Raw genomic sequence first — 139,282 nt, 5'->3', positions numbered from 1 at the left:
ACTGTTACTATTATTTCAACACTGCTTGTTTAGCGCCCTCTAGAGGCTACTACGTCCGACATCCATTAAAGCGCTTGATCCGGACCTTTTACCTGTCCTATGGCATAATTTTCCTTGATAACGTCACATTCAATCGACTGATTCTAGTCAGATCAGGTGCAGGAACATGCACTGAACATCCCCTTCTACGAGTGTAATGCTTTGGTATGGCATCAGGGACTGCATTGCATTTATAGGGTAAAACCCTGACAGAAACCTTATACGTTATATGCGCCATATATATATGTATGTATGTATGTATGTATGCATATATATATATATATATATATATATATATATATATATATATATATATATATATATATATATATATATATATATATATATATATATATATATATATATATATATATATATATATATATATATATATATATATATATATAACGGCTGTGTGGTCCAGTAGTTAAAGAAACAGGCTTGTAACCAGGAGGTCCCCGGTTCAAATCCCACCTCTGCCCCTGACTCATTGTGTGACCCTGAGCAAGTCACTTCACCTCTTTGTGCACCGTCTTTCGAGTGAGACGTAGTTGTAAGTGACTCTGCAGCTGATGCATAGTTCACACACCCTAGTCTATGTAAGTCGCCTTGGATAAAGGCGTCTGCTAAATAATTAAACATATATATATATATATATATATATATATATATATATATATATAGGACTGTACAGAAATCAATTTATTAATAAATTACGCCACAAACAATTTAAAGTGGAACAAAAAGTATAAGTCATTATCGGTCTCCTGTGAAAATAAATACAAGTTACATTATAATCAAGAACATAGTTAGTCTCTCTCTCTCTCTCTCTCTCTCTCCCTCCTTATATTTAGGCTTGCACTCAGTCAGGATTCGGTCAATCAAAACGTTTTGAGCATTTACAAATTATCACAGAACGAAATGAAAGGTTATTTCGGATTTATGAACCCCCAAATACGTGAACTGATAGATTTTATGATAAAGTAATTTGTAACATTAATTCTTAAGCTATCTCGAGACAGGTAAACATGATTTTGGAATTTCTGATACTATTCAAGACATGCCTTTAGTTATAAAAAATATTTTACTATACATGATCTAGTGTGTTACCTCAATATCCTTCTATCTCACCATCAAAACTATTCAAAAGTTACACTTAAACATATGACTACATATTCTACAGTGATCATCGAATTCTGGCTTTACATATGATTTCATCTTTAGACAATATTCAATTTTAATTCAATTCAATGTTATCATATATCAGTGCTATTCAACATTCATTCAAAACAAATACATCTTGTTGAAAGTAATAGCTTCTTTTATTTTAAGGTTACAAAAATAAAAAAGTAGATTGCATTCGATTGCAATAATTCGTTTTCAGTGTATAATAAAGTATTATACTAAGTATGTTTAAGAAAAATCCACCATATATTCAGTTGTAATTCAGTTGCTACAAACAGGGTGATAAAGTGTGTTCAGAGGCGGAATGAGAGACGTGAGTCATGAGATAAAGAAACTAATAGAAAACAATTGCTGCCCGTGTTGGTTTTATACCAGCACGATACTTGTTGTTTCGTGCTTGTTAGTCTGTCTGTTTTGGCCACCAAGCCCGTTTCATTATCCAGCCTCAGAAGACAGAAGACCTATACTCGGTCATCAATGGGACAGACGAGGCTGAATCATGCTGCTGTCCTTGATGTTCATCAAGACTTAAAGTGAGACTTAATATCTTAACATTTTTTTTAAATTGTATTTATTTGTATTTATTTATTTGGCAGACGTCATTTAGTAAAATGTAGCCGGGTGAAATAATATCTTAATTAACCATTAATACTCATCCCCTCAGTAAGGGCTGTGTGTCTTGTGGCGCTTGCTGATTGGTTTCAGGAGATCATTTGTATTTTAGGACGCTTCACCTGCAGGGTTTGACAGCCAATTTGTCAAACAGGGAGCGTGAATCACTGCAGGTGTGAGGGGCATTTGAATACTGTTCCAAGGGCTTTTATAGGGACCAGAGGGTTATGGGTTCAATTCCCGGTGGGGACACTGCTGCTGTACCCTTGAGCAAGGTACTTTACCTAGATTGCTCTAGTAAAAACCCAACTGTATAAATGGGTAATTGTATGTAAAAATAATGTGATATCTTGTAACAATTGTAAGTCGGCCTGGATAAGGGTGTCTGCTAAGAAATAAATAATAATAATAAACAATTGGACTAATTGATTAATTACACTCTGATTTCCTTACACAAATTCCCACATGCTTTAAAAACATATCAATATAAAATAATCAAAGTGCAATAAAATATAAATCTTAAATCAATATAAATTCTAAAGTGCCAAAAATAAACCCTGTTACATATATACCGCTATATATAAAGATCAATAGTTAGTTAGATGTGTATCTCAGACTATAAGCTGTATTACAAGTGTTTATACTAAGCAAAACGGGTACAGTATAGGCAAGTCTATTAATGTAGTAATAGTATAAAGTTATATACTACTGTTTGAATATTCTTAATTATGTTAATACCATCCTAAATACCAACGAGCTCCTGAGCTCCTACCAAGCGACACAAGCCTCAAAGCTTACTGGAGTGATTATTAATGCATTTCTAGCTTTCTATCAGAATCCAGCTGGCATTATCTGAGCCTGTAGAATCCCAGTAACCAGCTCCTGATACAGAGAAAAAGGATTCAAACTCAATATTGGAGCAACAGAACTCAGAACCAGTCAAACATCATAAAGGTGAAAATAAAATGCCATGTGATGCTCTGTCCCTATGAAATACACACTGAGGTGTGTTACAATGAAGGGCATGACATCATGGCTTATTCTTACTGACATCATCGTTGCTGGTAATTTGTTTTTTGTTTGTTTCTAGAAAACACACCCCGGAGTGACAGGGCATTTCTGAGCATCACAACGATGTGCAGACTGACAGTCTTCATTGTGGCTGGTAAGTTCCAGTCTGCCATACTGTCCATTCTGTGAGGCGGGGACACATATCAGTGTTACACAGGCTTCAGTGCACAGTGCAACGCTAATAATCTTCCTCACTTTTTTGGCAGCAGTCTTTGTCGGAATAGTTAATGATCTGAGCAGAAAGAGCAACACAGGATCATACAGAACAGATATAACAGGATTTTTAATATTTCAGCACTGAGTAACTTTACAAAAAGACTTACCCTGGGATAACTCATTGAATAGATTCAGTGTCCTATACTGAGGAATAAATACAACGGACATGGCTATACATGTTAGTATATTAGATGAGTTTTCTGCTCTGCTGTTTGTTCCTAGATCTGTTTACAGCAGTGTAGAGCAGTTTCTCTTTTCAAACTCTTTATTTCATTCATTATAAATCAACCTATCAGTTATGGGTTTGTCAACATCCCAGTACAGATGTCATCGCATGAACATACAACACAATACTAAAGTTAAAAACACAGCAAAGGTTTGTTTTATGTGTAATAGCATTTTTGTGTGGATTTATAACAAGGTTATACACAGTGTGTAGAGCGTCTTAATATAACTGTTCTACACTGGTGCTCAGCTTTGCTTTGAGGTCCTCTTGCCCAGACTGCATAAGTTGTGTAACAGTCTGTTTTAAACTGTCAATATTGCATCTATACCTGTGTTAAAAAGGACGTTGAAAACAATAGGAGACCTGCAGCAGGGTGGAAGCCTCGCACATGGAAATAGTGTGGTTTTGGTGTTAGGGTTAAATACAGTTTAATTATTTACAATTTGTTCAGCAGGGATGGGGTTAATTCCATCCCTGTCTAATTCACGTGGAGAAGGTGGCTGGGTCTTGATTGAATAATTGATCATCAATCAAGTCCCAGTCACATGGTGTAAAAGGGGAGCCTGGTCCTTTGTTTGTTGGGTCAGTTTGGGGAGAAGGATTGTTTGGAAACCTTTATGAAGGCCACTGCCCAGCCCATCACAGCCCAACCCAACCCAACCCATCCCAGGCCAGCCCAGCCCAGGCCAGCCCAGCACAGCACAACCCTGCCCAGCCCAGCCCAACCCATGCCAACCCAACCCAACCAAGCTCAGCCCAGCCCAGCCCAGCCCAGCCCAGCCCAGCCCAACCCAGCCCAGCCCAGCCCAAAGCTGACTTATTTGGTGTGTGACTTGTGTTTTGTTTATTTTGGTCATTGTACCTTGTTTATTTGTTCCTGTTTTGTAAATAAACGTTTGCAATAACACTTTAACTGCAGCTTCCTGACTTTGAGTCTCATTCCTGATGCTTTCCTGCTTCAGGACCGTTATGAATACAGTGTCAATACAGTGTGATCAGAAAGTGACATTCATAAGAAATCTTTCAGTTGTTTTAGAGCAGGACATGAAGCTTTCCACTAGTAACGTGGCATGAACATGTTTTTACTGGTTAATTATCACAACCTATAATACACTTTGATCTTTTATAAATGGATCCTTAAACTAAAGCCTCACCGATTATAAGGTGTGTGTGTGCATTTTTAAAGATGTTTACAATGATTAACAAGGAATAATGATTCATTACAATGTAAGGATGTGCAGGCAGCTATATTCATTTTACAATTCATCGTAATTAATGTTATCAATGATACTTGACAACAGTGAGCAAATTCAATCAGACATATTTATTAAGCTTACATTATTTAGAGATTAACATTCAAAGATTATTAGCAAAACAGAAATAGACAGTTATTGCAAATAAACCTCTAGACACGGCATAATGGTCATTTAGCTCAAATAGAGTTACAGTGTAGGTGCGCGGTCTCTCCCTGAACTAGGGGCTATTCTTTCAGGTACAGGAATGAATGATGTCATCGTCTCCTTAATAGCCTAATGATGTCTCTACTTGTGAGAGAATGTATATGCTACAGCGAACAGATATTATGCCAAGTCATCTATTTACTTCAACCTTCTTTCTATTCACTCTGCCATGTATACAATCTTGATATGATCAGTTTTAGCCAGACCAGTGGATGGTTATTGTGAACCTTCATAACCCTTATTTTAAACATACAGTGTAACCCTACAACAAACATTCAATGACACATCCCTGCTATAAAGAGTCATGTCATGTTATAAAGTAATTATATAGTTTCTTATAAATGGCTTAATTACATATTTCTTACAACACTGCACTAGTCTGTTATTAGTCTTATACTGTTTTGTTTTTGTTGTTGCAGTCTGTGCATTGATGGGGGGTCTCTCAGTCTGCTGCCCCCCAAGAAGATACCACGTCGGCAGAGATACAAAGCCCTGGGACCAAGCTCGTCAATACTGTCAAAGTAATTTCACTGATCTGGTTAGTGTTCGCAGTGAAGCGGAAATGCTGGCAGTCACGGCACTGATCTCCCGGGTCTCAGGTTACTGGTTTTGGCTGGGTCTGCGCAGAAACACAACCAACTTGCCTTGGGAATGGTCAACTGGTGAGGCCTTTCAATACAGCAACTGGAGGAACGGGGAGCCATTTGTTAAAGCAGACTGTGGAGCCATGGATCCCATTGGAGAGTGGGCAGCTGGTAGTCATGATATCTATTTGAACTTCATCTGTATGGCAGGTAATGAGAATTTCTGAAAAGAGTTCATACAGGTTTGTGGCACGGCAGAAGCCTGGCTGCTGTAAGTAGTGTGTGTGTGTGTGTGTGTGTGTGTGTGTGTGTGTGTGTGTGTGTGTGTGTGTGTGTGTGTGTGTGTGAATGTAAGGTTGGCAGGGATGGGGTTAAATCTATCCCTGCCAGCAGTCAAAGGTGTGGCCATTTCCCAATGAGGTAAGTGGTGGAGTTTGGTGGTTAGTGTTGGTGCTGTCATTTTTGTATTGCCATGTGGTTGTGAAGGCTAATGCCCAGCATACGAGTGTGTTGTTCTGGTCCTTGGGCCGTGATGCTACCCTGTCACAGGGTCATAAGATTTTGGCATTTCCTTTTTTCAGATGTTTACAATCAATTGATCGATCTGCATGTTGTATCATCTCTGTTATTTTAAAGCTTGGGGAAACTGTCAGAATATTTTTGGGTGCCACAGTATTGTGTACTATTATTATTACAACTCCTACTGATAATATACAATACAAAACAAAATACTGTCCCCTACAGCACTGTATGTGGGGAGGGGCGTTTGCTGTAAATCACAACATGGTGCAACTTGTCCAGCCCTCTGTTGCTATTTCATTAGCACCTCTCCTTTCTTTGAATTGGAAACTGCCTGTGTGTGATTTGTCCCCAGGCAGCAGCTTCACTTTCCACTAAAGTGTTGATATAATATTGCAGAAGTGCAACGCCATTAGAATGTAGGAAAATAATTTCAGTAAATCTCATCTAATATGCATTATTATCATTTTGTAGGTCTCAATTTTCCTTTATTAAAGATGTAAATATGTATTAGATTTTTTCTATTGGTAAGCTACTAATGAACTATATTTACTAATCACTCCTTCCATTCTACTTCAAGAGGTGACCCAGAGAGAGTGAAAACACGTCAGTGGAGATGCAGTGATTGGTTATGGAGAAGCTGAGTTTTCACAGGAACTTCCTGAGACCTCTTGAAGCAGAACACAGGGACAGCTTTGAAATATCTGAAAGGAGGGATCAGTACATTTACTTCAGTAACAGCTTTGAAAAAAAAATCCATTAAAAAAAATCCAATACAACTTTACCATAATGTGTGCATCTTTTATATAGGGGGAGCAGTGAGAAATAATGGGAATATTTACAGAATATATTTTGCTAGCTCTATGTGCTTCAAGATTTGAGACGTTGTTATTGTAACAATTCTGTGACAAATACAATGCTGGGCATAGTAAAATATTTATTGGACGTACAATACTAACTGTTGAAGAACATGGAAAATGAAGCATTAACGCAATATATGATGCAAGTATTTACAAAGTGTCAGAGAAGGTATGAGAAACTGATAAGTGCAAGATCGCATGAAATACTGCTGATGGCAGAACTGGGCCGAACCCACAAGTCTGTGCATAAAACAGCAGTGGCAGTTTAGCAACTGAAGAAACTACAATGACCCAGTGCTGGAGGGACCAATACACCCAAGATAGCATAGTTTAACCCTAACCCTAACCACAATCACCCAATGCTGGAGGGACCGATAGTTTAGCCATAGTGTGAGAACACAAAACAACAAAAGAACAAGTACACAACATAAACACAATCAAGCTAGAGCCAGTTTACTTTCTGCAACCTTTAGATCACTTTAGCACACGACACTGTCTCTGCAAGTGGGACCCTTCGCAGGTGCAGCCCACAGGGTGTTGTCCCGTGGTGACTGGACCTACAAAGGAATGGGTGATGGGGAAAAACCCGGGTACAATTGGGTAGTAAAGAGCTTGTTTCTGTATGCATTTTTAAATCTGCTTGCTCTGTACTGGGAAAACAATTCACTGCATACATTGAATAAACCAAACTAGTATCTAAAGAAAAGGACTTTCTTAACATCTAGGTCACATCAAGAAACAACTACTCACTACTTTGAGATTATCTTCACTAACCCTTGTGTCCACTGTACACTGTTGCGTTTCTCTGCAGGACCTTCTGCGCAGTGCGGTCAGAGGGAGTACTTCCTGGTTCACACTGTGAAGAATGCGGACGAAGCCAGAGAACACTGCAGATCTCTGTACACAGACCTGGTGAGCATCACAAGCCAAGACGTGCTCCTGGATATCGAACAGCTGATGAACAAAACCACTTCCAATATCGACTACTGGATAGGACTGAGGAGGGACGGTGGGTCTTGGGGCTGGGGAAACAGGGAAACTTTCAGCTACAGCAACTGGGGAGCAGGACAGCCAGGGAGCAATGGAACCTGTGTGACGATCAAGACCTCTCAATTGAATTTTGGGGAATGGATGGTGGACAACTGCACTGACAACAAGGAGTTTATCTGTTACAAAGGCAAGTCACTTCTGAGTTACAGAGACATGTGTGTGCGTGTGTACTGAATGATTCTCCATTGTGGTTTCTGCTCATCATTCCTTCCAGTTTTTCTGAATCAAGGGAAGGAGTAATTCATTAAAAATGTGCGCTTGTCAAAAATAAACAAACAAACAAAAACAAAAAAACAGCCCAAAGAACAGTGCACCACACAATTCAGTAATTAAGAGGTGAATTCTTTCTATGTGATCTTTTCCACAGATCTACAGAACACCACCACTGTTCTGTCTGACTCTCAGAACTCTCCAACCACCGGGCCAGCCGCTTCCCAAATACCAGATGGAGGAGAACAATCCCAGCAGCCTTCCACGATGGGCGGCACCTCTCCTCAAGCCAGCTCCCCTGGGCACTCCAGCTCCTGGCTCCCTGGCACTTCACCTGCAGTAACAGGTGTGTACCGTGTCATACGGCTGGTTTCACAGACCCTGATTAGCACTAGTCTTGGATTACTTTACCTAAAATAACATTAAGCAGTCCAATATCAGTGATAATGAGGGTTTGTGAAACCAGCCAATAGGGTACAGTGAAATGGCTTTCCTGAGAGGATCAGCTCCTTCTTGCAAAGAATATATTCTCAGTAGAATAGCGATCCTGCTTCATGTATTCCATGTTACCAGATGTATTACATGAAGTAAAGAAAATCTGAATTTAAAAACAAACTACGGTCCAGGACTCCTTTTAAATATAGCCCAGTAAAAACAACACAGTAAAAACAACACAGTGAAAACAACGATGATTTGACATGGCACATTGTGTCAAAAACACAGACCAAAGGCATTTTCAGTACAGCTCAGATTCCCATCAAATCACTGAATTGAACAGCTGGTTTGGATTAGTGACACAAACCATACATGGCTTAAATAGGTGTAGTGGTTCACATGAAACATGAGGTGGGCTTTGAATCACACTGATCTGATTTCACTCCATACCTTTAGATCCTGGAGTAGGATCTGTAAGGAAATTATTTTCATTATTTCCTTACAGATCCAAACCCCTCAGACCCTCCTTCCACTCCAGGATCTAAAGGTATGGAGTGCAATCTGTTGAGTGTAATTCACAACCCTAATCAGGAGTGTGGCTTTGTTATAAATTACTTAATTATTTTATTTTACTTATTTATTTATTTTCATTATTTCCTTACAGATCCAAACCCCTCAGACCCTCCTTCCACTCCAGTCTCTAAAGGTATGGAGTGCAATCTGTTGAGTGTAATTCACAACCCTAATCAGGACTGAGGCTTTTTATAAATGACTTAATTATTTTATTTTACTTATTTATTTATTTTCATTATTTCCTTACAGATCCAAACCCCTCAGACCCTCCTTCCACTCCAGTCTCTAAAGGTATGGAGTGCAATCTGTTGAGTGTAATTCACAACCCTAATCAGGACTGAGGCTTTTTATAAATGACTTAATTATTTTATTTTACTTATTTATTTATTTTCATTATTTCCTTACAGATCCAAACCCCTCAGACCCTCCTTCCACTCCAGTCTCTAAAGGTATGGAGTGAAATCAGATCAGTGTGATTCAAAGCCCACCTCATGTTTCATGTGAACCACTAGACCTATTTAAGCCATGTAAGGTTTGTGTGCAACTATTCAGCAACAATAATGTGAAATCTGAAGGATCTCAGTGTCTGATTGCTGCAGTGATCTAGCGTGAGACAACTGCCTGCCTTCCATCAGGTACCTGCAATGTAACTCAGGTTATCTAAACTACACATTGTAGATGTGTCAATGCATTGAAAACCACTCATGGGAATGTCAATGAGGCCTAAACTAGCATGCAGGCATTCAAATGGTGCCTAATGTGCAACACTTCTATACTTCAGAAAATTGCCCTAACACTAGACAGTCATTTAAACATCTTAAATGACATCTTTAAAAATCTACCTCTATGCCTGCTTCTTGCGTTATTGGTAACAGCCCCCCATCTGAGCCTTGCACTGAACGCACACACTGTGCTGCACATTGAGGGGGTCCTCTTGTTTTATATTGTGTGTATATAATGTGTGTGTGAACTCTTCTGTTTGTCTGCACAGATAACATGGCAATCGGAAGGGTCAAATTGACCGCACCAAGAGGAATGAATCTTGAAGACCCCAAAGTGAGCGAAGCCATTTTAGAGCAGGTGGGTAACATTCCCTTTTGTGTTGATGTTTATGTCACTTCCTGTTTATTCATTTTCCACAGTGATAGACAGACAGACAGACAGACAGAGAGAGAGAGAGAGAAAGAGAGAGAGATTTTAAAAATATCTTTATTATCATAAATAACACCGTGTAACAAATTTTTATTTTTTTTTTTGGTTCCTGGGTAGTAAGTGTTATTTCCTAATTGCTTATGCCTCAAAAGTATAGAAAATGGCTATTATTCCCCACAAACTTTGCTTTTGTGACCAGGACAGTGATATTTTGAAATTTACCTATTTTCCAGAACATTCCAGATAGATTCAGTGCTGAGTAAACTTGGAGTAACTTCTAGAACTTTCTAGAACTTTCCAGTAATATAAATAGTAGTATAAATACAGGGGCCTTAAGCCCACCAGTTCAGTTTAGTTCCAGCTGCCTAAGTGGATACATATCTGCATTTTTCTGAGATGGCATCAAGGTCATAGGAGACTTCAAAATGGTGGCATTCCTGATGGGTCTCCAAGGCGGTTTTACCAAGTTTCCCTGCTATCTTTGCCTTTGGGACAGCAGGGACACCAAGGCGCACTACCACAGGCGTGACTGGCCACAGCGGACCGAGTTCTCTGTGGGGAGAAACAACGTCAAGTGGGAGCCACTGGTGGACCCCCGGAAGGTGCTGATGCCACCACTGCACATCAAAATGGCCTTATGAAACAATTTGTCAGAGCTCTAGATAAGGAGTCAGCAGCCTTCAAGTACCTTCAAGACTTCTTCCCTAAGCTGTCTGAGGCAAAGGTCAAAGCCGGTGTCTTCGTTGGACTACAGATAAAGAAGATCCTGGAGTGCAATGAATTCCCCAAGAAGCTCACTAGTAAGGAGAAAGCGGCTTGGAACAGCTTTGTTGCAGTGGTTCGGGGCTTCCTGGGCAATCACAAGGCTGAAAACTATGTGGAGCTGGTTGAGACTCTGGTGAAGAACTACGGCACAATGGGCAGTAGGATGTCCCTCAAAGTCCATATCCTTGATGCTCATCTTGATAAATTCAAGGAGAACATGGGAGCGTACTCGGAGGAGCAAGGCGAGCGCTTCCACCAGGATATACTGGACTTTGAACGCCGTTACCAAGGACAGTATAACGAGAACATGATGGCAGACTACATTTGGGGGCTGATTCGTGAAAGTGATTTACAGTATAATTGTAAATCTCGAAAAACTACTCACTTCTAAATCTTTTGTAGTCATTTTTGTATTACTTTAGTATAAATACATGTTAATTTGGATTCATATGTTGTTTTTTTCTGACTTTATGTGAATGAAAAGACACAAATTCGCCCGTTTTCTCATTGGAAATAGGTAAATTTCAAAATATCACTGTCCTGGTCACAAAAGCAAAGTTTGTGGGGAATAATAGCCATTTTCTATACTTTTGAGGCATAAGCAATTAGGAAATAACACTTACTACCCAGGAACAAAAATTGTGTTACATAGTGTAATCATACATTAAACAAACAATTCAATAACAATACAAAACATATACATATTTAAACAAACAATTATACAGGAAATATTATATTTTTATTTTATTTATTTATTTATTTATTTATTTATTTATTAAAAAATCACACCCTCATAATTAAAATTCCTTCTTCCACTACAAACACCACTTCACCAATAGCCCGGACTGTTTGGAACAACTCTAATTGATGTACTAATTTATAATACATAAAATCAACTCGCACTCTGCAAGCCACCAGCACTTTAAACACAGATGTTACATCAGCAGTCAGTACATTGCTCGGTCTGTTTTTTCTGCTTTTTAAAATGGCTAATTTAGCTTGACCAATAAGAAAATTAGCCAATTCAACTCTAGACTTATTCCCTTTAGAAAAATTAACCCCATATATGAAAACAACATGGGAGAAAACCATTCCTAAACAATCAAACAGCTCATCTAGTAAATTCATCAGAGACTGCAGCCTTGGACAGAACAAAAAACAATGAAAAACAGTCTCTCTCTGCTGACAAAAAACACACTTATCATCTGCCTCTGACTGGATAATACTGAGAAACGAGTTCACAGCAACAATGGTGTGCAGAACTCTCCACTGGAGATCACCTACTCTTTTACTGAATACTGCACAGTTGGACTTGTCTGTTTTTTTTATAGGGGGCTGCTGAATGCCTGGATGCTATTTAGAGTACAACGAGATTTTAGGTGTGTGGGGTTGTATTGGCTCTTAGAAGAGCCGTTGGTATATAATCCTAATTTGAAATGCCCAATTTTAGAGTCAAATAGTTTTAAGTGTGTACTAGCTACTAAAGGATTGATAAAAAATGTGCATTTAGTGGATCTTAAAGAGTGAGCTTGGAAAAGCCCTGAGGTCCTAGCATCTGAGTTGTGGGGTGAGATCGGTGAGGATGATAAAGGGTTTTTTAATACAGGTGTGGGCAGCCTTGTCTAGTAAGGGCATGAAGGTTCTGAGTCAGTTTTTCAAAGGGGACAGTTCTCAGGGTTTAGAGCCAGAGGTTTTTAAGCTTCAGGTTAGACCTGCTGTTGATCAGATTGCTGACTCCCCAGGACACCTTTTACAGTTTGGAGCATTCTACAGCCTGCAATTTGAAACAATGGGAAATTAAGCATTGTACAGGCTGTGTGTTAAGATTAGGAACTTTAAAAGTTTGAAAGATGTCCCAGACACGCATTGAAGAGAGAGATGGGGTGTTGAAGTTTCTGTTAAACCTGCCTGGAATAACCTGTATAAACCACCAATCCAATCTAGGTAGATAGATAGATGCTGCATTCTTTGATGTGTTTCTTATGGATGCTGTTTCAGATTCGGGAGTACCTCTCCAAGAATTTTCCGATGGAAGGCGTTAAGATGCGCTGGAGAAAACAAGACGGAGAGATTTTCCACAAGGATGAGGAAGAGGAGGAGTAGGAAGAGGAGCTCCAAGCAGTGAGATACCAGCACAGGCATGACAAGTGTGACTCAGGACATTTTGTCATTGATCTCTATTATAAACTAATCAAAGCGTGCTTGTATTTCTCAATGTTTTATATACATTGGTGGTTGGTATTACATCAAATAGATTCAGATTGGGATTAAAGTTTATTTAAGGCTTTTAAGTGTGTGTTTAATGTTATATTAGCAACTACAACTATAATTTAAATTAGATGTGTTGAGGGTTTCAGTTTTAGATTCATTTTACAATATCTACTGGTACAACTCTGATTTATTTTAAGGTGTGGGTTTTAGTTATATGTTACCTACTGGTACAACATTTATATTATGGTGATGGGTGTAATTTTAATTTATAATAAGTACAATACATATTACATTAGTTACTAGTGAAACTGATTTATTTATTTATTTATTTATTTATTTATTTATTAGCAGACGCCCTTATCCAGGGCGACTTAGAGTCGTAAACAAAAATACATTTCAAGAATCACAGTACAAGTAATAACAATTAAGAGCAAGAAAAATACAATGACTTTGGTATTTTATTAAGGATAAAATATTAAGGATTTACAATGTTTGTTCAACTTAAAATAGAAAGAGAGAAATAATTCGCAGAGTGATTACAAGTAGGTCAGTTTGCAAAGGCAAGATCGGAAAAATGGACAACTTGCAAGTTACTGCACAATCCCATAGGGGGCGCAATAAAAAAAAATACTATGGGAAAGGGTGGAGGCAATAATAATAATGGAATTACTGGATTTGAAAAGTCTTGATGCTACAAACTTTATGAACAAGAAATTATGGTTTAATTGCTTATCGGACAGACAGGGATCCGACATACAGCACATAAAGAAAATTCTTATTTTTTGTACATGATCCTATAGCGAAAGGAATTTGACAGCTCTTGATCTGAGCCTCTTCCACAAATCAGTCTGCAGAAGTTCTGAGCAGGAGCTGCAAGGGAGTCTGGGTAAGCGAGACTAGTTGCCCTAGTGCAGGGGTCAGTAACATTGACCCTTCCAGTCCAGGTCTTTGTTCCAACCATGTCCTTAATCACTACCTGGATGAATGGCCCTCCAGGACTGGAGTTGTCTATCGCAATGGAAGCAATCCTGCAGCATAGTTTAAGAGTGGTGGCGCCCCCTGTGGGCTTTATAATCAGCCTGTATTTAAAAAGAAACACCAGCATGTGTCTGCTAAGAAATAAATAAATAAATAATAATAATAATAATAATAATAATAATAATAATGTAGAGTGAAAGGACAGCAGTGTTTAGATCCACTGCTGTTTATTAAACCAATGTTGCATGACAGGAAACCAAAAATGATCAAAAAAATGATTTAGTTTAGTCAAAAGAAAACCCAGCTAAATTATTTTTAATAACACATACTGGACAAAATCTTGACTTGATAATGCAGTGAAAGAGAGTCACGCAATATGTTTAAAATTTTAAAGACGTGTTCTGGTCTCAAACACAGAGTCAGGTCCACCTGATTCAAAGTGGACGCAATGCACCATGGGGTTAAACCATGAAGGCTATGTGTAAGGGTATCTGTGCTTTGCATGAAGATTAATAGATATGAAACTGATTAGGAATAAGATCATTTCTCACTATTCATATTCTGTATTTCTGAAAGCAGTTTTACTGAACTATTTCAATAAAGTGTGTATCTCAAGCTTTGGCTTCTTTATTGACCATACCACACTGACAATACTGCTCTGATTACTAATGATTATTCTACACGAGAAGCACTAAGCAGGCTGAATGACATTTGAAGAGTGGAGCTGTGTAGCAGCATAGCGAAAGGAGACTCGGAGTTGGAAAAGCTGCAGTTCAAGCACGCAGGCACACTTTTAATAAACAAAGAACAAAACAGGCACAAATAAAAAGGCACAAGGGTTAAAATTAAGAGTTTGAACACAATAATCAGGACTACAGAGTCAGAACATACACGGGCCAGGCTTGACCACGCCTTCGCTGGCTTTTCTCCTTACACCCCTTCCCAAACAATGGCTTTTCTCTCTTTTATAAATGTGGCCACTCCCCAATTAGCACCCAATTACCTAACTGGGGAATGGCCATACTTGTGATTGTTGGCAGGGGCAGATTTAAGCCCATCCCTGCCAACCTTACATTCCTACACGCACACTATTTACAAGTAGGGCTTTTGCCCTGTACACACAAGGTGCCCAAGCACTTTAGTGTGAGAGTGAACCACAGTCTGCAGCAAATGAGAAGAGTTCCAGGTCGTATCTGACTAAGGTAGTCAAATATAAAAAAATACATATTTTAATTGTGGTTGTGTGATATTTTTTATTGATATTAATATCAGGTAAAAATACAGTAAAGAAATGATTTTGCTGTTCAATAAAGGTAGAACATGTTGTACACAGTACCATATATTCGTTTGCTGTTTTAAAAGAATAAGAATACCAATTTCAAGTCGCCTACAGTATCTTACAGTACGCAATCGGCAATATCCAGACCACAACAGTCTTATCCAGACCACATCAGGCTTTATAATCAATTGTGTAAAAGAGATGTAATTTCAGCAGTGTGGAGTAGTGGTTAGGGCTCTGGACTCCTAACCAGAGTGTCATGGGTTCAATCCCCGGTGAGGGACACTGCTGTTGTACCCTTGAGCAAGGTACTTTACCTAGATTGCTCCAGTAAAAACCCAACTGTTTAAATGGGTAATTGTATGTAAAAATAATGTGATATCTGTATAATGTGAAATAATGTATAATGTGATATCTTGTAACAATTGTAAGTCGCCCTGGATAAGGACGTCTGCTAAGAAATAAATAATAATAATAATAATAATAATTTCAATAGGCAAGCACAGCGATGCTACACCTTGAAAGGTGATATACAGCTTCTGATTTACATTCTATGTTGAAAGAAACTTTCACATGTGTGCAGTGATGGTTTTTTTGTTTCATTCCAAACTGGCCAATCAACAATCATAAACTTGGCTCAAAAGTATCATTAAACATTGTGAAACTGTAAACTTACCTAATGTGGTGTTGACATGTCACATTAACAGCAATAATACTGAGATATTTACATTATTTCAACATTACATCATTATATATATATATATATATATATATATATATATATATATATATATATATATATATATATATATATATATATATAGAATCAGACACACGGTTTTGGTATCTTGGCGTGACAATTATTAAAACTACAATTCCCATAAAGCCGCAGCGCTGGAGGAGATCACGTGTGTTCACCGATCGCCGCAGCTGCGCTGTTCCCCTCATTGCAGTAACCGAGGTAGCTGCTGTGTGGGCCGCAGGGTTGTCTGACATAAATCCGCATAGAAACACAAAAATACTGTTAAGAAGAGAAAAAACAAAACCGATTCGGTGTTCTTCAAAAGCTGAGAGACTCTCTCTTCACCTGTAAGTTTGTAAAACACCGAGAGTATATGTTTTTATCTGTTTTTAGAAGTGTTTTCTTAATATGTCTTGGTGGGGAAAAATAGCAGGCCCAAGCATCACGAAGCAGCCATATTTTGTAGAATTGTCATAGCGCCGTAGAGTTGGATACCGTAGCTGTTTGTATTTTTTTTAGATTCAACTAATTTAGGATTAAAAACCGACACTAGCGTAGCACAGCCATTAGCCCTTAAAAACATTACGTTAGAAGTAGCGGCGGTAGAAACACGTTCATGTTTAGAAACAACAGCGCTGTTTGCAATGAGCCGCAGTGTAAGATGAAAATCGAATCGATATTGCAGTATTGTGAACAGTTCTAGCTGTGAAATAAAGGTCTGTCTCGCGTTCTCTAAGCGGTGGGTTTTAGTTTATTAATTCACTAAGAGCGTTGGGTTTAATTTGAAATGGCATAACCTCCTTTTCAGGTTTTGGGGTACTGTTGGAGCTTACAGTAATAATGGGGCTGTTTTTCACAAACACTAAATAGATGGGCATTCGTTTTTTTTTATTAGAATGGAATAATATTTTTTTGATTTGATACCTGTAAGAAACGACCTGTTGAAATGAGCAACGAGTCTTAAGATGGGGATGTTGCCTGCATTCTAGGGACGTTGTTTCCCCTTTTAATGGAACTGTAAGCGGGTATATTTGCAGAAATTGATTGCCAACTTTTTCATGTGTTTTAGCCACTCGTGCAATTGTGCTTAATTTAAGCAAATGTCTTACTGTTTACACTTATTCTAATGCGAGCCCTGTCTTTTAAACAATACCATTTCATATTTATAATAATGCCGCATGCTGAAAACTGACATTTCAAAATGGCACTCACATTACACAATTGAAGGAAAAGTAGATGAAAAAACTTAGAGCAACATTGCACAAGGGGGCCAACATAGAATAAGATACACACAATATAATAATGTGGGAATACACAATTTCTGGAAACATTCCCCATGATAGTTCCATTAAAGCGACTGTATGTATGTGTGCGTGTTGAGAACCTGAAATATTCTCCACATTCCTTGCATTTTGAATGTTTTGTAAAGTGTGTTTTTATTCCTGCAGAGGAGATTAAAATGAGCAGCTCGGAGGAAGTGTCGTGGATCTCCTGGTTCTGTGGACTGCGAGGCAACGAGTTCTTCTGTGAAGTAAGCGTCTGTCTCTTACCTGTCAGCTTCATCTGGGTTAGAAACTCACTAACACTGTAATAATACAAAATAAACACATTTTAACAGAAGCAAGTTTGGTCTGAACTATGGTTGGTCATTACTGTTAATTTAATGTCCAAAAACAAAGCATTTGAATTAATCTCACAAATCCTGACTAATTTAACTATCATACTAAATTCAGCTTGTTATATAATATTCCCATATAATCCAAACACAACATGCTGTAAAACAAAACATAAAGTATTGCCTTTTTTAATCAAGAAAACTTGAATACAATAGGTAAGGATATGATTTTGGCACATTGATTTTTAGTACATTTCACAGGTGAATTGCGGGGGTAAAAAACAAGAATTCACGGAAAGGCCACCAAATAATGTAGCTACATCAACATACACAAGTATTTAACTATTAGGCTTACACCAAAACCAATAATATAAACTTTTGCTTTTGACTGCTGACAAGTTTAAATGTTACTTTATAAAACTTTCACACCAACGTAACTAACTTTTTTTTTTTGGGGGGGGGAATACAGTACTGTACGATGCAGGCTTTCACACTGTCCGCGTAGCGAAACAGACAGTGTCTGAAATAAACTGTGTACCTATTTCTCTGTGTGCTACAAGTCCTTCTGCTGGATGGAAAATTAAGGTTGTTTTTGTAGTTTTGTGACGTGAACAGGCATTTTACAGCTTTCAAAAAACAGGACTGGATTAAATGCTTTGAAAATACATCCCAATGTATCATGCAAGGGAAGATTGATGCGCAGTGCTCAGATGGAAATAAGTTGGATACATTCCTTGAGCTTGTTACCTAAACACTGGGGCTCAAGCACATATTAAAACGAAGCTTCTTTCCATCTCTGACAGTGAGTCGTTACACCCCTATCGGTGGATAGGTACAGTCATTCTTGACGCTGCTAGTTTTTTGTATTTACGGTATGTGTGTTTCTCTCTCTCTTCCACAGGTGGATGAAGACTACATTCAGGATAAATTCAATCTGACCGGGCTGAATGAACAGGTGCCACACTACCGGCAAGCACTGGACATGATTCTAGACCTGGAGCCAGGTAGGTCCCACGCTGCATGTGAGTTGAGGTCCTTACAGGTCCTGCATTGTGATCTGCTTTTACTTACATTTACACACTGCACTAACACTTTCTCTAACCCATGCTTCAAAATATTCATTACTATTATTACTGCTCCCTTCCTTTTATTCTGCTGAGAAATATGCACTTGGTGGTTGAATTCATATTACAAATACAATGCTATTGATAAGCTGCTTAGAGGTGCAATCCGCAACCAGTGTTAGGTAACCAACAATAATTGGTGCATTTAGTATTCAAAAGCAAACTTGTGTAGACTCTTCAGTAAATACTACTGGTGCATAGCAATGTATGTGCATTATGAGAACTTTATTATTCAAAAGTAATGAATGCAATTTGTTTAGGAGATTCTGACATTCCTCATCACAAATAGCTTTACTTTATCAACATGCAAGGAAGGTGTGCTTTTCTGGGTCGCTTGGCACGCAGGGCTCCAAATGAAGCACTCCAAATGTTCAATTGCACCTCTCAAGTAAAAACATGCCCTATCACCAGTTACTGCATCTCTAAAGCTGCTGCATTCTGGTACCCCTTGCTGTAGGTCACAGCTAGGCCAGCCTGTGGTGCAGTAGCCCGGTATTCGCTGGTAGAACACAAAGCCTGGCACACAGTCCCAGAAAATTCTGCTGTGATGGGAACACACTTCTCATCTCGCCTGTAGACTTATTATTTGGAGCTGTTCATGCAGCTGTGAGAGAGGAACAGTTCATTACCCTGGTCCTTTACAATAATGCTCAATTGTAAGCGTCTGATCCTGAATTCTGACATTGAAGTATCATTGTATTAGCGATGCAACAATTAATCAGTTACTGATAAGCATGGTTTTTATTTGATTGATTTTTAATTGCTCTTGTTCCCTATTTGGAGCCACGTACACGCACATCTATATTATGGATGCATATTATGATTGGTTTGGTATTGTATCAACTTTTAGCTGTTTTTGACGCCCAATCATTTTTTGGGAAAACCGCAATGAAAGTTTAAAACTAAAAAACTGGACCTTATTTCTGCAGCCAAGGAAGCAGGACATATCACTATTACACACGTGTGTGTGTGTGTGTGTGTGTGTATATATATGTGTGTATGTAGCAACAAAGTAATCGGACAAATACAACAAATTTCAATACTTGCACAGTAAATTATGCTACCTTAATAAAAGAAAAATAAACTGACTTGCTCACAGAAGCATCAGATTTAACTAACTGTACCAAGTTTCACCAAAATCTGAAATCTATCGTGATATTTTCACAATTTTGGTTGATTTCGTATAGAATTACCCTTTTGCATTTTAATACAGTTTTATCAATGACTATGTGTCCTATAACAAGTTTAGTAGTTTTTGAAGGGCTTTTGTCTGCACATTTGATTTATACCTGTCCAACATTTGTTGCGGATTTCCACCTCTGCACCGCTACACAGCACAGACACAAAGCTATGAAACACTGGCACAGTGACGGTTGTGTGTGTTTGTAGATGAGGAGCTGGAAGATAACCCAAACCAGAGTGACCTGATAGAGCAGGCTGCAGAGATGCTGTACGGACTGATTCACGCACGGTACATCCTCACGAACCGCGGCATCGCGCAGATGGTAAGCCAGCCACAGGGATCCAGCTTAGTACTAAAAAAAACTGTCCCTCTACTGGTGTATGCAATCAACGTTTAACAAAATATACCTAATATATTAATGAGTTAGTAGCTTCCGATGTCATTTTAATTGCTGTTTTTACCTTCTCATTAATATCTTTCTGGGGGTTGGAATCAGTCAGTGTTACTGGGTTCTGCTATTCCAGTACTGAGTCATACTGATCAGGTTTAACCTTTATCTGGTTTTGAGCTTGTGTGGAGAAGTGCAGGGTCTGAAGTCATTCCATTCAAAGCACTGTAATTTCTGAACGGAGCACTGTTGACTGTTTTCTTGTTATAGAGAACTCGCTCTCCGTCTATCAGGAGTCGCTTGGTGGCTAACTGTCTTGTTGTGAACTCTGTCTTTCAGCTGGAGAAGTACCAGCAGGGTGACTTTGGGTACTGTCCCCGAGTGTACTGTGAGAACCAGCCCATGCTCCCAATCGGTGAGTGAACACCCTTTGAACACTGAAGTACCGCGTGCGTGTGCTACTCCTGCTCTGGCATCGCTGCTTTCTTTCGATTACGTATTGAGGCTTTTCTCTTTCTGTTTTCTCTCTTTCTCTCTGTGTAGGGCTTCAATGTAAATCTTCCTCACTCTCTTTGTTGGGGAGTCTACATCCCTGCTATCTGTGTAGTCTCAACAGTTTAACTGTGTATGCGTGTGTTTAGTTTCTGTTTCTTTTTCAAATTGCTTGTTTCACAAACCCTGATTTAGCCTAGATCTCGGGCTACCTTACCTAAGCTAACAAAAACAGTCCAAGGGGGCTCTACAAGGTCTTAAACTTTAGGATTAAACATATTTCAAACATTTTGAACTACAAAATACTGGGGATGTTTGTACACCAATCAGAAAAGCCGTCATTGTTGTTTTATGAATTACTGCAGCATATATCTGTACATAAGGTTGTGTATACAGCATTCAATTCAAGACATTAGAATATTAAATAAATTGCACTATACACTTAAATAAATGCCTGCGTATATGTTTGACTGGTTATACGTTTAGGAGAAATGTTAAATTAACACCATATTAGTTTGCTAGAAGTAAATAGCTGCCCAGTAGACTCCTGGATTTGACAACCAGATTCAACTCCTTTGTGCAAGAGGTAGGTAGGTACGGGACCCCAGTGTAACCGGATCTCACCCCTCCCCAGGCCTCTCTGATATCCCGGGTGAGGCCATGGTCAAGTTGTACTGTCCCAAGTGCATGGACGTGTACACCCCCAAATCATCGCGGCACCACCACACTGACGGAGCCTACTTTGGGACGGGGTTCCCCCACATGCTGTTCATGGTGCACCCCGAATACCGCCCCAAGAGGCCCGCCAACCAGTTCGTACCCAGGTGAGAGGGGGAATGTGGGCCAGGTGTTATCGCTCCATTTAAACCTGTCAGCACAGGGGGTGGGGGGTTCGCGTATTATCAATCACGCATGGAGTACAGACTTCAGAGTTGGAATTAATCATAATTTTATAGATTAATTGTTACAATTTCTATTAAAAAAATATTTGATCCAGCTGGAAATACCTTTCGGAATGCAGAAAGATTACAAGAAAATACATTCATGGTTGTATAAAACTTTGCGTGACGCTGAGATGGAATTATTTTCTTGTGATCCTGAACCTGTTTTGCTTTCTGTTGTGGAATGTGTTGGAAAGTGAATGAGATGGGAGGTAGTTTTATAAAGTGTCTGAGTTCTACACTTCCAGTATAAAACACAGATGATTTCAGCTTTGTAACAGTAATACTTCTGTCCTTGCACCAAGCGGCAGTTACTGTTCAAGCACCAGGTTTTATTTAAAGTTGTGATATTGTACATTTTCCATTTATATACATAACTACCTGCATGGCAGGGATTATGGGCATCTCCATAATCTTAAACATCCTGCTGCTGCTGAAGATTATTCATTAATGAAGGTCCTGGCTTGAAGGGTCTTCTGGACTGTGAGGTGGCTAGCCATGACTTGAATCATAACTTAACCACTTGTGATTGATTGATTGATTGATTGATTGATTGATTGATTTTTCCCAAGGCTTTACGGGTTCAAGATCCACCCTATGGCTTATCAGCTCCAACTGCAGGCAGCCAGCAGCTTCAAGAGCCCCGTCAAAGCCATTCGCTAGAGCTGCAGCGCCCCCTAGCAGTCTCCCGAGCACAGTGAACCATCAGAGTGACGCACACAGAGACGCTGGCTCCTCAAACAATTGACAGAGCAGTCTGACTTTTCCACTCAACGGGGGGTGGGGCACTGACACACTGGGGTCATTTCAACCAGATTCCTCTTTCCTTTTGTCATTCATAAAAAAAAAAAAAAAACATTTAAACAAACTATTGTTTAAATGAAGTTTTGTCATATTGTGACACGTTCTACAAATATTCATTAGAATGTCTCCCCCCAAGTGAAGGGTAATTCTATCTAACTTGTATCCTAGTCTTGTGTACGAGTGAAACCTGTATTCACTGGGGGGTAGTTACACTTCATTTGTACTGTAGTCGTCTCTCGCCCCTCCCTCTCACTTCTATTGGAGATAATCTGTTCAGCTAGGGACAGGCAATTAGTTGACTCGAGACAGGTTTTACTTTGTGAAGCCATTTCTGTAGGTATAACAAGTCTCAGATTAGACTATTAATAATATTGCAGCATTATTATTATTATTTAGTAATTTAGCAGACGCTTTTATCCAAAGAGACTTGGGGGTGAGCTATGCTGCTGCTGAGTCACTTACAATAGGACCTTGGTATGTCTCATCCGAAGGACGGTATAGTGTGCACTACTAGAATTATTATTATAGAAAAACAAATTGAGTGCCTAGTTGAAAAACTTAGGCAAATTGTGATGCACTGATTCCCCCCCCCCCCCCCCCCCAAATAGACAGAAAAACAGGCCACTGAAGGCATTGTACCAAAATGCAGTTAACACCCCAAGAAGCAAACCTCTCCCCCTTAATTTAAGCACTCATACGCTGTGTACCTGAACAATTGGTTGATACCAGTAACATTAACAGGGTGCATGCTACATACATCTTGATCAGTCCTCGTTTTAAATTTCAAACAAATGTAATCTGCATCCATCGCAACCTGCATTCTTTTCATGGTCCTGCTGCTGCATGTTGACGGAAGAAACGGGAAGTGATTTGTATGTTTATTTTTTGGGGGGGGGCAGGGGGAGTCTGTTTTAGTTTCTGCTTCTGCGTTACATAAGTTATCTTTTTTTTTTGTCCTGTTTTCCTGAAGTCAGCCTTCTTTGAAAATAAATGCTAATAATAATAATAGTCTGTGCCCCCACCCACAAAACAAAAACTTGGATTGTTCATTATTTCTGTGTGATTATACTTTCAGTCCGTTATAGTTTAATATTGTATGTATAATTTTTCTTTTTTAAATAAAGAATGTGAATTATATCAGCCCTTTTAAACGGATTGTCTTTGTGTCTGCTGAAATGGAGATTTATTTTGTAACAATCGCTATTTCCTAACCAGTTTTACTGTTCTGATGCATTTGATTCCCAACCGGTAATTGGTAGAGGACCTCCTAGGTAGTGACTTACTAATTTATCTCTTAAAGTGATTGTAGCTACCAAGATAATTCCATAATTCTTCAGGTTTGAAGAAAACAATGCATCTTTGTGGTGAACATGTATTTTGATATTATAGAATAATATCTGGTACCACTCTGGGTTAAAGAAAGCTCTCAGTTTTGATGCTTGGCCTTTAGGAAATGTTACACTTGCACTCCTGGGTCATTTCACCTCCATAGTGTCTTCTTGCACGAAGCGCGTTGGTCAATGGGGACTCTACTTCAGCTTAGTCTCCCAAAGTCATTGCATTTATCTATTAAACTGTCCAGCAAAATGAACAAAACCGTGTAACTTTTGTCTTCGATATTTTAGTAATGTGTGCCGTGGTGCAGTAACCACAAAAACGACCAAACATGTACTTCCACTTCAGCTTCAGTTATAAATGCAATTCTTCAGCTTTGTCTGACTTGGAGACACATTCACAGGGCCTGTACCCCAGTCCAGTGTTTCTTAAAAGAAATGACATTGAAGTTATAAAAGATTGAAAATGTAATTTAAGAGCTCTTCTGTGTTATCTGTGAACTACTTCCACTAACACAGCTGATGTGGCTCTAGCAGATCACTTGTGAATCACGCAGAACAAACTCCACTCTACATGCTCTGCATGCATACGTGGTTGGTTTACCATTAAAAAAAGACTCATTTGGGTTTGTTGCTAATGTATTATTGGTTGGGTAAAATATAGCACAGCCCTGGAATCATGAGTACTTCTGATAATTATATCATAGTTATTTGGGTGTGCATTAACCATTGCATTTAAATTGCACCTGTCCCAAATACATTCTAAATGCAGTACAATCACGTTCTTAGTTGATTTAACATATTCACCTAATAGCTTTGTCCACATGACTTCAATTTAAAACAGATACAATTAATACATTTACTTCCTCAATTGATTAAAACTTACACAGCAGAAAGTTAGTGACAATCTCAGATGAAGAAACAACAGTTGCTGATCACATTAATATTTTAGACCTGTAAACATTTTATATTTCAATCATGATTGTGAAAGCAACTCTGAAAACAAAAACCAAATCAGCCGAGTTTATTCAGTGTGGTTCTTTCGGCAGTTTGAACGAGGCATTCCAATGCACTGTGTGATGATCTGTCCCCTTAATTTTTTATATTGGTGTGACTGGGTGTATTTTGGTTTGATTTGTATAGTTTGGGTTATGTATCACGGGTGAGTTACAATGTATAGTGGTATGTGAGCACAGGGATGTGTGTTTGTGTGTGTGTGGAATAGTGGGTGACAGGGAGGCAGTTAAAATCCTACCTGCAAAAACACGTGGGAATGTGGCTGGAGCCGTGAATTGAACAAATGGAAAGGTTACATAATTACAGAAAGGAAGCGGCAGCAATGTTTATAGATCCCATTGCAAACCAAACAATGGCTTAAAGCTGTAGTTTTCTGTTTTTAAACAATAAAGTCTAATTTAACATGTGGCTGAGGGCATGTGTTTTTATTGTAAAATGCTTTAATGTAATCCACAGAGAATTGATTCAAGTTTGAGGAGCAGTTTAAATCCTACCCTGGATCTAACAGCTCCAGTCCAATGAGAGAGAGAGAGAAAATGAATCGGGGGCTGCCCCAGTCTCCACGCAGGTGGTTAACAGGGCTGTGTCACCAAGTGCTGCAAACGGTGGTGTTGCTATTTGACGAGGAGACACTGTCTTTTCTGGGTTTCACATGCGCGCACAGCAATCCTAAACTCAACGATGAGTAGTAACACTTCCAAAAAGCATTCCTAATTTCTGTTGCCGACTTAACAAACTCACCGACTCTTAAGAGCTGATGAGCTACTCAACAAAAAAGATTGTGGCACCCACAGCTAATATCAAACCGTGCTACAAAAATTACGAATGGATTCTGGAAGTAGATAACGAGACTGCAGATCGGATTCAACAAGGGAAATGTAAAAAAAAAAAAAAAAAAAAAAAAAAAAATCATTTTAGCCCCATTAAAATGTACAAATAAATAGTATTGCAACCTGGAACAGGTATTAATTGTCTTGAAATATTCTGTTTAGATTCTGCAGCTGCACAATATGCAGAAATGCTGTTATCTTCAATGGAAATGAAATCTCCCATACTACAGCGTTCTAAAGCAGATCGATCGATCTCTCTCTCACACACACACACACGATCTCTCTCTCTCTCTCTCTCTCTCTCTCTCTCTCTCTCTCTCTCTCTCTCTCTCAATTCAATTCAATTCAATTCAAATTGGCTTTATTGGCATGACAATAAAAATAATTGTGTTGCCAAAGCACATACATGGCATAACCAACTCAAATATACAGACAAAGAATTTTTCTTAATACTAACAGTATCCCTCCTCCCTCTATATTAATACAGTAAACAGAATCCCTCCCTTCCCCTCTCTCTCTCTCTCTCTCACACACACACACACACACACACACACTCCCTAGCTTTCCCTAGTCGTGTTGACGTCATGTTCCTGTTACAGACAAAGACCAATCGGGCTATCGGCAGCTTTGATATAAAATGCTCAGTGAATACCTGACCTGTGGCAGGCATATCCCAAAAGCATTGGTTGGTGATCGTCTTCGAATTGCAAGGGAATTACAGCTGAGTTTAGGTATGCAAACAAACGTGTCATGTGACCGAGTCAGGTGATAAGAGCTTCAGTGACGTGTTGAAAGGGGTCCTGCAGTCATTTAAGTACACGTCGTGAATATAATCAACAAGAAATGCCAGAAGTAAACAAATAAAATCAAATAAAAACCGATTTAAACGCACCAGTAGACGATAACAAAAAAAGTAATTTACATTTTGTGTTTAAGTTTGGTTGTTTGCAAAGGCGTGGCGGGCATCAACAACACCGATTCAAGGTTCGTTTAAACTGAGACCCGTGACTGAAGCCTGCCTGCTGCTATAGTATTATTATAGCGACATGCTTTTCAGCACGGTAAATGCTTCTTGTACAAGAACAGGTACGTAATGTACTCTCTGTGTATGTATGCCATTTATGCTTCTTCATTGTAGATTTGTTACATAACAAATATATTAAGATGTTTTCCGCATGGTATAAGAATTTCCTAGCACAGAGATGAGACCAAAATTATGATAACGCGATCATATAGACGTAAGCTAAAACTAACTAGAATAAATACTATAGATGAATTAATTGTTTTGTCACATAGTTTGAGCTGTGTCGGAATCTCACCTCGAGCACACTGCGCTGAGTGAGATCGAAACACCCTCCACACAGTATTAACGTGCGGTTATGGGCAGATTTAAGGATTTTATATTATTGTAATAAGGTCTTCACTTATGTATCTTTTAAAATGCATTCGCCTTGAAAATCAGCCTTTATATTTAAATTGTAGGTGAACTCAAATGGCAGAGCGAGCCCCTAGATCAGAGAAGGAGATTGCAAAGGGATTATTATTATTATTATTATTATTATTATTATTATTATTATTCAACTCGCCAACTTTCCTCCATCATTCTTCAAACCGGACTCCACGTGTTAGAGCAGCAGTCTGAATGGGCAGTGCCACGCACTTTCCATTACTGTACGCATTCATAATTCTCCCTTAAATGTATCATTGCTTATTGTATCCTGTTCAGATATTGTGTTGTGGTTGACCTGAGCAAGCCAAATGTCAGTTTATAGTGTGGAGTGGTGAGTAACCATTTAGTATAATCAAGCAAGATGTATTTAACGGTGCGGTTAAGAGTGTGGGGGTGATTAATTAGACTCGTGTAAAATACGTTTAGGGATTTCTTATTTAAAAATAAATAAATAAATAAATAATAAATACAAGATTAGGAATTACTCAGCTAGTTTGGCAGTTTTTTTTTTTTTTTTTTGGTACTGATTAATATTAGGCAAAATAATTATAAACAACTGGATAGTGTTAGAAACACTATCGTAACTGTTACAACTGAAACAAATGTGTTGGAATAAGTTGCACAAAATAAATCTACAATGAATAATACATGGAATAGATAAGTGATGTAAACTTTTACAACAAGTAAAATCCTATGGTATTATAAACTTTAGCAACAGATTCTATGTCACTTCAGTAGTAAAGCCCTAGTATTGAGGCCAGGTTTTGTCAGCCCCTTGAATGGCTTTAGTAACACTGTATTTAAATATGTAAATACATTTATTTCATCAGCTACTAAACATAGAATCCCGTGTGATACCACAGTGTGACGATGGAATCTGTCCAGATTAAAGAGGAGCTCCCTGAACTTGAACTGGTCCCCATTAGCGAGTTCATGGCTTCCCTCCCCATTAAACAGGAGCTCTGTGAGATGCAATATGACAGCAGCCAGCCAGAGGTCTCTGAGATTAAAGCTGAGCACAATGAATTGGAGATCCCCCAGACAGAAGAACCCCTTCCTGTTAAACAAGAAGAGGTGCTGGAAACTGTCCGTATTAAACAGGAGCCCCCTGAAGTTGAGTTTGACCACATGGAACCAGTGAAGGAAGAATCAGAGGACTTCAAACCAAACATCCCTGAGCTGGAGCCTGTACGCCTGCGGGAGTGTAGGGTGGTGCTGGAGAGAATCTGCGTGAGAGAGCAAGGCGCTGGAGAGGAAGGCTCTCCCAACAGCATGCAAAGAGGTGGAAAGGAAGACAGGCATTCATATTCAAAACACAGTCTAGCAGGTGAGTGACTCCCAGTAGCTGTGACATTGTCGTTCTAGATTGTGTGATATCCACAGTGTGTTTGGGACGGAGGGAGCATGTAGGTTAGATTACTAGATGCTTGTTTTTCCTGCACCACTCCAAGCAGTTCAAGATAGGACTCACTACTGATAAACTTAACATCGACATATAATGCTGCCATTGGGGCAGGAGGTATTATATCAAGGGGGAGAAAAACCAAAGTACTGTTATATTATTATAAATGTTCAGCGTAAAAGTATGGATATTATTGTAAAGGTGTAATGCAATGCTCTTGCATGGTGCTGCAAATGTCTAATGTACTGTGATTGCATGTCTCTGCAACCAATCAAAAAGATGATTTACAAACACAGAAAGAGAGGGAGCAGTTCCAGTCTCCAAGCACATCACTGGCAGCTGTTCTGATTGGATGTTGGTTTTTCTGATGCGGATTACATTACAGTTCTGTGTATGCATCTGTACATACCCCAAGATGGATAACAAGTTAGAAAATGCCATGATGAGAATGATATAATTGTAATCTAATTCTGATGAGAAAGATATTATTGTAGTGTTTGCTAGGGGAAATAGACCTGCAATATTACAGGAGAACTTTGAAGTCAGATTTTGTTCCCAGAGCTCAGTTTCACCAGCATCAGTCTTTACTAACTTTGCTTTCACACATAAAGGCTTTAAGTTGACCTTTTGTGTAGCTAACGTGGTGTAACCCAGTGCAAGCCCCCATAGCTCCACCACCCAGCCACATGCCCTAAACCTACAAGCAGACTCTCTTACTTTCTTTCTTGTTCATATTTTCCAGGTTCCAGTCCAGCAGCTAAAGCGAGGGCGGGCAGTGGAGAATATCCTGACTGTGGGAAAGGTTTCACCCAGGTACATGTTAACACACACCAGAGAATTCACACAGCAGGGAAAATGTATCAGTGCACTCACTGTGGGAAGAGTTTCAATCAGTCTACAAGACTTGAAAGACACCAGCAAACTCACACAGGAGAGAAACCGTATTGCTGCTCTAAATGTGGGAAGAGTTTCAGCCAATCGGCACACCTTGAGAGACACCAGCTAATTCACACAGGAGAGAAACCGTATCACTGCTGTGAATGTGGAAAGAGTTTCAGTCAGTCTGGAGATCTGAAAGCACACCAGCTAATTCACACAGGAGAGAAACCATATTGCTGCACTGAATGTGGAAAGTGCTTCAGAAAGTTAGGAAACCTGAAAACACACCAGCTAATTCACGCAGGAGAGAAACCGTATCGCTGCTCTGACTGTGGGAAGAGTTTCTGTGATTCAGGACACCTGAAAAAACACCAGCGAATTCACACAGGAGAGAAACCGTATTACTGCTCGGACTGTGGGAACAGCTTCACTAGAAAAGACAGCCTAGAAAAACACCAGCGAATTCACACAGGAGAGAAACCGTATTGCTGCTCTGACTGTGGGAAGAATTTCAGTAGAAAATACAGCCTGAAAATACACCAGCGAATTCACACGTGATAGAAACCGTATCACTGCTCTGACTGGTAGAGTTTCTGCATTAAACACACCAGTGAATTCGGAGAGGAGAGAAACCTTAAAGACCAAGTTCAATTGGTCTTTTCACTCATTAGGAAAAAAATGTTAACCTTGCATTATGAATCCTTGCAGGACTCTAAATTGAAACCTAAAAGAGCAAGGCCAAAATGGCCTTTGGTTCAATCAATTTGTAGAGGCACCACGGCCACTTAACTTAAGTCAAGGCCAAATTTCAAGTATCGTTTTATAAAGTAGCACATTATAAAATATCACATTACAGAATATCAATACAGATAAGAGCAGTTATGAAAGTACAATAAGATAACATTTAAGAGCAAAATAAAGAATGCAGTAAAGTATAAGTAAGAGGGAGTTTGACTAGGAGCAGTTAAAACTTATAGTAAAAAAGTCTAATCTTACACACACCTGGGTGTTGCGAGGCACGAGGCAATAGGCTGAGTGTCGCTTATTGTGCTTATAAAACTACTGTTTTATAAAAATAAAATAACATTTCAGCTTTAAATTAAGCTGTATATAATGTATCATTCAGCCAGTGCGCAATAGATCCTATACATAGTCTCTAGAAGCTACAAATTGTAACTGCTTATTTACTGTCTTATATACTTCGGCGCCTCCTCAAGACACAGCTGTTCAGACAGCCTCTGTAAACCTCACAACTCTCGACTGGACTATATGGCACCCAACTGTATCAGTACTGGCATCATCTTGTACTTAACAGCTGCACACTTTACTGTATTCTACTACTGCTCTTAATCAATGTAACAACTGTAATTTACCCTGGATAAGGGTGTCTGCTAATAAAATAATTTAAAGTCACTGTTTCCTTGCACTCTCTGCACGTTTATTTTGAATTCCTTCAAACGCGCTGCCTGCGGCTGTTCTCAACATTAGTTTAACCCATGACTTCTTCAGAACCTCCCAGACGGTCAGTGAGGCAGGCATGCAGAATATCACATCGGTCAACCTGAACAAAACTGTTCACTGCATTATAATACACACTGGTATCTACAATTACTGTAACGTGTTTGACCTTTTACACCATATTCTTGAAAATTAGAACCTCGGGTTTTTGTTTTGTTTGTTTGTTTTTTGTCATACGGTGTCCCTTCGCTGTTAAGATCCAACACACCGATCTGCCCCCTGATTTTAGATTCTGCAGTGCTGCACTACAGAACCTATCGCCGTGCCCAAAGAGACAGAGATTTTGAGATTGTAAAGAAAATAAATCCACGAAATTGCCCCTAGCCTTGCGTCGACCCAGGGGACTTTTTCAACCTGAAAAAAGAAACAAGGTCTAGGGGTCACAAATGGAGATTAGATAAAGGGGCATTCAGAACAGAAAATAGGCACTTTTTTACACAGAGAATTGCCAAATCATCATAGTGTGATTGCTTCCAGGGAGTCCTTGTAAGGGCTGTCCATTAACTCTGTTTTGTTACATTGGTGTTAGCATTGGGATGAAAAGAAATAAGTAATCCAGCTTTGAGCGGGAGCAGATAGAAGATGGAGAGGGACCAGTGGCTGTGATACGACCCGGTGGGATGGCGGACTGGAGGATCTCCTCGGTGGCCTGGAGGATCAAGGCTGGTGCCTTGCCTGCGGGGAGTTCGGGCACCAAGTGGCGTGCTGCCCCGTCCAGGAGGGAGAGGACCTACTGCCTGCCCGAAAACGAAAGTGGAGGAGGGGCGGCTGTTCGTGGAGGTTAACGAGGGATCCTGGACCATCTCCAGTGTGTGAGATGGAAGACCCGCCGCCCGAGAGAGCACCTCCGCTATCTGCCTTGTTAAGAGAGCCACCACTGGAACCGCCAGTCCTTTTAAGGGCTCCTGCAAGGGGTGCGAGCAAGGGGCAGGAGCAGAGAGAACTGCTGCCGAAGAGCCCAGATCTGCCGTCGCCTGAGGAAGAACCCCTGTTGCCTGCGAGGGAGCCCCTGATACTGGGGTGCCGAGAGTCACTCAGGCCAGAGGAGGAAAGCAGACTGCTTTCCGCTCAGCACGGCCCACCGGCCCACCCACCAAAGCCCTTAGAGGGAAAATTGGACATGCGGGGAGGGGGTCTGTGTTTCAGGGGTGGAGGTTGCCGATCACGGTCATATGCTGCATGGGGCCCTGTGAACTTTTTGGGGGCAAAAAGGCTAAGGTGGGGGTAATGTAGCGAACCGTGTATTATGTTTGTGTACTGTATTCCCTCTTGTTTCCACTGTGTGTTTTTAATACTGCTGTATTGTGTTCCCCCCCTCTTTATCACCTGTAGTTCGCTCTGTCCCTGTGGCTGTGCGAGCTATCCTGCATGCATGTGTGCTCTGGCCCCTGTCATTGGCTGTTGGTTGTGTGTGCCCATTGGTCCTAGTGTGCGGCTGGGGACCAATAGGATAGCTGTTCGTTCCGACACTCGATTAGCATAAAGGGGCGGAGCTAAGTTATAAAAGTGTTGGATGCTCATGGTGGTCGTTCCAGGGCAAGCAGCAAGAGCAATGGTCTGTGTAGGGTGCTAAGAGATATCCTAAATAAAGCTTTGAACCTAAAAGCAGCATGTCTCCTTCTGTTCTGCCTATTGCGTGAAACGCTACAATACAAAATGCTCTGGGTGAACTGAAAAAAATGTTTTCTTATGAAATGGACAACTAATGATAATAAACAAAAGTGAAAATCAAGTGATAACGGCATAGCGTGACCCTCGGGGGACTTCTAAGGCTATGCAGGACGACTTAGAAATGCTAAATTAAAAATCATAGTAAAGAACATAATGATCTTGAATTAATGCTGATATTAATGTGTATATTGATAAACAAAGGGCGAGTTTTTATTCTGTATCCTGTTCAGAATGTTAAATACAGAGCAGGGAGTTTTGTACTTGATCCACTGCTGGCAAGTATCTGTGCCGTTTCTACTTATTTGTTTATTTAGCAGACGCCTTTATCCAAGGCAACTTACAGAGACTAGGGTGTGTGAACTATGCATCAGCTGCAGAGTCACTTACAATTACATCTCACGCGAAAGACGGAGCACAAGGAGGTTAAGTGACTTGCTCAGGGTCACACAATGAGTCAGTGGCTGAGGTGGGATTTGAACCCGGGGATCTCCTGGTTACAAGCTCTTTTCTTTAACCACGGGACCACACAGCCTACTAAATATCAATCAAGATTCATCTTGAAACAGGCCAGTACAATGTCAAGTACTTTAATCAAGATTACATATTTACACTTCAACAAACGGAAATTGAACATATATATATATATATATATATATATATATATATATATATATATATATATATGAATTTGTGTTTATAAACTTTGTTCAAGTATGTTATAAGAAAATATGTGTAATCTGAGTTATAATGAGACATTCTAAGATAAATAAATCATAATACATACTAGAAATTACTGCTGAATGATAGCACCGTGCAGTAAAGACATTTTATAATAATAATAATAATAATAATAATAATTTTAAAAGATTGTTTATAGAAAAAAGAATATATAAAGCTTAAGTTGTAAAGCAGATACAAAGAATTGGTGCATCTTCCAAAATACAAAACGCGAAAACCGCGAGTTTGTAATCTGATTGTATGCCCTTACGAGAGTTTAAGTTTTGCGTACAATACACGCGTTACACTGCCACCAGCTGCGTCTGTCGCTGCAGAATGCACCCCTGTCATGTCACCGAGTCAGCTGATAACAGCTTAGTGACGTTTAAAAGAGGAACCTGTTGGCAATTAATAAGACCCAGCGCCATTTATAAAGCCGTATAAAGAAAGAACAGCAAAACAAAAGTTAAAAAAAACGCGACTAAGGCATTCGGAGTCTTTATTATTATTATTATTATTATTATTATTATTATTATTATTATTAGTAGTAGTAGTAGTAGTAGTAGTAGTAGTAGTAGTATTTAAATGCTATTGCACATCCGTTTGCAAGGCGTGGACGATAAACAAGTAAGTTCCTTTTTTATTTATCTTTTAATTATTATTAAAATGTAGTTTGCGACACACGGATGTGGCTGGACACAGGTTTGTTTGCAAAATGAACAAAAAACAAGACCGATTCAATTTCAATTTAAAAAAGGCCAACAATATGCTTGGATATATTGTGAGAAGTGTTGAATTTAAATCAAGGGAAGTAATGTTAAAACTTTACAATGCATTAGTAAGACCTCACCTAGAATACTGTGTTCAGTTCTGGTCACCTCGTTTCAAAAAGGATATTGCTGCTCTAGAAAGAGTGCAAAGAAGAGCAACCAGAATTATCCCGGGTTTAAAAGGCATAGAGTATGCAGACAGGCTAAAAGAATTGCATCTATTCAGTCTTGAACAAAGAAGACTACGTGGCGATCTGATTCAAACATTTAGAATCCTAAAAGGTATAGACAATGTCGACCCAGGGGACTTCTTTGACCTGAAAAAAGAAACAAGGACCAGGGGTCACAAATGGAGATTAGATAAAGGGGCATTCAGAACAGAAAATAGGAGGCACTTTTTTACACAGAGAATTGTGAGGGTCTGGAACCAACTCCCCAGTAATGTTGTTGAAGCAGACACCCTGGGATCCTTCAAGAAGCTGCTTGATGAGATTCTGGGATCAATAAGCTACTAACAACCAAACGAGCAAGATGGGCTGAATGAGGCCTCCTCTCGTTTTTAAACTTTCTTATGTTCTTATGGGACTTTTGGGGTGCTACACTGAACTTTCCTATAATTAGGTGTGTGTGCGTGCGTCACCCTGCGTGAGTCTGCGAGTGGAAGCGCGTTTAGTGTCTAGGCAGCGCTGGCGTGCTGCCTAGGATGTCACGTGTACAGTGCAGGGGTCTGTGTTGGCTGCACTGGATTTGTGTTTGGTCCCGCCAGTCAGCTGCTTGTGCGGGACCGAGGGTCTGAGCGATTGGTCCGTGTGTATGTAAATGTATCGCTGTGAGTGTGTGAGCCAATAGGGTTCAGGGGGGCGGGGGATGTCACTATTTACCACCTGCATGTTGTACTTAAGGTGATTTTTCGTGTAACAATGTTTCTTTCAATACGGTAAACGATACAGTTTAGTGACTGCCTTCTTAGAATGAAGGAACTGCACCCGGATTCGCCAGATCTTATTTTATGTTAAACTTTATCAGAATAATTTGATTTGCCTTGTTGTACGTGTTTAAAACATTTTTTTTAAAATATGTTAATTAATGTATCTGTTTATGCCAGTCTCGTTTATATCCGTGTCAATGCATATGGTATATCAAAGTGGGCCTCAAATATGTTGTAATGTTTCTAAAAATCTTAATAGTCTGAGAAAGGACATGAAATACTAAATAAGGGATGTCAATACTATTGTAATGAACAAATACTTGAAATTGCTTTTGTTTTCTTTTACACAGATTGTTAGTTAAACTACTAGAAATTATAATTGGTGGCTAATGTTAACGAAATGCTTGTATTTAACACGTGTTCTTGAATGATCTTGTGTTGTGTACAGGCGCACTCCACTTATAACGGATCCTGTTAGATCGGAGTTCTGTTTGCATTGTATTGAGAGGCATGACCCCGCCAAACAACATGACTTGTTTAACGTATATACCGTTTAATACGTACAGTTTTCCTGTTCCACAGGCAGATATTTTGCGCAAATAAGGTACACCGGGGACAGTAAATGACAGTCATGGCAGCATTTGTGACGTCAGGCAGGGAAACAGTTGCTGTTTATTTGTATTATTCTATGTTTTTGTTGGCACAGCCGTACAGTTTAAGTATAAACAATTTTTATTACATTTAGCGAAAATCTACATTCATAAAAGGGTACTGCTTATTATACTGTACGGCCCACAGGGCGTGTTTTGTGTCGGTCCCTGGAATAGCCTTAGTAGCACTGAATTATTTTATTTTTTATTTAGCAGCTACTAAACAGAATCCCGTGTGCTGCCATGGACAGTGTGAAGATGGAATCTGTCCAGATTAAAGAGGAGCTCCTTGAATCTAAACTTGTCCCCATTAAAATGGAGTTCTCTGGCCTGGCTTCCCTCCCCATTAAACAGGAGATATGTGACTGCTGTCACCTACAGGTCTCTGAGATTAAAGCTGAGCACAATGAATTGGAGACAAAAGAACACCTTTGTGTTAAAGAAGAGGTGATGGACGTTGTCCGTATTAAACAGGAGCCCCTTGAAGTAGAGTTTGACCACATGGAACCAGTGAAGGAAGAATCCGAGGACTTCAAACCAAACATCCCTGACCTGGAGCCTGTACGCCTGCGGGAGTGTAGCGTGGTGCTGGAGAGAATCTGCGTGAGAGAGCAAGGCGCTGGAGAGGAAGGCTCTCCCAACAGCATGCAAGGAGGTGGAAAGGAAGACAGGCATTCATATTCAAAACACAGTCTAGCAGGTGAGTGACTCCCAGTAGCTGTGACATTGTCATTCTAGATTGTGTGATATCCACAGTGTGTTTGAGAGGGGAGGGAGCATGTAGGTTAGATTACTAGGTGTGTGTTTTTCGTGCACCACTCCAAGCAGTTCAAGATAGGACTCACTACTGATAAACTTAACATCTACATATAATGTTGCCATTGGGGCGTGTAACCCAGTGTGTAACCCAGTGCAAGCCCCCACAGCTGAAATTCACATGCTTTAGTCCACTCCACCACCTAGCCACATGCCCGAAGCCTACAAGCAGTCCCTCTTACTTTCTTTCTTGTTAATATTTTCCAGGTTCCAGCCCAGCAGTTAAAGCGAGGGCGGGCGGTGGAGAATATCCTAACTGTGAGAAAGGTTTTGCCCAGTTAGAGCATTTTAAAAAGCACAAGAGAGTTCGTAAAGGTGGTAAATCGTGTCGCTGCTCTCAGTGTGGGAAGAGTTTAAGTAATGCAAGACACCTGAAAATACACCAGCGAATTCACACAGGACAGAAACCGTATAGCTGCTCTGATTGTGGGAAGAGTTTCTATAGAAAAGACAACCTGAAAAAACACCAACGAATTCACACAGACCAGGACCTGTATTGCTCTGACTGTGGTGTAAGTTTCAGTAGAAAAGCCAGTCTGAAAAAACACCAGAGATTTCACACAGGAGAGAAACCGTATCGCTGCTCTGACTGTGGGAAAAGTTTCAATCGGTCAGAACACCTTGAAAAACACAGACGAATTCACACAGGAGAGAAGCCATATCACTGCTCTGACTGTGGGAAGAATTTCAGTCGGTCAGCACACCTTCAAAGACACCGGCGAATTCACACAGGAGAGAAACCGTATCACTGCTCTGACTGTGGGAAGAGTTTCAGTCAGTCCGGAGATCTGAAAACACACCAGCGAATTCACACTGGAGAGAAACCGTATCACTGCTCTGAATGTGGGAAGAATTTTAGACAGTCCGGAGATCTGACAGCACACAAGCGAATTCACACGGGAGAGAGACCGTACCACTGCTCTGTATGTGGGAAGAGTTTCAGTCATTCAGGACACCTGAAAAAACACCAGCGAACTCACTCAAGATAGAAACCGTATTACTGCTCTGATTATGGGAGAGTTTCTGTGTTAAACACACCAGCGAATTCAGAGAGGATAGAAACCTTAAAGACCATGTTCAATGGCACTTTTCACTCATTAGGAAAACATTTTTAACCTTGCATTATGAATCCTTGTAATATTTGTTTTTGGGTATCACTCCTAAGAGCATACATTGTAAATGGTAAAAATTCACTTCAATTGCTTGCACCCTGATAGTGTCAGAAAGTGGGCAGTGACACGGACACATCACAAGAGGCTTCTCTGCTGCTGTCAATGCAGTCAGAGTGGGAATGTGCAGAAAGGAAACCCATCTGCAACTATCAGGAGCAATCCATAACTCGTGCGGTGAATGAGTTTCAGGGTTTAGGATTTAAACTTAATTTGAAAATAAATTGATGGGAACGAGTATCCTGACCCTGGTATGTAGCATCCCTGAGACCAGACTGCAATGTCCTGATTTGTCTTGTAAATTCATCATGGTTCTAGAATAAATGAAAAACTATACTGTCCTATAACTGTATTATGACATAAATGACTGAATATTGCGCGACCGTGTAGTTTTGCATTGTGCATTGTCCAGGCTTTTATTTGTGCCTGCTTTTGTAAACTGACCCAAATAATACCAGTGTAGCAAGCATGTGTATGGATCTTCACGGAGGATTGGTAATTTCAGGTAACACAGCTGCGTTGTGTGAGGTTCAAGCTTCAGAATGTTAGCAAGCTCATACTCTGCGTTGTAGTTCCCACTGTGGAGAACTGGAAAACATGGACCTGGGAATACTTGGATCTGAGTGGACTAAAGGACTGAACCTATACTGAGGTGCTCCACTTTCTCGTGCCCGCCAGTGTACAGTTGCTTGTTTTGCAGAAATCCAGTTCGGGCTTTTTTGTCGACTGCTTCCAAAGCATAAACAATTGTGATTGAAAGAAGTTAGCGGCTGCTGACAGAAAGAAATGGCTCAGAAGAATTGATTTTTTTTGCTGTCTATTTAGCTGTACTATAGTAATAATGCTAAGTTTAAAGAGTAAGTAGCAGGGTTCCGAAACGTTTCACGTCCCCACGTGTTGCTACAACTGTTTAAATAACATACCTGTCATTTTCCTTTTCATTGCTACATCCTGACAACTTTTTCCACTTATAACTTTAAAGTATTTTCACAATGGCTGCTCTACTACACTGATAGTGTAAGGATTATTGCCTACATTGTCAAACAGGTAACACAGCAAGAATGATCCATGATGTGGTACGGAACAGAAAAGCCAGAGCACTTAAGTGGGGATGCCTGGGTCAGTAGAATGCTTGTGTTTAATATTGAGAGCAGCGGGGATGCCTGGGTCAGTAGAATGCTTGTGTTTAATATTGAGAGCAGTGGGGATGCCTGGGTCAGTAGAATGCTTGTGTTTAATATTGAGAGCAGTGGGGATGCCTGGGTCAGTAGAATGCTTGTGTTTAATATTGAGAGCAGTGGGGATGCCTGGGTCAGTAGAATGCTTGTGTTTAATATTGAGAGCAGTGGGGATGCCTGGGTCAGTAGAATGCTTGTGTTTAATATTGAGAGCAGTGGGGATGCCTGGGTCAGTAGAATGCTTGTGTTTAATATTGAGAGCAGTGGGGATGCCTGGGTCAGTAGAATGCTTGTGTTTAATATTGAGAGCAGTCGGGATGCCTGGGTCAGTAGAATGCTTGGCTTTCCTTTTGATCTTTATGGAATTTTGCTTTTGTGGATTCTTTTCCTATGCCTGTTTTATTCTCTTTTAGACAGAAAAAAATGTGTTTGTGGCTTTTAGTGTGTGTTTCTTACTGTTATAAAATTGTCAAAACGAATTAATAAAAAAATATTTGTGTACCATAACATTAAGACTTTGTACTTTCACTGGGACCCCCAACATTTCCATTGAGAGTCCTGGACCGTCAATGGGAAAGCATTTTGGAGAGCCCTGCTTTAACACTGGGACATGTTAACTGATAGTCTGAGCTTTCTTCAGTGAGCTTTGATAACCAGCAGTGAAATTAACATGGTGTGAGCTAACTGTGCTTAACAAGGCTTGCAGGGAAGACTGACCCCCTTACTGAGAGAGAATGGGTGAGAATTATTTCAGTTTTTCTCAATCGCTAAAGCACTGATGCTATTAGCACAATTCAGTACAGTACAAACACCACAGTTGCGCAATTTGCAAAACATCAAATACAATTATAAAATGAATAGGTCAAATGTTTTCATACATCTTGCAAAACCTGATATTTACAGCAATGTAGGGTCATACCGGCAGCAGTGTGGAGTAGTGGTTAGGGCTCTGGACTCTTGATTGGAGGGTCGTGGGTTCAATCCCAGGTGTGGGACACTGCTGCTGTACCCTTGAGCAAGGTACTTTACCTAGATTGCTCCAGTAAAAACCCAACTGTATAAATGGGCATCTGCTAAGAAATAAATTATAATAATATTGTTTTAATTCTTCAACCAAAATAAAGTACAACTTTCAATTGAAAATCAATCATGCAATTCAAAGGCTCAAAAAAACAGTATACACAAGACATGTTGTTTTTTTCATTTCATGGGCAATACATTTAGTAATTAATTTATAATTAAAAATATATTATAATAATAATTATAATAATAAACTTGCAAGATCAATGTTTGGTATTACAATAATATTTGCATTCTGCCTCACATAAGCTGCTCAGCTGTGTCACATAATCAGCAGATGTTCTCCTTAGCAAGGCACCTGCGGAAGAATCGTCTGGCGTGATGGATCCACGCTTGGCAGGCATCTGCCCCAATGTCGGACTGACCAAGTCCATTCCTTCAGGAAGTGTGCCCTGCTCAGGGGGATTGTAGTCCGAACCCTTCCACCTCCGAGAGGAGAAAAACTCATCGATTGGCTTGAGAAAGAGGGACAGATATGTGTGACACTCACATATGAAACTCGCATTAAAGTGATTGAATTGCATCAAGTGACTCATGCAGATGGTATAGAATTTTATACTGTGTGAGAAATGTGTTAGTCGTTGTGCAAATGAGGAGTCCGTTTCTGTTTTTGTATTCACTGTTTTGAGAATTGTGCTCATTGTTTCAGGAATTTTGCGTTAGCAATTGAGAAAAACGAATGATTTGGTTGCACTGGTCTAATCTCACACACAGAGCCAGAAAGGACCCCCTGTGTTGTGGTTTATTGGTGGTTTCTGTTGCTCTGTGTCTATAAATCTAGCTTTTTTTTAGCTTGTGTGACAACGTGACTTTTCAACTAGCCCCACCTCCTCTACATTTATACAGACAGAGAGGAGAAGTAGGCGGGGCTAGTTGAAAGGGGACACTGTCACATGAATGGAATGAGGGAGGCTGTCCAGTCCTGGCATCGAGGATTCTGCAGGCAAGCTCAAAGCAAGACAGAGAACAATGAGGATAACACTGTACTGGAGCAACAGAACCCAAAACCACTGGACACTTTATAAGGACCAAAACCTAATATCGGGTTGGACCATGGGTGCCACCACCACGGGGGCCATGCCCCCCCCCCCCCCCCCCTGCACTTTTCCTACTGGTGGGGGGGGAGGGGGGCAGTATATGGTTTGCCCCCCCTACTTTTACCATGCCTATTTTTTTAAATGTCCTCCTTACATGCAATATGTGTGTATGAGTTCAGTGAATGCTGTATATACAGTAACATGTAGGAATACATTGCGTGCAGATTTGTGATTGCTCCTGTCTTACCTCAGCAGCAGAAGCAATATGAGTCTCAGGGGGAAGTCAGATGCTTTACACTGACCTCTTAAGGAATGTTACTAGAGGTAAGAGCTACCCTTGTGATTTGCAACTTTATGCACAGATCCATTTGTCCAGCATTGTTGCCCTCCCACTTTTTTCCTTGATGGCACCTCTGGCACACAATGTGTAGTGCAGAGAGGTAGGCTGAGGGCTGTGATGACGAATGCGATATTCAAGTTCATCCCAGATCTGCTCAATTGGATTGAGATCCAGGGATTGTGGAGACCATGGAAGATGCCTGAAGTCTCTGTTGTGCTCTTCAGACAATGTGTGGATGGGTGCATTACTATCTGGAAAATAGCCCTCAAGGTACAACTGCAGCATTATTGTCTTGCTAAATTAAATATAGGAGCATTGTAGTGCTTTTCTTATCAGATCTAAGTACATATTTATATACCAACAGACAAAATCTCACTGCAAATGAACATTTAATCAAAACCTTTTATTAACATTCATTATTTAAATGTCAGCATAGGTCTGTATGAATAGGCTTGTTTCAATATCCTGTATATCTGTCATAAAAAAACAACAGTAACAATAACATTGCATTTGAACCAATTAATAAACTTGTTTACAAAATACTATCAAACACATTTTTTTTTTGTTGTTTTTAAAAGTATGTGTAATACTGCATTCTATTATATAAGTGTCCATTATTTAAAAATAAATGTACATTCCATAACTAAGAAATAAAATTCTGCATTGGAATGATTGAGTGCATCTAAAAAAACAAAAACTCCCTAATGCTTCAGCATCAGTAAGACCGTATTGTCAGTGGTAACACCAATAGCTCGCACGCAATACCAACTTGAACCAGCAGATGGCATGTTTTTACTTAGATCTCTTTTTGGCCAAGCTTACTAACTATTCAAGCAAAGCTTGCTTCTGAAAAGACTTCTCAAAGCGGATTTTTTTTTTTTCTTCTCCGAAGTGCGGCTGGGAAGCATATTACCGTTGCACTATGCCCTTTAGGCACTTTGGTGAAACTTTGCGGGCTGTTTCCCCACCTCACCCCCTTCACGATGGCCTCGGGGAGTCTTTTCAGAAGCTTAAATAGTCATTTCCCCCCTGTTCCCTTAACTTGTTTTATTATGAGACATCCAATCATTTCCAATGGTTCTAATTGCAATTTCTCAAATATTGTGTTCTTTATGTCTGCACATCTGTGTTGGGGAGCTTTAATGTGAGTTCAGGAGCTGTTCTTCAGTTCTAGTTGCCTGCCATAGACATCTGTAACAGACTAGATCAGCCAAAGTGCCTTTATATTAGTAAGCATCTAGAGCACTTCTATCTATTGCCAGCAAAACAAAAGGAAACTTGATCCAAAGTGGCAGATCCCTAGATGGTGCTGGCTCTTACTTCTGTAAAGACACTTAAGCTGATCTAGCCTGCGTTACATATATCTATGGCAGGCATCAAGACCCAAAGCCTCAGATGACAGCACTGTCACACAGTGTTTGAGTCAGAGGAATAAGACCACGCAGGAGGAGAAAGGTAAAGGGACAGTGAAAATACTGCTTTTTCTTTAAGAAAATGTAAAAGAGACATGATCTCTTTCAGGTACAATCCCCTTCGCGGTGGGGTGGAGTGTACTGAAATTCAACAACAAGCTGGCAAATGCATTTGTTACAAGTATAAAAAAACATTCTGTGAACTTTATACCCACACAGACAGAACATATATTTTCAAGCGCTTATCTCTGTATAGTATACATGGGTCAAGCACAGGGAGGCTAAATAATATGGGGCTGCTTGTGCTGTAAATTTTACACTGCGATATAAAATGTGACCAGTAGGGGGTGCAGCCTGTGTGACAGGCAGTGTTGTGTGATTCCCTCACACCAGCAGCCTGTGCTGCAATTGTAATTACAGTCAAGTTCATCACCTAACTCTGTCAAAGGCAGGTTTGAGTGCAGTAACTGCTTGGCTGTCCCCAGTACAGCACTGTGAGCATTAATTCTGCCATTCCTATAATTTAGTCCACAAGTCACCCTGTATACTTACTGCTGCACAGAACACATATTGAACCTACACAATATCTAAATATATTATAGCATGTGGGGGGGGGGGGGGAATGAATCATATGTTTTCCAAAGATATAATTAAAATATATATTCTTTCTGAATGGGTAGTTTTTGTATTTTAAAAAAAGCTACTAACAAATTCTATCTATATAAGTGCAAAATATATTTGTGTTTATACAGTGCGTCGAAAGACACATTTATTAAAGGGCTGATTGTGGGAGTTTCAATTGCCTCTTTTCTTTTTCACTCACACATATTCACACACCTGTTCGCTTTCCATTCGTAACCCTGCTTACTCCATATGAATCAATAGAACACATGGGCTTCCTTTCTTAATAAACATCTGGGTATCCCTGAACATATCACGGAAGAATTCAAGCAAACTATCAACTATATTTTGGAGATTAGTTATTTTTAGACTTCAAAGGCTTTGTTCCAAGTTCAATGATAAGAATCATAGAGTATGGATATGACCAAAAGTTTTGCAGCACCGTACAGAATTAACTAATTTTGCTTCATATATATTTCTATTATTATTATTTCTTTAATGATATGTCTAAAATTCAAGGTGATGCAAATCTTCCTAATAGCTGAAGGTGTAGTAGCGGCACAAATCCACCAGATGGCGCTCTCACGATGCTCACAATTTCACAGTTTTTTTTTTCATTTCAATGATCCCATCGGCCACTCTTCAATAAATGCAAAGATCTTTCTCGAGCAACCTGTCCTGCAAGTACAGTGGTTGTTCCCTGAAATTTTATCCATGTTTCAACTTGTGGAGGGTTGTGGGATAGCCAACTGGCTGGAGGTCCTCCACTGGCGGTCAAAGGTTGATTAGGATCATAGTTCCATAGTGGGTAAAAAAAAAATCGAATTTGTCGCCTCACTCCTTTTCTAGTCATTTCATTTGACATTTCATTTCCATTAAAGGGTGCTTTATACCATCTCCATTTCCCTAGTATTAGATTTCTTGTTTATTATCCTATTGTGTGTTTTGCACGAGCCTCTATTGTTGTTTAACTGAGATCATTATTTGCTTTGTTTACTCCCCATGGATAGCCTTCAGTAACCTTTTCAGAAGCAGTTTCTGATGGAATAGTTAGTACGCCTGGACCAAAAAAGCAACAGAGAAGCATACAGGCCACACACAACAGGACAGTAAGCAGGTGGGAAACCAAATAGTACAAAAATGTACAAGGATCACTTTCATGAAAAATCCCATCATTCTTTATATAAAAAGCAAAGCTGATAGAATTTGTTCTAAGAAGTAAAGATAATCCCAGCTGTTGTTATCGTCGACAGGATTCATCTGTTGGAAGAAAAAGAGACTTTTATACATTGCAGTGCACCGAGCACAGCAGCATTGCAATCACAAACCAATGTCCTAATTGCACATTCATCTGAGGATCTTAGAAATTAAAGCCATGATCAATCGCTGCGCGTCCAAAGCACAGACGGGATTTTAAACAGTTTGAACTTTTCTGGTTAAAAAAGTCAGACCAAGGAGTTCTTAAAGAACCACACGAAAGAGAATGATTACTTACAGAAACAAAGAAAGACTGTAGCATAAAGTCACAGAATCTAATTAGCTGACTGAAGAGCAGCAAAGATCTTTAAAAATGAGAGACACAAATAGATGTAAGTGTAAAAGAGACAGCGTCAGTATGTTTGTGCTCATAAAACATGCTTGAACACAACGTCAGTGTGACTGAGTTGTCACTGTTCTTGCTACCGAAGACTAGCATTTAGGGGTGTGGAGGAATTCGTATTTTCTGAGTAATTACCTTTAAGAAGTATTTAAGTGGCAGGTATTAAATAAATCAAAGCACACACTTATTTATTAATGTATTGATTTCAAAACAAGAAAAACTGCCCTTCCCTCACCTTTACAGTTCAGTAGCCATGATTGACAATAAACTTCCTCATTGAGTGTTTTAAAAGCCGATTGGAAGTGAATTTTCCTCTGCTCTGGGGAGCTGACACGGAAAATATATGTTGCAAAACTAGCAGATGCAACAGATTCGTCACGCAAACATGACCTGCCGTTAACCTTTTGATATACCGCTGTGGAAACTGCCTGAGTTTAACCAGAGATAACGCCTTGCTCAGGCCTGCAATCCCACAATGCACTGCAGAGATGATGCGTTGCTAAGGAAACTAAGGAAAGTGAAAAAAAAACAACGACCCCATATTAAAAGGCTAAAAAGAATGACAAATAATCGCTTATAAAATAGAAACGCATTGTAGTCAGTTTGATCCTGACAGTTTCTGTATTAATAACACTATCAGATTATTATTGATTGATACGCAAACAAGGGAAACCGAGGAACCGCATTGTTTTGTGTTGAGTAATTAAACACATTGTATTGCATCTAATTATACCAAACAACTTTCTTAAAGGCAATTACTCAGAAAATATGTGTTTCAACACCCCGTTACTAGCAATTGCCTGTATTTTCAGATCCATTGAGAGCCTTGAATGGGACAGCCCACTTCTAAATCAAAAGGGGGGCGCCTTGTGCTCCCTGCTTGCGAGGGGTGACTCACCTACAAGGAGTGGTTTAGCCCGACCGGTGGGTGACCCCGGAATGACCCTGTGGGTGAACATGACCGTCTCCTCCTCTTCCTCTTCCTCGGCTGCGGGCGGGCCAGGGGGCGGGGCCTCGGGCTCGTCGTCCAATCCCAGCTCGGCCAGCAGAGAGCTCTCCGAAGGGTACTCGAACATGGTCTCCAGCCGGGAGTCGCTGAATGAGATGCGCAGCTGACGAGAGAAGAGTTCAGATCAAGTCAAAAAGAGAGGCCTGTGTGTTTAATGATGTATTACCCAAAAGGATTGCAAACCCAGACTTCCACCTTCATCCCTCTTATTAGAACCAAGTACACACTCTGCCACTTTATTAGGACCAGTCTGTCTACCCGATGTGATTTGGCTGGGGGTGGGCGTGTTCTCCTGGTATACTCTGGGTTCCTTGATTACCCTGGAAGCCCGATTGAAAAGTACTTGAGCATCAGATCAAGACTACCTTACAATGCTGACCTCTGATGACGATGGTGCTTTCATGATAATAACGCATCCCTCCACCAGGGCAGGACTGTGAATGGTTTGAGGAACTTGACTTCTGCCTACCTCTCTGCACCTAATGTGTGAAATATTACCGGCTGAACGGACCCCTCGAGACGCCAACACCTTGTGCAGTCTATGCCACGTGGTGTAAGGGCTGTGATCTGGGCAAACGCTGGTCCCCTTCCCCCTACACTTTCTCTCTCTGAAGCAGCAAAAACCAGCGAGGAACTGCATTCGCTCCTTGAAACAACACACCAGCATTTCACAGTTCAACAGCAACCAGCTTAATTGTTTGTTTTTTTGTAACTGTCCCCTTAACTTCTATGCTGTTTGCAATAATTCTGAGTGCTTCTCATTGCATGTGTTTTAAGTCTGCTTGAATGTGCTTTCACTTGAGATTCAGGAGCTGCTCTTCAGTTCTGGTTGCCTTGCATTGACATATGTAACATAAAGCTGAGGGAATATGAAGCTACTTTGTGGATTGGAACTTGGTTTCAGGAGACTAGGTTTCAGGCCACTGCATGGCACAGGAGGGAGACTTGGGGTTTGATACGGCAAAGCTGCCTCAAACTAGGTCTCCTAGAACCAGGCTTCAAGTGGCTTTGTGTTGGCTCAGCTTAACAGCCAGTCAGCTATGTTAAATATGTCTATGGTTGATAAACAGGACTGAATTGCAGCTCATAATAGGTGGACACAAGACTATATATTAACGTACAGCTATGGCCAAAGTTTTGCATCACCCTACGGAATTAACTGATTTTGCTTTATAAAGTCGAATGAAGCCTGATGAATAATGTTACATTCACATATTGAATTACATACTGCTTTGTAGTATACTTTATGAAAAACTGACATTTTGAAATCTAACATGAAATACTGTACTAGTATTATGGCTTCCGGTAGACTTTTGCAATATCATTTTGTTTATTTTATTAAATGATGTTCATATAGTTTTTTTGTCATTGTGTCAATCCTAAAATTCTAGACGATGTCAAACGTTTGTCCATAGCGGTATATGAAATGTCACAAACATACAAGAGCAAACCAGGTCAAACTGAAAACCATGTCCTAATCACACAGCCTAATGTCCAGGATGTCATTGTGTTGCTTAACAAGGTCGTTGCTGTGCAGTAATTAGCGCTGTTGAAATGAGGATTAATCCAGCCCCAATACCAGCTTAGTGTTTTGCTCACAGTAGGGTTCTGCAGAGCAGGATTCGATTTGGTAATTCTCTGTAATTCAGACATCTGAGAGAAACGACTGAGCCAGAAACACAGGGGGATTGTGGGATAGCAGACGTCAATTACCCCGGACAAGGAGATCCTGTTTTTAGAAATAAGCTAGTTGTTTTACTTTGAATTATTATTATTATTATTAATAATAATAATAATAATAATAATAATAATAATAATAATAATAATAATAATAATAATAATAATAATAATAGAGGCTACAGAATGGATAAGTGGTTAAATCCCAGCATGCATGAGGAAACACGTTTCCAGAGAAAATGTTTCCTTGTGTATGCTGGATGTTTCTGTGCTTCCAGAAACAAAGAGAAGTGATTCCCGGAGTAGACCAGGGTTCTACTTTGAGCAACATTTTACCTTTAGCCAATCAGGAGAGACTGTGAGCATGAGTCATCGATCATGTGACTGTGCAAGATGGTGGCTTCTGCAGAAGATGACATGGTTTGGAATCCTGCTACAATCAATCGTTTTTATTGATATGTACGCCGATGCATTATCGTGTCATTTCGGGTTATTCGTGATCCTACAAGCCTCAGCAGCTCCTCAAAAGTGTCTGGCTCCATACCAACAAAACTGTGATAACCGAAGAGTAGCTCATTTAAAAGATTATGTTACGCTCCTCTCTGCTCAAGATTTAGGATCCACTCCCCTGTCCACACGACTCTGTTCCTGTGCTTTCCCCTTCTTTCACAAAGTTTTAGTGCAATTAGAAGTGCAGTAAGGCTTTCCTTCATTTTGGAGTGTGCAGCAGGAATGATCACGTGCTGCCTGATAAAGTTTCCTGACAATGTTTCTTGACAATTTTTGAAGTACATGTTTCCACGTGTATGCTGGGTTTCACGCGATAATAATCACGGAGTGAGTGAATACAGCAACGCTGAGGGACAATAGCTCTGAGTCTATGTCTTTACTCACAAACTGATGATTTGAGGTGCCCACGAAGGAGCATCGTGATTTCTCTTTATCTCACATGTCATTAACCATTCACTTAAGTGCTGTTGTGGTGGGGAGCTCTGAACTCAAAGTGGCGTCACGCTGAGACAAGCTGGCCTGTGAAATATCAAAAATGCTCTGGAACACCCACCAGAGTAAGAGAGAATGCAGTCTTTTTCTCCACACAAATCCAGGGGACTAAATAAATATGAGCATGTATTCACAATAGCTCCTGAGCTGTTTTTAAGAAAGTTTATTTGTATTTTTGTGAATGTTAATCTCTGATTGTACAAGCTGTTTGGACTCTGGTTTACAGATTACGAGACATCCAACACAAAACTCATATTGAACTACTATTAGACATTAAACCAGACTGATGCTTTTCAACTCCAGAACTACACTGTATGTTCCATGCATGAGATGATATCTGTACACAGGATAAGACGATGCACGGAATTGACAAAGCCCTTCTCGGGTATTGGTTGGTTTCTCTTTCGTGATTTGTCATAAAATTATCAAAATGATATTCATTACATTTTTCCAGACCATTATTTAAAAAGCCAAATGTATTTTATTAATTCAAAATAAAATAAAAAAAAAACTACTTTACAAAAGAAATCTGGTCATTCAGTCTCATACATTTTACCTTGAGGTGATCAGTGTTTAAAAAGAGCGACTCCCCGTTATCAGGGAGGTGCACCCCCTTAATTGAACTGATAATTTGCTTAATTATACCTTTTTACTTGTTTCCAGGTCTTAAACATTTGCAGATTTCAAGTTACTTATCAAATGTTATAGCTAGCTTGAAATATACAACTGTTCAAGAGCTGAAAACAAGTAAAAAGGTCTAATTAAGCAAATTATCAGTTCAATTAAGGGTCTAGTTAAGTAATTGAGAGCTCAGTTGGAATGAAAACCAGCAGACACAGGGGGTCCCCAGGATCGAGTTTGAGAAGCCCTGCTATAGAAACTCAGATCAGGAAAAGGTTAAATAAAAGAAGACCGCATTCTGGTGTTCTGGAGGGGAAGTCTGTAACCATGACAACTAAGCTTTTCCTAGGATGAACGTTCTTTGCTCTGCACGTGGAAAGTGTTCAGACTCCTAGATTCCCATTAATCTCACGAGAAATGCAGACCTCAAAACAGATTCATTCATTTATCTGTTATGAACTGGGCAGCAGCTAAAGAAGGACTGAGGATTTTGAATTGCGATCTGCTCAGATCTCATGAAGATAAACTAAGCGTGCCCCTACATCTGACTTTGAAAAACGTAGAATACCAAGGAAACACCATTGAGTGAATTTGTAGTCAAGATTAGAACATAAGAACATAAGACAATATAATGAGAAGAGGCCATTTGGCCCATCAATAGTAGCTGAATGGTCTTTTAAAGGATACTAGTGATTTAGTATGACTAGGTAGCCCATTCCATCCCCACACCACTCTCTGTGTGAAGTCTCTCCCACCCTCTGTCCTGAGTCCACTTCATTTCTAGCTGTGTCCTCTGGTCCTGATTTCTGTGCTGCACCTCAAGTCATGGCTAGGGTGAACTTTGCCAACTCCTTTTAAGATTTTAAAGATTTAATCAAGTCCCCCCTAATTCTTCTTTTTTCCAGGCTGAATAGATTCAATTGTGATAACCTGTTTAACATGGCCATGGGACACTGTCTGTCTGCAGCTTTAATAAAACTGTAGTAAGATAACAGATACCTAAAGGAATTATATTGTAGTGTCAAACTGAACAGGATTGTGGGACACTGTCTGTCTGCCTGTCTGTCTGCCTGCCTGCCTGCCTGTCTGTATTTTGAATGACACTAAACAGACGAAATTCAAGTCCCCATATGGAGTTCAAATCCATCTGCTCTAGAAGTCTGCTTGTTTCCTGTTTGCGCAAGTCACATGAACAGAGGAGTAATTAACCACTGGAAATGCCAAAGGTTGTTCAGGGGTCAGGCTGGTACCTGGTCCCTATTGTGCTGGGATTGAGGCACCATTACTGAGCTTGGCTAGCATGCAGAAGAGATTATCTCACAAACGCACACGTCGACAACAAATGCATTTCCAGTGCAGCGCCTGAACTGACTGTCTCTGCTTAACCCTATAGCCCACACATTTATGAAATGAGCAAATCGACTTCATTTACGGAACTAGATTCCGTGTCTTGTACAACACCCCCCCACACCCTGTCCGGCAACCCACAATGCACTGCAATAATACTGCAGAGGGGTGCCTAAGCATTGCATCAGATGGGATACAGAAATGGGCACGGCAGGGTAAAACAGCCAGTCCTGTCTGAAACCAAGCTCCAGTTACAGGTAGGAGGGTTTTGTGCTAATCTGCCAGCTCACCAGAACGTTGCGCAAATAAGGGAGGTTTGCCTACAAGCGAAGAGCCAAAATAAAATATGTGTTGCTTCACCTTTAATGGATCTACCACAGGATTAGGGCAGAAAGGAACTCATCTATTGTTTTTGTGCATCAGATCCTATTGTATGTAGGTCAGCCCATGTGTGTAATGTTGCTCAATTCAAGGTTCATTTTTCCTATGTCCACTTGTTAGTATGAGTTGCCATCTTTAAACTTCAGTCTTTGGTATGTTGCTTAACATTATGAGAACTGGTCAGTATTAAACAATGGTGCTGTTTACAGATGGCGCTCACATAATAAAGGTAGATGTGTTCTTGTTCTAGTCTTTAGCACTAGTTTTGTTGAGCAATACCGACCCATTAAAACAATGCTAGTTTTGTTCGGATTACATGCTGAATAAACCTTCTAACAGGTTCTGCTTTCAGATTTTTGCTTACAAGCTAACTTCCTCTTTTCTTGTAAATTTCCCTTAGCAACGCTCAAAGTCACTTTTGGTGTGAAGCCACGCAGGAAGTAGAGGCAGTAAAACAGGAAGTGAGCAGAGCTGAGTACATAATTTTTGCATTTGGGAGGGAGGATGACATTCTGAGAAACGGTGTTAATAATAGTTATAAAAGTGTACTCTAGTGAGCCTAAACTGCAGTTACAATGTATCAAACATGGTAGAGTCTGGTAGTTTTAAACTGCAGTTACAATGTATCAAACATGGTAGAGTCTGGTAGTTTTAAACTGCAGTTACAATGTATCAGACATGGTAGAGTCTGGTAGTTTTAAACTGCAGTTACAATGTATCAAACATGGTAGAGTCTGGTAGTTTTAAACTGCAGTTACAATGTATCAAACATGGTAGAGTCTAGTAGTTTTAAACCACAGTTACAATGTATCAAACATGGTAGAGTCTAGTAGTTTTAAACCACAGTTACAATGTAATTCTATATATATAGTCCAGTGATCTTATACTGCAGTTACAATGTAATTCCAGTACAGTCCAGTCTAGTGTTCATAAACTGCAGTTACAATGTATTAAATACAGCATAGTCTAGAAGTCTTAAACAGCAGTTACAATGCAATTCTATTACTGTTTAGGGATCTTAAACAGCAGTTACAATGTAATTCTGGCACAGTAAAATCTTGTGATCTTAAAGGGCTGTTAGAATGCCATATAGTGTAGTCTAAAGAAATTTCAAGGTGTTAAAGGGTTAACTAATGAACACCCCCCCCCCCCCCCCCCCCCCCCCCCAGCTGTGGACCTCTTCAAGGTCACATGACCTTGAGTGACTCACTTCCTGTCTTAGAGTGTACACAAGGACCCAAACTATTGTGGAGTAAGCCAGCTGCTCCAAACTGCAATACACATTTCCTGGAAGTAACAAAACAATTGCCTAACAAGAAACTGCTGAGAAATATCACACAATGGCTCTTGAGTTCTACAGCTAAGTTCTGTATGAGTTTATTCAATTTTGTTACCTTCTTCCACTGCCTTTACTTATTTATTAATATTATTCAGCAGTGTGTGTTTGTATATTTATCCATCTGTTTGTCACACTTACAGGTTCCATATATGTGGCGAATCACTTATTAAACTGTGATGAAACCTGGGCTTCACATTATTTAGCAGAAGTTATTGGGAGTACCCGAATGTGGAAATATATGGAGGAGTCTGTCTGTCTGGTCATCCATCTGTCTGTTTGTCACAAGCAGTTATTCCACATTCTATAAATCAGCCACTATAACCTTTACCATGATACTAACACCTCATTTGCTTACACAGTGACATCTAAATAGCACTTATCCAAACTCCATTCACTATCCAGGGACATTTCTTATTCTATATAGCATTCTGTGCATATATTTTTTCTTCATAATGAGCTTCTTTGTCGTATTGATCGCTCTAGTTTTGAATTTGCAGTTGGGAGGGGTGGGAGGGGTGGGGGGGGGGGGGGGGTCACAGTGCAATGCTCCAACACGCAGTAACCTGCTTCCTTATTAAGTGTGGGCTTTTAGCTACAGTGGTTTCTACGGTTTCCTGTCTACAAAATCTGTTTGTCTGGCTTGTGCAAATGTCGGCGTTGTACACTATGTGCAGCACAAATATATGTGCATCCTAGAATAGAGCTCTGGTAATCCACAGCTCTTTGTAGCAACACCCGGACAGATTTACTACAGGTTTCACATGCATGTTAATGGACATTGTGGTACAGCTACACCTGATCAATACACACTATGTGTCAAAACGCATGGTTTTGTTCTGTTCTAATCAAGATGTTTTTAATAAAATGTAAGAAGATTTGTCTACATCAGTGGTTATGAATGTAGAAGAGTTTTTTGAGTGTGCGCCCTGTCTCATCTCCACAAATATCAAGGGGAGGCATGCATGATTGTTTATATACATATTAAACATGTTTCATATTAATTGCATTGCCTACACTTTGTAATTCAAATTGATTTCTCTGTCACCTTTAGTAGAGTTATCCACTGAGCCGTTGCAATAGATTCTCCATTGTGACTGCCTGCTGTATTGAGTGATTACTAATGTTGAGTAGGAGGCTGTGTGACCTAGATGTGGTTGCGATCAAAACTAAAACAACAAGTTTCCTACAGAACCACATTGTTGAATTTAGTGTAAGAGAGGCAGGTGCTGCGTACTGGCACTGTAGCTCCAAATGAGTTCATCTTAATATTTTTCTTGTTTCTGTCCCTTGCTGTTTTGTGGTGTTTTCAACTAGCCCCAGCTACCTGACATTTCTATAAACACAGAGAGCAGGTGGGACCAGCGGAGTTGAAAGGTCACACTGTCACATGGTTTGAATGGAACGAGGAAGGTGGTTCAGTGACTTAGGATTCTCCAGATGAGCGCAAACAGCTTACATTCAGATAAAGGCAGATTTGAACTCAATGCTGGAGCAAGGGGACCCAGAACCACTCGGAAAACACCACAAAAAAGTCAAGGAACTGGAAAAAAAGCAATTGAAATTACTTTTGAAACTATTCACAGATTATACTTGTTTTTGTCTTGCTTAACATTTTGTCAAAGAGGATATCTGGCCTCATGATACTTTAGTACTGAATACAGAGAAGGTAGAAACGAGATGGCTTTATGGATACTCCCTGTAAGGAGGTGACTCTTTGCATCCTCCAATGCTGTTGGATTTACTCTGTAATTCAATCAAGAGATCTGATAACTGATCAGGACTGACAGCAGGTGATTTCTCAGTTACAGCTAAAGGGATTTAAGGTTATATTTCTCTGAGCATTTAGGAATAACCCCTGGAGTGCTTCTATTTAATCCTATGCATACAGTGGGGTACCCGATTACAAAGCCAACAGCCCAGGTGGCACCAGTCTGTCACTTTGAGCAGGTCATCTGTTACAATGAAGGCTCGTCACTCAGGAACATTTCAAAAATACAACAAATAGTCCCAGGTGATGCAGCCATATATCAATGAGACTGTGGTCTTTGCTTCCATTTTCCTCTGGTCGAAAAAAAGATGTATCTTTTATATACATTTATATAATAAATAATTATTTAGTTAAGAAAATATGTAAAAAAAAGAAATATGCCTGTGTTTATGAATATGAATGTAACTCTATAAATAAATACATGTAAAGTCAACTTCAGTATTAAGACCAGCTGTGTATTCAACAGAGCTAGGGCCAATTACAATTGTCATTGTGTAATTTGTAATGAATTGCAATTACAATGTAATTCAAATTGTAATTTTAGTTAAACCTTGGCATAGCTGCAAAATTGTATTTGTAATTGTAATTGTATTTGTAATTGTTCAATTACAGTTCAATTATACACCTTTCCAAGCACAATCATTCACAGTTTCACATTGAGCGAACGTTCTCCTCGTATTCTCAACCCCTTTCAGTGACCCCGTTTGTTTGAAAAACGTTCTATAGTATGCTTGTGTATTTGTACCTGTGATTACTGATTGGTAGAATAAACAGAGTAAATTAAGTATGTATGTTACTTTTGTGTGTAATTGCAATTACTGTGGAAACTGAATTGGAAACTATTCAAAACGTAAGGACATTTGAAAAGCGTGCTTGAAAGAAAACTAAAATAAATATTATCTCAGTCAAAGTTTTAAGGCCAGCTGCCTGGTTCTAATAGGGAGTTTTCACTGTGCAGAAAAGATCAGTTCCTCTATACAATATAATTCAGGTCTTCCTGGAACTGCTTCTCTCATCAACAGGATATTTACAATAATTACTGAGCTATTCAAACCAACTGGCTTCCAGACTCCAGCACTTCCTCCAACCCACTGCCTTCCATTGAATGTAATGAGGTGGTTTATGACCATGCACACTAATGGATGTGCAGCTGCAATAACTACCCCCTTTGTAACTGTGGTTTTGTATTGAGATGTTTGTTAGCTCACTCTCAGTTGGCCCAGTTACAGAACCCAAGCGGTTATTTGCAAGTACCCAGTGGCTGATCTAAACCAAAACTGCACAAGATTCCTGCAAAACACACATATTACAGAAATGAAACAGCAGGGTGTTAAACTCACAGTGACCCAGCTGCACCCAGTCCTGGATTTCAGAACTTCTCTTCTTCAAGTGTATTACTGAAATGACCAGGTAGATGCCCCTGGTAAATCACCTTTAACATAAAACTCTTGATCATTTCAATAGTAAACCCTGCAACAGCAATTTGAGGACAATGTAGTCCACTCACCTTTTTCCGATTCGTATCGCCTTTCGCCAGACAGGACTTGTCTAATGACAAATAGCCTCCAATGACCCGTATCTCCTCCACCGTGGGGTACCGCTTCTTATTCTCCGCCCCTTCTGCAACACCCCCGTTCTCCACAGCTGCTGCCCCGACAGTAGGGGGTGCTGTTTTACCAACCCCAGCACTGTTGGCACTGCCTGCCATTTTCCTTGGATTAATAGTAATGGTATTGCCCTTTCTCTGCATCGCGGGGGCGGTAGAGAGTTTGATCGCAGGCTCTGGGGCTGTTACAGCCACTTTAGGTGGGAATGTAGTGGCCCCGGTCCTTGTGTGCCCCCTGCCTAAACTCCTGAAGGGCGCACATTCCTTTGGCCCTTGAGAATTGTGCTGTAGGGAGAGTCCCTCCGCCCCTTCTGGCCGGCCACAGAGAGATGCCCCTGAAGGCAGAGCAGGACCAGTAGAAGCGGTAGGTCTGACAGTGAAAGGAGAGCGGCTGCTTTCTGGTTGAAAACCAGCTGTAGGAGCAGGAACAGAGGCAGCACCTGGGGGAGGGTTTTTAGTCCTAGTCACCACCGGCTTCAGATTATAAATGCGACTCATGTTGCTGTCGGTTGTCCCTTCTGATCCTAAAAGGGCGTCTGGATCCTTTGTGGAAGAAGTTGTGTCATCGCGGGGCTGGGGAGCAGCGACTGCGTGAGGATGGCTCTCTCTCGTACCGGCCTCTTCCGCGTTATCAGCCCAAACCACTGCAGGAGAGGCAGCAGGGCTCGTCTCAGATAAAGCTTGCAGTGGTTCTGAAGGAAGGCAGGGACAGGAAACCGACAAGCAGGGCAGCTGATGAGGGACGCCCATTTCCTGTTTGAAAGAGGAGGCGGTCGCCGCGGCAGCAGTCTCCACAGCAGCCTCCGCCCCTTCTCCCCCTGCCTCTTGCTTTTGTTGTGGCAAGGAGTCAAAAGTGTGGCAGGCAGGGGAGGGAGGGGGACGTGGGGGCTGGGGGGAGGAGGAGGAGGAGGAGGAGACAGGCTGGTGGGTGTCCTCTGAATGGGGAATCTGCTTTAGGTGCTGGCTCTGTTTTTGGTGGAAGTCTCTTTGGCCTTCTTCTTCTTCTTCTTCTTCTTCTTTTCCGGGAGGTCGTTTTGGGATCACCACAAAGGAGTTACGGGATTGTGCTCGGAGGTTCGCCAGGGCCAGAGCTTGGACGTCACCTTCTGGGATTTGGGAGAAATCCGGGCTGGGAGCTGGCTTGATTTGGAAAGCCCCCCAGTCGCTGGCTTCCTTTGAAGCTGCGCGGCCTCCGAGGACAGAAAGATCAGGTAAGATAGGCTCTGCAGCCTCGTCACTGGCACCTTGCCTTAGACCAGTGTTGGGAATGGGATTGAATTCCTCCGCTGGGATGACCACATCATCAATGGGAGGGTACTGCCTGGGAATTGCAGTGGTTCTTACTTTAGTGACTTCATTATGGGATTGTATATACAACTCACTGTGCTTGTGCTGGCTGTTAATAGAGTTACTGGAGTCACTGCTGCTGCTGCTGCTGCTGCTGGGGTAGCTTAGAGATCTCCCAGGGGGCTCGTGTCTCTTTGTGTCACACGATGTGGTTTCAAACTGACTCCGATAGCCAGCCACCACTGTGCGATGTGGAGCTCTGTCCAAGGGAGCATCCTGGGGCAAGGTGTTAGAACCACCAGGAGGGTTAGCGGCTGACTTTTTCCCTTTTCCGTCCACCTTTGTTGCTTCCCATTGTGAAGAAGGAAGGAAGCTGTGCGGGGTTTGGTGTTTCTGATTGTCCATGAGGATGTTTTCGGTGCTCCTGGAACGGCTTGGCCGGCCTGGGTTCCACTCCTGCCCGCCAAACTTGCTTAAAAGCTGGCTGACTCTCCCTTGCTCCTTGCCCCCTTCCTCTGGTAACAGTCCACCATCGACGAGGGAATTGAGATCTCCCACACTGTGGCTCAGAGAGGACTTGATAATCAGGATCTCAGAGGCGCGGATTTCTGTCACGCAACTATCCCCCGCGATCCGACTGCTCCAGTGCCCTTCAGCACCCTGCGATTTCAACACCTGCTCGGGAAGTGGTCTGCCAACAACAGGAGCGTCCTCGGATTTGATAATGATGATGTTTTCCGCTTGGATTGTCCTGACACAGGGAATAATGTGGCCGTAAGTATCGCCGATCTGTTTAACCCTGCAGCTGGTTACATCATCGTCCTTTGTGGGACAGGGCTGCTCCAGCAGCTGATTCTTCTGGTTTCTCTGCAGTTTGATAAAGGGGTTCTGGTGAATGGGGGCAATTGTCTCCCTCAAAACTGTACAGTCTTCCTCCTTGTGTTCCTCGGCTTTATTCTGCTCTAGGTTTCTTTGGGAGGTTTCCAGGGGATGAGGGACACAGTTCGCTGTGCTGACCTCGGGTTCAGAGGCACCGGCACTGGCATTGCCCCCCGACAATGCCCCCTGCTTGGCTTTGCGTCTCTCGATTATCTCCCTCTTCCAGGCTGGCATGTTGGCCAGCCGCTCCTCCTGATCTTTCTCTCGTTGGCGGCTCGTCTCTTCCTCCCTCCTCTTCCTCTCCAGTAGCTGGACCTTCCATTCTGGTAAGGGGGGCGAAGTCATTTTAAGGGAGTTGATGAAGGCAGGTAGTTGGTGGTGGTGTTACTGGACCTCTATTGCTTGCGTTTTGGGTGGAGGGATATACGGATTACCAGTCTGAAACAAAGAAAAGCAGATAAATACACTCACTTCAAAGGACATAAATGGTGATACTATACAGAGTTGATTTGCAAAACAGCCATCACAGACAAAGCACTTGAACACAAATTTCAGTAAGACATAATATTTGAATAATTGCTCAAAGAAGCATTCAGAATGATTGCAATACAATACATAAAGCAACACAATTTGAAAATGTCTTACTACAAAAGCAACATCCCTAATATTGTATTTCATTCACCAGACCATTTCTGTGGTGTAACAGTATTGACGGTATTGTACTAAGGATGTTAATGATTCTAAATGCTCTCTCACTGGGAAACGGAACGGAAAACCCTGGCAGCTTATGAATCACAAAACAGAACAACAACAAAAAAAATCCCCAAATCCCCAAAGCGCAACAAACACGCCCCCTCGCTGTAAACCCCGCATGTGCTTTCACTTCTACAAAAATTAAAATTCCCCCAGAAACTGAACCTCGAAATTTGAAGCGATGTTGCCCCTGCGTGTTTCTACACGTATGCATTTTCGTGGTGGAAGAATACCTTGCACTAAAATGCAAATGAGCTTGTTGCTATAGAAGTCAGCAATGCAATTTGAAGATAGGAAATTAAGTAATGCCACCGACAGCCACAACCACGTGACCATATATGTAGTATATAAGGCCTGGGTCAGTTAGCTGTTAGTAAGTGCTAGGCCTTTTCAGAGCAGTACTGAGGGCGTAGTCACTATAAGGTAACGCGTTATTGATCCCAAACATTGCTGGGAATTAGTAAAGATTTTAACTAGGGGCGTCGTCTTTTTAAGAACGCCTTTTATAATAAAGTAACCAAACACGCACCGAGTACATGAAATAACTGCAGCTGATTTTTATTTTTATTTTTTTAAATTTCCAGATAATTTACCGAGGGTGTGATCATAGACATTAAACTAGAGATACAACTAGATAACAGTTTTTTTTTTTGTTTTATTTTGTTTTTGTTTCTATTGATCGACTATATTATAATGCAAATCATATTTTGTATATGATTTTGTAGGCTATATCACCCGTATATATCTTAAAGTTGCCAAAATACCCTTTAGAATTCCTATGCAGTTCTATACTATTCTCTTATGACGTAGTGTGCAGTATTTTGGCGTACGACTAAAGCGAATCCTCTGATCATAAATGCAAACACAATGCCACCGACGTATGACAATGCAACTCTATGAAAGGGTATTGTATAAACAGCGGTGAAATGGACGTCACAAATGCGTATCATTTACAGCTCTGACACACAAGCTTGGATCATTGCTGTCAAATATTTTAATGACTTACCCTCAAAAAACGTTTACCGCATCCAGCAGCGAGTTGTTGATACAGAAGCACTGCAGAAATATTTGTAAAGTACACAGAGTTAGTTGAAGTCTTGGCGAGTCTGGCGGTCAGATATTACACGTGTATACTACCACAACATAGACAAACGAATTCCACATCCCAGACGCAGTCGGTATATTCCCGTTATGATGGTACAGTTTCACCGTTTTCTTTACCGCAGTCTTGTTATTGTGCTTCGGAATTAAGGAAATACGTAGGCTAATTTCTTTACGCTAATCCTCCTTCCAAGACAATCTGTTTTCACCATGCAATGCAAATCGGCTTCATAATGAGAATTTGAAAGAAATACCCTTTTTCTTATATATATATATAAAGTAAATACAGAAACATATCCGATTGTCAAAGACACACGTCTCTAATATAAAGACGTCCCGTCAGAGTCAGGATGTTAACCAGAGGGTGCGGGCCGGCAAACATATTACACGCCCCAAAATACAAAATATTTTAAAAGATATCTGTTAAATAAAATAAACTCGTGAACAACGAAATCCAAACTGTCCAATTAAAAAAGCAATTGCATCCACGAATTGGTGCCATCCATAGATGTCCCGCTGTTTATGAAAACGGATCAAAATAATGTTTTTGGAGGGGTATGTTCCTTTTCAAAGAATGAGCCACGGTGCGTTCTTTTGTAAGATTTTCAGATTTCAGTCAGAAACTGGAACGGCGTTGTAAGTACAGTCCCGCGGTTCAATGCGGTTATAGTCCTGCGCGAGAATGATGTTGCTCTCTTGAAAAATAAATGATGACTAAAAAACGTTTCTCTTTTTTTCGTTATTTTAAACTCAAGAGGCGTCTCGTTGCGACATGTCCGTTTTCTTTTTCACTCGCTTGGTTCTTTTACGCATAGTGAGAAAAAAAAAAACGAACTGGAAAAAAACCCTCCACACGACGATTTTCCTTTCAGCTGTCTCTCTGCAACCACATTCTTGATTTGTCAAGACAGCTCTTTTTGGAACAAAAGAGGAGGGGGTGGAGAGAGGGGGGGCGCAAAAGTCAAAGCGAGTTGTCTTCTTATATATATACAGAGATGCGTTAAGATTTGACATAAGAAAATGCGTTGTAAACGAAACCAAGTTGTTCCATTTAAAAAAAAATTAAAAAAAATCAAGTCTCTTTACTGCATTAAGACATACAAAGAAAAGGCTTCGTAAAAACCAAACATGAAATGCCAATGGGATTTGTTTCCAAAATCAAAACGCTAAAATCTACAATGTTAAATAAAAATAATAAAAAAAACATTTTATTATTTAATACGGTATAATCGTACATATTTTAGATAGCAGCGACCACGTATACGTCCACGCTGGTGTCTGTAGCCCGCTGGCCGGACAGTCCGGTAAGATGTCACGTCTGCGTGTTATTCCAGGCTGCAGCGGATTCCACACTGCAGATCACAGCTCACTTATACAGCATGGCGACTGTATAGCTCAGCTAAACCCTCCTTATGGGGACGAGTTTGGAATGTAGCCCAGACAAGGGGGAGGTGGACCGGGAGAGACACCCGGCAACACCCCCTCTGTCCCTCCCTTCCTTCCTTCCTCTCTGCAGTACCTCCCCGCTATTGAAATATCTGCCTGCTTCTCAGAGCCCACGCTTTACAGTTTGGTAACTTACTCGGAGTAGAGCTTTTTATATATAGCTATTAAAAAAAACACACCCTGCATATTTCAAAAGAAAAGCTTTACTGAGCAAAATGCAGATGTGTTTGAAATTAATGAAGGCGAAGGATTTTATGCTATTTATTTATTTTTTAACGCACTTACCATGCTTTGAAAGATAAGAACACTCTAGTACAGAGCAACAATACGGGCTACATTCTTATGATGTTTATGAAACTAAACTGTTTTTAAAAAAAGATGTAAAGTAAATTTGATATGTTATAACTATGTGCGTATTTAAAGTGTGTACGACAGTTTTGCATTTTGCAAACGGTGTTATGTGTACCATTTGTAAATGCATTCAAAGCAAGCACAGCGCCCCCTCTTCTGGTGGATTACGGTCACTGCGTTGAATGAACTACAGTAACTTTGAATTATTTGTGGATTGTAAGGTATGAGCCTCTAAAAGGATGTATGTCCCGCATAATGTTTCAATATATTAGTTTGTTCCGTGCAAATCGTCACTTTTGCTAATCAATAACTACCACTGAATGAATGGATGATTCCACAGTATACACGAGGAAATATCACAGACTGTGCCTGCAGAGTAGGAAAATGAAAATTCTGCAATTCTACCCCTTTATGGTATTTCCATTAAAGGTGAAACAATTTCTTTGGGAATCTTTTCTTTTTGACCACAACTTGTTCCCCCTCCTATAGGCCCTTATCCTTTAAAAATACAAATAAATTCATCAATAAACTATTTGCGCACGTCTCACAGTGGAACTCATAGCATTCGATAAAGCAGCAGTCTGGTGTAGGGAGTTTGATATGCAATTCAAATACAGAAAACAGGCCAGTTTTTTTATTTCTTTTTATTTTAAAATAAGCCGCTTACTTTTAACAAAACTGGACAAGTGCAGAGCTGGTGACAAAACCCAGCTTTGTTTCAAGTCATGTCTAACTGTACTATCTAATAAATCAAATAAATACAAACACAAAATAGTGTGTGCAATACATGCTGGCATATTAGCTATATATAAAAAAACGAAACAGCAATACTCATGCTTAAACAAAATGTAACATACATACATTGAAAGATGGGTTTTTCTGTCCAGTTAAACCCTAATACAGTAAAAGGGCACCAGTGTATGCTATTGTAGTGTCAACTGAACATCACATTGAGACACTATCTGTCTGCAACATTACAGGAACTAAGCTATGAAAGAATTAAGTACGTAGAGACTAGTATATTTTATTTAGTGCATGTGATATGCTTCTGGGACACTGTCTGGCTGCAACTTTAAAGAAAGCAAACTCCAGAAGAGTACAGCACAGAGAGACCACAGAATGTGATTCTAGTGTAACATCATTATGAGATAACGAAATCTGCAGGCTTATTGGAAATACCCCTGCTACTACATGCAGCAGTAGGTGGTTATGAGAGACCAGGGGCATTCCACTCCAGGTTTAACAGGAACAGTTAGCAACTAGAACTGAACATTGGTTCAATCAAACAATTTAGAACAGGGTTCAAACAAAGATCTGGAGTGGAATAGCTAACTTTGGGGCCCCCCCTGTAACAGACATTTTGAAACAATACATTTTATAAGCCAGTATCTGGAGTCATACTAGGTTGAATGCATTTCTACTGGCACTGACTTTCAGATAGTCTGTTCCTCTTGCACTTCCTAGGTCACTCCACTTGGGCCATTGCCATTTTCACATCATTAACCAGCCTGAACAGAATACATGAAAGGAAGGCATGCAAACTTTCTTTAAGATAGTATGGAAATACATGAGCTTGTTTCAAAGCTGCACACGCGAGACCTGCCCAGTGTATACACGAGATGCAGGATTGATTATTGTAGTAGGTAGAAGCACATTAATCTTCTATAGTTCAGGGTGCAAAACAGAATTTTAAAAAAGGGGAGGGATCGCCTTGATTTATACAGTAAACTGTATTTTTGTTTTACTGGCAACATTTTAAAGAAAATGTGTGCAAATTAACACACACACATATATATGTGCTTTTAAGGAACAATTCTGAACTATTCCTGGCTTCTTAAAAGGCAGTTTTCTAATTAAAACATTTATTTAGAAATGCAAGGAAAACAACCTCCCTAAAAGAACAAGAACCTTTTTTGATGTTAGTAACCATTCAGGATAGTTTTTATTGCAATGACTCAAATACTGTTTTTTTTTTTTGTTCTTTTTTACTGATTTGGTGTTTTCATCTGAATCCAGGAGCTGTTCTTCAGTTTTGCTGGTAATATACAGCTGTGCACTAGATGGCGCTGGTGCTGCTGCTGCTTTAGCCGATCTAGTCGACATTACACGTGTCAGTGGCAGGCAACTAGAACTGAAAAGCAGCTCCTGAACTCACAGTGAAAGCTTGTTAATAAAGACTTAAAATAATGAAAAACTATTTTGAGAGTCATTGCAGTGAGAACCGGTAACAATGATCAAAGATCATAAGCAGGCAACGGAACTGTAAAAACACTCAGAATATCATTTGTAATTGTGTCTGTTGATCAGCCCGGCCTTTTTGTCTCTAGAAAGTTTCCATATTATCCCAGCAATGGCATCTTCTAACACTGAGGAAGGGGACCATTGCTCGATCTACTGCTTTGACTTGGGCGACGGTATAAAAATATATTTCTATTAAACAATAGAATATTTGGTTCGTGCAACAATAATATTGAGGCAGGAGAACGCATGATTTGATTGGTCAGCGGTTCCAAGGCACAGAACCAATCAGGTGCCCCCTTGTTTCATTCTTCTTTGCAGCTGGCTGTGGTGGCGCTGACCGGCTGACCGTTGCTCCCGGGCTGGGCGGAGCGGCTGAACAGGTCCAGCTTGTTGTGCAGCTGGGCACTCAGGTAGGTGTAGTCTCTGGTGTCCAGGGAGTGGCCGCAGGTCAGGTAAAGGGAGAGCACTCCGGACAGCAGCAGCCGGTCAAGAGAAAGGCAGGGTACTGCCCACAGAACCACACACACCTGGGGGCAGGAGAGAGCATTGCAGAGACAAAAGAAGGAAGGCTTCCCTAGCAAGAATCATGCACAAAACTTTTGGGTCATCCTGGGTATTAGGTCAGATCTATTTTTAGAATTCTTTATGTACATTTTTGGACTTTGTAAGAATTGTCTCACTGCTGATCTGTTTTATTGAGGTTTGAACTTTTTACATTTTATTTAATATTCTGTTTTCTTTTTATGAACAATGTATGTGGACTTTTACCAACTAAAAACAAACAAGCAATTGTAGTAATGAGATATGTTTGTTATGGTTACAAGGGAAAGTGCTTTGTCTAGTTAGAAGAATGAAGAGCAGCGAATATCACCTGCCAGCTGAAAATAACGAGAAAACACCCTGACTGATTCAATCAGCTTGGAAGAAAACTCAAACAGTTTTTAAAAATGACTTTAAATTCACAGAAAGGCTGATGTAGCGGAATGTAAAAGGGCTGTGTCAAATCTTTTGTGAAAGTAAATTGTGCTTTTTTAAAACTGAGTTCAGGTACCTCCAGGTAGACAGGGTGGCGCAGGTGAGCGTAGAGACGCTGTGCTCGTGGGGACTTCATAGAGAGAGGGTCACCCAGACCCAGGCAGTGATAATACACCTGAAACACAGGAGGCAGCAGTGAGACACTGTGATAATACACCTGAAACACAGGAGGCAGCAGTGAGACACTGTGATAGTACACCTGAAACACAGGAGGCAGCAGTGAGACACAGTGATAATACACCTGAAACACAGGAGGCAGCAGTGAGACACTGTGATAGTACACCTGAAACACAGGGGGCAGCAGAGAGACACTGTGATAATACACCTGAAACACAGGGGGGCAGCAGTGAGACACTGTGATAATACACCTGAAACACAGGGGGCAGCAGTGAGACACTGTGACAATACACCTGATGCACAGGCAAAAGCACCTTAACACAATGAAAAAAAAACACACATTGTACTTCAGTAACTGAAATACGAATCACTCAGAATGACTGCAAACATCTCTGACAGCAGGAGCGACAGACACAGAGGGAGATGCTTGCTGATTCAGCCCCGCACCTGCTTGATGCCCATGAGCTCTGCGTAGTCGAAGATGAGGACGATGCTGAATATGATGAGCCAGCACAGGAAGTGAATGATGAAGCACAGCAGAGGCAGCCAGGTGCTCCAGGGCGCAGTACTGCTGTTCCACAGAAAGGGGGCGTCACGCACAGGCTGCCAGTATCGGATCAACACCTAGAGAGCACACACAGAGAGACACCGACAGGAGGCAGTGTTATAGAGCTGCCTTGTTTAGATCAGGGATGGGGAAAAAAGTCCTACTGCATAGCCGTTTCACCCACTCCAGATTTTACTACAAACCAGTGTATAGGTAACAAGCTCAGGTGTGCTTATTAGACTCATAGTACAAAGTGAAATGGATCAAACTGCTCTGTAATGGAAGTCTTATTTCCATCTCTGTGTATCTCACTCTCATAGGAAATCGATTTCTAATCCTTTCTACATATTCTGCATGTAAACCAGTTTGGAGGTTTTAATGGGAATGAAGCACACATGGGTTCAGAAGCATGGATTCCTCCGAACTCAAGTCTGCCCCACGCCAGATGCAATTTTCCATTGGGCGACAAGATACTGTCGCAGCGATATGACCACACACACCAGAAGCAACGTGACAGGTTTGAAAACTGCCAGATCCATACAACTGTTTTTTTAACAAAATTGCTATTGGCAAAACTATGATCAAGACAGCTACATATTCGTCAACATGATGTGGAAATTATGAGTGTCTTCTCTGACGGTATTTCAAAACATACAGCAATGAATCATATATATCAGGTTTATAGTCCCTTTGAAATGGACTCCTGTATATTGTCTTTCAAGTCTGTATCTTTAGAAGTGTGATGCCCTGTGTCACAAAGCTCTGGGCATTTTCCCACAGGAAGTATTATTGTATTATTGCTGGACCACCTGCATTAAAGCAGTTCTCCGATTGGTCAATTCCCTAGTTGTCGTGCAGTCAACAGTGCAGACCGCTCTAGTAATTACAGGTTAAAATGAACCCCGCAGTAGTGTGGAAACTACGCTTGCTGTACCTGCAGCGCCAAGGCAGTGGTGAATACATAGAAGCCGCGCTGCAGCACTCCGAACACCGCCCGGAGGCGTCTCTTGACCGACTCCACGGCGAGAAGGCTGTGCTGCACCGCGAAGAGAAAGAGCAAGGCCAGGTCAACCGCGAGGGGCCGGAGCACGGCCGGGTCCTGAAGAGCTACTGACCAACCACGGGAGGAGGACTCTGAGAGAGAGAGAGAGAGAGAGAGAGAGAGAGAGAGAGAGAGAGAGAGAGAGAGAATAAATCTACTTTTTTCGGTGTATAAATTATTTCCCCATATATGCAGCAGTGTGGAGTAGTGGTTAGGGCTCTGGACTCTTGACCGGAGGGTTGTGGGTTCAATCCCCAGTGGGGGACACTGCTGTTGTACCCTTGAGCAAGGTACTTTACCTAGATTGCTCCAGTAAAAACCCAACTGTATAAATGGGCAATTCTATGTAAAAATAATGTGATAACTGTATAATGTGAAATAATGTATAATGTGATATCTTGTAACAATTGTAAGTCGCCCTGGATAAGGGCGTCTGCTAAGAAATGAATAATAATAATAATAATATATATATATATATATATAGCATTTAAATATCGACCATACAATCATATGCAATTTTTAGTTTTTTATTTTTTTTATTTAATAAAGTAATGCAATTTAATAAAAGCATACGTGTTTACTTCAATGAATCAGTAATGGCTTTTCTAACACTGTAAATAATGTTCCATGTTAAAGTAATAATAATAAAAAACGTGACGCCCAACGTGGGGCTCGAACCCACGACCCTGAGATTAAGAGTCTCATGCTCTACCGACTGAGCTAGCCGGGCTGCACGAAGAGTGCGCACTACGATGTTGAGTAGTAGCGCCCTCTAGTAGAATGAAATCAGCATAAAAATACAGGACATCATAAACAGCAACTACTCGTTATATATATATATTAATATGGTTGGGTGGGACTTCCAGTTTGAAACCTACAATCCGGCTTGAGCTATTTTTAAAACAGTACATCCGGTACAGTTTTTACAAAAACCGACATTACGCGGCAACAGTAACTGTTGTTAGAGCAGCTGAGCAAGCTGGGCGTGGTAAGAGATTTCATGAGCGCAATATTGTAATGTATTATGATTAGTCGGTAAGCGAGTTACAGTAGGCCTGATTCAAACCAACACTGATCCACAACATTGTCATACAGTTATTTGGTTTTGCATATTTAAAAAACACATGTATTTGCTGTGCAATTTAAAAGCCGCACATTGACGCTTTTACTCTGTGTCTGTGATATATTTTACTAGATTTGCATGATATATTTCTGCTTTTTCAACTCTCACTATCAAACAATATGCGTTTAAAACTACTTAACCAACAGCGCCTCGATTCATATTCACACAGCTGCTCATTGTGTATATGGTTACGTTAGTCCATCATAATAAACGCTATGTTTTACAGTAAACGATTTCTCATTGCTTTTAATGAATTAAAATAGTAATAATTCAGATTGATAAAAAAGCTACCATATTAAACACTGAAATTAAATCACCGTACAGAAGCCCGAGCTGTTGTCATTCTGCAGAGTTACAGTTTACTATCCCAGATACATGTTTGCTCAGCTTTCTATGGTACATTTAATCTGAAAAGCCGATGCCATGACTGTATACTGCACATTACAGTTGTACCCGAATTACTCTGTGTTCGTGTTTGCCGGTACTTTGTGTATTTATGTAACAATGTTGCAGTTTGCGCACTCAGTGTATCGGCTTTCTGCTTTACCTTGGACCTGCGGCGCTCTCCCCGTGATGTTGTAGTAAATCGCTCGGAAAGATATGAACTTGACAAACTCCACGCACGTCCCGAACACGAAAATAAAGTTTATCAAGGCGACAGACGCCAGGAACAGCCCGCTAAAGCTCACCGCGGCCATGCTGGACACAAAACTGCACGGAACAACTGACTCCTCTTCCGGGAGGGCATTGTGTGTGTGCGAGGATACAGTAACCGCCAGGGGGCGGTGTTTGACATGTGTGTCCTTTCTTTCTTTCTTTCTGTATTTTTATTTGTGAATATAAGAGAATTAATAAAAGCCACATAAATTAATATATATATATATCGAGTAGTTGCTGTGTTTATGATGTCCTGTATTTTTATGCTGATTTCATTCTGCTAGAGGGCGCTACTACTCAACATCGTAGTGCGCACTCTTCGAGCAGCCCGGCTAGCTCAGTCGGTAGAGCATGAGACTCTTAATCTCAGGGTCGTGGGTTCGAGCCCCACGTTGGGCGTCAACTTTTTAAATATTTTTAAAAATATGCTAAAAAAAAAAAAAAAAAAAAAATACAAATGCAGGCAATTAAAAATAGCTTTATTTGCAAACTAATACATTTTATGTATTTATATGCATATGGTGCTATAATGCAGTACCACCATGATAATATAATTGTAGTTTTTATTTCTAGAAGTATCATGGTATCTATAACGGACAAATGTATTAAATATAATTGCGCTTTGGATAAAACAGTCTCTCAAACAAGTTTCTAGCTGTTGTAAATATTACATTTTTTAACACTCAGAACTGACCTCTATTGTAAAAAAAAATGTCAATCGTTTATTTTTATTGCTAATATTACAAAATATAGAGTTGACTATCCGCGCATTTCAAATACGAACATATATTATTATTGGCATTTATTAATTCTTGGTGACTATACGTACAGTACTAGTGACAATTAAAATAATAATAAAATACAAATTCTTACCATCAGATGATTGTATTTAGAAATAAACCAAAAGACTTCAAGATTCAATAATCACACGTCGTTGAAAACGCTCAGTATTCTTGATAGCTCTACGAGATCTGATTGGATAATTCCGTCACTTCATTATTGGTAGCTCTGCGAAATCTTGGTAGCGACACGGGCTATGATTGGTCAAAACTTCCAAGATATTACCAAGATTGAACATCGACTTTTGGCTGGGTGGGACTTCCAAGGAAATCAACTATTTAGTAGTCTCTGTTGTGCTACCATGATATGTAACAATAAAAACATCAAATGTATTTTTATTCGCTAATTTCATTCACTGCTAGAGGGCGCTACTACTCAACATTAACGCCATTGCCTGGCATCAGGGAGCAATCGTAGTGCGCACTTTTCCAGCAGCCCGGCTAGCTCAGTCGGTAGAGCATGAGACTCTTAATCTCAGGGTCGTGGGTTCGAGCCCCACGTTGGGCGTCAACTTTTTAAATATTTTTTTTTAAAAGATATATTTAAAAAAATACAAATGCAGGCAAAACTGTTACATTTTATGTATTTATATACTTTTATATATTTGTTTGTCATTTGAAAAGTAGCGTATTTATTATACACAGCGTTTCTAAAAACACACAACATAATTATTATTATATAAAAATATAGTGGTGGAACGACCTTCCTACAGATGTCAGGACTGCCCAGTCCCTGACCACATTCCGGCGCCTCCTTAAGACTCACCTCTTCAAACAGCACCTGTAGAACTCCTCTGTTGTATCCTGGGACACTATCACCCTTCATTTAAATATGCTTTATTTTGCTCTTATCTGCCCCCTATTTTACTACATTTAATCCTGTACTTCAGAATATTGTAATCTGCCAAGTGTTTAACCTGTAGTATTTTGTACTTAATCATATCCTGATGTAACTATCACTATTTAATCATATCCTGATGTAACTATCACTATTATCTGCTGTATTATTGAATTGTGGTTTGTCACACTTGAACAAAAATTATTGTATTTCTTGCTCTTATTGTATTACTTGTATTGTAACACTTGAATGTATTTGTATTTGCTTGCGATTGTAAGTCGCCCTGGATAAGGGCGTCTGCTAAGAAATAAATAATAATAATTATTATTATTATTATTATTATTATTATTATTATTATTATTATTATTTATTTCTTAGCAGTGTTAAAGTTACAGTACATAAAAAAGAATACTGTCATATTTTAACTGCTGTCGTTTGGATTAACATCGCTAGGCGGCGCTGTGTGGTGAGAAACTAGAGTAAAAAAAAAAAAAAAAAAAAAAAAAAAAACCTGTGTTCTCTCTCGTGCTAGTGTTTCCGGTTCCGGTGTCTTGTGTGTTGCTTGCTTGTGGTTCAAACCCGTATGGAAGTAGCGAAGTTGACTATAACATTATCTTTAACAGTATTACGAGCTTGGTATAATGACGGTAAACCTACTGTGATGGTGACGCGGGGTTAGGATACGTATCTGAGCTGAAATACTGAAGATCGAGAGGAGAAACAGAGAGGAACAAGGTAAATACTAATATATTAACTCGGTGTGAGAGCACTCCACACACATTATTATCATTATCATTATTATTATTATTATTATTATTATTATTATTATTATTATTATTATTATTATTATTATTAGACTCATACTACATAGCAGTTTCACCCAGTCCAGGTTTCATTATCTGCTTGATTAGCCACAGTGTATAGTTAACAAGCTCAGGTGTGTTTTATTAAACTCCTAGTAAAACCAGGGACGGATCAAATTGCAATGCAGTGGGAGTCTCCATCTCTGCTGAGATATGTGACGTGTCTTCTTTCCCTAATGTAAATTCATCCTGTAGTTTGCCTGTCTGGTTCCTCTGTCAGTCATGGCGGGGTTGGAGCAGTGGGTGAGCGACCAGCTGCACGAGATCCTGGGCCTCAGTGATAAGTACGTGTCCCAGTTCCTGATCGGGACGGCCCGCCGCAGCAGCAGCGGAGCCGACTTCATCCAGAGGCTCAGAGACACGGGAACGATCGACATCGATCACAGGATCACCGCCTTCGCTGAACTCCTCTACAGCAAGGTACTGCACTGTGTAGCGTTATACAGTACCACTGACAAGATAACCACTGCATTCAAACACAGCTCTATAGCAAGGCATGGGCTATACAGGAATGCTTTGTGAAAGCAGGGAGCACTGTTCCCTTCTTTTAAACCGCTGCATGCCCTTTCAATACTGCTTGCCGTTTCACTCTTAGTACATGTTGTAAACACAGTCTGTTGCTGCTTTGAAATAGAAGGGTGTTGTAGGGTATGGTGGTATTATTTATTTATAGTTATATCAATTAAGCTTTGTATTATTGCTAGTTATTAAATATTATTAATTTATTTTTTAGCAGACGCCCTTATCCAGGGTGACTTACAATTGTTACAAGATATCACGTTATTTTTACATACAATTACATTATTTTTTTACACATTATTTTTACATACAATTACCCATCAGGTTTTTACTGGAGCAATCTAGGTAAAGTATCTTGCTCAAGGGTACAGCAGCAGTGTCCCCCACCTGGGATTGAACCCACGACCCTCCGGTCAAGAGTCCAGATCCCTAACCACTACTCCACACTGCTGCCCCTATGAATATGAAATATCAATGACAAGTCTTGAACAGTGGCAAATGGTAATAATCGAATTTTATTAGAACAGTAATATCCGTAGAAAAACAACAGTTATTGCAACGTGTCTCTCTAGACGTCTGTGCCGGCCCCAGTGTGACCGTGTTTGTTTTGCATCAGATCCCGAAGAAGCAGGCAGTTGAGAAACCAGCCCGAGCGGTGGAGAGACACGCAGTGGAGATGGAACGCAAGAACAGAACCTACACCTTGCTGGAGGAGAGTGAGAGCGAGGGAGAGAGCCAGGGAGGGCAGGAGGAGAAGAAGAGGAAGAAGAAGGAGGAAGGGAGGGAGAGAAAGAGGAAGCATCTGCGGCAGAAACGGGCAGCCTCATCATCGTCGTCGGAGAGTGGGAGCGAGGAGAAGAGGTGAGAGAGGGTTCGCTGGGTTATACACACGTGCATATAGGACTGAAAGTGACAAACGTTTTGACCAGAAGTCTTTTTTCAGTGTCTTCAGTGGTATCGGTGATAAGTGCTTATAAGAGGTAAGAAATGGTAAATCCATGATTAGCACCAATTTAAAGGGAGAGTTATAATGTTGCTGGTTCAAATAAAGGGGAAGAAAATTGATTGGAAAGCCTTAGTACTCCTTTAAAGGGGATAGCAGAGATAAGAGGTAAGAAAATTGATTTTAGCGCTCCATTGATTACTGTGTGTTTTGTTTTCTGCAGTGGGAGGCTGGCTGCCCAGGCTCAGCTGGGAGGCAAGCGGGATGGAGAGGAGGAGGAGGAGGAGGAGTGGGAGAAAGAGGAGAGGGAGCGGCTTCAAGACCTGGAGGAGAGGGATGCCTTTTCAGAGAGAGTGAAGAAGAGAGACAAGGAGAAGACCAGGCATGTGCTGGAGAGATCTGATAAGAAGGTACTGCCTCTCAATGCAACACATCAAGTGTTGAGAGAATGGATCAACCTGTGTGGGTTACATTGTCATGAAACTTAGCATTGACGTTACTGAGAATAGCAGATTCAGGAGATCTAGGCGGATGTCTGCCCAGCTCTATGTCATACTTCAGTTTTCTATATATCTAGACACCTGATTATCCCATTCTCATGTAGCTTGGCATTAATACTCGTGCTTCTGCTCCTTGTTTTTGCAGGGCTATGAAGAAGCTCAGAAGAGGCTCAAGATGGCAGAAGAAGGCCAGAGAGAGATGGTGTGTGATTCCGCACCAGCGTGACCTCGCTCTCATAACGCTAACCCGACATTGTCTACTTGACTTGACCACTTTACATTTGAGTGTTTTGAAGTTATGAAGGAGTCCCGTTCAGTACAGATATATGGCAAGATAATCTCCTCAAACACAAATACTTTTACACTCCCTCTTACACTAAACGTGTGTCTAGTCGACTTCCTTTCTGTAGGTTTACCTTTAGGATGAGTGTTTGTGGATGATGCAACCATTTTTCTGCTGGACTTCCTTTCTTAGTTCCGTCTAGCATGCCTCTACACTCGTAGTAACAGCAAGGAATGATGGGAGCTGTAGTTCTGTGTGCAGCAACCTGAGCACTCAACAGCAACCTGAGCACTCAAGGACTACAATCAGAATAAAAACTACAGCTCCCAGCATGTGTCTACACTAGTACTAGCAGTGTAGGATGAGGGGAACTGTCATTCTTTATACTGATTGAATGTCTGAAGTTCTGATTCTCTGTGTCTTGTAACAGCGAGGGATGATGGGAGCTGTAGTTCTTTATACTGAGTGTATGAAGCTCTGTGTTGTAACAGTGAAGGATGAGGGAGCTGTAGTTCTCTATACTGATAGTGTATGAAGCTCTGTTTATACTGAGAGTGTATGAAGCTCTGTGTTGTAACAGTGAGGGATGATGGGAGCTGTAGTTCTTTATACTGATAGAGTGTTTGAAGCTCTGTTGTAACAGTGAGGGATGATGGGAGCTGTAGTTCTTTATACTGAGTATGAAGCTCTGTGTTGTAACAGTGAAGGATGGAGCTGTAGTTCTCTATACTGATATAGTGTTTGAAGCTCTGTGTTGTAACAGTGAGGGATGATGGGAGCTGTAGTTCTCTATACTGATTGATTGTCTCTCTCTGTGTTGTAACAGTGAGGGATGATGGGAGCTGTAGTTCTCTATACTGATTGATTGTCTCTCTCTCTGTGTTGTAACAGTGAGGGATGATGGGAGCTGTAGTTCTCTATACTGATTGATCGTCTCTCTCTCTGGGTTGTAACAGTGAGGGATGATGGGAGCTGTAGTTCTCTATACTGATTGATTGTCTCTCTCTCTGTGTTTAGCTCCCGGAGTTGCGTAAGAAGTCGCGGCGGGATTACCTGGCGAAGCGCGAGGCGGAGAAACTGGAAGACCTGGAGGCGGAGATAGTGGATGAGGAGTACCTCTTCTCCAATCAGGAGCTGTCTGCACACGAGAGGGAGGCTCTTAAATACAAGAAGACTGTCAGAGACCTGGCCAAGGAGTACAAGAAAGCAGGGCAGCAGGAGAAACTGGAGAAGAGCAACCGATACTACATGCCTGAGGAGACCAGGAGCAAGGTGAGACTGCGCCCAACCCTCTCCTTATTAGGGGACGAAGCTAACAAAGTAATTCAGAAGCTTACAGGTTGTGCATTTGTTATACTGTAGGGGTCAACAGCTAAGGTCAAAATAGATGATTAGTTCATGTATATATATATCTCCTAACATGAAATTCCTGTGTTCGTCCCAGCACTAATATTAATAAATCATGTATTTGATAATATCTGGTGCTCTGTTTGTGAGCGTCTTGTTTGGTAACACTTTTGTGCACTGTATTTGAAAAATATTTAATATGTATGTTAATGGATAGCAACCATAACTGAATTTGTGTCCTTCTGAAACCACACACTTCACAAAACATGCGACGTATTATTATTATTATTATTATTATTTATTTCTTAGCAGACGCCCTTATCCAGGGCGACTTACAATCGTAAGCAAATACATTTCAAGTGTTACAATAACTTTTGTTCAAGCAAGTATAGCTTCTGATATCCGCTGTCACGTTTCTCTTCGACTAGTTCACTATTAGGAGGCTATTAAGGAGGCTGTGTGGTCCTGTGGTTAAAGAAAAGGACTTGTAACCAGGAGGTCCCCGGTTCAAATCCCACCTCAGCCACTGACTCATTGTGTGACCCTGAGCAAGTCACTTAACCTCCTTGTGCTCCGTCTTTCTGGTGAGACGTAATTGTAAGTGACTCTGCAGCTGATACATAGTTCACACACCCTAGTCTCTGTAAGTCGCCTTGGATAAAGGCGTCTGCTAAATAAACAAATAATAATAATAATAATAATAATAATAATAATAATTAGGGCTGTTACACAGGTAGCCCCTCTTGAAAAGCACGCACCACAACTTTCTTCAGTAGGCTACTGAAAACTGTAATAACTGCACATTTGAAGTGCGAGGTTGAAGAACTCTCGGTTTGCAAAGCGTCACACAGTGTGCTGTGTGTTTCTGCAGACGGTCCCGGAGCGCTATGTGGAGCCCGAATCGGAGGGGGGTACGGGCTGGGCCCCGCGGGACGAGCAGAGGCGCTGGGAGGAGGAGCAGCTGGGGGCCGCCGCGCTGAGATTCGGGGCGCGGGACGCTCAGGAGAGGGGGAAGAAAGAGAGGGAGAGATACCAGCTGGTGATGGAGGACGAGGAGATGATAGACTTTGTCAGCATGGTGACCATGAAGGGAACAGGAGAGAAGGTGAGACCCACTCACTTTCACTGAAACACTCACTCACTCACAGAACCTGATTGCTCTGCTAGGACCTGTCTACCCCATTGGATTTAACTCCTTACTTATGAAAATGGAAACAGAATATGGATTTTCCTGGTCTGTCTGTCTATCAGGATGAGAAGGGGGACTCTGCACTCTCAGAGGCTCAGAAGCAGAGGCTGTCGATCCAGGAGGTGCGGCGCAGCCTCCCAGTGTTCCCATTCAGACAGGACCTGCTGGCAGCCATCGAAGAGCACCAGGTCCTCATCATCGAGGGGGAGACGGGGTCCGGCAAGACCACCCAGATACCGCAGTACCTGGTGGAGGAGGTGAGGGGCTGTGTTTGAGTGTGTCTCCTCTCCCTCTCTAAGCTTACAGCCAGTGGATATTGTTTTAATTAGCCTCTACAGGATTTCAGTCTATAGTTTGTATTGATAGGATATCAGATCCCAGTAGCTTTTAAGCCTTCTTTCACAAAGTGATTATGCTAGCTGGTACCTGAAAGTAAGTGATTCATTCTTTCATCTCAGAATTCATCCTTGTACAGCTCTGGCCAAAAGTTTTGCATCACCTAGAATTTTAGGATTGAGACATAATTAAAAGATCATAATCTTCATTTAACATCATACAATCAGAGAAATTACAAAATTATATCACAAAAATCTACTGGAAGCCATAATTGTAGTACAGTAGTATTTAATGTTAGATTTCCAAATGTCACTTTTTTCAATTTGTCAGTTTTTTGTTAAGTATATGGAAAACTACAGATCGCTATGTAATTTAACATGTTAACGTAACATTATTCAGCAGGTTTCACTCAGTTTTATGAAGCAAAAGGAGTTAATTCTGTAGGGTGATGCAAAACTTTTGACCATAGCTGTATCTTCTGGCTTAAACACAGCATCTCTCACTCTCCCCGTCTCCCCCTTCCCTCTCTCACTCTCCCCCTTCCCTCTCTCCCTCTCCCCCTCTCTCTCTCCCTCTCTCTCTCTCTCTCCGCAGGGCTACACAGAGAATGGAATGAAGATCGGCTGCACTCAGCCCAGGAGAGTGGCTGCTATGAGCGTGGCTGCTCGCGTGGCACAGGAAATGGGGGTTAAACTGGGGAACGAGGTACAGCCTGTTCTATGTAAACTGTCAATAGTGACAGTGAGGGATGATGGGAGCTGTAGTTCTTTATGCTGGTTGAGTGTATAAAGCTCTTTTTAACTCTGTGTCTACTAACAGTGAGGGATGATGGGAGCTGTAGTTCTTTATGCTGGTTGAGTGTATGAAGCTCTGTAGGTTCTGTTACCCTATCCAGGTTCAGAATCTCACACTAGCCCTGCACCCAGTCCTGGGTTTCAGGTTTATTATCGTAATAATGAGAACCCAACCAAGCACTGTTCTAGCTTCGTCAAACTTGTATCTGGTGTGTATGGGAATGCGAGTAAGACTCCCACCGCATAGCAGTGTGATCCATTCCTGTTTTTACTAGGAGTTTAATAAGACACACCTGGGCTTGTTTACCTGTACACTGGCTTATCAAGCGAATATTAAAACCTGGACTGGGTGACACTGCTGTGCAATAGGAGGTCTTTCTGTTCCAGGTGTATAGAAGTCGCAGCTCAGTCTAGTTTTATGAAGTGTAAGCTATAGGGGAGGAGCAATTAAAATAAATCAAATTAAATTAAAAAAACAAGGGGTCTGATTGCTCAAAATCATTAAAAAAAAAAACATTGAAGGGAGTTCTGAAACCTGGGGCGGGCTGGGTGCAGTACCAGAGGAAGTCACTTTAACCCTGTTTCAGGTGGGGTACAGTATTGATTGGGGGGTGGGGAGGTTCAGGGTACAGTATTTACTGTTGGGGGTGTCAGTGTTTCAGGGTGCTGTAGTAACTGTGTGTTTCAGGGTGCTGTAGTGACTGTGTGATTCAGGGTGAGGTAGTGACTGTGTGATTCAGGGTGCTGTAGTAACTGTGTGATTCAGGGTGCTGTATTGCCTGTGTGATTCAGGGTGCTGTATTTTGTGATTCAGGGTGCTGTATTGCCTGTGTGATTCAGGGTGCTGTAGTAACTGTGTGATTCAGGGTGCTGTATTGCCTGTGTGATTCAGGGTGCTGTATTGCCTGTGTGATTCAGGGTGCTGTATTGCCTGTGTGATTCAGGGTGCTGTAGTGACTGTGTGATTCAGGGTGCTGTATTGTCTGTGTTTCAGGTGGGGTACAGTATCCGGTTTGAGGACTGCACCTCGGAGCGCACGGTTCTCAAGTACATGACCGACGGCATGCTGCTGAGAGAGTTCATGACAGAGCCTGACCTGGCCAGCTACAGGTGAGGGGAGAGGAGTAGAGGAGGTTAGGATAGGGAGGGGAGGATGAGGGAAAGGGAGGGGGGAGGGGAGAGGGAAAGAGAGGCTGGGGAGGTGAAGAAGAGAGGATGGGGTAGGCAGATCTGAGAGAGGAGGGAAGGGTCGGGGGTGAGAGAAAGGGTGGGGGGGAATGTGAGAGAAGAGAAGGGTGGAGGAGGGAAACGAGAAAGGGAAAGGGGACTGTGAGATTGTGTGGGCGGAGAGGATTAAGTTTTGATCTCTTGTCCCTGTGCAGCGTGGTGGTTATCGACGAGGCTCACGAGCGCACTCTGCACACAGACATCCTGTTTGGTCTGATCAAGGACATCGCACGCTTCCGGCCCGACCTCAAGGTGCTGATCGCCAGCGCCACCCTCGACACGGAGCGCTTCTCTGCCTTCTTCGACGACGCGCCCGTCTTCAGGATCCCGGGCCGCAGGTTCCCAGTGGACATCTTCTACACCAAGGTCAGGGGCATTCCCAGTGCTTGTGTCAAGTCATTTGTAGCTCTAGATGAAACATCAGGAGAACTTGTAGACCGAGTTGAGTCTGTGTCTCTGTGAATGCGCCTGTCTGTGTGTTCTCTCGAGGCATTGCCAAAGTTAACTCATTGGGCTCTTCTCCCTCTCTCCCTCCCCCTCTCCCTCTCCAGGCTCCTGAAGCAGACTACCTGGAGGCCTGTGTCGTCTCAGTGCTGCAGATCCACGTCACTCAGCCCCAGGGCGACGTGTTGGTCTTCCTCACTGGACAGGTAACAGTTAAAACTACAAACATGGCGCCCAGGTGCAAGGGCATCTATGGGAACCACCATCTTGACTGTAGTTTTTGTATTATTATTACTGAACATGTAAAGCAACACAATGATTAAAAACTACAAACATGGCAGCCAAGTGCTAGTGTGTCTATGGGAGCCACCATCTTGCCTGTAGTTTCCTAACCGGCTTTTCAAGGCTTCTATGGGTGTCGCCTTCTTGACCGTAGTTTTTGATTACAGAACAGGTTTGCGTAGCTCAACCCAACCCGGGTAAACCCACATTTAGAACTACAAACATGGAGCCCAGGTGCTAGTGCTTCTGTGGGAGCTGCCATCTTGCCTGTAGTTTTCTAACCAACTGCTGTGCTGCTCTTGTCTGCTAGGAGGAGATTGAGGCGTGCTGTGAGCTGCTCCAGGAGCGATGTCGGCGTCTGGGCTCCAAGATCAGCGAGCTCCTGGTGCTGCCCATCTACGCCAACCTGCCCTCTGACATGCAGTCCAAGATATTCGAACCCACACCCCCTGGGGCCAGGAAAGTGAGTCTGCCTGCCTCTCTACACTACACTGATTTGCTTAGTTCGTTTTGAAGAGATGCACACGTTGATTGTTCAGCTAGAGCTCTCCACAGGAGAGGGTCATTGGGGTTGATCAGGCTAATTTACCAGTCAAAGTGAAACGAGTACAGAAATTGCTGCTTGGGTTTGTGTGGATCGCTGTTCTCCACAGTTTTAAGAAAAGCAGCAGTCATCACACATTCAAGCAGGTGTATCTTCATGTTTTTCGTTTGGAATGGTAAACTAGCTCAGTCAACACCAATGGCCCTACCGGATTGTCAGCACCTGATTTTCTGTGGAGAGCTCAGTGTGAATAACAGAATATTAGGTTAGTGCAGCACTGTTGTCTTGTTTTACCTCAGGAACGCTGGAGAAGGCATTGGCCTAGACTCATGGCTATCGGCTTGGCTTGCTTTCCTCTTGCATTCATCCACCAATATAAAGAGCTGACGAACGCTGGGTCCTGTCTGGTTGTTGCCCTCAGGTTGTCGTAGCAACGAACATCGCCGAGACCTCCCTCACTATCGACGGCATCATCTACGTTATCGATCCAGGCTTCTGCAAACAGAAGAGCTACAACGCCAGGACGGGCATGGAGAGCCTGATAGTCACACCCTGCTCCAGGGTGAGGCACGGAGACACTGAGAGACACACACACACTGAGACACACACACACACTGAGACACGCAAACACTGACAGACACACAGACAGACACTGAGACTCCTTGCCCTGTGCACAGAACAGAGATGCTCTGCCCTGCACACAGCAAGCAATGTCTGTGCACTAGATCTTTATATAGACACCGTGTTGGGTAGCTGCTGTAGTTCTGTACAGGGTTTTATAGTTTTCTATAGTGTGGTAGGCAGTGCCAGCATGACACACTAGAAAGTGCTCTTGCTTCACTGATCGCACACCTCATTGCAGCATGAATACGTCGGTATGTTTACTGTTAAGCAGAGTTGTTTATGCAGCTATAGGGGGAGGAGCAATTTATTATTTTACTAAGGTTGTGGTTTCTCCTGATCATCACTTAACTGTGTGCGGGACTAACCTGTTCTAATGGTGTATACATAAACATGTTGTATAATTGCTGTGTTTCCAGTGGAGGTCCTGTCTAACTTCGGTGCCTCTCTCTCTCTCTCTCTCTCTCTCTCTCTCTTTGACGTGATTGGTTCAGGCCTCAGCCAATCAGCGCGCGGGTCGTGCAGGGCGTGTGGCAGCAGGAAAGTGCTTCCGGCTCTACACAGCCTGGGCCTACAAGCACGAGATGGAGGAGAGCACTGTGCCGGAGATCCAGAGGACCAACCTGGGCAACGTGGTGCTGCTGCTCAAGAGCCTGGGTGAGGGGAGCGCGCTCAAACATTCGAACTACAAACAAGGAGTCAGAGTGCTAGGGCTCCTATGGGTGTGGCCATCACGACTGTAGTTTTTATATATACACACTATTTCTCTCTGAAGTGCTGTTCCAGTAACCCCCCCCCCCCCCCCCCGTCTCTCTGCAGGTATCAATGATCTGATCCACTTTGACTTCATGGACCCCCCTCCTCATGAGACCCTAGTCCTGGCTCTGGAGCAGCTGTACGCCCTGGGAGCCCTCAATCACCTAGGGGAGCTCACCAAGGTACTCCCTCCATCCCTCACCTTCACCCCTTTATCCCTCCACCACGAACGGGAGGGATTGGGTAACTTGTGCCTCTCGCTGTAACCTCTCCCCCTGGCATCTCGCTCTAATCTCTCCCCCTGGCCTCTCTCTTTTCAGCTGGGACGCAGAATGGCTGAGCTCCCGGTCGACCCCATGCTTTCCAAAATGGTCCTGGCGTCCGAGCAGTGAGTACGAGGATGCTTCAGTAGGGTTGAGAAATCAGCATGTGCCTTTGTAATAATGTTGAGCCGTTTCACTTTATAAGGCAATATGTATCTGTCTCTTCTAGTGCAACAGTGTCCCAAAGACAACTGTACACGTTGCCTTATAAATCGTGTTAATTTTAAAAAGAACACCTAGATATTGTTAGTGCCACTATCCATGTCTTAAGTATTCTCGTCAGTTGGTAGTCTAGCCTGCACGACCATTATGGCAAAATAAGATGTTCTGAGAATGGCTTTGTGATTGATGTACTTTAAAGAGATTAGTAGAACTGACAGCACCATCTGGTGGCTGTAGGAGTGAATTGCAGGCGTTACCGTGGCGTCTCTGTGAATGTGTGTTGACTCTGACCTCTGTCTCTCTACTCTGTATTGTTTCAGGTATCGGTGCTCTGAGGAGATTCTGACCATCGCTGCCATGCTGTCGGTCAACAACTCCATCTTCTACCGGCCCAAGGACAAGGTGGTCCACGCTGACAACGCACGCATGAACTTCGTGGTGCCGGGCGGAGATCACCTGGTGCTGCTGAATGTCTACACTCAGGTGAGCCAGTGAGCCAGCGCCACATGCTGGAGGAGGATGTGGCATAGTCTCCAGAAGGTGCTGGAAGGTGTCTTGAGGGATCCATTCAGTCATTAACCCTTTGCAGTCCATTTATTAAGTGCGTGTCAGGCGCGTCAGGTCCAATTTATTTTCACATGCGCAGTTAATTTTAGACTCGCTGTTTAAAAGTATTTTTTTTCCCACAGTCAAACGGGTTTAAAAGACCCTGCATATCAACAAAGCACTCACTAGGCATCTCCAGCCCCGCCCCACCCTTTCGTTCGCTATCACTTTCACATATGCTAAGAAATAATTAATAATAATAATAATAATAGTCGTACATACCGATCAATCATCTCCTGATCACTCGTTTTATCACCAAACGCCTCAATAATGCAATCCAAGTCATTATTTTATTACTATGTCATCTCAAAAAAGCTCTGCAAATGTCTGTGATGTCCTCCGAGCGCTGATTCAGCAGCAGCCAGCTTGTTTCCTTATGACCGCTGTTATCTGATGCCAGGGGCAAGTATGACTAATCATGAGATACGCCCTTTTTTATTCTTTTTTTTTTTTTTTTTTGGCTTGTCTCGGCTCCTGTCGCTCCCACTCGGCCATTGAATGTTTTTTTCCGGAGAAAAAACGACTAGAAACCCGTTTTTTGCGTCCTTTTGATTATGTCCGACCAGGTCCGACATAGGACCGCAAAGGGTTAAAGTAATTGTATCTAACACTATAGTATTACAGGGATGGAAATAAGCCTCCCCTTGCATAGCAGTTTGATCCCTTCCTAGCTTTACTGTAAGCATAATAAGAGACACCTGAGATTGTTACCTGCACACTTTGGATAATCAAGACCTAGAATGGGTGAAACTGCTGTGCAGTAGAAGTCCTATCCCCATCCCTGTATTGAATGGTGTTGTATTATTATTATTATTATTATTATTATTATTATTATTATTATTATTATTATTATTATTATTATTATTATTATTATTTATTTCTTAGCAGATGCCCTTATCCAGGGCGACTTACAATTGTTACAAGATATCACATTATTTTTACATACAATTACCCATTTATACAGTTGGGTTTTTACTAGAGAAATCTAGGTAAAGTACCTTGCTCAAGGGTACAGCAGCAGTGTCCCCCACCTGGGATTGAACCCACAACCCTCAGGTCAAGAGTCCAGAGCCCTAACCACTACTCCACACTGCTGCCATGTACTGTAGTGTATTGAATGCTGTTGTATTGTGTGTGTGTGTGTGTGTTGCAGTGGGTGGAGAGCGGCTACTCCACTCAGTGGTGCTATGAGAACTTCATCCAGTTCCGCTCCATGAAACGGGCCCGGGATATCCGGGAGCAGCTGGAGGGGCTGATGGAGAGGATCGAGATCGAGCTGACCTCCAGCCCAGAGGATATCATCCCCATCCGCAAGGCAAGAAGCCAGAGCCCTGCAGGGCTGCACCCATCCGCACGCCATTGAGCTGTCAGCCCTTAGAAACGTTTTAATCACAGTTCAAGCATAGCAAAGTGTACTAAAGCATAGGTAAAGCATCGTAATAAACAAAACACGTTTAAACTGGTCAGTGCATAGTGTTATTATGGGGAAAGCAGGGAAAAACTTGTGCAAACATACCCTGGTAAACTTTTATAAGGGAGATTTCTGAATCATTCTAGTTGCCTGCGAGATGATCAAACTGACTTCCATATGGCTAGACTGTCTTTATATTAGTAAGCACCAGCACCATCTAGTGTACAGCTCTGTATTGCCAACAATACTAAAGTAAACTAGACTAGCTGTTTACAAGATGGTGCTGGATCTTCTAAAAAGACATTTTGTCTGATCTAGCCTGTGTTGCACGGATCTATGGCAGGCAACAAGAACTGAAGAGCAGCCCCTGGAGTCGGGAGAAAGCACTTTTCTGAAATACAGTTCATACCAGCCTTCATCATTCCCACTCTACAGATGTACAGACAGAGAGGGTAGGTGGGGCTGACAGATGATGAGATTAAAGGATGATAATTCAGCACTGAAGGAACCGAATCCAGAAACACTCACAATGACTGCAAGCCCTGTAAAACAGTAATCTCTATCCCTCTCTTCATCCCCCTCTCCATGTACCCCTCTCTCTCTCCCTCTCTCTCTCCCTCTCCCTCTTCATCTCTCTACCTCTCCCCTCCAGGCAGTCACAGCTGGTTTCTTTTACCACACGGCACGCCTCTCAAAGTCGGGGTACCGCACGGTGAAGCACCAGCAGACGGTGTACGTGCACCCCAACAGCTCTCTGTTTGAGGAGCAGCCACGCTGGATCATCTACCACGAGCTGGTCTTTACCACCAAGGAGTTCATGAGACAGGTGAGTCCCTGAGTACAGAGTCCCTGCCCAGTGACACCTGGGAAAGAGACAGCCATGTCCAGTTCACTTAGAATGGGACTGACAACAAAAACACAAGTTCACATCTATGGCCAGAAGTTTTGCATCACCCAATAGAATTAACTAGCTTCATAAAGTCGAATGAAACCTGCTGAATAATGTTACGTTAACATATTGAATTACATACCGCTTGGTAGTTTTCCATGTACTTTCCATGTATGAACATGAAATACTGTACTACTATTATAGCATCTAGCAGACTTTTGCGGTATCATTTTGTAGTTTCTTTGACTGTATGATGTTAAATAAAAGATCTAAATTATGCTCATATAGTATTTATTTTTATTATGTCTCAATCATAAAATTCTAGGTGATGCAAAACCTTTGGCTATAGCTGTACTTCAAGTCCAGTTGAATCAGAAACGGGTTGGCTGGTAGACATCATTTTTGCGTCTAGATGAATGAGATTGGAGTCCAATGTCAAGTTCAATTAGATGGGGTAGATGCCATTTTTGTTCACTAAAACACAGAGCTTTGTAAATTAGAATGGACACCAATGTCAAGATGAGATTTAGGGCTGTCCAATGACTTGCCTTTGAGCTCCACAGTACAGCTCTTTTGAAGGATTCAGTAGTGCTAATACTCGTAATTGCCTTTAAGAAGTATTATCGGCAGGTATTAAATAAATCCATTCACTGTGTTGATTTCAAAACAAGAAAATATGTCCTTTCCTCACCTTTACAATTGAGTACCAATCAATGGCAATCAAGTTCCGTTTTAAAAGCTGGTTGGAAGCGAATTGTCCTCTCACCCAGGGCGCTGATATTTTTTACTACAGTAGCGAGGGTGTAAACTGATTTTCATTGTACAGCAGTGAGAATCTTCACCCCGGATGAGAGGAAAATTGCAAGTAGGAGTATCCATGCACTGCATGACTGCAAGGACCATTACTATTATTATTATTATTATTATTATTATTATTATTATTATTAATTTCTTAGCAGACGCCCTTATCCAGGGCGACTTACAATTGTTACAAGATTTCACATTATACAGATATCACATTATTTTTTTTACATACAATTACCCATTTATACAGTTGGGTTTTTACTGGAGCAATCTAGGTAAAGTACCTTGCTGAAGGGTACAACAGCAGTGTCCCCCACTGGGGATTGAACCCACGACCCTCCGGTCAAGAGTCCAGAGCCCTAACCACTACTCCACACTGCTGCCCCATCTGTAGTCTTGGGTAGAAGCCTATCCAGTCAGAATGCAGCACGCTGATGCAGCGTGTGAAACATGAAGGGTGCCTGAATGTAGTTCATACATTTAGGCAGCTTTTTAGCAAACAGAACTTTCGTTAGTGATTTTTCTTTTGTCCCGGCTGGTTCACTCTACTCCAGTAGACGCAAAAGGCGTGGTTGAATTGGTAGAGGACTGTGTTCACTACAGCTCTGTATCTGACTGCGTCTCTCTCTCCCCCCCTCTCTCGCTTGGCAGGTCATTGAGATCGACAGCGCCTGGCTGCTGGAAGTGGCTCCTCATTATTACAAGGCCAAAGAATTGGAGGATCCGTCTAGCAAGAAAATGCCCAAGAAAGTGGGGAAGAGCAGAGAAGAACTGGGCTGAGATCTCCTCCCAGCAGGGACTCCAAACAGCCTTTCACAGGGGCGGTATTAACCAGGGCTTTGTACCACTCAAGAGGAACAACTTTAACGCTGCAGTCGTCACAATCAAACCAGTTAGCCAGGTCCATGTCCCTGGTTTACTGTTTGAGTTTAAGCCATGTTACTGCTGCTGGCACCGTGCGCTGTTGCAGGGATGGAAATAAGACCAGAGGGATCCATTCAGTCATTAAAGTAATCTAACTGAATAGTATTACAGGGATGGAAATAAGACTCCCGTTGATCCATTCCTAGTTTTACTGTAAGCTTAAAAAGACACACCTGAGCTTGTTACCCATACACTGGGGCTAATCAGGCTCATTGTAAGCCCTGGAATGGGTGAAACACTGTGCAGTAGGAGTCTTATTTCCATCCCTGTTATGCCTGGTTGTACGGTTTGCAGTCCCCTTGTTCTGATGTTTGCAGTCCTGTAGAATACCTCGTGCTTCAGTTACTTGCTCCAGTCTGCGTTGTGGTGCTTGAGCCAGGAGCTGCTCTTCATTTCTAGTTGCCTGCTATAGATCGATCTATCATAGGCTAGATCAACCTTTATAGAAGTAAGCGCCATCTAGTGGTCTGCCAATTTGGAAACAAGTTTCCTTAAGTATTGCTGGTAATACACTAGCTGTGCACTGGAGGGTGCTGGCGCTCACTAATATAAAGACACTGGCTGGTCCAGCCTATGGTAGTCTGTGGCAGGCAACTAGAATTGAAGATTAGAGATCCTGATTTAATCTTGGATTACCCAATGTAAGGTAAGATTAGTCTTATAGAGGTCTGTGAAACTAGCCGATAGTCAGAACAACTCGACACATCAAAACATAAAGAAACACACAATGTTATTGGAGACCCACTCAAAACCAATACAAGAGAACATTACAACAATGCATGTGACACGGTTTACACTTATGCAAGTTTCCTGATTTCCTTTTAGAACGGTATTGGTGGTTCTTCATGCATTGACAAGGCTTTGTTGTGGTTGCTACTACTGTGGTGTGTGCTGAGACTCGTATTGTAAAGCTGAGGGAGGACACATTAGTGAATGGATTTATTTCATACCTGCTGATGAATACCTGCTGATGAATACTTAAAGGCAATTAGGAGTATCAGCACAGCCCTAATTGCTTCAGTAAACACATGTAAGTTCAAGTACAGATTGATGGACTGTGAATCATCACTCAACACAAATTAACACTGAAGGTAAACATGTTCTATCAGACTCGAGATTGTAGATTTCAGATGACACATTTGAACAAGCTATGCATCACAACTGCTGCTGCAGAGTCACTTCCAGTAGGACGTCGATTTTATCCGTTTATACTTCTTGAAAAACAAGAAAAAACTTTATTAAGAGATAGACCCACCCACTTCTTTGTTGTTACATTATAGTTTCATATAATATTTAGTCGATGTCTGGAGATAATTTCAGCAAAAATAGAAATCCGAATTTCTGTATGATTTAAAAATATATAAATATGAGGGAGTTCGACTTTAAATCAGAGAATAAAAAAGAATATTACCAATATAATTACTGTTGAATGCAATTCAATGGACAGATGCAAACCAAGTAAGTTATGCCCTCTGTGGTGTCTTGTATATATTTAAAGGTTAAGTATTTTTTTTTTTTTATTTAAATTTTTTTACTTACTGTCGAACCCTCGTCAGCAGAACCATCACCCAGAACGCAAATCTGAAAATGTTGTGTGTGTATATATACATTCTCTTTTCTTTTTTTAATGTAATAAACAGTTTCACACAAAACTAAACAGCTTGTTGTGGTGAGTCAGTCATTGGAGTCATTTCTGTGACTAATTTGCTGGGTTTCACCAGATTGATTTCACCCCTGGATGATTTCTGTACTGTAATATGGAGCTGCTTAATTAGACATTTAAAGTGGTAGAGTTTTCAGTATTATAGTAACTTTGAAAAAATATATTTGAACATGAACTTATACTAGTGTGTCCAAGCAATGGTAATGATGGTGTGAGTAGAATGGAAGCAATGGTACTTGTAGAACAATTTTACTAGTAGAATGCTAGTAGTGGAATGATAGTAGTTGCTGTAGAATGGTAGGAGAGGCAGTCTGTCAGAGCTCTGAAAGGGGAAAGAGATAGAGATGGTATATTTTTTTCTCCCTTGCAGACATCATTAATTGTGTGTAAGGAACAGACTGGATATTAAATAAAATACCTGACACTGTATAAACACTAAGGGCAACGCCTGTATTTAACATGCATATCTCTGATAGCGTTTAGACCACACTGAAATTGACCTGGCAAGGCTACACATCTAGATAACAGAGATGTGAGAGAGCCAGTTAAAAGGCTCCTTTGCATCCACGTTACTCAAGCAGACCACTGGGAAGTCAAGCAGACAAAAGCTTCAGCCCCAAAACAAGCGTCCGTCTGCTTGGTTTCTTAGAGGTTTGCCTCGCCAGTCTTTGGCAGCTCCGTCTTTGTGTTTCTCTGTAGAATCAGCCTTCAGGCTCGAACTCACCAAACAGGGGGAACAGGGAGGGCCGGCACAGTGCATTGTGGGACTGAGGAGGGCGATCTGGACCAACACCTGTTGTGATGTTGTCTGGACACGTTATTCATACATGACAATACAGAGCAGTACCAGGAAGTTAGATTAAATCATTAGAAATGTCTTGGGATAGCTTACCAGCAAGGAGTGGATATTCCAAAGCATTCAAGAGCTGGATTTAACAGGTGAGTGTGTCCTAAGATTTCTAATTCTTCTTATGGGGGAGCTACTAGAACATATGCAAATGACTCTGAAATGGTTTCAACAACTCCGAGTTTAACAGCTCTGTTAAACACAGCACTACATGTAATAGTTACAGAGAGTTACTGCACAATTATTAAAGTAACCGAGGGACTGGGAAGGAAAGGAAATTCAGTAAATTAAAAAAAGAGATGAATGATTGTGTTTTGATTGTTTTTTATTATTATTATTTTGACTGTTACAAATGAGCTAGCTGCTTGCCATGCTGTGTGTGTGTATGTGTGTATATGTGTATGTATGTGTATATATATATATATATATATGTGAAAGGAAATCCCTATATTGCAGACGGCTGTATAGAATGTAAGGAGGAAGTGAAAGTATTGCTTATACCTTTGTTATATTAAGTCTATAACGTGTAATTATATGCATATTTATTACAGATACATTCTGTAGATTATCATTATTACAATTGTTCTTGCATGTTTTTCACGTGAATATATATTTCACGTGCAATTTCATATTATTTTAGGTTTGAAAAGATTGCCAAGTATAACTGTGTTACACATTTTGCTGTCTCTGGTTAATACATCCTCATTTTAAAAGTATTGCACTCAGTACCTGTATTACTTCAGCAGTACTTTCGCATTGACCTTGCACTTCATTTAACTGTGTCTCTGCCAAAAATACTGCATTATACTGCTACCCATCAATCCTTTTATTTATTATAGTATTATGAATCATTTTATTTATTGTATTTATTACAGAAGTCTTGTACTGTAAGAGTGAAAAGGCGTTGAATAGACAGATTCACTTACAAAAAAAATCAAACAGCTCTGTTCTGTATATTAAATGTATTGCTCTTTCAAAATGAAATAGGAAACTTCAGTTTCTGAAATCGATAAAGGAAATTCTTTCCTACTCCTTCAGTGCTACACGCCTGTTTGTTTAAGATAAAGACTGCAGCTGAACTGCTGACGTCATGAGCTGTGTGGACTTCAGCAAGCTCAGCAGCAGAACTGTGGGATCAGAGTGGGATCAGCTCAGAAGTGAGGAAGATCAACCAGCATCATTAATAAGAGAAATAGGGGCCAGTTTGAATTGTGTAAAGACCACCAACTTGTTAACTCTGTATTAATCCATCTGGTGTGTGTGTGCGTCCCACAACAAGGTGTGATTTATTGACAGCCTTATAAACATTGAATAATAAAGAGTGGAAAGATGGCGGCTCCCGAGTGGCGCATCCACTAAAGGCGCTCCACGTGGAGTGCAGGATGCGCCCTATAGCCTGGACGTCGCCGGTTCGAGTCCAGGCTATTCCACAGCCGACCGTGGACGGGAGCTCCCAGGGGGCAGTGCACAATTGGCCGAGCGTCGCCCGGGGGGAGGGAGGGTTAGGTCGGCCAGGGTGTCCTCGGCTCACCGCACACCAGCGACCCCTGTAGTCTGGCCGGGCGCCTGCGGGCTTGCCTGTAAACTGCCCAGGGCTGTGTTGTCCTCCGACGCTGTAGCTCTTGGGTGGCTGCATGGTGAGTCTGCAGTGTGTAAAAAAAGTGGTTGGCTGACGGCACACGCTTCGGTGGACAGCGAGTGATCGTCTTCGCCCTCCCGAGTCAGCGCAGGGGTGGTGGCGGTGAGCTAAGCCTAAAAATAATTGGCAATTCCAAATTAGGAGAAAATAATAAAAAATAATTGGCAACGACTAAATTTAAAAAAAATAAAATAAAAAAGTGTTGTCTTTAAACAGCTAGAGATTTGAGAGAGTGTGCTTTAACAATGTCAGATCAATATTAAAAGATAATATTTCTTAAAGATGGCGTTCATTTTAACAAATGGACCCGTGTAGGAAAACCCGGCAACATTGCACAAGTAGGCCTGCAGAAGATTTGATGGAAAAACCTGGTCAGATATGACTGTGTTTAATAGACAAGTTCACTTTTATGGGAGTTCCGTTAAAGGTGAAACCTTCCACAGCAAAGCGTTCTATTTTGGCTGTCACTTGTGCTTTAAGATGGTAAGATAATTAAAACAGACCCTGTGAAGTAAAGTAACAATCAGATTACAATAATTAAAACCAACTCCCCTATTCCCACTCTCTCACTCCCTCTCTTTCTCTCACTCTATCTTTTTGCAGGACCAATCACCTCTCTCACGCGTGTATCCCTCCACCTCAGCCTTGCAGGATCTACTTTCCCCCTGTCGGTGCTATGACTTCAGAAGAGAGCGATGTAGTCGGCAAAACCAACATGAGCTGCTCCACGCCGGAGGGCCCCGGCTGTGATTCCTCCGAGCTCGATTGCACGGTGTGCTTCTGCCCCTTCGACAATGTCTTCAAGGCCCCCAAAGTCCTGAGCTGCCATCACACCTTTTGCCTGGAGTGCTTGGCCCGCATGAATGTGTCCTCCGTGGAAAACAAGACCCTGGTTTGCCCGTTATGCCGCGAGGAAACCCAGTTGGAGACAGGGAAGGCGCTGCCAGACCTGCCCAACAACCTGGAGCTGATTGGTAAGCTGGCCCCGGAGATGCAGGGTGCCGTCTCGGTGAGGTTTAACCGAAGCAAAGGCCGTCTGTGGGTTAAAAAGAAGATGGACCCTGCCTCCCTGATCAAGCCCAGCAAGGTGGACAGCATCAGCCTCTCTTTGGATGTCGGCCGCCCCCCTTCCAGGGTCAGGACCGAGGCCTCCAGGCTGCTCCTTTCCACCTGTAGCTGCTACACTGCCATCGCCAGCATGGTCGTGGTGACCGTGGTTCTGGTCCTGTCTGGGATTCTTATATTCGTGCTGGTTCCCAGGTTACAGTATAGCCACTATATGTTCAACCAAACTGTCACACACATTTATAATATATCCATCACACCCCCACCGCCAAACAGCACTCAGATTTAATAGAAGGGATCGCCGGAGTGTTTAAGGAGGCACTAGCTGATGGAATGGTTCATTCCTCTTGTCGTGCATTTCCATTCGTTGTCTCTCAGGTGCAGTTTGGCAAGAAGTGTTTAAATGACTGTTTTCTGTATTGAAGAGCAGTCTTGCTATAGAGTTTCCCTTGCTGGAATTAGAGACTGGGAATTGGAGAGTGATCTCTTATCCCCCCCGTAGGATTTTGAAAAGCTCATTGGAGCCTCGCTGACTGTGAAGTCCACCCTGCACACTACAGTGATTGTCTTTGTAAATAACAGGAGTTATGTGGCTTGTATTCTTTCAAGATGTCCTTTTATATACTGTAAACAAAACTAATGTACAGAGTTTTATGGAAATGTAACTGTTTTTTGTTAGTTTGTTTTTGAACTGAAGAGCAGCTCAGGAAAAAGCACTTAGCACTTCTCAAATACTGAGTTATTACCAGCCTTCCTCATTCCATTCAAGTCATGTGACAATGTGACCCACCCACTCTATAGATGTACAGACAGAGAGGGTAGGTGCGGCTGACAGATTATGAGATTAAAGGATGATAATTCAGCACTGAAGGAACAGAATCCAGAAACACTCACAATGACTGCAAGCCCTGTAAAACAATAAAGGAAACATAAAAACATGAAAATGATGCTTGAAGCTATTTGTTCTTTTATTAGTTTAAACTCTCCCTATCTTCATTTCCCTCTCCTCTCTCTCTCTCCCCTGCCTCTCTCTCTCCCTATCCCTTTCTTCATCTGCCTCCCCCTCTGCATCTACCCCTCTCCTCTCCTTCTCTCTCCCTATCTCTCTCCATCTCTTCCCCTCTCCATCTACCCCTCTCTCACTCCCCCTCTCCATGTACCTCTCTCTCTCCCTATCCCTCTCTTCATCTCTCTACCCCTCCCTCATTCTACTACCCTCTCTCTCCCTCTTCCTATCCCCCTCTCCCTCTTCATCTCTCTCCCTCTCCCCTCCAGGCAAGTCGGGGTACCGCACGGTGAAGCACCAGCAGACGGTGTACGTGCACCCCAACAGCTGGATCATCTACCACGAGCTGGTCTTCACCACCAAGGAGTTCATGAGACAGGCGAGTCCCTGAGTACAGAGTCCCTGCCCAGTGACACCCGTGAAAGAGACAGCCATGTCCAGTTCAGTTAGAATAGGTCTATAGCTCTGGCCAGAAGTTTGACAAAAATCTAAAAATGTGACATTAAGAAATCGAACGTGAAATACTGTACTACTATTCTAGCGTCCGGCAGATGTTTGCAATATTATTTTGAAGTTTCTTTGACTACATGATGTTAAATAAAAGATCTAAATTATGTTCTTATAGTGTTTTTCTTATTTTATTGTCTCAGTCCTAAAATTCTAGGTGATGCAATACTTTTTGCCAGCACTGTCAGTTTAATTTTAAGATGTACTTCAATTAGGAGTTCAGTCGAGTTGAATTAGATGGGGTAGATACTATTTTTCTTTCCAAAAAAACCCCAAGAAAACAAGTCCAGTTGAATCAGAAATGGGTTGGTTGGCAGACATCATTTTTACATCTAGATCAGTGTTTCTCAACGGGGGTGGTCTGAAGCCAATGGGGGGCGTTTACATCCAAGAGGGTGCAAGGGGGGCGTTGTGTTTTTGTATTTCTGCAGTATCATCAGAATCCACGAATACTGGCCTTCCTTACAAAGCACTGTGTCCCGAGAAAGAGTCAGATTGGCTTTCTACCAAACCACCGCACTCCTGACCATATTTACACCCTACACACCTTAATCAATAAACACGTCCACCATACTAATAAAGGTAAAATATTTGCTTGCTTATAGACTTCAAAAAGGATTTTGACCCAATTTGGCACAAAGGACTGTTTTATAAACTTCTTCAAAGTGGTGTAGGGGGTAAAGTCTATGACATCATAAAATCGATGTACTAGAGCAGCCAAATTCTGGATCCATCTCAACCAGTCCGACACAAATGCCTTCCACAAGAAAGCACTACAGAGCAGCCCCAGCAACCTGTTACACTGCCCCAAATACTCAAAAATAAGGGAATCATATTTTCCAAAATGTATAAATTGGGTAAAAGTGTTTCCACACCTTCCTGACTCAAAGAAACTGCCAACCCTGCTAGGAGCGGGAGAGCGGACAGCAGAGATACAGTGCCTTGCGAAAGTATTCGGCCCCCTTGAACTTTGCGACCTTTTGCCACATTTCAGGCTTCAAACATAAAGATATGAAACTGTAATTTTTTGTGAAGAATCAACAACAAGTGGGACACAATCATGAAGTGGAACGAAATTTATTGGATATTTCAAACTTTTTTAACAAATAAAAAACTGAAAAATTGGGCGTGCAAAATTATTCAGCCCCCTTAAGTTAATACTTTGTAGCGCCACCTTTTGCTGCGATTACAGCTGTAAGTCGCTTGGGGTATGTCTCTATCAGTTTTGCACATCGAGAGACTGAAATTTTTGCCCATTCCTCCTTGCAAAACAGCTCGAGCTCAGTGAGGTTGGATGGAGAGCATTTGTGAACAGCAGTTTTCAGTTCTTTCCACAGATTCTCGATTGGATTCAGGTCTGGACTTTGACTTGGCCATTCTAACACCTGGATATGTTTATTTGTGAACCATTCCATTGTAGATTTTGCTTTATGTTTTGGATCATTGTCTTGTTGGAAGACAAATCTCTGTCCCAGTCTCAGGTCTTTTGCAGACTCCATCAGGTTTTCTTCCAGAATGGTCCTGTATTTGGCTCCATCCATCTTCCCATCAATTTTAACCATCTTCCCTGTCCCTGCTGAAGAAAAGCAGGCCCAAACCATGATGCTGCCACCACCATGTTTGACAGTGGGGATGGTGTGTTCAGGGTGATGAGCTGTGTTGCTTTTACGCCAAACATAACATTTTGCATTGTTGCCAAAAAGTTCGATTTTGGTTTCATCTGACCAGAGCACCTTCTTCCACATGTTTGGTGTGTCTCCCAGGTGGCTTGTGGCAAACTGTAAACAACACTTTTTATGGATATCTTTAAGAAATGGCTTTCTTCTTGCCACTCTTCCATAAAGGCCAGATTTGTGCAGTATACGACTGATTGTTGTCCTATGGACAGAGTCTCCCACCTCAGCTGTAGATCTCTGCAGTTCATCCAGAGTGATCATGGGCCTCTTGGCTGCAGCTCTGATCAGTCTTCTCCTTGTATGAGCTGAAAGTTTAGATGGACGGCCAGGTCTTGGTAGATTTGCAGTGGTCTGATACTCCTTCCATTTCAATATTATCGCTTGCACAGTGCTCCTTGGGATGTTTAAAGCTTGGGAAATCTTTTTGTATCCAAATCCGGCTTTAAACTTCTCCACAACAGTATCTCGGACCTGCCTGGTGTGTTCCTTGTTCTTCATGATGCTCTCTGCGTTTTAAACGGACCTCTGAGACTATCACAGTGCAGGTGCATTTATACGGAGACTTGATTACACACAGGTGGATTCTATTTATCATCATTAGTCATTTAGGTCAACATTGGATCATTCAGAGATCCTCACTGAACTTCTGGAGAGAGTTTGCTGCACTGAAAGTAAAGGGGCTGAATAATTTTGCACGCCCAATTTTTCAGTTTTTTATTTGTTAAAAAAGTTTGAAATATCCAATAAATTTCGTTCCACTTCATGATTGTGTCCCACTTGTTGTTGATTCTTCACAAAAAATTACAGTGTCATATCTTTATGTTTGAAGCCTGAAATGTGGCAAAAGGTCGCAAAGTTCAAGGGGGCCGAATACTTTCGCAAGGCACTGTAGCAGTTCAATACGTGTCTGCCTGCCACAGACTGAGGAACACTATGTAATTCTCGGAACTAGTAGAATTAAATGTAATTAATAATTGATGTTGAACTAAGCTTGGCTGATCCTTAGGGGGCGTTGTTACGAAAAAGGTTGAGAAACACTGGTCTAAATGAATGAGACTGGAGACCAATGTGAAATTCAATTAGAAGGGGTAGATGCGGGGATTGGGGAAACGCGAGCACCAAAATAAATACATAAATAAATAAGAAGGGGTAGATGCCATTTTTGTTCAATAAAACACAAGCCTTTATATATATATATATATATATATATATATATATATATATAAACAGTTTCACACAAAAGGAAAGTTTGTTGTTACTCAGTATTTGGAGTCATTCTTGTGACTAATTTGCTGGGGTTGAGAGAGAGAGAGAGAGAGAGAGAGAGAGAGAGAGAGAGAGAGAGAGAGAGAGAGAGAGAGAGAGAGAGAGAGAGAGAGAGAGAGAGAGAGAGAGAGAGAGAGAGCCTCAGTATATTGACCTGAACACTAGCTGCCTCCCATATATTTCTCTCCCTTGCAGATACCGTTAAATGTGTGCATGTAACAGTCCGACTATTAAATAAATTATCTGACACTGTAATTACAACTGTATAAACACTAAGAGCAACTCCTGTATTTAACATGCATATATCTGATAGTGTTTAGACCAAACTGAAATTGACCTGGCAAGGCTACACATCTAGATAACAGAGATGTGAGAGAGCCAGTTAAAAGGCTCCTTTGCATCCACATTACTCAAGCAGACCACTGGGAAGTCAAACAGACAAAAGCTTCAGCCCCAAAACAAGCGTCCGTCTGCTTGGTTTCTTACAGGTTTGCCTCGCCAGTCTTTGGCAGCTCCGTCTTTGTGTTTCTCTGTAGAATCAGCCTTCATGCTCGAACTCACCAAACAGGTAGAGCAGGGAGGGCCGGCACAGTGCATTGTGGGATTGAGGAGGGCGATCTGGACCAACACCTGTTGTGATGTTGTCTGGACACGTTATTCATACATGACAATACAGAGCAGTACCGGGAAGTTAGATTAAATCATTAGAAATGTCCTGGGATAGCTTACCAGCAAGGAGTGGATATTCCAAAGCATTCAAGAGCTGGATTTAACAGGTGCGTGTGTCCTAAGAATTCTAATTCTTCTTATGGGGGAGCTACTAGAACATATGCAAATGACTCTGAAATGGTTTCAACAACTCCGAGTTTAACAGCTCTATTAAACACAGCACTACATGTAATAGTTACAGAGAGTTACTGCACAATTATTAAAGTAACCGAGGGACTGGGAAGGAAAGGAAATTCAGTAAATTAAGAAAGAGAATGATGATTATTTTTTTTTGTATTGTTTTTTGACTATGTTACAAATGAGCTAGTTGCCTTCATGCTGTAGAATAGCGTGTAATTATTAGTATATTTATTACTGATACATTCTATAGGTTATCATTATTACTAATGTTATTACATTTTTTTTTCCACATGTAGTAACATGTATCATCATACTACAGAAAAACGTCCAATTATATATTTCCGGTATTTTAATTTAACAAGATTGCCAAGTATAACTTGTGTTACAAATGTTGCTGTCTCGAGTCTGTGCTGTCTCTGGTCTTGCACTGAGTACCTGTATTACTTCAGCAGTACTTTCGCATTGACCTTGCATTACATTTAACTGTGTGTCTGCCCAATATACTGCATTATACTGCTACCCATCAATCATTTTTATTTATTATTGTATTATTAGGGCTGTCAATTAATCGGAGTTAATTTATGCGATAACGCGTTCATTTCTTTGGAGATATTTTTTAACACACTAATTGCGCGTTTGGCTTTATTATTGCTTAACGTTTACTTTTTAATTTTTTTTAACGTATTTTTGTATTAATACACCGGGTTTTATCAGCATCTAGTTTGTTTGTGCTCTACGTCGATTGCTTCCTGATCCCCTGTTAACGGAGGTGCGGGGATTGGGGAAACGCGTGCACCAAAATAAATACATAAATAAATAAATAAATATATAAATAAATAAATAAATAAATAAATAAATAAATAAATAAATAAAATACAAACTACAAATCCCGATCTGTCACAGCTGATGTGAGGAAGTGATATGGGATGTAACAAAATAACATACCGAACGTAGCATCGCCTGTTTTGTACAGAATATTTTTGATCATTAGTGAAATTCGACTCCGTATTGCAAGTACTTGGTGTGTTAGTTTTTAACGTGGTTTAAATTGCATTACATTCAAACACTGTATGCTCAAACTGATTACAGATTGATGTAAAACTGTCAAAGAAAGTGTTCTATAATATGCCAGCAAGCCAGAACAACACAATGAAACCGAGCAATGCAATTATTATTATTATTATTATTATTATTATTATTATTATTATTATTATTATTATTATTATTATTATTAAATAAATATAAAACTATAAAGTGGCGACACTATTAATCTCTCTCTCTCTCTCCCTCTCTCTCTCCCCCTCTCTCTCTCTCTCTCTCTCTCTCTCTCTCTATATATATATATATATGACAACAGGCTTTTTATGCTGGGTTGTTTATTGGATAATAATAATAATAATAATAATAATAATAATAATAATAATAATAATACAATGACAGTACAATACAAATGTCACTTATACATCATTCCAGTGTGAATATAAAATAAATATTCAAATGTGTCTAGTATATAATCCAGCTACAAATAAACAGAATAAAAAAAAAACGTTTTCAAATAGGATTTAAAAGATTCAATTGTTCTCGCATTCCTGATATGAATCGGGAGCTAGTTCCAACGACGAGGGTCATTATAACTGAATGCCGTGGTTCTGACAGAGTTCAAATGAATTTTAGGGACTGTCAGAAAATTAGCATTTTCCGATCTCAGGGAGCGACCAGAGACATGTGGGGTCAGCAGATCTTGAAGATGAGAAGGTCCAAAACCATGTAAGGCCTTCTAGGCAATAATAATAATAATAATAATAATAATAATAATAATAATAATAATAATAATAATAATAATAATAATAATAATAGCATCAGTAATAAAACAAACAAATGAGATTAAATATGCGATTAAACCAAGATTAACTAAAATACGTTTTTTTTAATCGCTTGACATCCCTAATTATTATAAATACTTTTATTTATTGTATTTATTACAGCAGTATTGTACCATAAGACAGGGAAAAGGGGTCAACTGGACATATTCACTGACAAAAAAAAAGAGACCGCTCTGTTCTGTATATGTGTTGCTCTTTCAAAATGAAATAGGCAACTTCAGTTTCTGAAATCGATGAAGGAAATTCTTTCCTACTCCTTCAGTGCTACACGCCTGTTTGTTTGAGACAAAGACTGCAGCTGAACTGCTGACGTCATGAAGACAATCATCTGCAGTGCAAGAACAGTAAACCAGCGTCTGAAACTGGGAGAGCTGTGTGGACTGCAGCAAGCTCAGCAGCAGAACTGTGGGATCAGAGTAGGATCAGCTCAGAAGTGAGGAAGATCAACCAGCATCATTAATAAGAGAAATATGGGCCAGTTTGAATTGTCTAAAGACCACCATCTTGTTAAATCTGTATTAATCCATCTGGTGTGTGTCCCACCCCAAGGTGAGATTCATTGACAGCCTTATAAACATCATTGAATCATAAAGAGTGGAAAGACATCTGTAAAATGCCAGGTCAATAATGGATGGGACGTTTACCAAGAAGTCAAGTCCAAAAAGAGAATATTTGCTGTGGAAGTTGCTTCCCCTGTAATGGCACAGCCATCGGGGTACATGAGAGAATGAACGTGTCCGCCCTCAATCGCTTACTCTTTTCCTCGTGTTTCCAAGCCTCTGGAGTAGACCCACTCTGTAGGCACATTAATTAAGGATTAAGGTCCTTTTTCCTGCTGTGCCTCCATTATTAAAGCAAGCGCCGTCCATAAACAGCCTCAGATTTGAGAGTGTGCTTTATCAATATTAAAAGATAACATTTCTTAAAGATGGCGTTCATTTTAACAAATGGACACATGTAGGAAAACCCGGCAACATTGCACAAGTAGGTCTGCATAAGATTCTGTGGAAAAACCTGGTCAAATATGACTGTGTTTAATAGACAAGTTCACTTCTATGGGAGTTCTGTTAAAGGTGAAACATTCCACAGCAAATCTTTCTATTTTGGCCGTCACTTGTAAGCACAATTCCCATAGACCCTTGTCCTTTAAGATGGTAAGATCATTAAAACAGACTCTGTGAAGTAAAGTAACAATCAGATTACAATAATTAAAACCAACTCCCATATTCCCACTCTCTCACTCCCTCTCTTTCTCTCACAATCTTTTTGCAGGACCCATCACCTCTCCCACCCGTGTATCCCTCCACCTCAGTCTTCCCGAATCTACTTTCCCCCTGTCGGTGCTATGACTTCAGAAGAGAGCGATGTAGTCGGCAAAACCAACACAAGCTGCTCCGCGCCGGAGGGCCCCGGCTGTGATTCCTCGGAGCTCGATTGCACGGTGTGCTTCTGCCCCTTCGACAATGTCTTCAAGGTCCCCAAAGTCCTGAGCTGCCACCACACCTTTTGCCTGGAGTGCTTGGCCCGCATGAACGTGTCCTCCGAGAAAAACAAGACCCTGGTTTGCCCGTTATGCCGTGAGGAAACCCAGTTGGAGACAGGGAAGGGGCTGCCAGACCTGCCCAACAACCTGGAGCTGATCGGCAAGCTGGCCCCGGAGATGCAGGGCGCCGTCTCGGTGAGGTTTAACAGAAGCAAAGGCCGCCTGTGGGTTAAAAAGAAGATGGACCCCGCCTCCCTGATCAAGCCCAGCAAGGTGGACAGCGTCAGCCTCTCTTTGGATGTCGGCCGCCCCCCTTCCAGGGTCAGGACTGGGGCCTCCAGGCTGCTCCGCTCCACCCGGTGCTTCTACCCGGTGCTTGTCGTGGCAGTGGTGACCGTGGCTCTGGTCCTGTCTGGGATTCTTATATTCTTGGTGATTCCCAGTTTCATGCACCGCCAAGATCAAACTGTCATACACTATTATAATATATCCATCACACCCCCACCGCCAAACAGCACTCAGATTTAATAGAAGGGATCGCCGGAGTGTTTAAGGAGGCACTAGCTGATGGAATGGTTCATTCCTCTTGTCGTGCATTTCCATTCATTGTCTCTCATGTGCAGTTTGGCAAGAAGTGTTTAAATGACTGTTTTCTGTATTGAAGAGCAGACTTGCTATAGAGTTTCCCTTGCTGGAATTAGAGACTGGGAATTGGAGAGTGATCTCTTATCCCCCCGTAGGATTTTGAAAAGCGCCTTGGAGCCTCGCTGCTTGTCAAGTCCACTCTGCTCACTGTCTTTGTAAATAGCAGGGGTGATGTGGCTTGTATTCTTTCAAGATGTCCTTTAATATACTGTAATGTACAGAGTTTTATTAAAATGTAACTGTTCTTTGTTTTTTGTTAGTTTGTTTTTTTTGATGTTTTTTTGGTTGTTGTGAAAGATGTACAGCTCTGGACAAAAGTTTTGCATATTATATATATATATATATATATATATATATATATATATATATATATATATATATATATATATATATACTTTAGATATGTTGTTTAACTTCATGTGATCAAATAAACTACTAAATGATATTGCATAATTCTACTGCAAGCCATAATAGTAGTACAGTATTTCATGTTAGATTAGCTTTGTTCATTTTTGTCAGCTTGTCGTTAAGTGTATGGGAAACTACAAAGCGGTATGCAATTCAATATGTTAACATAACATTATTTATTCAACTTTATGAAGCAAAATGAGTTAATTTTATAAGCTGATGCAAAACGTTTGGCCATAGCTGTAGGATGCTGGTAGCAAAGAAAGAAATCAAGCCATGCTTGCACACACACACATACACACACACACACATTCAGTTAGTCATGCCGACAGACACACACACACAAAGGAAGTTGATGGTTGCAGAGATTTGCAAAATCAATACACACAGTAACCCAAAAACAGAAAGCTGTTGGTTTGGCCATTTTATTAGGAGCACCTTTCATTAACATCTCTTAGTTTTACGACAGTAACACCGATGAAGACACTAGCCAATACCTGTGTCTGTTTCACTCAGTTCTTTCTAGTTTAAACTGTGTAGAGTTCATGAAGTTTGTTCTTTAATTAGAAACTTTTTTTTGTTTTTGTTTCACTGTTATATGTCTGTATAGTGATACCCTGGAGCTGTGGATCAGTGAAGTTTTTCAAACTAGTCGGACTGCATTCTGCTTCAGATAAGGATTCAAATACCTGTCAAACCTTCATGACTGCACGAATGCTTAGCATAATGGAGCTGTTATTTAGAGCTGGTTTGCCCTTTGCCTCATATCTGCTTCCTTTTATGCTGGTCCAAATACAGGCGTCAATTGTTATTCCTCTGGCCTCGGCCAATCACTGCGGTCAAAAAGCAAGCATTGCTACGGGTTTATTAATTTGGCTGGTACCCTTAGACAGTAGTCTTGTAACATAAGAAACGGGAAATGCATCGACTGAACAGATTCGCTTTTGTTGTGAGAAGCATAGGAGACTAGTAGGGCAGAGGGGAGATATTTGGCCCCTCCACTTTTTTCGCTCAGTGTATACACACTATCATTCTCTGTCATGTTATGGTTTCGTCTTTACACGGTTTCTAATGAAATAAATAAGGCATTCAGAGGATGACCTTGATATGGAAAAAACACACTAGCAGCGTAGAAAGGGGTGACTGGAGGCAGACTTAGGGTAGTTAAGTGGAGACAGCTTAAAAATGATTTGTTAATATAGACTAGGTAGTTGTTCATATTCCAGGTTGCTGCATACTGCTCCTCCAATCCAAACAAGTACAGTGTAGGGATGTGTGTGCATGTATTAAAAAAAACAAGAACGCACAATGTCCTTTTATTTCAATGGCACGTGCGTGAAATTATACTGCTTGCATTAAATTATATATATATATATATATATATATATATATATATATATATATATATATATATATACTGTACAGTCACTGCAAGGGGGGGGGGGGGGGGGTGACTGGACAGCTGTAGGGTGAGTAAGCAATCGTGGGTCTGCAGCTTTAATGATGCAGCTTTGATGAGTTTTAATGCATGTTTTTTTCCAGATTATGGCAGCCGGTAGCAGAACGAAGGTATTGTATTGCTGCACGCAAGGGAGCCTGGGTGGAGACAGAGCAGCAGTTCAGAAACAGCCGGAAACCTTTCCAGCAAAAACAGAAATATTCCACCCCAAACTGGTTAAACTAGTTATATGTGTGTTTGCAGCGAACAATAGCTGCAGTATCAATTTAACTTCGCATTATTTTTATCATTAGCTGTTATCCCTTTGTTTTTGTTTTTTTTACTGTAGTTAGATGTGTGCCTATAACTCTAACTATAAAGGTCACAGGTACAGGGGTCACAAATGGAGATTAGGCCTCTTCTCATTTGTAAACTTTCTTATGTTCTTCTTTTGTTCTTATGTCATATAAATGTGCACACACTAGGCTTCATAAAATAGTCGGAAACTCACCTTGTTTAGTACAGATAACAAAAACCACAAGAGAAACGCTTTATATATATATATATATATATAAAAATAATGTATTTTAGCATGGCCAGCTCTTATGAGGAAATACATTCAGTTTGTGTCAGTGACAGAAAGGGCAAACGCAATACATTGATAAGTAGAAATCAATATTTGGGAGATGATTATTGGAGGCCCCTTTATCTAATCTCCATTTATGACCACTGGTCCTTGTTTCTTTTTTCAGGTCGAAAGTCCCCTGGGTCGACATTGTCTATACCTTTTAGGATTTTGAATGCTTGAATCAGATCACCGCGTAGTCTTCTTTGTTCAAGACTGAATAGATTAAATTATTTTAGCCTGTCTGCATACGACATGCCTTTTAAACCTGGGATAATTCTGGTTGCTCTTCTTTGCACTCTTTCTAGAGCAGCAATATCCTTTTTGTAACGAGGTGACCAGAACTGAACACAATATTCTAGGTGAGGTCTTACTAATGCATTGTAAAGTTTTAACGTTACTTCCCTTGATTTAAATTCAACACTTCTCACAATATATCCGAGCATCTTGTCGGCCTTTTTATAGCTTACCCACATTGTCTAGATGAAGACATTTCTGAGCCAACATAAACTCCTAGGTCTTTTTCATAGATTCCTTCTTCAATTTCAGTATCTTCTATATGGTATTTATAATGCACATTTTTATTGCCTTACACTTTTCTCTATTAAATGTCATTTGCCGTGACAGGTTTTGATAATTGGTTGGGCTGTATTTTCTTTGACATGTCATGGTGTAACAATTACAGAAGAGCCCTAGGGCTATGCCAGAAAAAAAAAAAAAAAAAACTCAATTTTACTTTAAAACCCCAAAATTTCGCAGAAATAACTAGACATAGTCGAGCCTGGTCTAGCGAACTCTGAACTGTGACAAAAGCACTTCTGTCTGAAGCCTCAAATTCACTTGTGTCACGTTTTGATGAAGTCTAAAAACTTCTAAAGTCTCTTCTGGTATAAATCCAATTCCCCACATATATTATAGACTCATAACTGTTTGGAAAAGCAGCTAAAGTTTGGAAAGCATGTTTTACATGGGCTTGATAGATAATTGATCTGTTTCCCTTTAGGCATTAGTTTTTAATGAAGTCTGTTACCAAGAACGTCTTTTGCCCCACCACAATTGATCACGTTTATACTGCAAACAAATGTCTTCGAAAAAATACACACATTTGGAGCCTTGCAACTGACTTACTTCTATTTATTATAATGCCATCACCAACGGCGTCATTCATTTACGAAGAACATATACCCCAAGGTCCATTTACATTTAAGTGTTGTCAAATATATCTTAAAAAATAAATTAGGGAAATGCGTTTTACATACCTGCATCTAACATGAAAATGCCCTCACCTGTATATATTAATTATGGCTGGCCTTTCTATTTAAGGAACACCTTGCCCAACAGTGCTACATGTTTTGTAATATAACAGTTATATCTCTTATGAAAAACAGTTAAAGGTTTCGGACAAGGTGGTGTACACGCTATAGACGCGCCTTGTTGACACAGCCAGGGCACGATGTTCTTGCTCAAGGTAAGCACATAACAGATGTGGGTGTTGTCAGGAATGTGGCATCATTGTTTACAACCAACCTGGGCCTTGTGTCAGGAATCAGACTTACTTCCCTGAATGACGCACGCACAGAATCTCACACAAACAAGGAACATTTCAGAAAGCCAGGCTTGAAACACAGAGAAATACACACAGAAACATTCAGATAGGCAGACTGACACACACACATTCAGAGACCCATGCTGTTACATATACACACGCAGACCAAACGAATCATTTATCTATACTGACACTCACAGATAAATTGAGGCATGCTCATAAACACACAGAAAAATTCAGATAGCTATGCTGACACACACATGCAAATAGCTACGCACAAATACAGAGACCCCAATGGCAGACACAGTGACGCAAGTATCCCTTCAGTCACAGCGAGTATTTGTACCATGTTAAGCTGTCTAAACGTTACAACGCACATTGGGCATTAAGTGATAAGACATGGACAACGTAAGAGGCAATAGAAAAGTTAATTTCTGCAACTACAGCCCCTGTACGTCACCTATGAAACAGATACGTTTATAAAGCTGCTGTGCAGTCGAACCTGCAAACTTTCAGGGATTTAACTTTTAAAACCCGTCATGTTACAGCATATAGTTACAGGGTGGCCTTCGAAATAACCTTATCCTCATTACGATCCTAGGGGTGTGACAACCACACTTCCAGCTGCTGCTGCCCAAAGCTTTGATACCCACCCTCATTAAAATACCGATTTCTCAAGTGTTTAGTTATTTAAGTGTCCATCTGGAATCGTGTGATGTGTCACCACCTGCTGGATGTGAAGTGTAATCACAAGAGTCACGGAATACACGTCTCCAGAGGTAAAGACAAAATTAGAGCCATCAGTTTGATCAGAAAGTTAAACCGCATGTAAATAATTGTGGAGATCTAGTTTTGTCATGTTTAATCCCAATTTGATATGCAAAACTAAAACAAAAAATTGACAGATGGACCAACTACATATGTACCCAGAATCTGATACTGTTAACTTGTGCTAAATATTAATACCAAGTTCCATGACAATTGGATTAGCAGGTCAGCAGATACACACAAAATGTCCATGAGACACACACAGACACCACCCCATATATACCCAGAATCAAATTCTCTAACTTTGCTAAATGTTAATACCTGGTTTTATGGACAAATGGTGAAGGGACAGTGTAAAGCCTACTAATATGTGCAAGCACTGACTATTGTCTTCAAAATGTAATTAAATACAGGCACATTTACCCATGAATCATCAGGGTTCACAGACCCCGATATGCACTAATTTTAAGACTGCCTTACCGAAGAGAAGTACTAGTTGCAACCTGTGAACCCAGCTGGAAGTGTTAATAAAACAGAAGAGCGGAGAGACGGGTGTTTTGTGGCAAGGTTTTTTCTGTTTTTATTGTACAACATCGTACACCCACAACAGGCGAACACACAGAGCTGCTTTAACGGTTGGACTTGGCCACACGTTCCAGCTCATCCTTTTTCTTGATGGCGTAGGAGTTGGATGAACCCTGGAACAGAAGGGGAAGGGAGGGGTTACACAAAGGGAGATTGCTTTCAAATGCTTATGGATTAGCCAATTGCCATCTCATTTAAGCAAAAACGGCAGGCACATTTTTCAAGACAGAATGCAGTAGTTCGCTCTGCCATGACCCTGGTTTCCCAGGACGCAAAACTGGAATTTGGGATTCACTCATCTTGGGAACTTTGGGTAAAATAGTGTCTCTGAGCTGGTGATTGGCTGAGCTAGTGTCGCTTCAGCCAATGAATAAGCAGAGAGTTTGATCTGCGAGGACTCTAGCACACCAAGACAACGAGAGTGTGTCGGATGTGACTCTAGTCTCGCCCGCTAGTGCATATTGTATCGATAACCAACTTGGTTTCCTCCACAAATAACTGTCTTTGCTTAAAAAAAAAAAAAAAAAAAGTGTTTTCCATGTGTATTTATAATAATTCACTCCTGAGATCTCTACTGTAATATGGTTGAACGGTGTGGCAGACTGCAGCACATACGCAGTTTTGTTTTAGTTTATGAAAGTTTTTCTATAAAAGCTTATGACATTACTCGTGGTCCAGTGGTTAAAGAAAAGGGCTTGCTACCAGGAGGCACCCTGTTCAAATCCACAACCTTGTGCTCTGTCCTTGGGATGAGACTTAAAACCGAGGTCCTATTTATTGTAAGTGACTCTGCAGCAGCAGTTGTGATGCATAGTTAGTCACCCCTTAGTCTCAGTCGCTTTGGATAAAAGCGTCTGCTAGGTGACTAAACTCGCTGGATTGAGCTGAAAAAGTATACACCTTTAATAATTGTGGGGGGTCGGGGCAAACACAAAGCACTACCCAAAAACACCCCCAATGGCTATTAGAACAATGATCATTTGTAGGCACAAACTGGTGTGATTTGTCAAGTTTTTATATTACGTTTTCTGGCGTTATCTTACCTTAGCAGCATTGATCAGCTCGTCAGCCAGACACTCTGCGATGGTCTTGATGTTTCTGAATGCAGCTTCCCTGGCACCGGTGCACAGCAGCCAGATAGCCTAAAAACAAGCAGAAGCACACCCCACTCCAGTTACTACAAGCTCCTTCAATACACTTCCAGTCCAACAAAACACACTGCAGCCCAGTCCGCACTCAGGGGCATCTGGGCTGCACAATCTACCTATTTGAAATCACTTCCCAAATCCTCTCCATATGTAATCCAATTTGGACGAGGAATCGGGTTGGTGGGTTTAATGGGATTCAAAAGCATTCATTCCCCCAAACCCCATGGAGTTTGATATGTTGTTAACGCACCACATTTCACTTTGGATTAAAATCAACTACAAAAGAACCAACGTGGCTGTCTCTGAGCTGGTGATTGGCTGGGCTAGTGTCGCCTCAGCCAATGAATAAGCAGAGAGTCTGATCTACGAGGACTCTAGCACACCAGGGCAATGAGAGGGTGTCAGGATGTGACTCTAGTCTCGCTCACACAGGCAATCATTAGGATTTGTACAGTACAGTACTTCACAACCCCAAAAAGTGGTTTTCTGATTGGTTACAAACACTCCTCCCGTCCTGCTCACCTGGTTGACTCTACGCAGGGGGGACACGTCCACAGCCTGTCTCCTCACTGTCCCGGCCCGTCCAATACGGGTCGAGTCCTCACGGGGTCCGCTGTTAATGATGGCGTTCACCAGAACCTGCAGGGGGTTCTGAAGCAACCAGAGAGAGAGGCAGGTTAGAGCTCTGCAGCACACACTTGGAGATGCAACAGTTAATAGATTAGCAATCACCAATGCTTTTAAAATTTGCAAACCAGAATTACAACATTGACGGATTAATCAACCTGGTGCCCCAGTGGAATCTCATGCAGCAAGTTACTCAGTAACATGTCATTTCAGTTTGTTTTTGTTTTTTTTTTAAAAAAAGGCTTTTGAGTTCTCAATGCATCGATTGTCAATTACTTTGATTAGGAAATGCTTGTTGATTGTACCTCTGGTAAAGACATAGTGCCTTCTTAGGTGGTTCTTTCATGTTAAGCATTCCATTTTACACATTTTCACACTACAATAAGTTTAAAATGCAATATGGAGATACTGCACTAATATAAAAATATATTTAACAGAATTGTCTGGTGTAACAGAGTGTCTCCGAGCTGGTGATTGGCTGAGCTAGTGTCGCTTCAGCCAATGAATAAGCAGAGAGTTTGATCTACGAGGACTCTAGCACACCAGGACAATGAGAGGGTGTCAGGATGTGACTCTAGTCTCGCTCACACACGAGAGAGCTTTAAGAGTTTAATATAAATGTTACATAAACTTCATGAGATTATTCCAGGTAAAATATCCTGACTAGGCTTCCGCTACTGACACACACACCAGTGACAACGAGAGACCGACACCAAGTACCGACACTTGACAATAGCACTACACATATACGCAACAAAGGTTCAAAAAGGCTGCTGGTAAGATCCATGTCACTATTGAGGGTGCGCGTATGGACACAGACCTTCCCAGTCAATATTTAATAAGACAGAGGTGTAATGAAAGGGTATAAAAACACTGCTGGTTAGGGGAAGAGGTTTGACACTGTCCGAGAAAGCAGATAGATAACAGCAATAGATAACTGTTCTGTACGAACAGAAGATTCAACACAACACCTGACAACACACCATTATAAAAAGTGCACCATAACACTGCTGTACATGCATGACATATATATTTATAAGCATTAAAAAAGGTTTTCTAAGCCCTCCTGTCAATAGATGAATGACTTATGAGAAGTGTAAAAACGAAGGTTTGGCAACGCGTCTGGGTGCACTGACTGCGAAGGTGAGCAGGTGTAGGTTAACTGACACATGTGTAACAATACTGATTGTTTCTAAGGACCTCTCTGATTGAGAGCTGTGCAATACAGGTTTGATAACGCTGGTGCACCGACCTCTAAAGTGAGCAGGGGTATGTAAACTGGCATGTGTAACAATCCTCGATGTCTGATTGAGAGCTGTGTAATAGAAGCGTGGGAACGCGTCCGGGCGCACTAACCTCTCCGGTGAGCAGGTGGATGATCTCGAAGGCGTGCTTCACGATGCGGCAGGTCAGCAGCTTCTTGCCGTTGTTGCGGCCGTGCATCATCATGGAGTTGGTCAGCCTCTCCACAATGGGGCACTGGGCCTTGCGGAACCGCTTGGCAGCGTAGCGCCCCCCGCTGTGAGGGAGGTACTTGGCATACTTCTCCTTGCAGGCGATGTAGTCCTGCGAGACAAGAGGGTAAATATTAGTATGATTATAATACAGGGATGGAAAGAGACTTCTACTGCATAGCAGTAGAAGTCTTTCCAGGTTTTAATACAAGCTGGATGAGCGAACAGTAGAAAGGTAACAAGCTCAGGTCTGTCTCAGCAAAACCAAGTCTGGATCAAACTGCTATGCAATGGGAGCCGCATCTCCTTTCTTGTAAAGGAAATACACACTCCTCCAGCGAGAGGAACAAGTGTATATTTAACAGTCCCAATTCCTAGCTTTGATTAACCTCAACTTAACACTGCCAATTCCTAGTTCCGACCGACAGCATCTTAAATACGCCTACACTTAAATTGGTTTCATGTTTTTTGCAGAACTGTATTCGAGACATTAAAACCACCTCTTTAATTAGTGCGAAGAGGAGGGAGTCGGAATACAAGACAAGGTTCAGAACTACACAATCCCCTCGGATAAAACTCCCTATACAACTGCAGTGATAAGCTAAAGATACAGCACTTGCTGAGTGAGTGTCTCTGAGCTGGTGATCGGCTGGGCTAGTGTCGCTTCAGCCAATGAATAAGCATAGAGTTTGATCTGCGAGGACTCTAGCACACCAGGACAATGAGAGGGTGTCAGGATGTGACTCTAGTCTCGCTCACACCCCTCTTTTTACCCAGTGTTGCAGGGTTTTAGGATATAACACTATTTCATATCTGGATATTAATTTCTTGGAGCATGAATATATAGTATAGTTGCCTAATCAAGATACTGACAATCGGGATTTCTGTTTAAAATGGGGCACCAACTGGGGGACGGTTCTTCCCACTTCATTTAATTGGGATACAATATTTTCAAATGATGAATGGAGATCACTTTTCAGATTAAGTGCAGTCATTACGGGATTACGCTGTGACATGCATAAACTGCGTAAACTATGCTGAACTCCTGAAGTAGCTGGAGTCTCCTGTGGCAAATAAAGTTGGCACGGCAAAATTGCAGGTGTCTTGCCTTAATCAGATGTGATTTAATTTCTCATTTAAAAATAAAACGGGGATTTGTCTCGGAATAATAAAAAAAACCTTATTTCAAATGATGCATTTAACATTTATTCATAATCAGATTTCATTCTTTAATTTCATTTAAAAATATATAAAAACACCTTGCGCATGTTGTAAATTATGAATGCAAGTGAGACTAAGGTCTTCTCAAAGCCTCTAATTGGGACAGCTGCTTAGTCGGGATATTTCGATATCTCCCGAGGCGTCCCGATAAAACGGTGCCCACTGTGTATGTGTACCCGTTTATTTATTTTAGTGCAAGATACTGAAGCCATTTCAAGACTAGCCCTGCTGCACCCATTCCCAAGTTTCAGAACTACCCTCAATTGAGAACATTAATACGATCAAGAGGCAGGAGTTTAATGTGAAATAAATCGTTCCTCCTTCACAGCTGAATGAAACATCCCTAATAGACTCGGGTGTAAATTGTTTATTCTGTGAAATTCAGAGCCTATTTAAACAGGGCCTGGCTGTTAAAACTCCTGCCTCCTGGTCATCTCTGTTATATTCACTAACATAAGTAGTTCTGAAAAGTTGGGTCTGAGTGCAGGGATAGTGAGTTTCAACCCCTGCATGTTCTTTAATTCTCAGGTGAAGTTCCTCTTGGTTACATGATTAATTGTTGGTGATAGAGGGGCACAGGGTACCTGAAGGGAGATGTCGTTGATCTGCACATCATCAGTGCTCCATTTCCCAAAGAGCTTGATCTCGGGCGATTCAGCCACAGCAGCTGGGGCATTCTCCCACTCGGTCATCCTGAAGCAAGAGAAACAGCCTACATCAGTCATCAGAAATCACATGAAAGAAATTACACACAGGAGGTCATCCCCTGCATAGGAAACAGAAGGAGAGTGTCTCCGAGCTGGTGATTGGCTGGGCTAGTGTCGCTTCAGCCAATGAATAAGCAGAGTTTGATCTGCGAGGACTCTAGCACACCAGGACAATGAGAGGGTGTCTGATGTGACTCTAGTCTCGCTCACACAGGCAGCATCGTGGGCAATAAGAAAAGGTGCAGATTTGGTGAGTGGATGTTTGGAGGCATATGTGCCAGATCATTACTATAACAAGCCAGGTAAAGTCAAATAATTGTACCATGCAATTGACTCCTACTTTTAAATGCATCAGTACACCAAGGCTGTACTACGAGCAATCAGTTCAACCACCATTAATTATGGACTTTGTTGAAATGCATATACTTTGTATTCATACCAACTATAATACTGGATTAGTTCCTATTGCCGTTTGGGGCCATCTGGGACATTGATCCTGTATCTCCACCATACCCACCTCCCTCCCACTCAGGGTGCCTTTTAAAAAGCACAGACTCCCAGGTTTCACAAATAAGCTTTCAAATACCACAATATGTACATACTGCAAATGAAAATAAGTCGCAATTTATAAAAAATGCCTCCGGTGCTCAATATAATAAACGAATTGCATGCAAAACATGTTTTGCGCAATGATTCAGTATATGGTTTGTAATACAGGACAGTATAAAGCTGTGGATTTTAAGACACAAACATGGCGTCTTCACTCAATGCTTACAGATCGTGTTGCACAGAAATCTTGTTCGGTTTCACAACAAAATGCAATTCTTTTTTTCAGGAGGCGTTTATTTACTAGCTTGTTCCACTGTGGGGTTTAGCCTCCCGGCTACTTTCTTATATAGAAAGACCGCCTTAGACCAAGGTCAGAACATGAACTCATCAGGGATGGAAGACGCACACTTCAGCTCCAAAACAATATGAACAGTTCTAAACCCGCTAGCCAGCGCTTAACCGCGACAGTTATGTATTTTCTAACTAAAGTATAATTGGTATACATACACGAGATACACTGGTCTTCCTAAAGTGACAACAGCACTGGTAGGATTCACACTTTGCAACCAAACCACAAGTCAACGACTAACACCTACAATGGTCATACATTCCCTATTAATATATATCACCGACTACATCATTAAGAGGCTGTATGGGGTCTCACTGTTACAGGTAAGGTCTGCACACTCGCCGCGGAGGACTATGCAGGCGTACAGACAAGCACGCTGCACGCAACGTGGAGCACGGCCTTCACACAAAGCAAGCCCGGGTCCCCGGTTTGGGAGCGTGATTCATCTAGCAGCCGTGACGATAAAGTACTGGAACTAGTTTAAGAACTGCGAGATAAAATAAACAGGGCAAAAAACAGCGTGCCACAGCCACGCGTGGAGTGAAATGCGCCCGCCTTCAATTTCAGTAGAGCGACTTGGGCCTACATTTGGATAATTTATACTATATATGTGACCGGTTTCCAGAAACAAAAACTGTTGTTCACTAACATATTTTTTTTTTTTTTGCAATTTACCACCCCCACCACAAAAAAATATATAAAACGGCCAACACGCTTCGGTTATTCCCGGAATGTTATAAATCGTGTTTCCGAAGAGCTTCGGCTGCATCCCTCTGTATAACACACCGCCACTGACACAGGACACACCAACATAAGTTACACAGTATAAAACGTCACACCACTACACCAAACTAAAACACAAATCTACATTTGATAACGTTGAGATTTTCCTCTAACGCCACGTACACGTTTTATTCCTTTCCCAGTCGGTCCTAGTCATTCATTTTAAAGTTTAAGTTTCGGACTCACTTGTGAACGCTGTCCGTCTCTACGATATCAGCGAGGAAAGAGGGCCTGGGACGGGGTTTCACAGTCTCATATGCAGGGGCAGAGCTCACATCCGGCGGCAGCATTGAGGGTAATGCGCATGCACAGAAATAAGCATGAAGCCGAAATAGGTGCCATCTTTGCTAAGGGCAATGGAAGACAGCTCCGCTACCATGATGAAGTTGAAACCGCTGTCATCTTTGAAGAGGCACAAATCCTACCAATCGGGTTACCCGGGGCACGTTACGGGTTTTTTAAATGTTTACAATCATTAGCAAAATATCATCTATATATTAACAGTGGTGTATGTTTAGTTTCTTCAGCTTTTAATTATGAACGTTCACCAGGAGAAATATGTTTTCTTCTAAGCATTGTAGTGTATCCAGATCATACTTCCTCCTACAACAATGCTAGCTCGCTGATTGAAGTGAGTGCCGAAAACTAGCATTGTTGCAGGGGGAGCGTACTTCAGATACACACTGCGATCCTTATAAGAGAAATTTGAAGGCTCACGTGTAAATGTCGGCATTCTGTTTAAAAATACACTTACAAAATAAAACACAGACACAACAAAACACACATCAGTATCAATCAAATTAGTTTATTATATGGCAAAAAAAATCCCATAATATGATGTCATTTAAAAACAGTTCAGTATAATAATATGATTGTAATAACAATCCATGATTCATATATATTCAAATACACAGCACCCTTCACTCTTCATAATACTGGTTCGAAACACTGCATGCTTTAAGACGTCAGAGAAAGGCGGGGTTAAGGATTCAGCTCCTCCCCACTCCCCTTGACTGGCTGAGAAAGAGCAGCTCATGAATAATTAATTTAAGAGGTCGTCAAACGTGTATCCCACAAGAGAACAGAATAGAAAAAAAAAACGAAATCATTCATTATATTTTTTAAGCAGAAATTATTTTAACACTGCAATTGACTATGCATGACTACTTTTTAAATGTTATTTATTGAGTTAGAACAGAGATTGAAGATGTATAACATCCTCTACTGTTAGGTGTAGCCTTACCTGGTGGCAAACAGGTTTTAAAGAGAGGTGTTAAACACAGTGGTCAAGGTCCAGCTGCATTCTTTCTGATAAAGTACAGCACGCTGCACAGGCAATGCCAGAGTAAGACACTCTACCACAGTGTAACTTCAATACTTTGAGTCCTACGCTCTCAATGGGAGGCTATTCCTCCAAATCTGTTTCGATCAATCAAAACCCCCCTGATTAGCACAGATCTTATTTTAAACACACAGAACACGCTGTTAAATGAAGCGGGTCTTTATTTGAGGTGGGGCACGGTCCAGCGGTGGTCAGAGTTCCTCCGACGCAGCCTGGCGATAGCTGAGTCCAGGCCGGCCGCTGCCCTCTTCCCCTGCATGTTCTCCTCCAGCTGCAGACGAGTCCGGTGCAGCAGGCCCAGGTCCTGGCTGGTGTTCAGGAGAGACTGCCGGAGGGCAGCGTAACCCTGTGGCGGGAGAGGGAATTACACATCACTTGAAGGCAGAATAATTAGGGTGTACCCACGTGTCATTCATGTTACTTGCTTTCCAGTTTTTATATTGTTTCCGTTTAGCAATAGCTTCTCTACTGAAGACCATTAAAACATGCTTCGAGTTAGTTCCCCACAAGGTCTTTTTGCGTTATTACTGGGAGGATAATGGCTGGTTTCACAGACCCCGTTTAGTGCTAATCTTGGACTACCTACTGTTATCTCCAAAACGTTAGTACAAGATTAGTGCTAACCAGGGTCTGTAAAACCAGACGATTCAGAGTGATTATAAGTCTCACCTTCTACATTTGTGCGAGCTTCCCTGCAGATAGTTGTGATGGGCTGCTGGAGTTCATTGCTGCTGCTAACGAGATGCAGTCGGATGTTTTTTTTTCATTACAGGGAAGTTCATTGTTCATTGAAATGCCTTCGGTTTTTGCAGGTGTCTTTTTAAAGAGCATTTGTTTTACACAACACTGGGTCTTGTACGGTTTATATAATGGACTCTGATTTGTTTCTGTATGCTGTTTCTGCAGTAATTTCAACGTACAGTACTTTGTCAATGCGCAGTAATCTACTTGGCATAGAGTTCCGACAATAAGAATTCCTGATGAGATTTATTTCACTATTGTTATAGATGAGCTTTTCCTCTTGTGATGAGTTTGGGAAGCAACACCAACATTTGATTTGATTTGAGCAACATGGTTGCTTGTATGTATAAAATGAAAATAAGTAAATAAATGATCCAGTATGTCAGTCCAGCTGGCTGCTGACCTGTACGATGGCAGTGGCCTCTGGCAGCTGAGTCCCGGCGTGTCTCTGATAGACCTGGACCTGCGGACGGTCAAGACGCTCTCTAGTGAGCAAGTCAGCGCTGGACACCGGACCCTGTGAGGGAGGAAGAAACAGGCATGAGATAGCACTCAACTCTGCAGCTTGATCATTCAAGAACTATGCCCCAGTAAAAGCTACAGTCCCAGTACAATCAAATGCTTCATTATTTTCAATGAACACTGTAGTTGCTCAGTTGTAAGATTTGTGGTAGCACTTTAGATTAGAGGCTATACATAAACATGTGACAACATGGCAATAACTGTGTACCATGTTATTGCAGCAGGTAACACATTTACTGTAGGAACCATTTGTAATAACCCAGTTACAACATATTCATGCCCTGTAGGTACTACATTGGCTTTTTTTTTTATATAACTGAGCAACTTCGTAAGGATGTGTTCATTCAAAATAATAAAGCATTGGATTCTACTGTAGCTTTTTATTTATTAAAAAATAAAGAAGCAATGGGCCTGTTTTTTTAATTGTATTGAGGCCACAATAAGCATTGCTGCTTCTTAAGAGTCGTTCTGACCTTTCGTTTAGAAACTCAATTATGGTGTTGATTCAAAATAACATTTGCCTGTGCTGTTTAGTGACACTTTGGGTCAAATTTTTTTAGGATTATGTGTAGGTCAATAAGCAAGCTTGCTTACACTTGAATCTTTTCTATATAAAGGGTGTGTTCTCGTGGAGCAGCACTCACCAGGACCCGCCCCTCCGAGTGCTCGTTCTCATCGTACCAGCGCTGGATTCTCTGGATCGCAACCCGGGACTCCCCTGAGCTCACCTGCAGGTGTTGCTGAAACACACAAGCACACAGAGCACTCCATTCATGCGCTGAGGAGCGATCGGAGGTGACAACATCATACCGTACACGTGCCACCCTGCAAGTCTCAAACAGGCAGTTTTGAATGGGATCCACGCGGTATCTAGAACTACAACTGCGTGAAAAGAAAGCTCGGTTTGCAGGCCTTGCTTTAAGATGGGCTTGTGCTTTTTATGGTCATTTCACCTGGAGAGTGAAACTGTCCCCACCAGCTGTCAGTAACCAACCAGCTGCTTCCCTCAACGACTGACATGCATTGTAGCCAATGGATACGCTTGATTCCCAAAAGGTGAAAGGACGTGTAACAGAATTCCTGGCAGGGAAGGCAAGGAAACTTTCTTTGTGTAATACCAGATGTTTTAAACAAAAATCTTTGCAATATCATATTTCTTTCACAATTTGAGACTGTACAGTGAATGCTACAAAACCTTTAACAACGCCGCTAAATCACTATAATGGAATGGTGTATAAATAAAGTTAAATAGTACAGGAGGTTAGGAGAGGAGGAAAGCACAGGAAATAAACAGGGTGTAATAAAAAGCACAGGGCTCCCGTACTGTGAGGTTAACAGTCTCAGCTATCTTCTGTGTGAGGCCTTCGTTGGTGGCTTTGTGTGCGGCGCGTCCCAGAGACACGGCCTGATCCACCGCTTCCTTCACCTCCCGACACAGAGCCCTGGACTGGAGGCAAGCTGTCCGAGCGGCCTGCAGGGCCTCCTGGCATTCTGAGAGAGGGGAGAGGGGGGTGTGAGAGAGGGGGAGTGAGGGAGTGGGAGAGAGGGGTGTGAGAGGGGGGTGTGAGAGAGGGGGGAGTGAGAGAGGGGGAGAGAGGGTGGTGTGAGAAAGGGGAGAGGGGTGTGTGAGAGAGGGGTGTGAGAGAGAGGGGGAGAGGGGGGGGTGTGAGAAAGGGGGAGAGAGGGGAATGAGAGAGGGGTGTGAGAGGGAAGTGTGCGAGAGGGGGGAGAGAGGGGGGTGTGAGAGAGGGGGGGGGGAAGAGAGATATATGATTCTGTCAGTTCTAGCTCCTCAGTAACAGTCAGGTCACCTTCTTTTTGGTAAGTGACACACACTTTTTGGTTGAAATACACAGTCAATTTTCATGTGAATACAGATTTCAAGGGACTGGTATTATCAGTAAGTAGTATTATTGTAATCCCAGTTTTTCAGAATGGTTGACAAAGTGTTAACGGGAATATTGAAATCTGCAGCAACATCGTTCTTTGTAAGCTTTTTGCTTCATGGAAAGGGGATTGATGCGTGAGCACTATGAGAACTCTAAATGCTTCATAGGATCAGTACTGTAGACCCAAAACACCACTTGACTGTATGTTAATATACATATAAATGTTTCATTCCAATTTAGAATGTCCAATTATGTTCCCTCACTGCAGTGACTCCCCACAACAGCACAGGAGAAAGTTAGCGTGTGTCCTCTGATCCCCAGGCCAATCGCTTCATTACACCCAGGAGCTCTGAAGCAGATGCAAGCTAACGACCCCTGTAGGACAAAGGCCAGCCCTGCGGGTGTGCTCTTGAGCGCACTGGGTGCCTCGCAAGTAGGGGGCACCGTAGTGCGATAAGGAGAAACAGTCGTTCCTGTCGGTTTTGCCTCCCTAACCTAACGCCAGAGCCAATGCTATCCCCAGCCAGGAACCTGCTCTTACCTGACTGTGTGACTCACCCTACACACCACGCAGTTGTGCCTTTACCAGGGGGGGCCCTTAAAACTGCCTTTCCCCATGAAGTTCAATAAAACTGTTACAGACTCCCTCTAATTCAACTAGTCTCCCTTCTTGTGGCGTTCTGACATTGAAAACCCTGCAATAAACACCATGGTTTGCCAGCTCCTTATGAATAAGCCTATTGTCACTGACCTGATCTGAGACCTTCATAGCGAATGGAAGAGCAGGGCAGCACATACATTTCTGCAACCATTTCATCGTGTATGACAGCATACAATAAGAGTTTTAGCAATCGAAAGCTGCCCTTGAGTGTGTACCTGGAGTGCAGGGTGTTGCAGGACTGGCCTTCAGGAGCTCTCTGCTCTGAGAAGGGGAAGGGGAGGGGGGCGGAGAGGGAGGGCTGCAGCTGTGGCTCCGCGTCCAGTCCGCAAAAGAGTTGGGGAAGAGGTCTAGAACCCTGGACCTCTCTGCAGCGCAATCCAGCAGCCTCTTCCGACAGGAGCACAGCATCTAACCAGACAGCATTAGTGTTCAAGGCCAATCTTAATGGACCAAAACTACAAACTATCCCAGTAACCTTACATTAGATATCAAGAAACATTTCATTCTTAAATGTCTTTCAACGCTGCAGATCTGTATACAAACTTTCCACTGGAAACTTGCAGACCACTCTAGAACTACAGACTAGATAACCCTACTCAAAAACAGCAGTAAACTAATCTTCAAAATACTAATATAGATCCCTCTGCAAACTTGTATTTATTTTTCAGTATAAGACACTGCAACTATGAAGTTAGTTATCATGTGTCTTTTTGAAAAGTGACTTTGTTTTTATAAGAGATGGGCCATTCTGCTGTAGAGGATCAAACTCCTCAGAACATCTGATAATACTGAAAGAACCAGGTTGATTAGTATGGGGCTTTTAAAAAAGACAAAAAATCACAAACAATTGAACAGGCAGGCAGGCAGGCAGACCAGGCATGCTTCTTACCTCAAGCTGGTGTCTTGTCATTTTGAGTCGTATTTCCAGTTCTGATTTCAGCTCAATCAACAGCTTTCTCTCTGCTTCCAGAAGATAGTCTGCACCGTCACGCACCTAGCCAGGAAAAGAAACATTCAATCATTCTTTTTGTATTTCATACATCTATTTGTATACTGTGATCACCTACCGGAGCCATTAGACCAGTAGAAAAAATATGTGGGCCCCTCTCCCATTACCACTTTTTTTCCAAAAATATAGGTCACGCGTCACGCATATAGCACAGGTTTGTATTTAATGGCTCTTGTTGCTTTTATTTCTGTACGAAAAGTGTTGCATCAGTTATTTCCATTTAATACAAACTATCTGAGATCTATATTATACATATATATAGGGCAGCTGGCTCTTTGAGCTATATATATATATATATATATATATATATATATATATATATATATATATATACCAGAATTTAATTTAGTAATGGAGTGAGACATTGCAGGTGCCTGGTACAGCCCACCCTCAATCTGATATAGCACTCCTATTTCCACAGAAACGTGTCATCTCTGCATTTCCAGGTAAACACCCAGAAGCTCAGAGTCCTTGTCCTTGCCCTGTCCCGGCCTCACCCTCTCCCTGGGGGCCGGTCGGAGCCTCCTCGTGTCCACGCTGCTCTTGTTGAGCAGCAGGTCTTTGCGCAGGTCCGCCAGGCTCTTCTCCAGGGTCTCTCGACTGCGCAGCAGCCTCTTGGTGTCGTCGTTGGTGTGGACGGCCTGCAGCCTCAGCTCAGTGACCAGCGAGCGGACGGCCCTGGTGTAAGAACGGGTGAGGTGGGAGCTGCGTTCCGCTAGGTGAACCCGCAGGAAGGAAGGGGGGGCGTCCCCTGCTTTCAACGACACCTGGAAACACACCAAGAGCATCAGACTCGAGCACCCAGCCCTGGGTTATTAAACTTCAGGTTTAGTAAGACACCTTGATAAATGTGCTCTGAATGAACTGATCACGCGTCTCATTAAAGCATGAATCACGAGTCTGTAGCCTTTTTAAATTGTTTTCAGCTTTTAAACAGTTTGAAATTTCAAGTTAGCTATACAATTTTATAAGTAACTTGAAATCTACAACTTTTTAGGAATTGAGAACAATTAAAAAGGTCTAATTAAGCACATTTAGTTCAATTAAGGGTTAATTAAGTAATTGTAAACTCAGTTGGAATGAAAACCAAAAGACACAGGGGGTCCCCAGGACATTAAAGCAGGGGTCTCCAAACCTGGTCCTGGAGGGCCGGTGTCCCCCTGGTTTTTGTTCAAGCTGTACACTAAATTACTTAATTGGAACAATTAAGTGCTTAGTAGAATCTTAATTGTTCCAATTAATTAGTGTACAGCTTGAACAAAAACCAGGAGGGACACCGGCACTCCAGGACCAGGTTTGGAGACCCCTGTAGAGGGAAGTGACTGCTGAATATTTCACAATATGTTAAATAGAAGCCAGGCAATTTACAAACACTTACATGTAAGTTATGATGCGGTGCAGAAACAGCTCTATATTTGCCAGGTCCTGTTTTTTCCATTCCGCTTTCAGCTTCAAATCCGTTGGTACACTTTCCACGGGGTAGATTGAGATCGCTATTACGAGGCCCGAGTTGCTGATCCTGAGCCGCGGTGTTTCCTGGTTCTTCGCCGAGTTGAATGACCGGGCTGCCGCTAGAACTGCCATTCCTGGCCCCTGACCTGCACGGGGCTAAAGTCTTCACTAACCGGTCGGACAGTCTGATGGCGTTTACGGTTACATCACGCCACGATTCGGGGCCAATTGTAACCGTCGCCAACGGAATATTTCTGAACGACATTTTGTTTAAAAATATTTATTCTTGTACTACATTTGAATTACTTTATATGGTTAGTTCAGCACTTATGTAAAGTTTATTATTGGAACATTTTGCTTTTTTTTTTTGTAATTCCGAAATGTTTATTTAATATTTATTTCATTTATTTATTTATTTATCTTGAATTGATTGTTACCGGATCTGTATAGTTGGTCTATATTGTACAATTTATAAATGATTCTCATTCCTGATTTCAAGCAGATGTTTATCAGACATTTCCATTTAATATTGAAATTATACGTATTAATTTAGTTTTCTATAATAATAGAAGCGAAGCTAAGACAATATCATTAAAACCAAGACGAAAGTAATGATTAGGCTCGATAACTTACTTAAAATATCCGGGGGGGAAGTGATCTTAGTTGGTAGTTGAATTAAATAGTCAATTAAATTCGTATGTCACCATAAATGATATGCAATACAGCCAGTACGTTAAATAAACGATGTTATAATACAAGATTAATAGCATGAAATCTAGTTAGTTATGCATATTCACTATTACTTAATCATTTTAGCATTCCGTACTAATAACAAAAAATACTTTTAAATAAATGATTGCTGTCGCGCCTTGATCACGTATTGTAATATTACATTAGCACGTTAACATTTTTGTTTTTTTGCTTCTGGTATTTCACAGTTGTTTCTGCAATTAAAAAACAACAAAGGCGCGCCGCATTTTCAAATTCTAGTATTAAATCTTTAGTTTTCTCTCTTTTAAACCGCAACGGTTAAGTTTGATTCTACCGGTTTAACTAAACATTTCACCCTAATAATTATTGCATTATTGCATTATTGCAATTATCTCTAGCTAGCTGGCTCTGTCTGTCTATGTGGCGCTAAGCGTCGACACCATAGAAACCGTCTCTCTGGCAACAGGTAACATCGTGCTCAGCTGGTATGAGGTCACAATAGAATTGTCTCACGTTTTGATTGGATATGGGGGTGTGGATAAGAGTTTGTGTGCAGGAACCATACAAATAAAAAATACACTATCGCTATCTAGGAGCTATTTCTGAGCGAGACGTTAAGAAATACATTATTTTTAAACAATTATCCACATGGAAATAAAATCAAATCTTTATTTACTTTAGAATTGCAAAAAAATACACACTGTAATACAGAATATAAATAATGAGGTAAGGTACAGCATACAAAAATGTAATTACAGTGCGTCTGTTTCCTACATGCTTCAACAGATTAGCTTTAGGTGCAATCTGCTTCATCAGAAACCAGGCCCTGTTCGCTGTCCAGTTTGTTTACATTGCCCGTAGTCAGCTGCAAGTAGGCGGGCACACAAGCTCCTCCCTCATTCCTTCTGGCTAGTTTTTCTGTCACTCTACTGTGTCCTAAACAGGAGTCAGACTGAACAGAGGTGGTGTCCTGTGGATCTGTGCTTCAGTATTTAACAAAATAAAATAATTAGAAAAGCTTAGTACTAAAAGAGCATGTGTCTCTCCTGTGTATACCAATGAGGGGTAGTTGCTCCCTGCTCATAGACTCTTAATAACAGGGCTGGTTTCCTATCCAGAAGGGCTTGCCCTGCACTTTCTTCACTAGGTCTGCATTTTCATTGGCACTCTTTATACTGACGAGGTCGGTGTGGTGTTCTCTACAGTACTGTTGAGCTTCAGTCCAGGTTTTCAGTTCTTCAATCAGGGTGTATCTCACAGTGATGTTGCTGGTCTCTGTAAACACAAATCAAAGAGGTTAGTTGTGGAGGTGCAGTGGCTCTGAACTCCTCAATCAAGTGTTTAAAATGAGAAATGGGAGTTTCTCACGCTTGGTAGAATAAATCTAAGGGATATGTCATCAGAGATCGGATGTAATATGGAAATTGAAAAAGATCTGTACGTGAATTTGTCCAGACACCACATACAATACAACTTTATTGAGAGAATCATAGAATACAGCCTGCAGAACACTGTCTGAAAGCAAGGTTGAAACACTGATTAATATGCCCAGAGATGAAACAGAAGACATATCTTGAAACACTGGCTATGTATTATCTAGATACCAATTTATCCTGAAATCATGTGAATCACTACAATTTAACACAGGTGGAGGCCACTTAACTTGGTGTGTGATTTTGAAGGTAATTGATTACACATGAGCTAATTTATGATTGCTATTACAAGGTGGGTGGACACTTATCCAACCAAGCTATTTCAGTTTTTATTTTTAATTAATTTTCTACAAATTTCTGGAATATTTTTTTCACTTGGAAGTTGTGGAGTAGGATGTGTAATAAATGAAAAAAAAAACTATTTTAATGCATTTTAATTCCAGACTATAAGGCAACAAAAGGTTTTTTTTGTTTGTTTGTTTTTGTTTAAATGTACACAAAAAGTTTAAAAGATTAAAAAAAAAATTATTTTCAGGAGTTCAGCAGTTCCTGTTGGCTCCCTATGCTGGGTAGTTCATTTCGAAGCAGAGACTCAACCAAAGTTGTTGAAAGGCACAGATCAGCACTGTTTTTTTGTATTCAGCCGACGAAGGACTTGTAGTCCGAAACGTCCTGATAATTGATTTGTAATCAATTATTCTACCTTTTTAAGTACCTGAAATATCCTTTTCTCTTTTCTTTTCTTTTATATATATATATATATATATATATATATATATATATATATATATATATATATATATATATATATATGTCTTGTTTTATATATAATGATGTAGCAGCACGACAAGGTGTTGGTTTGTAGGCAGTGGTGTTGACGTGTATGGTTTGCATAGCCTCGCTGAACCAGCTGAGGAACAATTCAAATCTGTTCTCTTTGAATAATCAAAACAGGAGGCTGTGCCGCGTTCATTACTGGGTCTTTATGCAAACTCAGGTAAGGGAACTAAACAATTATTTTTAATACAAAAGTGCATCACAGTGTCTGCTTAAAGCATGCATTCCAAGTAAACCCAATGTACCCGTAACGGATTCCGCGCATTGGACATATGTTGCTTACTTACTCGATTTAAAGTTTAGTATTTTGATGCCGCTAAATTATAAATGTAGTTAAAATTCTAAAAAAAAAAAAAATTGTCACAATAAAGTGTTGACTAATCTTAATAAATTAAACTCATTTTCAAAACGTTGTAATACATGTTTGAGTAAAGGCAGCTATCAGGTATTTTATTTTGAATCGTTGCTAACAGTTCAAAAGACACGAGCATTGTATTTAAGTGTTGTTTATGAACCCATCTTCATGAAGGGATGTCGCGTGTCAGTGTCCGTGTGGAACTGGGGCGGCAGGGTGCGTGGCCATGGCCACAGTGACACAGGGCGCGTTAAGTAAGTGAGCCGCTCAGAGTGAGGACTCTCAGAAAGCACACTGAGCAGATTTAAATGACTTCACACTCTGCTCCACGAGAGCACCGACTTTTAAAAATGAAAAGAATAATAATTATTTGCTTGTTTGTGTTTCTGAGGTGATGGTAGATGAAATGGCCCCTGGTGAAGTGTCCCCTGCTGGACCTCGCTGAGTTCGGCGCTCTGTTTGGACTGAACCTCATATCTGGCTGTGTTTAATACCGACATTAATAATGAGAATTATGAATAATGTTAATACTACAAGCCTAATAATAATACATTAATAACTATAAAACAGCTCTACATTTAAAAAAATGAAATTAAATTATACAAATTCGAAAACAACAATTTTTACCATCTTATTTAGCCAATTTAACACATAACTTCATAAGTCGAAACCAGTTCATCGTTCTTGACAAACGTATTTGTCAATCCTGTCTGTCACGTCCACTTGTTTCCTGCAGGTGTCCATTCAGTCCGCTCACTGATGAAAATGCTCAGGAGCGGCTCTGAGCGGCTCAGCGGGAGCGGAACTGATCGAGGCGTTAAGTTGATTCTTTTACTGAGCCGCTCTGAGCCGCTCACTTACTTAACGCACCCACTGAGACGGGTGTAGCTACAGCTCTATTTACCTTCAGCCAGGGAACGAACAATAAAATATCTTCCTTTTATGTTTTCCATTGCAGTCTGAATAAAACAACTACAAGTACTAGTCGTATTACAGTACCATGATATTTAGTGAGCAATTGGTCTGAGTGAAATTATCCGGCAACAAACTCTATCCCCAGTTGTACTGCTTTTAACAAATTATATATATATATATATATATATATATATATATATATATATATATATATATATATATATATATATATATATATATATATAATCTCATATTTTATATTATTATACATTTTTTATGAGTGGCTTTCACTGCTTCTCGTATTAGTGGGAGTGCTCTTTGTCTCCTCCCATCATACTCAGCACATCATATCATGGGCTGTCATATTTTCAGTGCGTTTCAAACCGGAGAGGAGAACACTGCCGCTGCTTTGAGTAGTTGGGTAAGACTTTACTAAAATATCTCTCTATGTCTATATGCGCATTAAACAATAGCTTTCTGAATAAAACTTATATTTAAAGGTGCAGTGCCCAAATCGGGTTTTAATATTGTTTTTGTGACAGCAGTTTCCTCACAAGACAATGTAGCACACATTATTATAATAATAATATATATATTTTTTTTTTATATATAGCATAGTGGACCACCGTGACATAGTTTCTTCTTAAAAAGGAGTTGACTGCCTAGATCGAATAAAATGAACGTCTTTTTGATTAAATTACAATGTATTATGTTGGTTCTGTTACCCATGAAGTATAAGAGATATTTTGGAATATACTGATTACGGATAGCCATGATTTAGGTTTAAAATGTCAAAAGTAGAAATACTTTTTTTTTTATGATATATATATATATATATATATATATATATATATATATATATATATATATATATATATATATAGTTTTTTTATGATATCAGTTTAGTTTTATGATGTAACAGCACGACAAGGTGTTGGTTTGTAGGCAGTGGGGTTGACGTGTATGGTTTGCATAGCCTCGCTGAACCAGCTGAGGAACAATTCAAATCTGTTCTCTTTGAATAATCAAAACAGGAGCGCCTCCAAACTAATCCATACATTTCAACAGTGTAACACAGAAGGCTGTGCCGCGTTCATTACTGGGTCTATATGCAAACTCAGGTAGGGCAGCCAAATCATTACTTTTAATACAATACTAAAAGTGTACCACAGGGTTACCACAGTAAAATACATGTAGGCCTATTTAACCTATTCATGTTTGTTGAATGCAGATGCATCAAATCAGTGACTGAGTAAAGCACTCTATTTACAGTTTTGTGTTTTGGTGTCACAATTATAAATATAGTTAGAATTAAAAAAAAAAAAAAGACGTCTACACTCGATGATTTTTTAAATCTCAACGTTAAAAAGGAGTTGTGTAAGCTGTATATTCAGCATAATATTTGTCATTATAAATAAGTTTGTCTCCATAATAAACTTGATTTGAAGTTCAAAGCTATTCATAACAGACCTACATCAATCCGTCGAAACAGAGCTTTCATATTGAGAGGAGAACACGTAGCCGCTGCGTTAAATCGCAAGGTGAGACTTAACCATAAAACACTGTTTTTTTATTTTTATTTTAAACATATAAATGTGTTGGATTGGACTATTAAAATATTCTTTAATGATGTCAAGTTAATCACATTTCTAAATTCGCTTGTCTCAACTCTCCCCTCTAGCTCACTGTACTCAAGGCTTGAGTTTTTACCAAGCAACAACTTACGTCATCTATAATAACTCTACTATCATTAAAGCAAATGGCGAACTCAATACTATTTAGTTATTTACACAAATTAAGGCACGATATTTAACAAGTATTATACAAATATATACATAGTGTATATTAAAATAATTTAGTCACATAATCAACACTACCACAACGACTACTACTGGCCTACTACGAAAAATACTACTACTACTACGACGACTACTACTACTACTACTACTACTACTACTAATAATAATAATAATAATAATAATAATAATATGTATGTATTTATTTATGTTTTTATTGAGGGGGGGGGGATTTTTTTAATGAATTGTAGTTCTTACTAATAAAGCTGTTTAATCTCTGAGTAAACAATAGGGTTAGCATGGCATAGTTCACACACCCTAATCTCTGTATAAGTCCCCTTGGATAAAGGTGTCTGCTAAATAAACCTATAATAATAATATTGCAACAAACAACTTGATGCTTAACCTATATTAAGGTGATCAATAGAAAGTCTTCTCTTTCTAATGCAGAGTCTGCTGTGATGGGGGAGAGGGAGTTGCTCATCTTTCTGCTTGCAGGTGGGTTTTCCCTATTTCTGTTTTTATTACTGTTTGCGTTAATATTTTCCATCTCAGAAAAGTTCATGCAGTTCTTAAAGCTGCAGTGTCCCTCAATGTTTCCTTTTCAGGGCTTTGTGTTCCTGCTTCCAACGACATCAGACGACTCTTCTTTGTGAATTTTGAGTTGACCTGGTCAGAAGCTCAGAGCTACTGTAGAGAGAACCACACTGACCTGGTTACTGTTCAAAGCCAGAATGAAACAGAGCACCTCTTAAATATGACACGATATTCTGTCAACGATGCTGTCTGGATCGGGCTGTATCGTGATAGTGTCATCTCCAACTGGGCTTCACTCCTCTACTGCGCTTCAATCAATTCACAGGGAGAGTGGGAGGATCAATTCTGCTATCAGAAAAAAGCTTTCATGTGCTACACAGGTAAAGGCTATTTGATTCTGATTACTGATATGCCACATCAATAAAAGACCCCCTCCCCTCGCTTATTAATAATACAATAGTAAACCAGAGTTTATGTGGATTTCAAACTGTGGGGAGTCATATGCATAAAAACACACATAAGCACAACTAAACACCACATGACCATCATGATAGTAAAAATAGGCATAATGAAGCATTCTTATCTTTGTATAAGTTAGTGATCAGCAGATTTGTCAGCCGCACAAAGAACAGAACGTGTGGTTTTCACTAACTCTACTGCGCAGAATAAATGAGAATTTTTCCAAGGTAAATATCAGGACTTTATTCTTTATTCAGGACATTTGCTGGTAAATAAGGACAGTCCCACCATATAGGGACTGTTGGCATGTATGCTGTTATGTGTTCTACATTTTTATTATCTTTATGTCATGCGTGCCTGTCACCTCTGGTGTGGAAGTTAGTGTTGCAGTGAAAGTACCGTTTTATCACAGGACAAATCGCATGGTGTGCGCTGTGTCCACCTTTATATACATTTATAAAGGTCCAGTTAAGAAATAAACATTGAATAATCCCATAAAGTGCTTAATTAGATTCATTTGGTCTGATTGTTATGTACTATTTTTAAATTTCCAGTAAACTTCATGAGTGATAATTGGACCAATTTGGGGCATTACGACTTTCAGAGAATTTTGACCCATGTGTTTAAATGAACACAGAAAATCTGTTTATTAAGGACAACACACAGTTTGTTTTGGGCTAGGAGCCACCAGACCTCCACAACACACACCTCATTGATCTGCTGTTTGTTTGTGTTTACAGAGACCTGCAACATTACTGAGAGATACACCCTGATTGAAGAACTGAAAACCTGGACTGAAGCTCAGCAGTACTGTAGAGAACACCACACCGACCTTGTCAGTATAAAGAGTGACAGTGAAAATGAAGACCTAGTGAAGAAAGCGCAGGGCAAGCCCTTCTGGATAGGTCTGTTCAATAACCTGTGGAAGTGGTCACACCAGGGGGATAACTACACATTTCACAACTGGAACACAGGGGAACCGGATGATTATCAAGACAAAGAGAAATGTGTGGTGATGCTTAAGGATGGCAAATGGGCAGATACTGACTGCAAAAGTCATTGTTCCTTTATCTGCTTTGATGGTAAGGGTCCCTGTTGTCTGTGTTTTTGTTCATCTTAGTGTTTTTACACTTGTCTGTGAGGAGGGACCTAATGGCTTAATCCATCTGATTCTATAGTAACCCCTGCAAATGTGAGAAGTGTTGAATTTAAATCAAGGGAAGTAATGTTAAAACTCTACAATGCATTAGTAAGACCTCACCTAGAATATTGTGTTCAGTTCTGGTCACCTCGTTACAAAAAGGATATTGCTGTTCTAGAAAGAGTGCAAAGAAGAGCAACCAGAATTATCCCGGGTTTAAAAGGCATGGAGTATGCAGACAGGCTAAAAGAATTGCATCTATTCAGTCTTGAACAAAGAAGACTATGCAGCGATCTGATTCAAACATTCAAAATCCTAAAAGGTATAGACAATGTCAACCCAGGGGACTTCTTTGACCTGAAAAAAGAAACAAGGACCAGGGGTCACAAATGGAGATTAGATAAAGGGGCATTCAGAACAGAAATTAGGAGGCACTTTTTTACACAGAGAATTGTGAGGGTTTGGAACCAACTCCCCAATAATGTTGTTGAAGCTGACACCCTGGGATCATTCAAGAAGCTGCTTGATGAGATTCTGGGATCAATAAGCTACTAACAACCAAACAAGCAATATGGGCTGAATGGCCTCCTCTCGTTTGTAAACTTTCTTATGTTCTTATGTTCTTATGAAAGTGCAGAGCAAGCCCTTCTGGATAGGTCTGTTCAATGAGCCCTGGAAGTGGTCACACCAGAGGGGTATCTACACATTTCACAACTCGGTTAATAGACGACCAAACAATTATGGAGGGAATCATAAATGTGTGATTATTAGTGTGTTAGGGGATGGTCTCTGTGAACCTGAAGATCCAGAAACCAGCCCTGTTATTAAGAGTCTATGAGCAGGAAGCAGCTACCCCTCATTGGTATACACAGGAGAGACGCATGCTCTTTTAGTACTAAGCTTTCTAATTGTTTATTTTGTTATTTTTGTTAAATATTGAACCACAGATCCACAGTCTGACTCTCAGAGCTCTCCAACCACTCGGCCATCCTGGCTCCCTGGCACTTCACCCGCAGGAACAGGTGGGTACCGTGTCACAGGGTGCAGTGAAACAGCATGCCTGAGAAGATAACTTCTGATTTTAAAATATATGTTAACAGCTGATTTCTATTAGTGACTGTATTCATTATTAGTTTTATTTATTATTATCATGGTTTTATTTTTTACCAGGCACTCCAGTCCCTGAGGAGCTCCACCTGATCTCTGACAGTATGGTCTGGCCGGAGGCTTGGCAGTACTGCAGGGATCACTACACTGACCTAGTGAGCCTCACAAGCCTGGCTGCACAGAACAGAGTGTCGGAGCTCGTCAGGAACAGCACTGCGTCGCGATTCTGGATCGGCCTGCACAGAACCGTGGTGTATGATAAATGGTACTGGGTTGCTGGTAAGGATAAGAGGGCCCCCCTAAACTACACTAACTGGGCCCCTGGGGAGCCCAACAATCCTTACTATGAGCACTGCGGGGAGATGGTGCTGGGGGAGGATGGGGGGGCTGAGTGGAATGATCTGTGCTGCTATGAAAAGCTCCCCTTTATCTGTTTCAAAGATAAAAACCTCTCCTAAAAGGTTTTATTGCAGTGGTTCTTAAACTTTCTATAGTTGGAACCCCCATTTAAAGTCACTTTAGTCTGGGAAAGCAACATTTATTAATACATTTATAGAAATAGCTAGACCTACTTTTTATTATATAAACATGAAATGTATGAGTAATAGAAGTCTGGTATGTGACACAGTTTGGCAATGCCATGTGTGCTGCAATGCACTTCAGCCACTGCAGATGTGGTCGATTGAAACCTTCCTGTGACCCCCCAGGGGGTCCCAACCCCCACTCTGAGAGCCACTGTCTTCACAGAACCCATAGCTTTACTATATGAGTAGTACACCAAAAATACTTCAGGTCCTATGTAGACAATACTATATAATACTATTAAAGGGATACTGTATATTGTCTTCTACATTATTGTGATATATAATTGTTACTTTTAAGCATTTTTTTTCTTTAAAAATATTTTTTAATATTTAAGTAGTTTTTAGTTATTTAAGAAGGTGTGTCTGTAGTTGGGTCCTGGATATTGTCATCAGCACCAGTATAACAAAATCAAAAGAAAACTTTTATTTTCCTTGTTTGCACTTTTGTGTTGCTTCATTGAGCTACAGCAGAGCGGACGTTCATAACCCCCTGCTGCTGCAGGTAGTCGCAGGAGTGTGTCTGATTAGAGAACATTATTAGATTGACACGAAGAGGGAGGGAGGAAACTTGTGTGTCTGTCTGCCTGCAGCTGAAACTACCTGCCTCTAGGGAATATACCCAAACTGGACAGCCAACAGGGCCTGGTTTCTGATAAAGTAGATTGCACCTAATGCTAATCTGTTGAAGAATGTTTGAAAGATAGATAGATAGATAGATAGATAGATATTAGTATGATGCTACAACTTTAACTATACAAAAATAGAAAATATGTTATAGTTTAAGTGGGTACCATCTCATTATTTATATAATATATTTCTGAGTGTATTTTGTGCTATTATAAAATAAAGATTTTAACTGGTGAACCCAGTATTTTGTTTCTTGATGTTTCTTAATTTAACAAAAAAACTAGGGTATCACTAAGAATTTTTCAAAGCTTTTATCCCCCAGGACAAATGTTTGAATTTTACTGTAGCCTAAATACATTTTTTTCTTATTTATTTTATATATATATATATATATATATATATATATATATATATATATATATATCTGTGTGTGTGTGTGTGTGTGTGTGTGTTTTAAAGAGAGTATAATCATACTGTGGAAGGGTGGTGTGCAATTCACTGACATACACGGGAGACAGAGGTTTTATTTGGAAACACCGAATTGGTGCCCAGTTTTATTATTTTTGCTGTTTTGTATTTAGCCCACAGAGGGTGCTGTTGTCTGTGGCCTGAGTACCGGCAACGGTACACAGGAATACCAATACTGGTAAACAGTAGAAATACTTGCACACTCACAGGTGCTCAAAATAATAATGAAAACAAAAGATGAAATGAAAAGGGAAAATAAAACACTGTAATAAAACTACAAAATAAAGGTGCTGCTTATGCAGTGCCCCCACTGCCGCTAAGCCGGTCAGTACGGGCCTCCTGTTCTATACACTGGGGTGGCCAGAGTTCCCCGTATACCTACACACATCCCCTCGGGTACGTAATTATTTCTTTTACTTTGTAAATTATTTTAAGGCAGGCTGTATCCCTCAGCCGGACTTGCCTGGTCCTTGTTTCACTCTGGCATCTTCTGCCAGCGTCACTGTATATTCCCCAACATGGCTACCCGAATGCACAACCAAGCACAGTTCTTATGGGCCAAGCAATCTCCCAAGGCCCGCCTCTCAGCCACTCAGAGAGAGGGAAAGCACACACACCCTCTTCCCCACTTCTCTGTGTCATCGCCATGACTGACAGGAGGATACTACGAGACTGCTGCCCTCTTCCTGCAGTACCACGTATGTGCCAGATAGTCAGCACAGATCTCCCCTGTTACACATGTACAAAGTTTAACATTGATATGACCAGTATAACATCGTTTGAATATACATAACATACAATTACAATATTTATTTTGCATTTTGGATGCATGCAGTGGCCTGTGAATTTGATAATCTTGTACTGTATAATAGATTTTTGATAATTCTATTGGTAATGGATTTCATATCAAATATGGCTTGCTACTATATTTGTAAAGAATCTCTAAAATTGTATCCTAATTATTAAAGACCTGAACAATTAGTATTCAATACAGTATATACATCCTTTGTGATTCAAACTGACATCAGACTTACATGCTGTAATAAATACTAGGCTATTAATCCCCCTTTGATTCAAGTTCCGGTTGATATATATATATATATATACAGACGTGCTCAAATTTGTTGGTACCCTTACAGCTCATTGAAATAATGCTTCATTCCTCCTAAAAAGTGATGAAATTAAAAGCTATTTTATCATGTATACTTGCATGCCTTTGGTATGTCATAGAATAAAGCAAAGAAGCTGTGAAAAGAGATGAATTATTGCTTATTCTACAAAGATATTCTAAAATGGCCTGGACACATTTGTTGGTACCCCTTAGAAAAGATAATAAATAATTGGCTTATAGTGATATTTCAAACTAATTAGTTTCTTTAATTAGTATCACACGTCTCCAATCTTGTAATCAGTCATTCAGCCTATTTAAATGGAGAAAAGTAGTCACTGTGCTGTTTGGTATCATTGTGTACACCACACTGAACATGGACCAGAGAAAGCAAAGGCGAGAGTTGTCTGAGGAGATCAGAAAGAAAATAATAGACAAGCATGGTAAAGGTAAAGGCTACAAGACCATCTCCAAGCAGCTTGATGTTCCTGTGACAACAGTTGCAAATATTATTAAGACGTTTAAGGTCCATGGAACTGTAGGCAACCTCCCTGGGCACGGCCGCAAGAGGAAAATCAACCCCAGATTGAACAGAAGGATAGTGCGAATGGTAGAAAAAGAACCAAGGATAACTGCCAAAGAGATACAAGCTGAACTCCAAGGTGAAGGTACGTCAGTTTCTGATCGCATCATCCGTCGCTTTTTGAGCGAAAGTGGGCTCCATGGAAGAAGACCCAGGAGGACTCCACTTTTGACAGAAAAACATAAAAAAGCCAGACTGGAATTTGCTAAAATGCATATTGACAAGCCACAATCCTTCTGGGAGAATGTCCTTTGGACAGATGAGTCAAAACTGGAGCTTTTTGGCAAGTCACATCAGCTCTATGTTCACAGACGAAAAAATGAAGCTTTCAAAGAAAAGAACACCATACCTACAGTGAAACATGGAGGAGGCTCGGTTATGTTTTGGGGCTGCTTTGCTGCGCCTGGCACAGGGTGCCTTGAATCTGTGCAGGGCACAATGAAATCTCAAGACTATCAAGGCATTCTGGAGCGAAACGTACTGCCCAGTGTCAGAAAGCTCTGTCTCAGTCGCAGGTCATGGGTCCTCCAACAGGATAATGACCCAAAACACACAGCTAAAAGCACCCAAGAATGGATAAGAACAAAACATTGGACTATTCTGAAGTGGCCTTCTGTGAGTTCTGATCTGAATCCTATCGAACATCTATGGAAAGAACTGAAACTTGCAGTCTGGAGAAGGCACCCATCAAACCTGAGACAGCTGGAGCAGTTTGCTCAGGAAGAGTGGGCCAAACTACCTGTTAACAGGTGCAGAAGTCTCATTGAGAGCTACAGAAAACGTTTGATTGCAGTGAATGCCTCTAAAGGTTGTGCACCAAAATATTAGGTTAGCGGTCCCATCATTTTTGTCCATGCCATTTTCATTTGTTTGATTTTTATTAAATATGGAATAAACAATGGTGGATGCCAATTACTTTTGTCAGTTTCAAGTTATTTCAGAGAAAATTGTGCATTCTTCGTTTTTTGTGGAGGGGTACCAACAAATTTGAGCACGTCTGTATATATATATATATATATATATATATATATATATATATATATATATATATATATATATATATATATATATATATAATATATAATGCAAGCTTCCAATTGAGACTATTCAGTTTATTTAAATAATAATTAACTTTTAAGATATTAGGTCTACGTATAGGGGTTAACATACCCACTGTGCAAAAATCAAAAGGGCTGGTGTGGTCATATTGAGTCTGTTAGGTCTAAAGGCTTCTCAGCAATCCCTTGAAGCACATTGGACACTCATTATAGATACTCCACCCACATCAGACCTCTTTTTATTTTAGCACGGAGCCTGTTTGAAATAGGTTCCCATCTACATTGGGACTCTTTGAAACAGCTTTACACAGAAAATACTCAACCCAACCACATCAACCCTTTAGATTTTTCCACATAGGGGTATTTTAATTAGGCACCCACTTCATTTGCATAACGTTCCTCATACTGTCGGAATCTGGGATTTCCCACTGTTCTCATTCTTCCTAGAACTTGAAAACCAGTTGGAAAGTTAAAGCCCTGCCACAAAAGCCCTCCCCGACGGTCGGAAAAGCTTTGATATTCAGGAGCAATGTGCTGAGGTTTCTTCAGGAGGGGGTTTTCTATAGGCCACTCTGTTCTACAGGCCACACTGCTTATGGTAGAAGTATCAATCAATGGGAAACCGGAGCATGTGATTATTATTATTATTATTATTATTATTATTATTATTATTATTATTATTATTATTATTATTAATTTGGCAGACGCCTTTATCCAAGGTGACTTATAGGTGTTACAGGGCAGTACAGGGTTACAATTATTATTATTATTTATTTATTAGCAGACGCCCTTATCCAGGGCGACTTACAATTGTTACAAGATAACACATTATTTTTACATACGATTACCCATTTATACAGTTGGGTTTTTACTGGAGCAATCTAGGTAAAGTACCTTGCTCAAGGGTACAGCAGCAGTGTCCTCCACCTGGGATTGAACCCACAACCCTCCAGTCAAGAGTCCAAAGCCCTAATCACTACTCCACACTGCTGCGAACAATGCAAGCTTAATATTTAAATACAGTGTAGTTTACAATAAGTGCAGTAATACAACTAGAATACAATATGAGCTAGGATGAAACACGTTAGGATTACAACAGTTTTATCTACAAAGGCATTGTAGTGCAATAGTGCATTAGTAAATTAATGCAAATGTACAATGTGAGAAGGTAGAAGCACAAGGGCAAATTCAGCTGGTACTAGCTCTTCCAAACAGCCAACTCTGCTTTCCATTCAGCTGTCTGAAAAACGGAGTGATCAATGGCAAAGACCAGCCAAAAAAACCAAACTACTGTGGGCTTTAAAAGGTACATGTTAAGTTTACCAGACATCAGTACAGATTTCAGAGCAGCAATTCTGAGTCAGTCAGCTGAAGATCTGACATCTCGTTTGTCTTCTTCTAATCGCTTTCAGATGACAAGCATTGAAATCTGGGGGCTTTGAAATGGTGACTAGTTTTCCATATTACAACGTTACAGTTTTATTTGATGTTGCTAACCAGTAGCAAGCAGTCTGTTTTTGACACAGACTACAGGCTAAGCTGCTTTTTAATAAAGTGGGGTATGCAGGAACCAAGGAGTTGATTAAACCACTTCAAAAACCAGCTAAAAGACGCCACACCCAAGCACTGTACTGCTGAGATAGTTGAAACACATGTCTAATGCAGGGCTCCATTCCAGCTTTAAGTGGCAGATAAATTAAAGATGAATTAGGCTCTTCTGCAAAGGCAGGGTTTTAATAAAGGCGAACACAAACGGCTATGCAAGGTCTCAAACCACTCCCCGAATACTTGGCATGAAACGTGCCCCGCCCCTCCCCAGTCTCTTTACTGTACAAACAGAGAAGTCCAGTACAGTCTGCTTTATTTACAAAGTTTAAAATCATATGAAAAAAGGGCTATACATCTAGTATAGGGTATAGCTAAAACCAAACACACACAGCACATTTACTCACCTGTATTCCTTTACTTCATAATTAGCACCTCCATAATAATGGATTTAGTGCAAGTCAAATACATTGACAACATTAAGCAATTCTACTAACTAGCAAATCAAATGGTGCTCAAACGTCATATATAATAAATCAATAAAGAAAACATCGAAAGCACATACCATAAAATAGTCATCAATAAATCAATGAAGTCAATATAACAATACATTCTCAGTAGATCAGTTCATACGTGACATGTATTATAAATATCAGGCTGTAATTGTCTTATTTAACAGTAGATGGCAGTATTGGTAATCCTTCAGTGCCTAGGAAGCTACATTGGCTTGGTTTATATGAAGCTCAGAATAGACTGGAGGCAAAATAACAAAGGCGTAGGACGGCTGAATTATTGAAATGACGCTGATCATGGAATATGTAGAGATTGGTCTCTGTTCAAACCCCTCACAGGCTTGGAGGGATATTGTTTCTAAAAAGAATAACATACTTAAATTCATTTTTTATTAATTATCTTATGTTTGATTGTTTACAGTTAGCTAATATGCAGTGACATGTATGGTCACGTGCAGGGAGAGGTGCTTCACTCTGAGTCAGTCAGGGTGTGGCAGGACCAAAGTCCTGCTTCTGTAAGTGTGGGAATGTGTGGCAGGGATGTTTTTGTGTTTAATAAACATACTCTTAAAATGCAGCTTTCCTTCTCTGGGTCTCTTTCCTGTCGGTAACAGCCTGGGCCGTGATGCTACTCTGTCACACAGGGTTTCAAGGTGTTTCAAGACAAAAGGACTTCTTAAAAGTAAATCAATATATTATAACCAACCGTTAACAAAACATAAAAAAACTTTTAAACGTAAAAAAGAGCAGCATAATAAAGGTCAAGCGAAGCTCTCATTCCCTTGTTGCCATGCTTACAAAATGTAACATTGTGTGTGTGCATGTTTAAGGTGACACTTTTTTACTTCAAATACTATACTGTTTTTACACTTTATTTGTTTAATTGAATACACCGTGTAACATTTTTTTTTTTTTTTTTGGTTCCTGGGTAGTAAGTGTTATTTCCTAATTGCTTATGCCTCAAAAGTATAGAAAATGGCTATTATTCCCCACAAACTTTGCTTTTGTGACCAGGACAGTGATATTTTGAAATGTACCTATTTCCAATGAGAAAACGGGCGAATTTGTGTCTTTTCGTTCACATAAAGTCAGAAAAAAACAACATATGAATCCAAATTAACATGTATTTATACTAAAGTAATACAAAAATGACTACAAAAGATTTAGAAGTGAGTAGTTTTTCGAGATTTACGATTATACTGTAAATCACTTTCACGAATCAGCCCCCAAATGTAGTCTCCCTGGTAGCGGCGTTCAAAGTTCAGTATATCCTGGTGGAAGCGCTCGCCTTGTTCGCCATGTTCTCCTTGAATTTATCAAGATGAGCATCAAGGATATGGACTTTGAGGGACATCCTACTGCCCATTGTGCCGTAGTTCTTCACCAGAGTCTCAACCAGCTCCACATAGTTTTCGGCCTTGTGATTGCCCAGGAAGCCCCGAACCACTGCGACAAAGCTGTTCCAAGCCGCTTTCTCCTTACTAGTGAGCTTCTTGGGGAATTCATTGCACTCCAGGATCTTCTTTATCTGTGGTCCGACGAAGACACCGGCTTTGACCTTTGCCTCAGACAGCTTAGGAAAGAAGTCTTGAAGGTACTCGAAGGCTGCCGATTCCTTATCTAGAGCTCTGACAAATTGTTTCATAAGGCCATTTTGATGTGCAGTGGTGGCATCAGCACCTTCCGGGGGTCCCAGCCGTACTCATCATACTTCAAGGTGTCCAGCAAGGTCCTGATGCTGTTGTAATCCTCTTTGAGGTGCACCGAGTGAGCCAGGGGAAGAGAAGGGTACTTGTTACCATTATGGAGCAGCACGGCTTTGAGGCTCCTGGATGAGCTGTCAATGAAGGACAGTATAACGAGAACATGATGGGAGACTACATTTGGGGGCTGATGCGTGAAAGTGATTTACAGTATAATCGTAAATCTCGAAAAACTACTCGCTTCTAAATCTTTTCTAGTCATTTTTGTATTACTTTAGTATAAATACATGTTAATTTGGATTCATATGTTGTTTTTTTCTGACTTTATGTGAACGAAAAGACACAAATTCGCCCATTTTCTCATTGGAAATAGGTAAATTTCAAAATATCACTGTCCTGGTCACAAAAGCAAAGTTTGTGGGGAATAATAGCCATTTTCTATACTTTTGAGGCATAAGCAATTAGGAAATAACACTTACTACCCAGGAACAAAAATTGTGTTACATAATGATATTTTTCCTTCTTGAATTGGCCCTCGATATGCAGTGGTGTCACTTCTGTTTGACTGAAGGTTCCCGCTAGGGGCTGGGCCGCACTATAGCCTTTCAGCTTCTCAGTATAGAAAGTGAAATAGTAAGTGGGCTGATACAGGTGAAAGATTACATTGTCACATAGGTTTGAATGGAATGAGCTATAGTCCCTTCATTTAAAAAAAATCTCCCAGATAAACGCAATAAACGCAATATGGGCAGCAGTGTGGAGTAGTGGTTAGGGCTCTGGACTCTTGACCGGAGGGTTGTGGGTTCAATCCCCAGTAGGGGACACTGCTGTTGTACCCTTGAGCAAGGTACTTTACCTAGATTGCTCCAGTAAAAACCCAACTGTATAAATGGGTAATTGTATGTAAAAATAATGTGATATCTGTATAATATGAAATCTTGTAACAATTGTAAGTCGCCCTGGATAAGGGCGTCTGCTAAGAAATAAATAATAATAATAATAATATAATACAATGTGTATATGGGGCGTGTGTGTGGGCGTGTGTGTGGGGGGGGCGTGTGGTTGTGTGCGGGCGTGTGTGTGTGGGCACATATTACTATCCATGTGCGGAAAGAAATTGAGAAAATGTCCCCACAAAGATAGTAACTCCTGGGGAAAAAAAAACGACGTTGTGGGGACGTCCACACTTTGTAAAACACCTTTTTAAGAACTAAATATGCCTTAGAAAAAAAAGTGCGCACTGCAGGACTAAGCCCCGGATGGGACGCCAGTCCATCGCAGCAGTCCAATACAATTGGTGATAAATGTGTTGTTCTTAATGCCGAGCAGGAGCAACACGCTTAATTGACACGTAGGTCATGTGGTATGCAAACAGAAGACTCTCTATTCAGATTTTTTTTTTTTTATCTTTGTGTAAACAATATATGACAGCTAAAAAAAATTCCCGCCCTCATTATTTTGTTTTTCATCTATAAATGAGCTGTGTTACATTGGAAGGCGGTGTATGTGATCTTATTACAAATGCTTAAACATGTAAAACAGGT

General features: G+C 40.9%; 12 protein-coding genes, 1 long non-coding RNA gene and 8 other non-coding genes across 31 annotated transcripts in view; 11 read left to right on the top strand and 10 right to left on the bottom strand.

The window, feature by feature from the left end:
• The window catches only part of LOC117971091 (macrophage mannose receptor 1-like), a 12,952-nt gene extending 3,729 nt beyond the window's left edge, over positions 1-9,223 (top strand). Inside the window, exons 2-7 of the mRNA XM_059008843.1 lie at positions 2,927-3,001; positions 5,229-5,603; positions 7,584-7,949; positions 8,190-8,378; positions 8,973-9,014; positions 9,132-9,223. Of these exons, the coding sequence (XP_058864826.1) occupies positions 2,971-3,001; positions 5,229-5,603; positions 7,584-7,949; positions 8,190-8,378; positions 8,973-9,014; positions 9,132-9,223 (1,095 nt within the window). The 5' untranslated portion in view covers positions 2,927-2,970. The remainder of the gene's footprint in view (positions 1-2,926; positions 3,002-5,228; positions 5,604-7,583; positions 7,950-8,189; positions 8,379-8,972; positions 9,015-9,131) is intronic.
• A 61-nt stretch (positions 9,224-9,284) lies between these two features.
• On the top strand, positions 9,285-14,649 carry LOC131706888 (uncharacterized). The gene is made up of 4 exons (XR_009310870.1): positions 9,285-9,331; positions 9,448-9,489; positions 10,032-10,120; positions 12,956-14,649. It is a non-coding gene; the product is annotated as an uncharacterized LOC131706888 (long non-coding RNA).
• Positions 14,650-16,345: 1,696 nt separating this feature from the next.
• Positions 16,346-23,851, top strand: LOC117971090 (casein kinase II subunit beta). The gene is made up of 7 exons (XM_059008821.1): positions 16,346-16,514; positions 17,616-17,698; positions 18,684-18,786; positions 20,296-20,411; positions 20,817-20,892; positions 21,604-21,793; positions 22,483-23,851. Exons 2-7 carry the CDS (start codon positions 17,627-17,629, stop codon positions 22,571-22,573), a joined length of 648 nt encoding a protein of 215 aa, XP_058864804.1. The 5' UTR covers positions 16,346-16,514; positions 17,616-17,626; the 3' UTR covers positions 22,574-23,851.
• A 2,646-nt stretch (positions 23,852-26,497) lies between these two features.
• On the top strand, positions 26,498-32,840 carry LOC117971088 (zinc finger protein 239-like). Of its 3 annotated transcripts, none has more exons than XM_059008820.1 (3): positions 26,498-26,981; positions 28,303-28,672; positions 29,490-32,840. In XM_059008820.1, the coding sequence occupies exons 1-3, from the start codon at positions 26,961-26,963 to the stop codon at positions 30,182-30,184; spliced, it is 1,086 nt and encodes a 361-aa protein (XP_058864803.1). In that variant the 5' UTR covers positions 26,498-26,960; the 3' UTR covers positions 30,185-32,840. The 3 variants fall into 3 exon arrangements, with proteins under 3 accessions (XP_058864803.1, XP_058864802.1, XP_034774973.2); XM_059008819.1 differs by having other exon boundaries at positions 26,498-26,808; positions 28,176-28,672; positions 29,490-32,839; XM_034919082.2 differs by having other exon boundaries at positions 28,176-28,672; positions 29,490-32,838.
• Positions 32,841-33,811: 971 nt separating this feature from the next.
• LOC117433861 (zinc finger protein OZF-like) lies at positions 33,812-39,550 on the top strand. Of its 4 annotated transcripts, none has more exons than XM_059008816.1 (3): positions 33,812-34,159; positions 36,097-36,580; positions 36,904-39,550. In XM_059008816.1, exons 1-3 carry the CDS (start codon positions 34,118-34,120, stop codon positions 37,683-37,685), a joined length of 1,308 nt encoding a protein of 435 aa, XP_058864799.1. In that variant the 5' UTR covers positions 33,812-34,117; the 3' UTR covers positions 37,686-39,550. The 4 variants fall into 4 exon arrangements, with proteins under 4 accessions (XP_058864799.1, XP_034774972.2, XP_058864801.1 ...); XM_034919081.2 differs by having other exon boundaries at positions 33,815-34,159; positions 36,094-36,580; XM_059008818.1 differs by lacking the exon at positions 33,812-34,159 and adding an exon at positions 35,214-35,349.
• Positions 39,551-42,469: 2,919 nt separating this feature from the next.
• LOC117433860 (taperin-like) lies at positions 42,470-61,299 on the bottom strand. Of its 2 annotated transcripts, none has more exons than XM_059008815.1 (4): positions 61,139-61,299; positions 55,785-58,487; positions 46,032-46,245; positions 42,470-44,793 (listed from the first exon to the last, which is right to left on the bottom strand). In XM_059008815.1, the coding sequence occupies exons 2-4, from the start codon at positions 58,392-58,394 to the stop codon at positions 44,774-44,776; spliced, it is 2,844 nt and encodes a 947-aa protein (XP_058864798.1). In that variant the 5' UTR covers positions 58,395-58,487; positions 61,139-61,299; the 3' UTR covers positions 42,470-44,773. The 2 variants fall into 2 exon arrangements, with proteins under 2 accessions (XP_058864798.1, XP_058864797.1); XM_059008814.1 differs by lacking the exon at positions 61,139-61,299 and adding an exon at positions 59,809-61,123.
• Positions 61,300-62,336: 1,037 nt separating this feature from the next.
• LOC117433976 (nurim) lies at positions 62,337-68,563 on the bottom strand. The gene is made up of 5 exons (XM_059008812.1): positions 68,353-68,563; positions 66,575-66,774; positions 65,541-65,717; positions 64,993-65,091; positions 62,337-64,468 (listed from the first exon to the last, which is right to left on the bottom strand). The coding sequence occupies exons 1-5, from the start codon at positions 68,501-68,503 to the stop codon at positions 64,244-64,246; spliced, it is 852 nt and encodes a 283-aa protein (XP_058864795.1). The 5' UTR covers positions 68,504-68,563; the 3' UTR covers positions 62,337-64,243.
• trnak-cuu (transfer RNA lysine (anticodon CUU)) lies at positions 67,340-67,412 on the bottom strand. The gene has a single exon. It is a non-coding gene; the product is annotated as a tRNA-Lys (tRNA).
• Positions 68,564-68,788: 225 nt separating the features above from the next.
• Positions 68,789-68,861, top strand: trnak-cuu (transfer RNA lysine (anticodon CUU)). Its single transcript has one exon. It is a non-coding gene; the product is annotated as a tRNA-Lys (tRNA).
• An 875-nt stretch (positions 68,862-69,736) lies between these two features.
• trnak-cuu (transfer RNA lysine (anticodon CUU)) lies at positions 69,737-69,809 on the top strand. Its single transcript has one exon. It is a non-coding gene; the product is annotated as a tRNA-Lys (tRNA).
• An 859-nt stretch (positions 69,810-70,668) lies between these two features.
• Positions 70,669-87,563, top strand: LOC131706885 (pre-mRNA-splicing factor ATP-dependent RNA helicase DHX16-like). 2 transcript variants are annotated; one of them, XM_059008811.1, is made up of 21 exons: positions 70,669-70,874; positions 71,223-71,422; positions 72,138-72,382; positions 72,688-72,874; positions 73,110-73,166; positions 74,265-74,519; positions 75,466-75,699; positions 75,846-76,040; positions 76,714-76,824; positions 77,908-78,023; positions 78,296-78,506; positions 78,692-78,790; positions 79,177-79,329; positions 79,832-79,972; positions 80,526-80,688; positions 80,851-80,969; positions 81,108-81,175; positions 81,593-81,755; positions 83,032-83,193; positions 83,942-84,115; positions 85,634-87,563. In XM_059008811.1, exons 2-21 carry the CDS (start codon positions 71,225-71,227, stop codon positions 85,760-85,762), a joined length of 3,180 nt encoding a protein of 1,059 aa, XP_058864794.1. In that variant the 5' UTR covers positions 70,669-70,874; positions 71,223-71,224; the 3' UTR covers positions 85,763-87,563. The 2 variants fall into 2 exon arrangements, with proteins under 2 accessions (XP_058864794.1, XP_058864793.1); XM_059008810.1 differs by having other exon boundaries at positions 71,198-71,422.
• A 99-nt stretch (positions 87,564-87,662) lies between these two features.
• LOC117971089 (E3 ubiquitin-protein ligase RNF183-like) lies at positions 87,663-92,963 on the top strand. Of its 2 annotated transcripts, XM_034919084.2 has the most exons (3): positions 87,663-88,508; positions 90,659-91,029; positions 92,396-92,963. In XM_034919084.2, exons 2-3 carry the CDS (start codon positions 90,732-90,734, stop codon positions 92,515-92,517), a joined length of 420 nt encoding a protein of 139 aa, XP_034774975.2. In that variant the 5' UTR covers positions 87,663-88,508; positions 90,659-90,731; the 3' UTR covers positions 92,518-92,963. The 2 variants fall into 2 exon arrangements, with proteins under 2 accessions (XP_034774975.2, XP_058864796.1); XM_059008813.1 differs by lacking the exon at positions 92,396-92,963 and having other exon boundaries at positions 90,659-92,067.
• Positions 92,964-96,162: 3,199 nt separating this feature from the next.
• LOC117433982 (RING finger protein 225-like) lies at positions 96,163-100,684 on the top strand. Its single transcript, XM_034056462.3, has 2 exons — positions 96,163-96,351; positions 99,580-100,684. The coding sequence occupies exon 2, from the start codon at positions 99,653-99,655 to the stop codon at positions 100,316-100,318; it is 666 nt and encodes a 221-aa protein (XP_033912353.2). The 5' UTR covers positions 96,163-96,351; positions 99,580-99,652; the 3' UTR covers positions 100,319-100,684.
• Positions 100,685-105,775: 5,091 nt separating this feature from the next.
• Positions 105,776-112,948, bottom strand: LOC117964812 (small ribosomal subunit protein uS7). The gene is made up of 6 exons (XM_034909527.1): positions 112,830-112,948; positions 110,840-110,948; positions 108,937-109,146; positions 107,476-107,604; positions 106,849-106,947; positions 105,776-105,918 (listed from the first exon to the last, which is right to left on the bottom strand). The coding sequence occupies exons 1-6, from the start codon at positions 112,931-112,933 to the stop codon at positions 105,850-105,852; spliced, it is 720 nt and encodes a 239-aa protein (XP_034765418.1). The 5' UTR covers positions 112,934-112,948; the 3' UTR covers positions 105,776-105,849.
• On the bottom strand, positions 106,125-106,254 carry LOC117434286 (small nucleolar RNA SNORA3/SNORA45 family). The gene has a single exon (XR_004549049.3). It is a non-coding gene; the product is annotated as a small nucleolar RNA SNORA3/SNORA45 family (small nucleolar RNA).
• LOC117434285 (small nucleolar RNA SNORA3/SNORA45 family) lies at positions 107,248-107,378 on the bottom strand. The gene has a single exon (XR_004549048.3). It is a non-coding gene; the product is annotated as a small nucleolar RNA SNORA3/SNORA45 family (small nucleolar RNA).
• LOC117434284 (small nucleolar RNA SNORA3/SNORA45 family) lies at positions 108,035-108,165 on the bottom strand. Its single transcript, XR_004549047.3, has one exon. It is a non-coding gene; the product is annotated as a small nucleolar RNA SNORA3/SNORA45 family (small nucleolar RNA).
• Positions 109,660-109,790, bottom strand: LOC117434283 (small nucleolar RNA SNORA3/SNORA45 family). The gene has a single exon (XR_004549046.1). It is a non-coding gene; the product is annotated as a small nucleolar RNA SNORA3/SNORA45 family (small nucleolar RNA).
• Positions 111,042-111,169, bottom strand: LOC117434282 (small nucleolar RNA SNORA3/SNORA45 family). The gene has a single exon (XR_004549045.2). It is a non-coding gene; the product is annotated as a small nucleolar RNA SNORA3/SNORA45 family (small nucleolar RNA).
• A 480-nt stretch (positions 112,949-113,428) lies between the features above and the next one.
• Positions 113,429-121,413, bottom strand: LOC117971087 (coiled-coil domain-containing protein 105-like). Its single transcript, XM_059008809.1, has 8 exons — positions 120,186-121,413; positions 119,305-119,574; positions 118,688-118,792; positions 118,014-118,206; positions 116,573-116,739; positions 115,893-115,988; positions 115,130-115,243; positions 113,429-114,331 (listed from the first exon to the last, which is right to left on the bottom strand). Exons 1-8 carry the CDS (start codon positions 120,522-120,524, stop codon positions 114,146-114,148), a joined length of 1,470 nt encoding a protein of 489 aa, XP_058864792.1. The 5' UTR covers positions 120,525-121,413; the 3' UTR covers positions 113,429-114,145.
• Positions 121,414-123,266: 1,853 nt separating this feature from the next.
• On the top strand, positions 123,267-131,005 carry LOC131706883 (C-type mannose receptor 2-like). 3 transcript variants are annotated; one of them, XM_059008808.1, is made up of 7 exons: positions 125,443-125,547; positions 125,592-125,631; positions 126,757-126,804; positions 126,915-127,223; positions 128,043-128,384; positions 129,391-129,465; positions 129,614-131,005. In XM_059008808.1, the coding sequence occupies exons 3-7, from the start codon at positions 126,768-126,770 to the stop codon at positions 130,006-130,008; spliced, it is 1,158 nt and encodes a 385-aa protein (XP_058864791.1). In that variant the 5' UTR covers positions 125,443-125,547; positions 125,592-125,631; positions 126,757-126,767; the 3' UTR covers positions 130,009-131,005. The 3 variants fall into 3 exon arrangements, with proteins under 3 accessions (XP_058864789.1, XP_058864790.1, XP_058864791.1); XM_059008806.1 differs by lacking the exons at positions 125,443-125,547; positions 125,592-125,631 and adding an exon at positions 123,267-123,400; XM_059008807.1 differs by lacking the exons at positions 125,443-125,547; positions 125,592-125,631 and adding an exon at positions 124,879-124,931.
• Positions 131,006-139,282: the final 8,277 nt, after the last annotated feature.

The sequence above is a fragment of the Acipenser ruthenus genome, chromosome 38 (genome assembly GCF_902713425.1).
Source record: "Acipenser ruthenus chromosome 38, fAciRut3.2 maternal haplotype, whole genome shotgun sequence".
Taxonomy (NCBI): domain Eukaryota; kingdom Metazoa; phylum Chordata; class Actinopteri; order Acipenseriformes; family Acipenseridae; genus Acipenser; species Acipenser ruthenus.
Note: the sequence above shows the minus strand (reverse complement) of the source record. Positions and strands in the feature narration are given on the sequence as shown.

What these genes read in the sequence shown, in the direction of transcription:
- LOC117971090 (XM_059008821.1), top strand. Translation starts at nt 17,627, where the DNA reads ATGAGCAGCTCGGAGGAAGTGTCGTGGATCTCCTGGTTCTGTGGACTG. An exon ending in GCAACGAGTTCTTCTGTGAA is followed by an intron (nt 17,699 to 18,683) that starts GTAAGCGTCTGT and finishes TCTCTTCCACAG; the next exon opens with GTGGATGAAGACTACATTCA. An exon ending in ACCGCGGCATCGCGCAGATG is followed by an intron (nt 20,412 to 20,816) that starts GTAAGCCAGCCA and finishes TCTGTCTTTCAG; the next exon opens with CTGGAGAAGTACCAGCAGGG.
- LOC117971088 (XM_059008819.1), top strand. Translation starts at nt 28,216, where the DNA reads ATGGAATCTGTCCAGATTAAAGAGGAGCTCCCTGAACTTGAACTGGTC. An exon ending in TTCAAAACACAGTCTAGCAG is followed by an intron (nt 28,673 to 29,489) that starts GTGAGTGACTCC and finishes CATATTTTCCAG; the next exon opens with GTTCCAGTCCAGCAGCTAAA.
- LOC117433861 (XM_034919081.2), top strand. Translation starts at nt 34,118, where the DNA reads ATGCTATTGCACATCCGTTTGCAAGGCGTGGACGATAAACAA. An exon ending in AAGGCGTGGACGATAAACAA is followed by an intron (nt 34,160 to 36,093) that starts GTAAGTTCCTTT and finishes TTTTTTATTTAG; the next exon opens with CAGCTACTAAACAGAATCCC. An exon ending in TTCAAAACACAGTCTAGCAG is followed by an intron (nt 36,581 to 36,903) that starts GTGAGTGACTCC and finishes AATATTTTCCAG; the next exon opens with GTTCCAGCCCAGCAGTTAAA.
- LOC117433860 (XM_059008815.1), bottom strand. Translation starts at nt 58,394, where the DNA reads ATGACTTCGCCCCCCTTACCAGAATGGAAGGTCCAGCTACTGGAGAGG. An exon ending in GCGATACGAATCGGAAAAAG is followed by an intron (nt 46,246 to 55,784) that starts GTGAGTGGACTA and finishes TTCTCTCGTCAG; the next exon opens with CTGCGCATCTCATTCAGCGA. An exon ending in GGCTAAACCACTCCTTGTAG is followed by an intron (nt 44,794 to 46,031) that starts GTGAGTCACCCC and finishes TTCTTCCAACAG; the next exon opens with ATGAATCCTGTCGACGATAA.
- LOC117433976 (XM_059008812.1), bottom strand. Translation starts at nt 68,503, where the DNA reads ATGGCCGCGGTGAGCTTTAGCGGGCTGTTCCTGGCGTCTGTCGCCTTG. An exon ending in CCACTGCCTTGGCGCTGCAG is followed by an intron (nt 65,718 to 66,574) that starts GTACAGCAAGCG and finishes TGTGCTCTCTAG; the next exon opens with GTGTTGATCCGATACTGGCA. An exon ending in GCCACCCTGTCTACCTGGAG is followed by an intron (nt 64,469 to 64,992) that starts GTACCTGAACTC and finishes TCCTGCCCCCAG; the next exon opens with GTGTGTGTGGTTCTGTGGGC.
- LOC131706885 (XM_059008811.1), top strand. Translation starts at nt 71,225, where the DNA reads ATGGCGGGGTTGGAGCAGTGGGTGAGCGACCAGCTGCACGAGATCCTG. An exon ending in CGCAGTACCTGGTGGAGGAG is followed by an intron (nt 76,041 to 76,713) that starts GTGAGGGGCTGT and finishes CTCTCTCCGCAG; the next exon opens with GGCTACACAGAGAATGGAAT. An exon ending in CACCCCCTGGGGCCAGGAAA is followed by an intron (nt 79,330 to 79,831) that starts GTGAGTCTGCCT and finishes TGTTGCCCTCAG; the next exon opens with GTTGTCGTAGCAACGAACAT.
- LOC117971089 (XM_059008813.1), top strand. Translation starts at nt 90,732, where the DNA reads ATGACTTCAGAAGAGAGCGATGTAGTCGGCAAAACCAACATGAGCTGC.
- LOC117433982 (XM_034056462.3), top strand. Translation starts at nt 99,653, where the DNA reads ATGACTTCAGAAGAGAGCGATGTAGTCGGCAAAACCAACACAAGCTGC.
- LOC117964812 (XM_034909527.1), bottom strand. Translation starts at nt 112,933, where the DNA reads ATGCTGCCGCCGGATGTGAGCTCTGCCCCTGCATATGAGACTGTGAAA. An exon ending in GAGACGGACAGCGTTCACAA is followed by an intron (nt 110,949 to 112,829) that starts GTGAGTCCGAAA and finishes CTCTTGCTTCAG; the next exon opens with GATGACCGAGTGGGAGAATG. An exon ending in TCCACCTGCTCACCGGAGAG is followed by an intron (nt 107,605 to 108,936) that starts GTTAGTGCGCCC and finishes TGGTTGCTTCAG; the next exon opens with AACCCCCTGCAGGTTCTGGT.
- LOC117971087 (XM_059008809.1), bottom strand. Translation starts at nt 120,524, where the DNA reads ATGTCGTTCAGAAATATTCCGTTGGCGACGGTTACAATTGGCCCCGAA. An exon ending in GACCGGCCCCCAGGGAGAGG is followed by an intron (nt 118,793 to 119,304) that starts GTGAGGCCGGGA and finishes TTTCCTGGCTAG; the next exon opens with GTGCGTGACGGTGCAGACTA. An exon ending in TGCAACACCCTGCACTCCAG is followed by an intron (nt 116,740 to 118,013) that starts GTACACACTCAA and finishes CCCCTCTCTCAG; the next exon opens with AATGCCAGGAGGCCCTGCAG.
- LOC131706883 (XM_059008806.1), top strand. Translation starts at nt 126,768, where the DNA reads ATGGGGGAGAGGGAGTTGCTCATCTTTCTGCTTGCAG. An exon ending in AGCTTTCATGTGCTACACAG is followed by an intron (nt 127,224 to 128,042) that starts GTAAAGGCTATT and finishes TTGTGTTTACAG; the next exon opens with AGACCTGCAACATTACTGAG. An exon ending in TTCCTTTATCTGCTTTGATG is followed by an intron (nt 128,385 to 129,390) that starts GTAAGGGTCCCT and finishes ATTGAACCACAG; the next exon opens with ATCCACAGTCTGACTCTCAG.